The sequence below is a fragment of the Gopherus evgoodei genome, chromosome 4 (genome assembly GCF_007399415.2).
Source record: "Gopherus evgoodei ecotype Sinaloan lineage chromosome 4, rGopEvg1_v1.p, whole genome shotgun sequence".
In the NCBI taxonomy this organism is placed as follows: domain Eukaryota; kingdom Metazoa; phylum Chordata; order Testudines; family Testudinidae; genus Gopherus; species Gopherus evgoodei.
Window position 1 is genome coordinate 107995705 of NC_044325.1, and position 144179 is coordinate 108139883.

At 43.0% G+C, this 144179-nt stretch overlaps 3 protein-coding genes and 2 long non-coding RNA genes across 10 annotated transcripts; 4 read left to right on the top strand and 1 right to left on the bottom strand.

Annotated features, from left to right (window-relative positions):
• Nucleotides 1–422: 422 nt before the first annotated feature.
• NUCB2 (nucleobindin 2) lies at nt 423–58096 on the top strand. 3 transcript variants are annotated; one of them, XM_030560490.1, is made up of 14 exons: nt 425–640; nt 12146–12325; nt 16388–16561; nt 20001–20108; nt 21506–21632; nt 29567–29670; nt 32821–33006; nt 33762–33852; nt 39804–39862; nt 40921–41013; nt 42141–42230; nt 42777–42947; nt 43289–43370; nt 53870–58096. In XM_030560490.1, the coding sequence occupies exons 3-14, from the start codon at nt 16400–16402 to the stop codon at nt 53989–53991; spliced, it is 1395 nt and encodes a 464-aa protein (XP_030416350.1). In that variant the 5' UTR covers nt 425–640; nt 12146–12325; nt 16388–16399; the 3' UTR covers nt 53992–58096. The 3 variants fall into 3 exon arrangements, with proteins under 3 accessions (XP_030416351.1, XP_030416350.1, XP_030416349.1); XM_030560489.1 differs by lacking the exon at nt 12146–12325; XM_030560491.1 differs by lacking the exons at nt 12146–12325; nt 53870–58096 and having other exon boundaries at nt 423–640; nt 43289–43378.
• A 4194-nt stretch (nt 58097–62290) lies between these two features.
• On the top strand, nt 62291–69114 carry LOC115650470. Of its 2 annotated transcripts, XR_004000100.1 has the most exons (5): nt 62291–62410; nt 63385–63490; nt 66149–66235; nt 66871–66947; nt 67829–69114. It is a non-coding gene; the product is annotated as an uncharacterized LOC115650470 (long non-coding RNA). The 2 variants fall into 2 exon arrangements; XR_004000101.1 differs by lacking the exon at nt 63385–63490.
• Nucleotides 69115–74425: 5311 nt separating this feature from the next.
• Nucleotides 74426–80567, bottom strand: LOC115650471. Its single transcript, XR_004000102.1, has 2 exons — nt 76638–80567; nt 74426–74660 (listed from the first exon to the last, which is right to left on the bottom strand). It is a non-coding gene; the product is annotated as an uncharacterized LOC115650471 (long non-coding RNA).
• On the top strand, nt 75674–107454 carry LOC115650466. 3 transcript variants are annotated; one of them, XM_030560487.1, is made up of 12 exons: nt 76243–76328; nt 82989–83043; nt 84772–85125; nt 85898–86224; nt 86963–87073; nt 87977–88378; nt 90736–91047; nt 94146–94460; nt 96673–96984; nt 99223–99534; nt 100959–101018; nt 107365–107454. In XM_030560487.1, the coding sequence occupies exons 3-10, from the start codon at nt 84789–84791 to the stop codon at nt 99354–99356; spliced, it is 2250 nt and encodes a 749-aa protein (XP_030416347.1). In that variant the 5' UTR covers nt 76243–76328; nt 82989–83043; nt 84772–84788; the 3' UTR covers nt 99357–99534; nt 100959–101018; nt 107365–107454. The 3 variants fall into 3 exon arrangements, with proteins under 3 accessions (XP_030416346.1, XP_030416348.1, XP_030416347.1); XM_030560486.1 differs by lacking the exon at nt 82989–83043 and having other exon boundaries at nt 75674–76328; XM_030560488.1 differs by lacking the exons at nt 82989–83043; nt 99223–99534; nt 100959–101018; nt 107365–107454 and having other exon boundaries at nt 75674–76328; nt 96645–96801.
• Nucleotides 107455–120368: 12914 nt separating this feature from the next.
• Nucleotides 120369–130142, top strand: LOC115650469 (natural cytotoxicity triggering receptor 3 ligand 1-like). Its single transcript, XM_030560492.1, has 5 exons — nt 120369–120802; nt 124001–124354; nt 125252–125578; nt 126606–126716; nt 129563–130142. Exons 1-5 carry the CDS (start codon nt 120646–120648, stop codon nt 129577–129579), a joined length of 966 nt encoding a protein of 321 aa, XP_030416352.1. The 5' UTR covers nt 120369–120645; the 3' UTR covers nt 129580–130142.
• Nucleotides 130143–144179: the final 14037 nt, after the last annotated feature.

A 144179-nucleotide genomic window follows, 5' to 3' on the forward strand; every position in this document is an offset into this window, starting at 1 on the left:
GCCCCCCACCTCTCATGGCTCCATCCTGGGAAGTGGGCCCAACAGCAACCCCCTCACACCCCTGGCTCCCAGCCTCTAGGGCCAGCAACCCCCGTTCCCGCGGGCTGGGGGGGAGCACATGCAGACCGGGGCCAGGCTCCGCGGGCAGGGGGCTCAGCCTCGAGCGGACCGGCCAGATCCCCGCGCCCCGGCCGGGGGGTGGCCAGTCGCGGCCAGGAGCTCCCCCTCAGCCCGCCCCAACCCAGCCGAGAGGTGAACTAGCCCCACCCCCTCTGCCGGCGCCGCCACGTACCTTCTCGCCTCAACCCTCCTTGAAACCTGCTTTCCCTCCCGCGCAGCCTAACCCGCGGCCCTGCGGCCGCCCAATCAGAACCCTACGCGATGCCCAGAAGGAGTCAGGCCCCGCCAATCGGGGCTGCCCCGGAGGCGGGACCTATTGCTATAGGAACCGGAGCGGGGTCTGCCGGAGAGCTGCTGCTGCTGGGGGTGCGGGCGAAGCAGCGGAGGGAGGGGGAGGATTCTGATCGCGCTGTCAGGAGCGGCTGCGGAGCCCTGCCTGGCACGGTCCCTGCAAGAGAGGTCTCTGGAGGCTGCTCCCCCAGCGCTGGATCCTGCCCCTGGGGACCAGAGGGAGAGAAAGGTGAGATCCCCGAGCCGGGGCGCGGAAAGGGGGTTGCGTGCAGGGCTCTGCGAGGTCCTCTTGCCGCTAGGCACCCCGGTCCTGCGTGACCAGCCCCCATGCGAGGTTTCCCCACCCTGTGGTTAGCAGCACCTCTTGCCCAGCTAGATTACTGGGGAGCAGTAGCGTTTACAAGAAGACCGCAGAGTTGTGTGTCCAAATGATGTCTAAGGATGGGACTGTGATACTCTCCAGGGGGACTTGGAGGATCTGAATGGCAGGACAGGACAGGCTGAGGTGGGTGTAATAGGGTCTGGCTGGGGCAAAAGAAAATTTAGGTTTAAGCTCAGTAAAACTTACTGAGGTCTGCCCACATGGGGTGCAGGCTTCCCCGGGAAGGCAGTGGCAGCCCCAGCACCGGGGGAAAAGTGCTGCAGAACTGGGACGAAGCAATCCTGTATTGGCAGGTGCAGTGGGCTAATGTGTCTCGTGTTGATTTCATTTATGGGATCCTTTGAAAAACTCCTTTTTCTCTTCTCCTACAAGTTGAGGAAAAAGACCAAGAGTGTTTAAAAAAAAGTAAAACAGCTGCAGGCCTGGTGTGCTACCAAATAGCTGAAATAAAATATAGGTGCTTATCTTGGTGCCTGTCGTTACAATACACACTAACGAACCTGCATGGCCAAGCTCCTACTTTACACTATAGATAAGCATAGCTGGCTCTACCCTATGAGCAGAAAACATGTGTATTGAAAATGGATACATATGTTATATTGTGTCACTATGTAACACTACTTTATTCAAAATAGACTAGATCTATGAGAGAATTTTTAGTACATGTCAGAGAATGAGACTTTTTTGGGTAGCAAGGAAATTTTAGATAACTAGCAGCTATTCTTAGGGACTGATCCCTCAAGTTCTAATGCAAATAGTCCTTACTCATCTATGCAATCCACATTGAAGAACTAGGTTTGAAGAAATGACACTTGAGTAACCCATGGGTGTGTGTGTAAGCAGAGCTAGTTTTAACATAGTAGCAGGATGGTTGCTTACCCTGTAGCAGATGACAGTTGATTGACCGTTTATTGTGCAATCACAGTGGGGGCTGTGGTTTTCCAGTTCTTCCACAAAACCGAAAATCCCCAAAGCTGCTGCTCTTAGAAATACTACAATTTTATAGCCTACTGGTCCAAACTGCTACAGCTTACAATCGTACTACTGATGTTCTGGGCAGCTAAGGTAGAATACTGTAGTGTAAGGCTAACCAAGTATGCAAAGGAAATATTACAGAAGAAAATTTAATCATGTGTATGAAACTGTCACTTTCTTTACAAACTTTCAGAAGAACACAACTGTGTGGCTTTCAGAACAGTTTGGGTGTGTGACACATTTCAGTGTGGGTGGATGGTGGTTTACATTGGCACTACCTGGGATGTAAATATTATTTGTGGGAATGATAACATCCAGTATTTTCAAGCTGACAACATAGTAGCTGAGAAATTGTTCGAGTTTACTATTGAATGAGATGACATGAAGATGGTTTACTTAAATAAATAATCAAAATGGTCCTGCAGTGGCCTTGATGCTCCAACCATTCTGGCCCAGATCCCCAACCCAGACAAGCCCAGACTCTTACTCCGAAGGCTATATAGCAACTGAAGAACCATTTCTTAAAGTTTACTCAGGCCCAATTTCTGGAATAGTTTTAGCCATTACACAATACCCCACAAGGAGTGAGGATAAAATCCACATGCTCCACTCCACCCCATCCGGTAGGTTACCACACAGGGAACTTGTACGGAGCAAGGTACCACGCAGGCAGTACATCCATTATGCAACAGAACTGCTCTATTCTACAGTACAGAATCTCTGCATAAGGGCTAGATTTTCCCATTTGTATGTGAAACTTCTATGGAATCAAATAATAAAAGTTGTTCAGAATTGATTATTATGAAAATAAAGGTTATGAACACCCAAACCTATGTTTAAACAATGTGATATCACAAATCAATAAAAGCAAGGAAACAAAATTAAGGATTGCATTCTCCCCCTTTAGTCTGTACATAACTTTCACTAACATTGAGCGTTATGCATGCAATTTGTGTGTCTAATTTATTTACTTAATGGAGGGTTTGATTAAAAAGCAGTTTTAATATCCGAAACAATTAGTATGAATTTGTTAGTTGTGGCTTGATGTTATGTGGATTGTTAGGTCATCTTTACATTGGCACAAGAAATTGTGTACAAAACCAAAATCTAGGCTCATAGTCATTTTAAAATAAGATTTCTCTAAGGGAAGACTTCAGCAAGTTGACTGTAGTGTTTCTGAATATAAAGCATTAGCTAATATAAATTAAGAGTTATAATAAACCATTTAGGTTTTTAGACATTCTAGACCTCAGATGCATCTATGCAACTCCAGTGCAATCGTAGTTGTACAGGTAAAAGGGAAACATTTGGCTTACTATCACAAACTTATTTTACATATCACAGATATGAAAAATATTGACCCATATTTCTAGCGATATACTGACTAAACAAATGTTCTAATAGCAATGAACTACATTATCTTTTTTTAACTTAAAAGCCCTTATCAGGGTTGCTGTAAATTGAACTTCTGTACATCAAAGATGTTTGCCTAGTGATGTCTTGTAGGTCTATCTTTTTATTTATTTGCTAAGTAGCCAGAATAAATCACAGAAGCTTTTGTAATATACGTACTACACAATCTACATCCCTATAGGTACTATTGGGGAGCATTCTGGCTCTGGAACTGCTTGCCTATGGCCAAAAACACTGTAGAACATTTAGTGCCATATCCTGCTCCTATTGAAGTTGATGACAAAACTTACATTAACTTGAGTGGGACCAGGATTTGGCTCTTACAATGTATAATTTAAATGTCACTTGAAGAATTAAACTATTTTTATCTCGTTAGAACACTGTCAACTGTAATCAAGTCCAGATGTTTTTCTACATAATAAATAGCAGTTTAGTAAACAGATTTATGTATTTTATGACTATATGTATAGAGCTGTCAATGTATGTTGTGCTTTACAAAAAGAACAAGGCATGTTATTTCTGCTGAATGTCTAAGAAGAGTTAGCCACCATGGAGAACAAGTTGAAAGGATGAATCAGCTTTGGACAGCAGCCATTGGGATGGAAGAACAGATAAGAAGATGCTGTGAAAACCTGTGGAAGATGACAAAGCAAAAAACATAAAAACCAAGAAAAAATAAACATATAGGGGAAAATTATAGTGCTACTTTTGTATTTATTAATAGTTTTAATATAAAAAAAACCTTACACAGTGCTCTGTGAAGGTAGATAAGAGATAGTTGCTGCCCCAGAAAACTTATAATTTAAATGGAACAAGAGTACACTGTGGTATTGCCACCTCACTTATAACTTTTAGACCAGTGGTTAGAGCACTCCCCTGGGATGTGGGAGACACCAGCTTCAATTCCCTCATCTGCCTGATGGGAATAAAAGGATTGAATGAAGGCCGCCTACATCTCAGGACAGTGCCCTAACCACTGGGCTCTGGGATATTGTGGGTTCCTGTGATGCTGTTGCACTTTGGGTAAGTAAATAGTCACTGGAGTAGGGGAACTGGATCCTGGGTCTCCCTCCCCCCTGATAAGTGTCCTTAGTCCCCAGGCTAAAGTCATTCTCACTTTCTCTGGCCAATGACTATAAGTATTTATCCAAAATGGATCAGCTTCAACAGGAGAGATTAAGCTAAACCTGCATCAGAATGTCCTAGAGGTTAGGGCACTCTTCTGAGAGTTAGAAGACCCATGTTCAAATCCTTACTTCCCATTAGGCAGAAGGAGGAATTGAATCCTGGTCTCCGACATCCCAGGTGAGTGTGCTACCCCCTGGGATAAAAGTTAAAAAGGAGGAATCACTGTTGCCATCATCTTCTCTTCTGACCAGATTTTATAGGGGCCCTGATCCAGTAGGCACACCTAGAACACGCCTACCAGTTTGGGACCCAGAAGCAAGATAGGTGGGGAGAATGCCTATCTCACTGGGGCTTAGTTGTGAGATGTGTTGCACCTATGCCCAGTGGCAGAAAAATATATGCTTAGGGGACTTTTATGGTGAAAGCATAGGTGCCAAGGGATTTTAGACAGCTACAGGTCTAGTGAGCAGCTGAGCAGGGGTTCTGAGAATCTCAGAGGTTCTTAAATTTGGGTTGAAGTACCTTAAGTGAAGAGTTAGGTACCTAAGTCCTTTTTGTGGGTTTGGGCGTAAGTGACTTGCCCAGGGCTACAGAAGGGGTCTTTTTAATAATTGAGATTAATGTTTAGGAGTTCTTAGCTTACCGGTCCTGAATTTAAAAGACTTGTAGGTAGATCTGCTATTTATCATTTCATCAAGTAATGCTCATCTCTAAAGTACAGTAATAAAGTATGAAATCATAGCATGATTCTGGATATAACCAAGATGGCTGGCATCACTAATCGTGTGCTTTATTGCTTCCACATCAGATGAAACAGTTATGGGTCAGATTTTCTAGTGTAGAAACCCATGTGTGTCCCATATTAAGCCTAGATGCTTGTGCACATTTACTAGGCGTTCAAAGACAATCTGGCAAATGTGCACGTACAAACTGCCAGTTAGGATGCTTTGCTATTCTGTTGCATGCCTGGCTATTCAGCTGTCAAGTTTACACATGTTGCCATCATTGTGTACACAGATGTTGTTATACAAATATTAGTGAGCCTCAGTTTTTGAGAACTTGGCTTTGCGCGTTACTTCTCCAAGGAGATTGGCAGTATTGTTATAAAGAGATACTGTTTTCAGGATTGGAACTATTCTGATTTCCAATTGCTAATTTTTAATTAAATACTCAAAAGGAAATGTTTAGGCTTGCTAAGTGAAATATTTTGTATTGTTTAATTAAGATTAGTCCTGCAGAGGTGTTGTTTTTTCCCAAGTTAGAGTCACCGAAACATGCTTTGAAGCACCTGAGAATATGTTTTGTAGTGATTTCCCATAGGCCTCAGTTCTTGACATCCAAAACTCCAATTCTATTCCTATTGAAGTCAATAGGAGTTTGTCATTGACTTCAGTGGGAGCAGGAGTGGTGTAATATGGAGTCTGGTTTATTTTCTTTTACAAACTTTTTTTTCACATTAGTAGTTCTCTTTTGTTGAATAGATCATTCTTTTAGATTTCATTCTAGATTTAAAAAAAACAACTCTATGACTTAATGCTTAGAAACATGTTTAGTTTTCAGTGAAAGCTTAGAGTATTTGGTCTCTTTATGGACTTTTAATCTGTAATTTTTATATTAATACTTTTGTAAGTAGCTTTCTCTGTGTATTCCAAGAAGAAACTTTTATTCAGTTACTCCTCTAGGACTGGAATACTTTTAGTTCATTTGGAAAGTAACTATCAGATAGATCTTCTGTTTTTTTACATCAATATTATGATGGTTCTTTAGGTAGTAAAATTCTTTCACGTGCCACCTCTTTGGCATAGTTTTGTAAATGGCATTCATCTTGCCAGTGGATTCTTTTCTATTGCTTTAATACAGTACTATCATATTTGAGGGCAAATTTAGTGACTAACATGACAAATAGTGCAAATATATAGCATTTTAAATCAAGATAACAATTTTAATGTCTTTTGAGGAATACTGAATATCCTTGCTGACAAAACAAAGCAAGTATTCATTCATATATTTCCTTAACAATCAGTGACTAAAGACTGGAATATTATTGATTTTCTGCCTGCGCTGTTAGTGAATTTGACAGGCTTGTACATGTTCTTTTTAAACCATGAACAATTATATGATTTCTGCTTAAGTGAAAAATGAGGGTTAAAACTAACTGCTTTTTACTTTGTGTAACATACTGAGGGCATGGCTTCACTAGAAATGTTAAAGCGCTGCTGTGGCAGCTCTTTAACTTGGCTGTGTAGTTGTGGCACCAGCACTGGGAGAGCTCGCTCCCAGCGCTTTAAAAAACAAACAACCCCACCCCCACGAAGGGAGTAGCTACCAGCACTCGTGCACTGTCTACACTACCACTTTACAGTGCTGAAACTTGCAGCACTCTGGGTATGTCTACATCTACAATTTTGCAGCGCTGGTTGTTACGGCTGTATTAGTACAGCTGTATAGGGCCAGCGCTGCAGAGTGGCCACACTTACAGCAACCAGCGCTGCAAGTGGTGTTAGATGTGGCCACGCTGCAGTGCTGTTGCACACCGCGGGGAAGGAGACCTGCTTGGAGGGGGGGTCGGGAAACGCCAGAGCACACCGCGGGGCTGGATACCTGCTTGGAGGGGGGGGTCGGGGAACGCCAGAGCACACCGCGGGGAAGGAGACCAGCTTGGAGGGGGGTCGGGGAATGCCAGAGCACACCGCGGGGAAAGAGACCTGCTTGGAGGGCAGTGGAGTTTGCTTAATTACCAGAGAGGCTTCCTCAGGTATGCTGGGATACCTGCTTATTCCACGGAGGTCAACAAAAACGCTGGTGAGTGTCTACACCTGATGACCAGCGCTGGTGATCCAGCGCTGGATCTTCTACACCCGAGGCACGACCGGGTGTACGGCCAGTGCTGCAAACAGGGAGTTGCAGCGCTGGTAATGCCCTGCAGGTGTGTACACATCTTAAGTTGCAGCGCTGTAACCTTCTCACCAGCGCTGCAACTTTGTAGTGTAGACAAGGCCTCAGAGGTATGTTTTTTCACACCCCTGAACAAGAAAGTTGCAGCGCTGTAAAGTGGCAGTGTAGACAAGGCCTTAGTTTCCAACAGATACTTGCAAATCCGCTGGATGAAATGAGACTTGACCAGAAGTTGGTGATTATCGCTTATGTTCCCTTCTGGTAACAGGCCTAGATACAAAGATGATCTAAGTCTGAACAATGAACAGCAAAAATGAAAATAGGCTTGACAAAAATGAAAATAGACAAGCTCAGATTAGTGTACTAAACAAGAATGTGCTGTAGGATATCACTGAGTGTAATGCAGGTATAATTCCTTAAAAGGTAATTAAAGATTTATTTCTAAGCTTGTTCTCTACAACTTGGTGAGTGGAGGATATTCAAACTCATTTCCGATCGTAACACAATTTTCTTTTTCCATTGATCTCTCTCAGCTGGTGGAGATTTATATATTTGGGACCAAAGATCCACAACACCTAGGTTATGTTAGTGTAATTATATCCATTTTGTTCATTTTATTGCCTATGTATTTAAATATTTTTTAAAGATGTGCTGTATACTATCTACACCATAACATTTTCTCAAGACATTAGAATTTTCTCAAGATCCTTTCTAGTCCTATGATTCTATGAAGTGTAGCTCTCTCCTTTTGCCTAATATCTTTACTCAATGTCAAAGGTTTCCATCAGCCTGTTTTACCTCTTTTGTTATGTGTTACACAATAGAGTTGTTTCAGTGACTCACAATAGAGACTGTCCAACTCTAAAGACTGACTCATAATTTAGTCAGCTATTCCTACATGCGTAATTTGATAAATGTAATCTCATGCCAAGATGCCTCTGAATCTGGTGACTGTTTTGATCAGGTTAAGAATATTTGCTATTTTAGTAATCACATTTGACTAATATTTTAAATATTCAACAGTTTGTGTACATTATTCCCAAACTGGGAATTGAACCCAGGCCGCCTGGGTGAAAACCAGGAATCCTGACCACTAGATTTGTGTAAGCAGTTGGGTTCCTTCTACTCCTGGAAACCTGTGACCCCGGAACCTCTTGCTGCCAATAGCAGAGGGCTCCAGGTTTGCATAGAGTTTTACAGGGATCCCCAGTGTCCGATATATGCAAAAAGGTGGCATTTGAGGTCTCTTCTGAGAACTGGTAATCCATTGGTTGTCATAATCATTGTAAAATGTATGAATGGATAATATTTAAGGAGTTGTATCTGTACTGAAAATGTTCTTAAGGCAGGTAACCAGGAGCTGACATCTCTCAGATTCCTTTCAAGCATGAGGTAACAGACACTTATCTCTTTATCTGGTCATGTATGTATTGGGCACTGTATGTCACACTGGATGCCTATTTGCATACTGAGCAAAATGCTAATCAAGAGACACTGAAACTGTCAAGAGAGAAAATTTACAGGAGAAAACAAACAGAGGAAGGGAGATCCTGTTTATGAGTAAAGACAGTAGATTACTGAGGTATATCTGGGGGTACAGAGGTACACCCTGGATCCTTCACTGAGAAAGCAATCTAACAGTGTGTCTTATGAAAGGAGGGTCACAGCCAAGCCTGGTTATAAAAAGCTGGAAGGACTTTGGGTGAATATTGCTCTGTAAGGCAGGAAAGTATCCAGTTAAGGGAATCTGGGTCCTAGAACGCTTGTTATGATTTTTTTATTTTCTTTGTGAGCATTTGTTTCCAGTACTTCTAGTTGCTATCATTTGCACCTCTATACCTTGCTAAATAAAACTTTTACTCGTTTTCACTGTAACCATGTCTGTGTGCTCTGTATTAAGGAAAGAACTTATCTTAGATGTAACTGTAACCTGGGAGTACTGATTCTTTGGAAGCAGCAAATATGTGAATACTGTGAGAGTCCAGTGGAACAGGGGCTGGACCCTCACAGAGAGATGCTTGGAGGGCTCAAAGTTGTAGTGTGCCTATTGCTAACCTGTAGAAGAGAGAGAGAGCAGGGCCTGTATAGGCCTAGAGGTGGTGCTTGTGTTGCCTGTGGCTGGTGGAGTTGGGGAGCTGACCCCTGGAAGGCACAAACAAGGCTTACTATTGCTAAGTTCAGGTGGTAGCGAGGTGACTCGTAGCACCTGGGTGCCCCCAGGAAGCATTACAAAACCCACTGTTAAAACTCAAGTTCTGCAGTCAGTGGCAACAGATCTGTGAATTTCTTGTCCATCCATTTCAGCTTCTCCGTAATTTTAACTCTTCCCCACACCTACAGGTTTTTCTGTTTAGGCTAAACTATCATACTATCCATTGTTGTATGCAGTGTAGCTGCAGCTGTGTTGGTCCCAGGATATTAGAGACAAGGTGGGTGAGGTAATATCTTTTATTGGACCAACTTCTCTCTCACCAACAGAAGTTGGTCCAATAAAAGATATTACCTCACCCACCTTGTCTCTCTAAGATCATGCTATCGTTAGCCTGCACTGCAGCATTCCATCTACATAAAAAGGTAAAAAGGTCTGACCCAGCAATTTGCACCTTCTTTTGATAGCCTGGTTTTCAAAGCACTGCATCATGTCAGGTAGATGGGACAGATACAGGGAGGATCAGGTCACATTCCAATATCTTATCTGATAATACTTAATCAGAAGGTGGGAATTTTCAAGAACACCTAATTTGCTTAGGAAATCAAGTACCATTGAAAGTCAATGGGACTTGTGCTCCTAAGTTATTTAGTTTCTTTTGAACATCCCACCCAAACTAAATATCTAGTCTAAAAAGAACTATGAAATATTTAAGGTTCTTAGAAGCTGAAAATATTCCCCCAAATTGAGTATATTTTTATGAATGCTTTTTACATGCAATTTTCACCAACAATATCTGCATCCACAAAATGAACTGCAGGTATAAATTTAATTACTGATGTGACTAACTACCTGATTTGCACTCACAATCAGGTGCAAATACTCAGAACTGCAACTAAAATTCAGTTGTAGGTTGAAAACTTCATGTGGAAATCTTGTGGGCAGAATTTGTGCTTGCAAAAGAGGCTGCCCTTTTGAAAATATGGACCCAAATATTTACTCTTCCATTCTCTCTCCTACACCATAATATGTTAACAGCAAGCAATTCTAAGATACACCAATAGCCTACGTTATTGCTCTCCAAAGTATTAGCAAATATTGCCCCTAGAACAAGCAAATAGGACTCCAAGTTCCAGATGTCACTGTAAGTCGAGACAGTTCTTTGAAACCTCATTTGTTTGTTTTCATTTGACTGCAATGCAAATCAGGGTAGTAATAGTACCAAACTCATCCATAAAGTACATGTAATAAGCTTCATGTGTATATTCACCTACCATTTTACATCTTCAAAGCACTGTACAAGCATTCACAATACACCTTTGGGATAGCAGGGCCGGATTAATGCAGGGGCTTTAGGGGCTGCAGGGCTCAGGCAAACCGCCTACATGCTGTGACCCCACGCTGCTCTCGGAAGTGGCTGATTGCTGGCACATCTCTGCAGCCCCTGGCAGAGGTGGAGGGCAGCTCCATGTGCTACCTCTGCCCCAGCACCATCACCGCAGCTCCCATTGGCCAGGAACTGGCCAATATGAGCTATGGGGGCAGCACTTACAGGCAGACATGGAGACACGCTGTTCCTCTCCCCCCGGGGCGCGCAGAGATGTGCCAGCAGTCGGCTGCTTCCGGGAGCAGCGTGGGACCATGGCATGCAGGCAGGCAGCCTGCCTGAGCCCTGCTGCACCACCGGCCAGGAGCTGCCTGTGGTAAGCGCCTCCTGACCGCAGCCTGCGCCTCGCACCCACTCTTACACCTCAAACCCTTACCCCAGGTCAGAATCCCCTTCTGCACCAAACTACCTCCCAGAGCCTTCACCCTTTCCTTCACCCCAACACTCTGCTCCGGCCTGGAGCCCCCTCCTGAACCCAAACTCCCTACCAGAAAGAAACTAATATTATGGCTGTTCTCAGGTAAAATGTAGGCTATTCTGAATTAACTTAACCATAGTTTACATGTTTTAAGACTGAAATGTAGCCATAGAACAGCTTTATGTTAATTAAAAGGCAAGTTTATAGTGTTAATAGCCTCAATGCCATAATTGTGATAATTTTGTTTTAAATTGGGAAAAAGACTTGGGCCCCACAAAATCTTATAGCCCCAGGCCCACAGGAGAGTTAATCTGGTCCTGTGGGATAGATATTAAAATATTGCCATTCCACAAACTATGGTCCAGGTTCTGATCTCAGGTACAACAGTGAAAAGGTAGAGTAATTCCATTACTTACAGCAGTGTAAATTCAGGGTAGCTGAGAGTAGAATCTGGCCTTATGTTTCAGTTTCCCTGGAAAGTTAAAGCTAAAATTTACAATTGTAGCTTTTGATTTTTCATTGCCCAACTTGAGACGCTCAGGACTTAATTTTCAAAGCTGCCAAGCATCTACACCTCCTATTAATTTCAAGTTGAAGCTTAGCAGCTATGAAAATTAGGCTAAAACTGTCCTGCACGTGCGCACACACAATCAGAGATCACTGTTGAAAGTGTTGGCTTTAGTGACATGCGCAAGGCTAAATTGAGTCAGTGGCAGCGCAACTTTTAAAAAACAACTACACACTTATGTAGAGTGACTTATGGCAGTATTAAGTTAGTATCGTTAACATTTATGGAAACCTCTTTAAAGGCCCAAATTATCATAGAAAGCTTTATCATAGAAAACAAGAGTGCAGTTTCTTTACATGAACAATTAAAATGTTTGCTCTTCTAATCTCCTTAAGAAACACTTTTGAAAAGATGCATCAGAGTGTGCTTACTATGTCCTCAGGCTCTGGTCATTAACTTATGTTCGTGTCTATTCCTAGGATTTCCTGCTTCCTTTCATTTGTCCAGTTCACCAGGCTGCCCTCAAAGCAGCACATTTGGGGAAAAATTTCAGGGAAGTGGTTTCTACAGTTTGACTGTGGATTTGACCGTCTCCTCTGATTTCAGAGTGGATTTCTGAGATTCAGCTCTTCTCCAGGATTGTCTTTAAAAGTACTGAGGTGACAACTCTGTTTAACAAGTGTCTGTCCTAACTTTTTCCCCTGAGGGTGAGGGTGGAGGGAGGAAAGCTTTCTGATGGCTGTGCATCAAACAACTTTAGAATTAACCCTTTTTCTCACCACCCTCCAAACCTCCACATCTACACTATTAATACACCTCCTACAGCAAACTTTATTCAACACAATTCTCCTCTAACCTAAAATAAGCCTGCTAACCAATTTGTAGCATAGATTGGGCCATATAAGGTTGCAGCAGTTAGATTATATGGTCATGGTCCAGACTATGCTATAAATTGGAAGCAGGTTTGTAATTAGGTTCCCTGAGGTTGTGTTTATAATGAAACATTTAGGGGCTTGCCCACATTATGAATAAAATTGTGTTTCTGTAACCAGTTTGTGACTTTATCTGAACTAGTTGCCACAAATATGGTTGAGCTATTTCCACTAACAATAGCTTTTATTCACAACGCAATCATTTGTTAACTCAGGCCATGTCTACATCTAAAATTTTGCAGCGCTGATTGTTACAGCTGTATTAGTACAGCTGTATAGGGCCAGCGCTGCAGAGTGGCCACACTTACAGCAACCAGCGCTGCAAGTGGTGTTAGATGTGGCCACACTGCAGCGCTGTTGGGCGGCTTCAAGTGGGGTTCGGGGAACGCGAGAGCAAACCGGAAAAGGAGACCAGCTTCGCTGCGGTTTGCTCTCGCGTTCCCCGAACCACCCTGCAAACCGCAGGGAAGGAGACCTGCTTGCTCGGGGGTTCGGGGAACGAGAGAGCAAACCGGGAAAGGAGACCAGCTTCGCCGCGGTTTGCTCTCGCGTTCCCGGAACCACCCAGCAAACCTCAGGGAAGGAGACCTGCTTGCTCGGGGTTCGGGGAACGCGAGAGCAAGCCGGGGAAGGAGACCAGCTTGATTACCAGAGGCTTCCTCAGGTATGCTGGGATACCTGCTTATTCCACGGAGGTCAAGAAAAGCGCTGGTAAGTGTCTACACTTGATTACCAGCGCTGGATCACCAGCGCTGGATCCTCTACACCCGAGACAAAACGGGAGTACGGCCAGCGCTGCAAACAGGGAGTTGCAGCGCTGGTGGTGCCCTGCAGATGTGTACACCTCCTAAGTTGCAGCGCTGTAACTCCCTCACCAGCGCTGCAACTTTCTGATGTAGACAAGCCCTCAGCTTGTGCATTGAACTACTATGCTTCCTAACCATGTTTGTATATGAGGTACGTATTCCATCGTGCCTCAGCAGGGACTAGGTATAGAACTGGAGAACATGCAAAAAGATGGCATTAGCAGCACATGGGGCAATGAACTCTGGGAGGAAGAAGTATCAGGTAATGAGGCACAATAACAGGGTCTTGCTCACAGGACAACAGTATTACAAAGTGGTTACAGGGAGACTGCCGCTGGCCAGCTTAGGGGGTTGCTGGCACAAGTGACATATGATTAGCTGTCACTGTTACTAATCAAATATTAGTCATGTATGTAAACAGACTGCCACTAACAGGTTACAACTGCAGTTAAAAGCTGTACTATAGCTAGAGACATAGGGTTGCTTTCCTGCTACTTCTTTTCCTTTATCCAGTTGGCCTATTCTGCCCTGGTGGCCTAGTGCACATGAGTACTGGGAAGGGAGCTGATTGCAAGTGTATCAGTCTTGGTTGTACGTGTTTCCAATATGCTGCTTGCTAAGTGCCTCCTCATGAATTATTCCCTTAAAATTGTTAATGGACTTTGTGCAGCTGTGTACGACTTATTCGCACCTCAATCACAAAAATTACCCAATGTCAAAAGCCAAGGATGGTGTGTGTGTGCGTTTGTTTTTTTGAAAAGTCATGACTCAGAAGTATGGACGAATACTCATTTGCCTATTCTATCATCAAATTTAAGAGGGTGCAAACCATTTACTGTCTTGATAGTTGTTAATAAGATCCTCAGAATGAATCTGTATATTGTATTGTTAAAGTGGTAAAGTTAGACAAAGTGATTTTTAAAAAAAATCTGATAATTATTGCACATTTTGTATGATCAGGACACTTCAGACTTCTAAAAATATTTAGAACAGTGAACAGCCTCACACATCAACTGTACAGAGCCATTGCAGGCCACAGAGAAGTCACCAACACTGTGCTGAGGCTAGAAATTAATTTACTGATCCCAGCAAATCAGTTCAGATTATTTTATGGGAATGATCCAGCAAAAGTTAATCTGATGTACTTTGTCCACAGCTGCTGACACTGAAAACAACACATTCAGGCCATGGCTACACTTACAGCTGTACAGCGCTGGGAGTTACAGCTATCTTCATACAGCTGTGTAGGGAAAGCGCTGCAGTGTGGCCACACTGACAGCTACCAGCGCTGCAGTGTGGCCGCATTTGCAGCGCGGCCACATTTGCAGCGCTGTTGGGAGTGGTGCATTGTGGGAAGCTATCCCAGTGTTCTAGTGGCTGCAACGTGCTTTTCAAAAGAGGAGGGTGGGGTGGAGTGTGACAGGGAGCGTGGGGGAGACAGAGAGAGTGGATTTTTGGAGCTGACACTGTGTCAGCTCCCTGCCTTGCTAGTTCTAAGGACTGGAAGATACACAGCGCCTACCTTCAATCATTTAAAAAGTTTTGACCCCTTCCCCCACCCCTCTCTTATTCACTAAATGCACTCCTAAATAGCCTTCAGACCACATAAGCAGCTGCTCCAACACAGACTCCCCCCACCCCCTCCGCTGTGTGGCTTCTCTACTCAAGCAAACAGCTGTGAACATTCCAAAGCAATTCCCCTGCCTGCCTCTTCTCAAGCAAACAGGAGCTCTTCTGGTTTGTTGTGAACAGGCATTCTGGGATACCTCCTAATACCCTGGAGGACAGTTACAGCACTTTTGGTAGCCACACTTGCGGAGCAGCGCTGCATCACCAGCGCTGCAATCCTTATACCCGAGACAGAGCAGGAGTACAACCAGTGCTGCAGCCAGGGAGATGCAGCGCTGTATGTGCCCTGCAAGTGTGGACGGTGAGTAAGTTGCAGCGCTGGTGGTGGGTTTACAGCGCTGCAACTCTCCATTGTAGCCAAGCCCTCAGTGCATGATTGGTGGCAGCAACAGCAACTCCTGCCAGATACCAAGGACTAATGTCAGAGTTAGTCCACTAACTTCAGTAGAGTTACTGTACTCCAGCCAGGCATTTTTTGCCGATTTCTTTAAATAAGAAAAAAATAATCTCAATGAATCCTTGGGATCCTTTTAGTCTGTGAAATGCTGAACAAAAAATGTATGTAACATTCAATATTAGCTTTCTCACTTTATTTCCTCAACAAAAGACTTAAGATTGTCTGTATTAACATCTGTATGTATCTATTGTTCTGCATATGCCATCTGAAGAAGTGAGGTTTTTTACCCACAAAAGCTGATGCCCAAATAAATCTGTATTTAAAGGTCTCTTCAGAAGTGACTAGGGTGACCAGACAGCAAGTGTGAAAAATCGGACTGGGGGTGGGGACCTATATAAGAAAAAGACCCAAAAATCAAGACACTCCCTATACAATTTCTGAGGCTGATCCTGTTCCCATTATGATCATTGGAAAGCTTTCAGTGAGAGTAGTATCTGGACCTTGTTTTGTATAGTATCTTTCTCACTAACTGACAATTATACAGGACTTTGAACATCTAAATTAGTGTATAAATCCTAAACTTTATTGCTACCCAAACCATTTTACAGAATTACTGATAATACCACAGCAGATTTAAAAGAGTCTTCACTTAAACATACAGAAGCCAATATAATAATCCTTGTAATAATGCCTCATCTTTTCTCCCTCTGTGGGTAGGGTGCTTGCTACATTGCATATGCTAGCGTGTAATATCACTACCACTTTGACAACCTAGTGATGTCTAATTATTAATCAGTTAAGATTTTAAAATAATCCTTGAGTACTATTTTTTTTACCCTGTTTGGCTCTAATGTCCTTTGATGGCTTTATAATGTATAATCAGTAGGATTATTGCTGGTGCTAATATGAATGTGTTAATTCTGTCCAATAACCTAGTTTATTTCTGTTAAATCCTAGCTCTAGTTAGTGATGATGATGATGTTTCAGATGAGGTGGAGAACCATCCTACCACAACATTGTGTTTTGCTGGTGATATGTCTCCTAATCAATTTGGAAGCAGTGCCTATAGACATAGACAAGACAAAAGTTCAAGGAGAACCTCATGTAGAAGGAGCAAAAATAGAAACCCCAGTAAGTAAATGAAGGGTATTTTATTAAATACTTTATACTAAAAGGCAGTATTCTTTCTATCAATAACAAGCTTGTTGATTTTTTTCTCATTTTGAGATTTGTCCCTGACTAGTCCTCCTAGGTGCTGTAATAAATAATAATTAACTTTGTTGGTGCTGTACTCCAAGGGGAAGCTAGTAGTATTTCACCTTTCCATGTGGGGTGGTCATATTCAGGGTTCAATACCTGCTCCCATCTCTTGCTCCCTGATATGGTAGGACTGGGGAGGTAACAGAGGCAATGCACAAAGCTCCTGAGGGAAGAAAATGCCTATTGTACACCTTCTCCCAACTGACTGAGTATTATTAATAGGCTAAAAGGAAGTTCCATCCAGTCATCTTTGGTAGGAAGAATGCTGGTCCCAATTGGATCTCAGAGAGTGGAATAGGTTTAAATCAGGGAAATACGGAAGGATTTTCGCAAACCATTTTCCTAGTAACAAAATGCAGTAGGTAACCATGTCACAAAATGACAGCTGAGATAATATGTTTGTTTCATGGCAACTCCATTTTCCACTTTGTCAAAGTGCATGTTAAGAGCTTTTAGTTATTAAAGAATAATATTGCTGTTTTGCAAGTGAAGTCCTGCTACTAAACATGAAATCTTGGAGAGGGGTAGTTCTATATCCACTGTTCAATTCTAGCTGGCTAGGCTCCTCTAGATTGTTCTCTTTGCCCCAAACTCACAGGGGAAAACACAATGGATGTTACTATAGGTTGCTGCCATACAAACTTTTGCTGGCTTGATGTGAACAAGCTTCACCCTCTTGGGGCAGCTCCAGCTAGTGAGCACCCAGCAATTCTGTTCCAATGGCCCTGTGTGAATGGTCCTGTACTTCCTGTAAATTCTCCCAATATCTGCATGAGTCTTAGGCCTGGTCTACACTACGCGTTTATACCTATTTTAGCAGCGTAAAACCAATTTAACACTGCATCCGTCCACACAACGAGGCCCTTTATATCGATATAAAGGGCTCTTTAAACCAGTTTCTGTACACCTCCCCAATGAGAGGAGTAGTGCTGAAATCGGTATTACCATATCGGATTAGGGTTAGTGTGGCCGCAAATCGACGGTATTGGCCTCCAGGCGGTATCCCACACAGTGCACCACTGTATCCGCTCTGGAAAGCAATCTGAACTCAGATGCACTGGCCAGGTAGACAGGAAAAGCCCTGTGAACTTTTGAATTGCATTTCCTGTTTGCCCAGTGTGGAGCTCTGATCAGCACGGGTGGCGATGCAGTCCCAAATCCAAAAAGAGCTCCAGCATGGATTGTATGGGAGATACTGGATCTGATCGCTGTATGGGGAGACAAATCTGTTCTATCAGAGCTCCGTTACAGAATACGAAATGCCAAAGCATTTGAAAAAAATCTCCAGGCTATGATACAGAGTCCACACCACAGTGCTGTGTGACAAGCATAACGGAAAACCAAAGAATCAAATGGATGCTCATTGAGGAAGGGAGGGGGGTCTGAGGACTCCAGCTATCCCACAGTCCCCGCAGTCTCCAAAAAGCATTTGCATTCTTGGCTGAGCTCCCAATGCCTGTAGGATCAAACACATTGTCCGGGGTGGTTCAGGGTATATCTCGTCAATTTACTGCCCCTCCCCGCCCCCCGTGAAAGAAAAGGGAAAAAAATCGTTTCTTGACTTTTTTCAGTGTCACCATATGTCTACTGCATGCTGCTGGTAGACACGGTGCTGGGACAATGAACAGCAGCATCCTCTCCCTTCCCTTCCCTGGTGGCAGACGGTACAGTGCAGTAGGACTGGTAGCCGTCGTCATCATCAGCCCGTGAGTGCTCCTGGCTGTCCTCAGGTGAGGTCGGCCAGGGGTGCCTGGGTAAAAATAGGAATGACTCCTGGTTATTCCTAGCAGATGGTACAGAATGGCTGGTAACTGTCCTCATCATAGCAACTGGGGGCTGAACTCCATCAGCCCCCCCTTTCATGTCTAAAGAAAAGATTTTGTACTGCCTGGACTATCATAGCAGCTGGAGGCTGCCTCCCCCTCATTTTATCTCACTAAAAAGTCAGTGTTTCTTATTCCTGCATTCTTTATTACTTCATGACACAAATGGGGGGATCCTGCAATGGTAGCCCAGGAGGGTTGGGGGAGGAGGGAAGCAACGGGTGGGGTTGTTGCAGGGGCACCCCCTAGAATGGCATGCAGCTCATCATTTCTGTGGGATCTGACACGGAGCGGCTGTGCTCTCTGGTACACAGGTTCTCTAGTACACTTGCCCCATATTCTAGGCAGGACTGACTATTTTTAGATACAACATAAAGGAGGGAATGACTCAGGGGGTCATTTTTATCTTTGCGCCCCCGGCTGACCTCAGCGAAGGTCAGCCAGGAGCACCCATGACAGCAGCAGATGATACAGAACGACTGATAACCGTCTCTGCTACCTTGCAAAGGCAAATGAATGCTGCTGTGTAGCGCTGCAGTATCGCCTCTGTCAGCAGCATCCAGTACACATACGGTGACAGTGACAAAAGGCAAAACGGGCTCCATTGTTGCCATGCTATGGTGTCTGCCAGTGCAATCCAGGGAAAAAGGGTGCGAAATGATTGTCTGCCGTTGCTTTCACAGAGGAAGGAATGAGTGACGACATTTACCCAGAATCACCTGCGACACTGTTTTTGCACCATCATGCATTGGGATCTCAACCCAGAATTCCAATGGGCGGAGGCGACTGCGGGTACTATGGGATAGCTACCCACAATGCAACGCTCCAGAAATCGACACTAGCCTCAGTACATGGACGCACACCACCGAATTATTGTGCTTTGTGTGGTCACGTGCATTCGACTTTATACAATCTGTTTTACAAAACCAGTTTATGTAAAATTGGAATAATCCTGTAGTGTAGACGTACCCTTGGAGGTAGATATCGGGTTATGGGGGCCAAACTTGTGGCGGCTGCTTCTATTAGGATGGGAATGAAGTGGCACATTATGCTCCCTAAAAAAAGAATTCCTATTAAACTCAGCAAGTGGAAACTCAAGGAGATAATCTCCTGTAGGGGAAAATGTTCTGAATTGTCGTCTATTTGTCTATCAAGTAAATTACAGATTAAAAAAAAAAACAATTTCAATGTACATGATAGGCCCCAAATGTGCATGATGTGCGTTCTTAAATCTCTCTCTGCCTTTATTCCTTTGTCAACTTCTAGAACAAAAAGGGAACAGAGGAAACTAGTTTGTGTTTGATAATTGTGCAAACCAACCAAAGCAAAGAAATTCATATCTTATTGCTGATATACCGAGTTGGTGCATTCTGCTCAATACTACTGATGTTTGAGATTGTGTGTGCATAGATTAAATCTTTGCATTTATATTAAAATAAAACATTTGGAGGCATTTTTTTCCTAATCTCAAACTTCTTTTCCTAAAGGATACTGGGCTTTATTATGATGAATATCTCAAGCAAGTGATAGATGTCCTAGAAACAGATAAACATTTCAGAGAGAAACTTCAGACTGCTGATATAGAGGAAATAAAGGTATGTGCAAAGATCAATAGAATTTAATCAAGATGAGTTTAGACAGCTACAATGATATAGTTTCATATTCTTCTATTAGTCTTAATTTTTATTTAGTATTGCCTTTACTTTTTCATTAGCTTATGCAATTTAAATTAGATTCTTTAAAGAGTTCTTTATCTCTGCAGCTACAGGACAGATATCCTGTTTTTTGAAGAAACTGTACCATATCAGTCTCCCAAGAGGTTTTAATTTGCTACCTAACTACTAATAAAACAATTAGATTCAATCTTGCTTTTGGAAAACATTTATTAGTGTTCTCCTGCAAAATGGAAAGCAAGGCCTTAAGAATTCTTTAGAATTCTTCGGAATTCAGAAGGAACAGCACAAAGTTCATTAAGGTCAAAATGGCTCTTCGCATAGCTCTCACTTTGTTGCCTGCCAAGTGATTCAGAGCAATACTGAGCCAATGGCAGAGAGGCTTCTCTGCCCTCCCAGGTGGAAGCCATGTGCCACATGTGAATTTAATGACATGGAAACAAGTGGGGGAAGTAGAGAAACACAAAAAAGCCTGATCCTGAAGCCCCTGGGAATTGAGAACAACACACTGTGTTCAAGTTTTGTGATAAAGGTGGCAGTGTTTGGGAAGAATAAAGACTGAGCTGTGGTTCTCTTCTCTTCCCAGCACCCCTACTTCTGGTACCACTCCAACCACCATCTTCGTGTTCTGTTCTCTCCTGCTGTTGCCACCCTAGGTTATGTTCACTCCTCCTCCACCCTTCTCCAGTCCCCAGGTCCAGCTGGCTGCTCCAAATTCTCTCTTCTCCACAGTCTCACCTTAAGAGCACTAAGCTTTCATTCCTCTTGCATTACCTTTGATGTAAAGCTCTGCTGCTGCTAGGGTCTGACAGCTTAAGTATCCACTGCATTCCTGGCAAAGCCCCTGGGAGCTGGTCTCAGTTTTCAGGTGCTGCTGAACATTCTTACAGCACCCTTAGGTGGCTGCTGCTGTGCCGATTCCTCTTTCAGCAAGAGTTTGGCACCCACATCACTCTGTTGATCTGCAGTTCTCTGTGGACCACATGATAACAGCTGATTTACAGAATGGTCACTTCTCACTTCTGAAGAGATCTTTAAATACAGATACACAGCTGTGCTACAGGGTCTTGGTTTAATTATGGTATTTGGAGCATCAAATTTTGTTTTTTTTTAAAGGCAGCTTAAAGAGTCTTTCAGTGAGTGCCCTGCCCCAATTTCTATTTTTCATAAATTTACAAAGTTAATATTCTCTTCAAAAAATGTGTGAGATACTTATGATGTTTATAAAGTCTTCAGAATGGCAATTACAGCCCACGTGTGGTAGGCATCTGAAAACTACAACACGATTGTCATTATAGATCACTTATTTATTTTAACAGAGTGGAAAGCTAAGCAAAGAGCTAGACTTAGTAAGCCATCATGTGAGAACAAGGCTGGATGAACTGAAAAGACAAGAAGTGGCAAGGTTAAGAATGCTAATCAAAGCTAAAATGGATTCCTTTCAAGGTAAGAATACGAAGCAGAATTCACACAGAATTAACAGATTGGTCTTTATCAGATAGGTGCCTGGAATCCACCAATTTTGTTCTCCTCACTGGCTCCTATCAGCAATAGGAATGGTTGAACTGAGTTGGAATGGTAAGAGGGTCCCCGTTTTATACTCCTGAGATGGAAAGTCTTTCCCATTGGAGCTCTTCCACTGTGTATGAATAATTAAATATTCACTGGGACAGAGAGGAAAAGAGAAAGATACAGACTTTGTAGCCTGGTGGCTTAGACATTTCCTGGGATGCAGGAAACCCATGTTGCACTCTCTACTCCAGTGAACCATTTGGCTGCTGCTTATACCAGGTTGGGGTCACATCAACAGCCACCCGCCCTTGAGAGAGAAAGTACTAACCTGACCTGGCTTAGCTTAGGTGCTTAACTCCAGGAGCAGGTGTGTGGATGTAAATCCCAAAGCACAGATAGGGCACCATCCCTCCTGTCTAGAATTAGGTGTCTCACTACCTTTGAGAGCTGGCGCTTATGTCTTACCCTTCTCCTTGGCATTTCCTACTGGCTAGTTTAGGCAGCTCCCTGCTCAGCATGCTGGCTCATATGAATCACATTTTTAGGAACCTAACTCCCCCTATGCATTGTACAGGGAGCCTGGGTGCGTTACTTGGGGGTGAGAATTCCATTGGGTGCCAGGGTGCCTAAAAATTAGGCATTGGACTCCTACATCCCTTTGTGGATTTAGCGCAATCTAATTTTTTTTTTAAAAAGGTGTTTGGAACAGGTTTTTTTAACTGGTCGACTAGCTCAAAAGTGGTTGTCTTTCTTTCAACCTCCTCCTTACCAGAAATTAATTTTATAGTCTTATAAGAAACATGAGAAACTCAGCTCAAAGGATTTTTGTTGTTGTTGCAGTTCTAAGCATCAGAAACAGGGACTTGGAATGAAAGTGTCTTCTTGTCCATAATTATAGCATTGCTAATGCTACACTGCAATCTAGGCAGTAGGCCTTTATATTTAGAAACAAAGTATACAAATTTCCAGTGCCTACAGTTACTGCTAGCTTGCTTGGCAGGGGGTGCTGCCTTGTCTCTTTGCCCAGCGCTGCATGATTTAATTCTAATATGCAAAATATAAATTAAAAAAAAAAAAAAGACAACCAGGGAGACTTGATGCAGACCTTTTACTGGAGGTTTCTTTCTGAAAAGAATTGTATTCACAAGCATAATGTTTCTAATGGTGATGCTAAGAATCTCTTCCAAAATGTTCTGCTTAGGTGTTGTTGTGTTTTTTTTTAAGTGGACGGTGTATTTTCTGTGCAGATTTATCAGTGCAAGTAGGGCCTGATCCAATTCCTTATCAAGTCAGCGGAAAGACTCCTATTTATTTCAGTGGGAAATGAATCATAACTTACGCTTGTATTCTTGCAGTGTTCTGCCACCCTTCTGTGGCACTGAAACACTGCCAATGAGCTTAGTGTGGGGATGGAGGGTAGATTGAGGGAGTCGGGCCTCGGTAATGCCAGGAGAAAGCCAAAAGATCTGTATTTTTGGGGAAGGACTGTTTTTTACTGTTTTTAGTGAGTGCTATTCACCAGTCGTGGATTAGCCACTGGGCCATGAGGACACAGAAAATGGGCGCCTCCGCATCAGTGCCATAACGAGGGCAAGGCGAGTGAGGCACTTGCCTCAGGCACAGAAGGTGAGGGCAACAGAAAGGTCCTCTCCTTTGGCGGCAATTCCGCAGCAAGTCCCTTATCTCCAAAGAGGGACTTAGGGATCCGCCGCCAAATTGCCACTGGCCGCCGGCAAGGTAGAGGGGCGGCATGTCTGGCTCTTCGGCAGAAATTCGGCGGCGGGTCCCCTAATCCCTCTCAGAGGGAAGGACCTGCCGCCAAATTGCTGCCAAAGAATGGCAGCAATTCGGCGGCAGGTCCTTCCCTTCTAGAGGAACCTGCTGCCGAAGAGCCAAACATGCCGCCCCTGTCCCTTGCCTTGGGCGCAAAAATCCCTAGTTGCGGCTCTGCCCCACACCTCCAACTCGTTCTGCCCACCTGGCAACCCTGCCAGGGAGCCCGTGCCCAGACTCCACTCCTCACTGCGGTGCTGGCTGGGCAGAGCAGGGCATCTCCCCACACCAGCACCCCACTCCCTGGAAAGAGCACTGGGAGGGATGCGGGGGAGTGGGAGACTGCAGGTGGGAGGGGTTGGGAGGGACCCCCACTTGCTCTGGCCCAGGGGACCTACAAAACCCTAATCTGCCCCTGGCTATTCCAGTAGGGCCTTGATCCCTGATTGGGACCTCTGGGTGCTATGCCCTACAATTAGTAGATAATAAAATTGGCCTCTGTCTTCTGTGCTTTTCTTTTTTTAAAAAAAAAATAGAACAGTCCAGAGAGCACAGCCCACTACATAGCCTCTCCAGAGGAATAAACGGCTTGCTTCACCTATGAACACAAAGACTCATAGTTCATCTCAGACTCAAATGCAGGCAGATTTTCCCCTGAAGTTGTGATGAAGCTCACAATGATCTAATTAAGGACAACTAGTACGGATGGTACAGTGGATGGTAACTTTATGTAGCTGAAAATTTCGTTGTAATGCCTCATTGTGGTGGGTTGGTTCACAGAAACCCTCTTTGGTATTGCCACCTGATGTGCTGAGACTACGTCTGAGCCCGTTTTCCCTGGCAGCTTGGGACTTCAGTGCCTTGCCTGTTTGTTCCAGACACATTAGCCTGTTACAAATACAGACCCAGGTCTGAACCACATGCCCCAAAAGCTGCAGGCTTAACTGAAAACAGCTTAAGTAGTGTTCCTGTCTCCAGCACTCAGATGCCCAACTCCCAGTGGGGTCCAAATAAATCCATAAAGCTTATACAGGGTAAACTCATAAGTTGTTCGCCCTCCATAATACTGATAGAGAGAGATGCACAGCTGTTTGCACCCCAGGTATTAATACATACTCTGGGTTAATGAGCAAGTAAAAAGTGATTAATACAAAAAGTAGGATTTAAGTGGTTCCAAGTAATAACAGACAGAACGAAGTAAATCACCAAACAAAATAAAATAAAAAACATTCAAGTCTAAGTCTATTACAGTAATAAACTGAATACAGATGAAACCTCACCCTCAGAGATGTTCCAGTAAGCTTCTTTGACAGACTAGCCTTCTCCTGGTCTGGGCCCAATCCTTTCCCCGGTACAGTCCTTGTTCCAGCTCAGGTGGTAGCTAGGGGATTTCTTATGACTGCAGCCCCCTTTGTTCCGTTCCACACCCTTATCTCTCTTTTGTACAAGGCAGGAATCCTTTGTCCCTCTCTGGGTTTCCACCCCTCCTTCTAATTGTAAAAGCACCAGATTTAAGATGGATTCCAGTTCAGGTGACATGATCATCTGTCACTATAAGACTTCATTACCCATTTGCCAGCACACATGTATATAGGAAGACTTACAAATAAACAGAGCCATATACAACCAATTGTCCAGGTTAATTGGAACCATCAAGTTTCCAAGCCACCATTAATGGCCCACACTTTGCATAATTACAAAAGGACCTCAATTATATTTTGTGTTTCTAGTTTCAGATCCAAGAATGATACATTTATACAAATATGATGACCACACTCAGTAGATTATAAGCTTTGTAATGATACATTACAAGAGACCTTTTGCATTAAGCATATTCCAGTTACATATTCACACTCTAGCATATTTTCATAAAATCATAGAGTGCAATGTCACACCCATGAACCCACGTTATCTCAGAAGATCAGCATTATTGTATTTAGTAGCTTGTACTCACTCAAACTAAATCCTCAGACTGCAGATGTATGTATGCACAGTGGTCACATTTTTCAAATTTGGATGCCACTGACTTCAGTGGGAGCTGCAGGCATGTAGCATTTCTTGTATTTAGATCTCTAACTTTAGGTATCCAGGTTTGAAAAATTTGACCAGTGTGCCTAACTTTAACGACCTGATTTTCAGAAGTGCTGAGCACGCACAAATTCCACCAAAATCAATAAGAACTGCAGGTGCTCAGCCATGCAGCACCACGCCAGGCATCCAGATGCCTAAGCTCCCTCCTCCCACAGCCCCCTGCACAAATCATCATAGGCACCTAACACTTAGGGCAAGTCTATACTACCACGCTCCATTGGTGCGGCTGCCCTGCTGTAGCACGTCTGGTGAATATGGGCTATGCTCAGAGGAGAGCGCTCTTCCCGTTGGCATAATTAGTCCACCTCCATGAGAGTCAGAAGCTATGTTGGTGGGAGAGCGTCTCCCGCCAACATAGCCCTGATGTGGACAGCTCTTAAGTCAACCTAACTGATGTTGCTCAGGGAGGTGTCTTTCATACCCCTGAGCAACACAAGTTACAGCAATGTAAGCAGGAATGGAGACTGGCTCTAAGAGGAGTTGCAGCAGAGAATTCCAAGCAAAAGGAGGCATGGCCCTGGAACCCAGGCTAAGGTGCCTATCTCCAAGCGAGGGGTGGGGCTTAGCACACATCCTTTGGCTTGGCATTTCCTTGACTAGTTTAGGTGAGGTGCCCCCTAGTGACTGGCTTTTGTGAATTCTATTCTGAGGCGCTTATCTCTCTTTGTTCATTGTATAGAGAGCTTAGGTGTTGAACTCAGCCATTGTGAATCCCAGTGATTTTCTAGGTGCATAAATTCCTTTGTGAATCTAGTCCTTAACCCCCAGACTTAGGTGCCTAAATCTCATTTTTAGGCACCATTACGATCCACAAAACTCCCTGTTGGCTGCCGCCAAATGCTGTGGGTGCCTAAACACTCAACACTTAAGTTTTCTGAGGCACCTATAGTTCTGTCTCCGAGCATGCATACTGCTGCCTCATTCAAGGCACCCGGGTACCATTTCCCACCCAAGCCTCATTGCAATACATGAACTAGGGGAAGATAAGCATTCATCCGCTTATTTTACTGCAGGGCTAGATTGGCTAGGTGTGCTCAGAGGTCACCTATCAGATTGGGTTGCAGTTGTAGTTGTGGTGCTAACACTGTCTAGGTTAAAACTTTTAGTCCTGTGTCTCACCTAGGATGTGGGAGACAGGTTTGGTTCCCACTTCAGGCACAGTGATTGAAGCAGGGGTGCTGCACTCTGGATCTCCCACCTTCCAAATGGATTTTCTAATCACCAAGCTATAAAGTCATTTTCTCTCTCTCTAGCCCAGCAACTAAGTATTTATGCACAGTGGAACAGCTTCAACAGGAGATACTGAATGAGCCCACACCAGAATATCCTGAAGCTCAGTGGTTAGAGCCCTCAGAGGTGTGGAAGATCCCTATTCAAATCTTCTGTTCACCACTCCATGGGGGAGGGGAGGCGATTGAAGTTGGGTCTCTCACATCCCAGGTGAGGGCTTTAACCACTGGGCTAAAAATTATATGGTCATCACCTCTTCCTCCTCCTTTTCTGTCAGTTTTGTGTGGAGTGAGGCAGGTGCTTAAGCTGCCTGACTCCAGAAGAAGGGTTTGCAGTTATGGATTGCAGGCAGAGTTAGGTTCCTACCTGCAGCCTGGATTTAGGTGCCTATCTTCAAGAGTGGAGTGGCTTAGTACACCTCCTTCTCTAAGGTATTTCCAACTGGCTAGTTTACATGGGGAGCTGCCTAGCTTGCTGGCTTTTTTTGGATCACATTCTTAGATGCCTCTCTCCCCCCATTCACTGTATAGGGAGCCTAGGCTCTCTAACTCAGACTTTCTGGATCACAGTATTGTCTGTGACTTTATGAGCACCAAAATTTAAGCATGGCAATGCTGAGCCTCACAATGCCAAAATCCCTTTGTGGCTCTGGGCCTTTGTGCCTGCTAGGGAGTGGTAGAGCATATTGTCCTTTAGCTATTCCCCACTCCTCCTCTGCCATTGATTATAGCTGACTTTATGCCACCTGATGATTCCCTGAGATGCCCTGTCAGGGCAGCTTTCTGGCTGCTTTGCACTGCCAGAGAGAAAGTCAGAGAAAATCAGTGATTAATAAAAGTCTTATCAGCATGAGTTTGGGATGGGCATGTTACTCCCATGTCTAGCCCTAGAAGGTCTTGAGATATTGAGCCTTAAAACACTCATGCAGGATAGAATATTTTCTATGCTACCCATCAGATTAGTGTGGGGGAGAGTTCAACAGTTGTGTGTATGTGGAAATTAGGACATATTTCTCTGACAGCATGTCTGAAAAAGAACAAGTGTCTGTTTGTTTGAAGCTGCTCCGAGATTTGATTGTTAGCAGTGGTCCTGGAAGAGACGAATTAGCACACAGCTGGAGCAGTCAAAGGCCATTATCTTTTTTTGCTATTCATATTACATATGTAATATGAATATGCGCCACACAGACACAATGGAGTCCACATAACCATGTTTACTAACTGCATACAAAATGCAAGACCTAACTACATATATACAATACATATTTGGCAAGGTTCTGGTGGTTTCTGTAACGTGGAAGAAAGTCGGGGCCTCTTAGGGACTCACACTATTTAAATTCCTATACCCTACAGAATCTATGTGCTAAACTTTATGTATCATATGGCCTGCAGTTTATCACAATGCTATCACCATTACATACATGGCATCTCTGTGCCTCAGTTGCCCATCCATAAAATGTGAGTGACAGTACTTCTTTACCTCATAGGATAAATACAATACAGATTGTGAGGTGCTTATACTACAGTAATAAGGTACCATGTCCCCCAGCTGGATGTATTTTTACAGCATTTTATTTTCAAATGATCCAATAAGAATCTTTTGTGTGGTTTAGCATTAATGTGGAAAGATAAACTCTAATATTGCACTTTTAAAAATGCTTTATAAAACAGTGATTCATCAGAGAATGTATTTAGGCACAAGTGATCTCATGGTGGAGGAATGGTAGTTGAAATATGCACTGGTCACTGTTTGCTGGCATGTGATGATAAAAAAAACAGAGCACAGATGTGACAAGATTATCTTTAGCTTACTAAAGGGTAACAAGTTGAAGGAGACTGTCCTACAATCTCCTATACAGATCAAACATTTCTTTTTTTTTGTTCAGCCATCTTGACAAGCTGCCCAATTAAAAAAATTGATAGACTTCTAGAATCACAGGACATGACCATCATGCCTAACTTTAACAGAACAGATGCTGTTCAACGTAATATTGGTCTAGAGCGTTATATGGGTGTATCGACCAAAATCACAGTAGCATATGGAAAACTCTGGTAGCATAGAAGTGTTTGATGCTATTGCTATATTTGCATGTTTTATATTGTTGGAAGCAGCCCCTACAGAAGGGAGGGGGAAATGTTTGCAGCACCTTATTTGGACACAGGGCCTGACTCCCTACTGCCTTGCACCTTGTAGTCTGTACAAAAGGAATCTAAACTTCTGCCATTCTGATTTGGTATTGTTCCACATCCACTTTGGCCAGGTAAAGGTGATTTTCAAGGTATAAGGTGGAGTCGTCAGCCCTAAGACCCTAGTTCAGCTGGATGATGCTGGTCAGCAATTTGGCACTTCAACTGACTCCCTCACAACTACAAAATCAGCTGTTTTATTTATATGCTCATTTGCAGGAGCTAGTAGTGCAGTGTCTATTCTGGATTGTGAAGCTTGAAATACTTGTGATATCTGCTTTAACTTCTGCATGTTAAAATTACAGTGTAAAAATGCAGTACTCCATCTTGGTAGGAGGAGTGCCTGTGCAAATTGCTAGAGGCTCAGTGAAGCTCACCAATCTTCCTTAAGCAATGCTAGTCTAGAAATGTTGCTATTCTTTCAAATTGCAAATACCTATCCAGTCCCTAAGGAGCCTCAAATTATTTGTATATCACAGGCTTGTGTTTGAAAACTTTTAACTTCCAGAACTCTCTCCTTCAAACTTGTTTGATATGTTTTGTGTTCAAATAATGTTTTAAAAACATATTTTTATCTTGTTCTTTCAGACACTGGCATAGACCATCAAGCTCTCCTTAAACAGTTTGAACACCTCAACCACCAGAATCCTGACACGTTTGAATCTAAAGATTTAGATATGTTGATCAAAGCAGTGAGTGTTAGATATAAAGTATTGTAGATGTTCACTTGCTATGATTGATCATGTATTTCTCTGCAAGAAAGCAAATCCTTTTACTTTATCTATACCAATCTTCTGTAAATACCACACAGATCTTAATCTTAGAGGAACTTAGTTGGCTCCATTATGTATTGGAAAACTTCTATTCCATTGACATGTGTTCGCCACAGAACCTGTTAATTCTTCAAGTAACATCTTGTAGCATTCTCATTCTTATGCCGGTGTGAGCAGCTTTGGAAACAGAACATGACTTGTCAAGGGCATGTAAATTCAGTTCAGTTTTGATAGAAGGGTATTATGCCTGTAGAGTATTTACAAAGTATATTTTTATACCTAAATTACTTTCACCTCGTCACATAATGACTTTAATATAAAGCAGGGATTGGTAACCTTTGGCATATGGACCGCCAGCGTAAGCCTCCTGGCAGGCCAGGCCAGTTTGTTTACCTGCCGTGTCTGCAGGTTCGGCTGATCGCAGCTCCCACTGGCCGCAGTTCGCTGCTCCAGGCCAATGGGGGCTGCGGGGAGTGGTGCAGGCCGAGGAATGTGCTGGCCGCTGCTTTCCGCCACCCCCATTGGCCTGGAACAGTAAACCACAACCGGTGGGAGCTGCGATCAGCCGAACCTGTGGACATGGCAGGTAAACAAACCGGCCTGGCCCACCAGGGCATTGCTGATCCCTGATATAAGGTAACAATTGCTCCTTTCAAAATGGCCATATAGATTTCTTGTGTATGGCAAGCTGCAATACCACAACACAATTGAATTTCAGATATCAATACTAAAAGTTGCTTAATAGGCATTTAGTGGTTCTGGTAGAGATTAAGTAAATATCAATCACAGGTGTGGTTGTTGCTCAGCTGACATATCAGTGAGATGCAGTTTGGCTGAGAATGCAGCATGGCTTTTTTCAATAGTGAAAAATTATGCTTCTCATGGAAAGATAGATTTTAACCTCAGGTGTGCAGCACATAGCACTGTACATCTGATATTAGAAGCTGGTTGACTGTTTTTGCACAGAGAATTTGGCGAGTTAAAATGCTCCTTCTAATTTACCCTTAAACTTTCCAAAAATCTTACCAGTTAGGAGCATCATTTCAGAAAAATTCTAGTTGGTAGGGAGAGAGGGAAGTTCTTAACTAGCAGTTCTTTCTGTTCATAAACCATTCCACCTTTGTCTGCTTTCATTTACCAGCTGGAACTACACAATTTAAGGGATACCTTAGGGGGCCATTTCCGCTATAATTGTTTTTAAAAATGTGGGGAATTTTGGAGATGAACTCTAAATAATTGGAGAGGCAGTATCAGATGAATCTGAACATCCTTTAGGGGACAGCATGAGAAAGCTGAACTTCCTTTAATACTATTAAATACATTAACATCAAAAACTGAAAACTAATCAGCTGCAAACTGCTTCCAAGCATAAGCAAGTCTGCATTAACTAACCCCCCATAAGGGTATGTCTGGACTGGGCATGTGGTCCTGTTTCAACTCTAATTGGCAATCAGTTCATTCAGATTAATTTATATGATTGTAAATGTAAGTCTGGACAGTCCACAAACACAGAATTGTAGGACTAGACGGGACCTTGAGAGGTCATCTAGTGCAATCCCCTGCACTCCTGGTAGGACTAAGCATTACCTAGATCATCCCTGACATGTGACTCCATGTTTGTTCACTACGGTAAACCATAGACATTTGTATCCTGGAACAAACACCGGGAGTGATAACAGTAGCATTTACTATTTTAAAATGGATTAAGCTGATTCATAATAAAGCACTCTTATTCGAGAGTAAATGTCCACACGTGAAGTTAATCAGGAAATAGCTATTTGAGAATAATTTTCCACATAGATGAGCCTTAACATAGACTTTCAAATATTATCCATTTTCACTCACAGGATTTAAAGTAATCTGTCGTTACAGGTTAAGGGATCGATTGTAGAGTTGCTATGAACCCTGAGCAAGGGACACCGGAGAGTCTTATAGACTTTAAGGCCAGAAGGGACCATCATGATCATCTAGTCTCCCTTCCTGCACATCACAGGCCATAGAACCCCACCGAGCCACTCCTGCAATAGGCCCATAACCTCTGGCTGAGTTACTGAAGTCCTAAAATCTTGATGTAAAGACTCCAAGTTACAGAGAATCCACGATTTACTCTAATTCATACCATCAAGTGACCTGTGCCCCATACTACAGAAGAGGGTCCAAAGCCCCCAAGGTCTCTGCCAGTCTGACCTGTGGGAAAATTCTTTCCCAACCCCAAATATGGCAATCAGTTAGACCCTGAACATGTGGGCAAGACCCATTAGCCAGACACCTGGGAAAGAATTGTCTGTAGTAACTCAGAGCCGTCCCCATCTAATGCCCCGTCTCCGGCCGTAGGAGTTATTTGCTAATGGATCTCATCATACCATATCCTCCATAAATTTATCAAGCTCAATCTACAAACCAGTTAGTTTTTTCGCCCCTCTCTACTCCTGTTGAAAGGCTGTTCCAGCACTACAATCCTCTGATGTTAGAGACCTTTGTCTAATTTCAAGCCTATACTTGCTGAGGGCCAGTTTATATCCATTTGTTCTTGTGCCAACATTAACCCTTAGCTTAAAATAACTCCTCTCCCTCCCAGGTGTTAAATCCTCTGATGTTTGGTACATGCTACTTCTTAGCTCCTGGAGAAAGTGCACTGTGCTAGCCTTGTACCTGGCTCATCTTATTTCCCTCACCATGCCAGTTCAGCTGCACTGGCTGAAACGTGTGGGGAGAAAGAAGTCGAAACTGTCTGTTCTCCAGTTCCTGCCCATCTGTGTGGGATGGAGAGTAATGGCCCTATGTACAACGTGGGTAGCCTACAGAGGAGAGTAAGGGTGCATTACTTCCTCCTCTTAAACCAATGCATGGGTGTGGAATGCAACTCAGTTCATTCCTAGAATATTAAATTATGTGAAAGTGATTGCTTTTGCTGAACAAGTAGAGTGGGGAGAGGCGGCTATTACACTACACTCTGTTGAAAGATGATCCCCAATTAGTTTACCTCGCGTTTGGCAAAGCAATGGCAATATGGCCAGTCATTCACACTTCTAAGCAATACAGTCTTTTCAGCATAAACATTTCCTGTAGGCTACAAGTGACCTGGAAAACTATGACAAGACACGCCACGATGAATTTAAGAAATACGAGATGATGAAGGAACATGAAAGGAGAGAATATTTAAAAACACTGAATGAAGAGAAGAGACGGGAAGAGGAATCCAAATATGAGGAGATGAAGAAAAAGCATGGAGACCATCCCAAAATCAATCATCCTGTAAGGATACAGTGTTTACACATTTCTTATCCTGCTAGAGAAAGCTTTGCATACTAAAGGGCAACGGCTTATAACAAAACGGGCCCAGATAACACCTTGTTCATTCACATATGATCAGCATTAAAATGGGGAATAAAGACTAATACTCTGTGGATGGGATTTTCAAAAGGCTCAAACTCTGCTCCCTTTGAAATCAGTGAGAGTTTTACCACTGAGTTCGATGGAAAGAGAGAAACCAGTGCTGGGTGCGTTAGAAAACCCTACCCTAGATGCCTGTTATCTTTGTGTGTTTGGTATACAGTAATGTGATATACTGGCAAAATGCTTGCTCATAAAGACACCAGAGATTATTCAGGATTATTCTGCACCATCCATGTTTAGATTGCAAATCCCAACATTATAGCTACCTTCCCTCTAGGCAAGAAGAGTAGACTGAAATCCACTTTAAACATAGTTCCTAAATGAGGGGCTGTGCAAAGCCATTCCAGGGGTTCCTTTTCCCCAGAGTCAGAGAATGCTGCTTCATGGTACCCTCAACCCCTCTGCCTTGTGACAACATAGAGCCTGACTCAGAACCCATTGAAGTCAATGAAAGAAGACTGTCATTGATTTCTGTGGGCTTTAGATCAGGCCTATAAAGCAGGGCCATTCCAAAGGTTTTTGAAAAGCCTTTTTGAGAAACTTTAACTCCAGTTTAGGGCAATAAAATTACATGTCATTACTTTGAGTGATTTCTATTTTTAACCAATCTACAGGGAAGTAAAGACCAACTGAAAGAGGTGTGGGAGGAGTCGGATGGGCTGGATCCTAATGACTTCAATCCAAAGACATTTTTCAAGTTACACGGTAAGAGATTAGATTTAGTTTAAAAAAAGGTGTAAGTCAATTGATTCTTGCATTATCTATTTGTTTAGAAGATGTTATCGTTTGTTGGGAAAAATCTGGTCACACAAGCTATTTGGATGAGTCCAGAAGAACAAAAAGGAGTAAACCAGCAGTTTTGTCGAGTTCAAACTGTTCATGCAAGAGCACTTACCACATTGGGTGAATGTACTATTGTACTGCTACACTCTCAAGTAGAGCAATGTAAAAATTCAACAGTGTAAGGGAGTCGACTCACCCCTGCAGTGCCTCCTGCTGGTCATCAGCTCTTCCAGCATCCTGGAGCACCCCCTGCAGGCTGGTGTCCTGCTGCCGCTGGCCCCCCATGTCCCTCCCAGGACCCCAGTGCCCCTTTCTCTGGGTTGCTGCCCACCTAGTAGTACCCCCACACTCTGGGTCTCCCCACCCAGGGGAACCCCCACCCACCTCAGTGTATGGCTACTGCCAGTCACTATCTAGCCTCACTCCCTGGGGCAGACTGCAGTATACACCATTCATCACAAGCAAGGTTGGGTTGGGCCTGCTGCCTCTCTCTATAGTTGGCTCTCTACAGCCCCAGTTCTGGTCTTAGGCTCTCAGCTAGGCCTTCAGCCTGGGGGATTTCCAGGCTGGAGCACCCCAGCTCCTCTAGCCTTCCCCCCAGCCCTGCTCCACTTCCAGTACGCTTCTCAGCTCCCTAGCAGCCAGGCCCTTCTCTCTACAAGCAGAGAGTGACTCCTGAGCTTCTGGCTGCCCGGGTCTTATAAGGCCTGGTTAGTCTGTTTGGGGTGTGGCCCCAGCTGCAGCCACTTCCCACAATCAGCCAGGGCTTTGCTCCCTTCCCCAGTCCCAGCCCTCTCCTGGGCTGTTTCAAGCCCCAAAGGGCAGGAGCAGGTAACCACCCCGCTACAAACAGGTTATGACCCTTTGACCGCACTCCTGTCCCTGTTCTTTTATTTTCCCCCGGATTCAGTGGGTTTCTGTGGTCCTGTGGATCCTCCCCTTAGGCTAGGGGGGGATCTTTTAGCAGTGGGCGGGCTTCCGCCCACCCGCCCACCTCCCGGATACCCAATAGATGCAAACAGGTTATGACTCTTTGACTGCACTACTGTCCCTGTTCTTTTATTAGTTGTCCCCCGAAATCAGTTGGGTTTTTGAGGTCCTGTGGATCCTCCCCTTAGGCTGGAGGCGGGATCCTTTAGCAGAGGGCGGGCTTCTGCCCGCCCACTTCCCGGAAACCCAATAGGTACAAACAGGTTATATTTTCAGAAAGAGCTCATGTATCTCCAAGAGGAGTTCAATAATTGTATGTGGTAGTAGGTTTAAAAGACACAGCTGGTTCTTCAGTTGCCAGGTAATTTTTTTTTTAGGGGGAAAGTCTTTAGTTGTCATTTTGCCCACAAACTACGCCATCAGGATGAGCCACAGAAGAACTGTATGAATGAACATGCAGTTCCACCATCTCAGTCTAGCTCAGTAAACAGAGTGTCAGTCGTTCTACTGCAGGATTGGGCCTAAGGGCCACATCTGGGTATGGAAATTGTATGGCGGGCTATGAATACTCACAGAATTGGGGGTTAGAGTGTGTAGGAGGAAGCAGGGGGCAAGGGCTCTGGCTGGGATTGTTGGCTCTGGGGTGGGGCTGAGGATGAGGGGTTGGAGGTACAGGAGGGTGCTCTTGGCTGGGACCGAGGGGTTCAGAGGGCAAGAGGGGGATCAGGGCTGGGGCAGGAGGTTGGAGTGCGGAAGGGGGTCAGAGGTGCAGGCTCCGGGCACCGTTTACCTCAAGGAGCTCCTGGAAGCAGCGGCATGTCCCCTTTCCGGCTCCTATGTGGTGGCACAGCCAGGCAGCTCTGCACTCTGCCCCATCTGCCGCAGGCGCCGCCCCTGCAGCTCCCATTGGCTGTGATTCCCGGCCAATAGGAGGTACGGGGGTGGCACTTGGGGTGGGGGCAGCATGCGGAGCCCCTTGGCTGCCTCTGCACATAGGAGCCGGAGGGGGGACATGCCGCTGCTTCTGGGAGTCATGCAGAGCCATGGCATGCATGGAGTGGGGCAAGCCCCCGACCCTGCTCCCTGGCCAGAGCAGCGCAGGCCCCAGACCCCACTCCCTGGCAGGAGCTCGAGGGCTGGATTAAAACGTCTGAAGGGCTGGATGCAGCTCCTAGGCCGTAGTTTGCCCACCCCTGTTCTACCTCCGGAAAAGCACAGAGAATTGGGCTCCTTCAGGGATGGTCACGGTCCTCTAAAAAATAAATAAAGGTGCCTTTACTATTTCTGGTTTCTGCAGCTAGAACTTGAAACGGTAGCAGACAGGTGTAAACTTTGCCCATTGATCTTAATAGGGTGTTCACATCCCTAAATCTCATCACTTAACTACTTCACTGCTGAGCTGTATGCAAAGGCACTTGGGCCTCATCTGCACAGTGGGATAATGTGCTCCATGGCAGCTGATTTCTAAAACGTATTAATGTGTTGTGCATTAATTGGTCTGTATAGGCCCTGCTGGTGTATGCTGAAGGTTCTCTGGTGTGCTTTAATATAGCAGTGTTTCAGATCTTTCAATAAATGTACATCTTAGTACGCTTTAGAAATAACACTCTTGTACAGCACATTACCCCACTGTGTAGGCAGGCCCTTACTTGATGCAGCTGGATGTGCCTGGCATTGTGCTGATGGTTTAATGAAGGGCTGAACAAAAACAAATGGAGGAAACTAGGTTTGGTTTTGGTTTTGACTCACCCAGTTCACAAAGGGAAAAAAAATGCACAAGCTGAAACTAATGCCAGCTCCAGCTAAAGCAAAGAATTTCTGAACTGTCTGTCTGAGCTTTTTAAATCCTGGTTTATGAATATATTAAAGTCCTATGCAATTTAGCCACTCTACTTCACATTCAAAAAAGTATTAGATTTTATTTCTTTTCTCCTAGGAATCTAAGTAGAGCCTATAGCTTCTTCTTTTGGGTCAGTTTCTCCAAAACAGAAATAGCCAGTTCTTCTCATTGAAAATTAACATATAAGTTCTCTGATGCAGCTAACTTAAATAGTATATAAACACATTTGAATTAGACCAGACATTCTCTCAACCATTAAAGTATCCAGGGCAGGCTCCAGGCACTAGCCCAGCAAGCAGGTACTTGGGGTGGCCAAGGAGAAGGGGCGGCACGTTGGGCTTTTTGGCGGCAAGGAGGGGAGGAGGGAGGGACCTGCCGCCAAATTGCTGCCAAAGAAGAAAGCGGCTCAATGGAACTGCCGTCGATCACGATCATACCTTCCCCTGCCACCTTGGGCGGCAAAAACCCTGGAGCTAGCCCTGAAAGTATCACATAATATTCAGATTAAGAACGGATCATCACATAGCATGAGTTACCGATCCACAGTTACCAAATATTTAATAAAATTTCCTTACTTTGCCAAACTCATGCTAAACTGGGTCCCTTCCTGAAGGATGGAGTATTTATATAGCAGTCAGCAGAATTCTGTAATTTGCTTGGAGAAACTGCCATACATTTAGCCAAACTTTTCCACAGGTTCCTGGTGGTCCGGGATATATTTACAAATCTTGCCCAAGTACAGCTACCTTTTCTCATGTTGAGCAATACCTTACTGAGAGAGTGGCCTGGGTATTCTTATTTTAACCAATAAACACCAATAAAAAACACACCCTGCCCCCAAAATGAAATCAGTGTTTATCCAATAGACACAGGAAAAACACCAGAAATGGTTACTTGTAGTTAAGGGTTTGTTTACATAGAGCAGTAATGCAGACTACAGGAATCTGTGTAGATCCTGACAGTGCACACCAAAGGTTTCCTAATGCACTTCAGCATAGTGCTGTTTGAAACAGTACTATGTTAAAGCACACTAGGGAACATTACAAAGAGATTACAGTATATAGAAGAAGAAAGCTCTTAAAAAAAACCAATTTTTGGACTTCTACGTAAAACTCAAAAATTGCTACAAATAACACTGGTCTACAATTTTTGAGAAGTCGTCTGCTTCAGAGATAAAATGTGATATTTATTATGTATTTTGATGTGCTGAATTCAGATATGACAATTAAAACAACTGATTGGCTACTGTTTCTAAGATATTTAACTTTTTACATTTTATGTCTATGTATATTGTGTAGATAATAGAGTTTTAATCATAAATTGTAAACCTAGGTCTTTTCATGTGTTTATGGTTGCTTTACACGATAATATTTCACCTGTCCTGTTTATGTAACATTTTAAAAATCAGCAAAAGGGTTATATAAATAAAATTTATTATGAAACAAAAGGCAAAAAACTATTATGTGCATAGTTTAGTCCTATTCAGTGTCTATTCGGCGCTTCTTGGCTTGTCTCTTGTATTCATTAAATGGAACATCTCTTGTCACTGTCCAGCAATAGTCTGCAAGCATTGATGGGCTCCATTTGCCCTGATAGCCTGCCAGGAGATTCCACTGCTGTAGTCTGGAGCCCAACAGCTCTGCCTGAATGACAAGGTCATTCAGTTCACCTTGTGTTATGAGGTGTGGTTCAGAGGAGGAGGATGGGAGAAAATGTGGGTCTTGTGACATTGATGGTTCAGGACCAGAAGTTTCATCCTCTTCCTCTTCCTCGTCTGACTCAAGTGAGAATGATTCTGGTGCATCAGGAACTGGCAGTCCTTCTCCGTGGGGTACTGGGCGTATAGCTGATGGAATGTTTGGATAACGCACAGTCCACTTTTTCTTCTTTGACACACCTTTCCCAACTGGAGGCACCATGCAGAAGTAACAATTGCTGGTATGATCTGTTGGCTCTCTCCAAATCATTGGCACTGCAAAAGGCATAGATTTCCTTTCCCTGTTCAACCACTGACGAAGATTTGTTGCGCAAGTGTTGCAGCATATGTGTGGGGCCCACCTCTTATCCTGATCTCCAATTTTGCAGCCAAAATAAAGGTGATAGGCTTTCTTAACCATAGTGGCTATACTGCGCTTTTGTGATGCAAAGGTCACTTCACCACAAACATAGCAGAAGTTATCTGCACTGTTCACACAAGTACGAGGCATCTCTGCTCACTTTGGCTAAACAGAAATGTGTCCCTTTGCAAAATCAAACACTGACAAATAAGAGAGCACGACACTGTATGATTTCTAGAGCTTATATAGGGCAATTTGTTCAGCAGAGCGATGTAAGCTTCGTTATGATTGCATCATCCATGACTTCCAGGAATAACATGATGCAGTTCATATCATGTATGACGCAATACCAGCTTCAGATTGCATCATTCATTGTTTTGCCTAAAAAGCAAGTACCGTCCAAACCCAGTCATAGATTTATTCATAGATCCAGTCAAAGATGTATTTTAGTCATTTCTGGTTTAAATTGAGATCCCTTCCCTTTATAACTCACTTATCCTCCGCCATTCCCAAGTCAAGAGTCCTATATACTGACCCAATAGCATATCTTGAAAACTAGAGCCAATCAACAATTTTAAGCATCATTTTCATTCTCAGTGACCCAGAATTAGTAAAGTTGGACTACATTTATTTCAGAAGCATTTTGGCTGTAGAGCAGTGTAATCCCCCCAAAATGAAAATAATAAATTCCCCCAAAAGATAGAGGGCCTAGAGCCCCATTATGACCTGTTTGGTTAGCAGTTTCTTTTAGCTTTAGATGCCTTTTAGCTTTTCTTATTTGAGAGTTAGTGTAATCCTTGCAGCCTTATCTGATCATAAGTAAATATCCAAGTTGCCAGAAATCCAGTGCAGACCAACCATGGCCTGATTTATGGTTAAGTGGCATAATCTCCATGTCATACTCTGTACTCAGCATCTTATTAGGTACAGAGGTTAATCCACTCTAGACTTTGCTGGCATCTGCTTATCTGACCCATTGTGAATTACTGTATTCATTATCTTCTGTATTTACTGAATTTATGTTTTCAATTCTTATACTTTTCTAGATGTCAATAATGATGGCTTCTTGGATGAGCAAGAATTAGAGGCCCTGTTTACTAAAGAGGTAAAAAAAACAAACAAAAAAAAAGGAACATTTCAGAGCATTCAATATATTGACGCGTGCCCTGTCTTTCTAAAGGGACATTTACTTATTTTATTTTGATTTAGACTACGAACAAGAACATTTATCCCCAGGTCTGAGTGACCTTGACACTCTAAAATTATTCAGCACACCAGTGAGGGAGAGAAACAATGGTTTAGCGATTAAGGCAGAGGGCTGGGATTCAGGAGTCATGGGTTCAATATCTTGCTCTGCCACAGACTCTCATGAGCCAGTGAGCTGAGATGGGCCTCACAACATGCCCTCAGGGTTAACAAACTCAGGCTATTATGGACCAAAGCAGAGAGTGAATTCTAAAGTGTACAGCCCTTACAGAGAGCACCTTGCCAGTAGCCTCCTCTTCTATACCAGTGGGGCTCCCAGTGGGAAGAGAGGCAGTCTTTTAGATGGGTGTTTGCCAGCTACTTATGGTTTTGTAAGTTAAAACCATAATCTGAAAAATCCACTCCAAAAACTATAGGTAGCCAGTGCAGATCAAGGAGTACAGAACAACAATACACACAAAAAGAGGCACCACTTAACAAATGGAAACTAGGTTCAGCACCAGATTTACACCCAGGTCCTGCAATTGACCTATTATGGTCCCACCTCGTGCCCACATGGGGTTCGATTGAAGTCAGTTGGGCTCCTCACCTGCACTAAGGCAATCATAGAATCAGGGTCTAGATTTCCATGTGAATTTAAAATATAATCCTGTGTAGAGGACATTACAGTAGTCAACTTGAATTAACAACTGGCTTCATACCATTGAAAAGCTCACTTTCTGCTTAAAATTATGCTAAAATAAATTATTTCTTTGCCTTGAACAATCATTTCCCTTCAGATTTACTGTTCAGTCAAAAGTGCCTCAACTAAATGTAATGCAAAAGCATATCAGTATCAGGGCTGGTTCAAATTGGTGAAGCTTTGTTTTTAAGCAACATTTTACATCGTCTCAAATGTGCTCTATTCTGAGTAAGCAGTCCTTTCTTTCAGCTAATGTTTACTACATTTATTTTCAGCTGGAGAAAGTATATGATCCCAAAAATGAAGAGGATGATATGGTGGAAATGGAAGAAGAAAGGCTAAGAATGAGAGAGCATGTTATGAATGAGGTGTGGTCTGAAGGTTAACAGAGTTGGCCAAATCCTGCTCTGTTGTACCTGTGCAATCCTACTGAAGTCAGCGAGGTTGCCCAGGTACAGCAGAGGGAAATTTTGCCCATTTTACTCCATACTGCTTCACAGGCATACAATTAATTCAAAGCATACTATGCTGCAATCTCTTGTCCTCACTCAGAAAAGATGCTGGATAGATAAAATTGCTTGGTAAAGTCCATGTTCCTGTTTCCTGAGTTCCAGAATAATCATGTTGTGGAACCAGCCTGGAGATCTCTACAGATGTCCCAGGAGCCACAGATATTACCTGTGAATCCTGGAGCATGGAGTAGAACAGGGCTGGCCTCTGTGTTGTTCCCTTAGCCTGCCTTATACGTCTGTCAGATCAGCTCCAAGCTGAACAATTTTGTCAGTGTTTTCTTGCCTGTATCCAGCCCTCCCCCCACTTCACAAGGAGTCTGACAGAAACGTATGCCAACATTCATTCTTGCAGATATTTCCCAGGGGTGTTGGGAAGGGATGATGCTCTATAGAGCTGGTGTCCTCCAGCAACAGCACTTCTACACCCAGCTGTTCTCCCTAAAGCATGAGGAGTGCATTGAGGTTGTGCTTCTATTAGTCAGAGGGAGGCCCTGAAGGAGGGATACTGGGACAGTTTAACTGGTTACCTGCTGCTTTAATTCCCTCCTACTAAAGTGGAAGGATAGGATAGATCACAGTTATTAGCAGCAAGTTTTCAGTCAGCTTTTAGTGTGAGCTTCTTTTGGAGTTGAAAGGCCAAGAGAACTAAATCCTAGATATCAAGATTATAGATGTATTAGAAATCCTGGCTTGCAGTTGGGACAGCTCAGAAACACAAGACTGTGATCAACCTAATCCTGCATTAATGTCTTAGTGAGACATTCCAGTGAGAGAGACAGTAATAGAGCAAGCATTTGGAAAGGAAAGCAGAATCAAAACCAATTGAAAAAAGTTGCATTTTTGCATTTGAAATTGAAAGTAGGTCTGGTTTAAGATGAAAAAACAATCACACGATTAAGTTGCTTTATAAATGTAGGTTCACCCCGCTCAAAGTCTCTTGTATTGGTCAAAGATGTGTTACATTTTGTTTTTGTTTTTACTAGATTGACGTCAACAAGGATCGGTTAGTAACTTTACATGAGTTCCTGAAAGCTACAGAGAAAAAAGAATTTTTGGAGCCAGATAGCTGGGAGGTAATAATAGCATGTTCCAGGTGGAACATACTGTACTGTTACTATCAGTCTAATCAGGAAACTAAGCGTCATGTTTGTCTCTGACTTTTCAATTTTCCTCCTTGGTATGTGCCTATGTGCCATGGTTAGAGGCATTAGCTAAATAAAACATCTAGGTATTTAAGAACATAAATTGAATAGGTCTTGTGTCCTCATGTGGATTATCTGAAAGCCTGTTGCTTGCACAGGCCTTTGAAACAGAAAACAAACATTTTGGCTATGGATTTCCTTGACTGGAGGACAGATTTCAATTAGAAGCAGAAGTGATTTTTTTCACCTCATCCCACATTTTGAGCAAGATTCAAACCATTTCCTCATAAGTAGAAATGAGGAATTCCTTCACAGTACAATATATTTTTGGAAGTATCAAACCAACATTTTCTGTACTGGTGAATTTTAAAATCCAGCTCGTAGCCATAGCATTGTGAAGATTACTAATTTCCTTTTGCAAATTGTATTTTTATTATTCCTGTGTGAAGGTTCTTAGTTCTCTCTGTTTTCTTGCAGACATTGGATCAACAGCAGGTCTTCACCGAAGAGGAGCTGAAGGAATTTGAAACGCATATTTTGCAGCAGGAAAATGAACTCCTGAAGAAGGCAGAAGATCTTCAACAACAGAAGGAAGAGCTACAGAAACAGCATGACCAGCTTCAGGCTCAGAAACAGGAACTTCAGCAGGTGCTGTCATTGTAATAGGAGGATTCCTCCCATTTGCTGAGCCTTTTGCTGAATTTCCAAATGGCAAAGCGGTGTTACTTCTGGAGTCATTATCCCTTTAGGTAGTGTATGAGCCATGAGGGCTGCAGATGAATTTTAAACTCATTTTTCCTGCAACAGGGTACAACCTATAACTCCAGATTATACCAGTGAAGCTGAACTCTGTATGTTTCCACTGGTGAAGATCATATGTAATGAGTGTACATACTGTCAAAAACGTTGAATTGTGCAAGGTGAAAGGAAGCTGATGCTGCTGAGTTCTCAGACCCCTCTTGTTTTCCCCCCTGGGTCGTACCCATCAGGTTGTACAACAGATGGAACAGAGGAGGCTACAGCAAGGAAGTCCTCTATCAGGACCAGCTGGGGAACTGCAATTCCAGCCACGTATGTAGATTATATTACATTATATTATGGACAAACTTTGAAATCTAAGATCCCATTTCAAAAGTGGTTTAAAAGCTCCTGTCTGTCTGGTAAAATTGTAAGTATAACTTGTCTGCAGTGATCCATTTTAGGGAAAATTGCTGAGCTTTCTTTAACCTAAGGGGAAAGTATTGAAGTTTTCTAAAGTAACCTGGAGGTCTAAGTACATTATTAAAATATCACTAAACCCAATGAGATTAAATAATAACCTCCCTGGAAAAGCCAGAGTTCATTTTTGCAGAGTTTCTGAGGCATGACATGGTCATAGAGACAGGATTTGCCTCATTTCAGAGTGAGCAATGTTGTGGCCTTTCAGTCCCCCGAGATGTCCTGAGATCTAGGAGATCCAGAGTCTCAGAGTATCCAAAGAAAGCTGGGGCATTCACAGGGAGCCAGCCTCTGTTTGTTATTTTTGGGTCTCCCTGTGCCACAAAGAACCTTGGTGCTAATGCCTCACCCTATGCCCTGAATGAGTTTGCTAATACCGAGTGGGAATCTGCAGGAACTAATGCTGTTCTTACCCCCCTGTATCCTCTAGAAGGGAGCAAACCCTGATCCCTGACCTTGTAGTTATTCTTTCCCATGGGTATTTCCTCATGGATTTGCTGTGTGGATGTTTGTTTACAATAGTTACAAGGTACCTTTCACTTTCAGCCAACTGCTGAAGATGTCTTCATTGAGTGGCTGTCCCCATATCATGTACCACCAAATAGCTTGCAAAAATATGTATGCAGAGGAGAGGTTTCAGTGCTTGATTTTTTATTTACCCAGTGAAGTGAACAAGTTTTGATCATCTTTTCCTGTTAGAAGAGCCTTTATCCATATGATCTTCCAGCCGAACACCTTCCCTTTTGAAATCCAGATGGCTGTACGTCAGCGGTTCTCAAACTGTGGGTCAGGACACCAAAGTGGGTCACAACCCTATTTTAATGGGGCTGCCAGGGCTGGCATTAGACTTGTTGGGGCCCTGGATAGGGAGGCCAAAGCCTGAGTCCCCCTGTCTGGGGCCAGAGGCGAAAGTCTTCAGCCCAGGGCAGTGGGGCTTAGGATTCAGTCCCCCAGCCTGGGGTCATGTAGTAATTTTTATTGTCTGAAGGGGTCATGGTGCAATGAAGTTTGAGAACCTCTGCCATAGGTTACTGGGATCCCCCATGCAAAGGAACATGTCTGGGACACCCTCTGCTTCCTTCTTCCACACACCTCTAGGTTCCCAACCCATCTCTGCATATCCACAACTCTTCCCTGGCTGCCTTCTGAAAGTTTATGACCTTCCCATTGTGTGGCCTCTTGGGAACAATGATACTCATCAAAAGCATTGAATTTGTGAAGTGCTTTGAGATCAGTGATGACAAGCACTATGTAAGAGAATGATTGTGCTTCTGCCCAGCCTCAAACTGACCAGGAAGCTAGAGGATGGATCTGATGCACAATTTTCCAAAAAGGAAACAGTGCTTAGGAAATTTAATCTCTACTGCAGCCCATTGTTGTGCGAATCAGATGAGACTGCTCAGGGCAGGATGTACATGAGATGCAAAACCCTCCAAAATGTGACCAAGTGGGTGTACAGGTCAACTACTCAATCTCCACACCACATGTGTCAGGAAGAGTGTTCTCCCAGCTGGAGAAACAAGACAAGGGAGTTAAATTACTTGTCTGAAGCCACACAGTAAACCAAATGGATGAGCAAATGCATTAAAACTGGGAATAGAACTCAGGCATCCTGGCTCCCTGGCCTGTGCTCAGTTCACTAGACCTGCTTGTTTCTCTGCCTTTATTAATTTAGTAAAGACAAGTGTAAAATATTTCACTTAGGACGGGGAAAAAAATCAAATGCACAACTACAAAATGGAGAATAACTGTTTAGATAGTAGTACTGCTGAAAAGGAGGGGAGGGTTATTGGGGATCACAAATTAAATATGAGCCAACAATGGGATGCAGTTTTGAAAATGGCTCTTACTGTGGGGTGTATGAACGGGAGTGTCATTAGACACAGGAGGTAATTGTCTTGGTCTACTCAGCACTGGTGAGGTCTCAGATGGTGTACTGTGTCCAGTTCTGGGTACTACACTTTAAGATGCAGACAAATGGGAGAGAGTCCAGAGGAGAAAAAATATATATAAAAAGTTTAGAAAACCTGACCTATGAGGAAATATTTAAAAAACATTGGGCATGTGTAGTCTTGAGAAAGAGACTGAGGGTGGAACCTGATAACAGTCTTCAAATGTGTTACGGGCTGTTATGAAGAGGAGGGTAATCAATTGTTCTCCATGTCCATTGAAGGTAGGACAAGAAGTGATTAGCTTAATCTGCAGCAAGGGAGATTTAGGTTACATATGAGGAAAAACTTTCCACATACCTCACACACTTTTATTCCTGAGTGGGACTGAAGTTAACCTGGCTTTGTTAACGTTTGTGTTTGAGCACCACTGTGTCAGTATGGCACATGCAGCATGTGGCACGTATCTCATCTACACAGCCTTGGCCTGGGTCCTGACAACTCTTTGAATAGCAACTGTTCTCTGATTAACTGCTGCTGCAGGGTTAACAGACGCTCAAAACTTCTTCACTCCCAAGTTAGTGATTACAGTTCACTCTTAAATACCCTGCAGTTCAATTGTTAAGCCAATCAATTCTGTAACTAAAACTCAGGCATAACTTTAGGCTCATCCTGATCCCTGAACTTCTGAAAGGAATAACAGATTGTTGGGTTTAGTGAACAGGTTGCTATGTGGTGTTGGTGGCCTGTGATATACAGGAGATAAGATAAGATGATCTAGTGGTCTTCCCCATCTATGGCTCTGAAGATGACAAAACCCTGTATATAGGAAAGTAATTCTGAAAAACATTCCATGCTGTACTGAATTCTTAACTGTCAGTTTGCTGTTCATGCCAGCACAGTTAACCATGTTTGTCGTCAGAGCCTGGTTCCCAGTGTTGTCACACTCTTTTCCACTTTCATGTCATTCACTCTAAATGAGAAGTCTGACTTCTTTTCATATCATATAAACAGGAAAAGAAAAGGGGTAGAACAGGTGCTCTGCGTAATTTATGCAAATACCTATAATAAATGAGTTTTGTGGCAACTTTTCATTGTCCAGTTTTCCAGTGAAAGTCTCCCTGGTCTGGGTTATGCAATCTGATTATCCATTGACAGGGTAAATAAAGATCAAACAAAGTGAAAACATTCTGTCCAGTAGCTGCAATAGAATCATAGAACTGGAAGGGACCTTGAGAGGTTATCTGGTCCAGTGCCCTGCCCTCATGGCAGGACTAAGTATTATCTAGACCATTCCTGACAGGTGTTTGTCTAACCCAGGGGTTCACAAACTGGGGGTCAGGACCCCTCAAGGGGCCATGAGGTTATTACATGGGGGGTTGCGAGCTCTCAGCCTCCACCCCAAACCTCACTTTGCCTCCAGCATTTATAATGGTGTTAAATATATGAAAGTGTTTTTAATGTATGGTGGGTGGGGGTGTCGCACTCAGAGGCTTGCTGTGTGAAAGGAGTCACCAGTATAAAAGTCTGAGAACCCCTGATCTAACCTGCTCTAAAAAACCTCCAATGATGGAGATTCCACAACCTCCCTAGGCAATTTATTCTAGTGCTTAACTACCCTGAGCATTAGGAATTTTTTCCTAATGTCCAACCTAAACCTCTCTCGCTGCAATTTAAGCCCATTGTTTCTTGTCTTATCCTCAGAGGTTAGGAAGAACAAATTTTCTCCCTCCTCCTTGTAACAACCTTTTATGTTCTTGAAAACTGTTATATCCCCTCTCAGTCTTGTATCAGAGGGGTAGCCGTGTTAGTCTGGATCTGTAAAAGCAGCAAAGAATCCTGTGGCACCGTATAGACTAACAGACGTTTTGGAGCATGAGCTTTCGTGGGTGAATACCCACTTCCTCAGATGCATGTAATGGAAATTTCCAGGAGCAGGTATATATATGCTAGCAAGCAAGCTAGAGATAATGAGGTCAGTTCAATCAGAGAGGATGAGGCCCTGTTCTAGCAGTTGAGGTGTGAAAACCAAGAGAGGAGAAACTGGTCCTCTCAGTCTTCTCTTCTCCAGACTAAACAAACCCATTTTTTTCAATCTTCCCTCATAGGTCATGTTTTCTAGACCTTTAATAATTTTTGTTGCTCTTCTCTGGCCTTTCTACAATTTGTCCACATATTTCCTGAAATGTGGCACCCAGAACCGGACACAATCCTCCAGTTGAGGCCTAATCAGTGTGGAGTAGAGTGGAAGTATTACTTCTCGTGTCTTGCTTACAACACTCCTGCTAATACATCCCAGAATGATGTTTGCTTTTTTTGCAACAGCGTTACACTGTTGATTTATATTTAGGTTATGGTCCACTATGACCCCCAGATCCCTTTCCACAGTACTCCTTCCTAAGCAGTCATTTCCCATTATGTGTGTGTGCAACTGATTGTTCCTTCCTAAATGGAGTACTTTGCATTTGTCCTTACTGAATTTCATCCTATTTACTTCAGACCATTTTTCCAGATCATTTTGAATTTTAATCCTATTCTCTAAAGCACTTGCAAGACCTCCCATTTTAGTATCATCTGCAAACTTTATAAGTGTACTCTCTATGCCATTATCTAAATCATTGATGAAGATATTGAACAGAACCGGACCCAAAACTGATCCCTGTGGAACCCACTTGTTATGTCCTTCCAGCATGACTGAACCACTGATAACTAGTATCTGGAAACGGTTTTCCAACCAGTGTTGCGCCCACCTTATAGTAGCTCCATCCAGGTTGCATTTCCGTAGTTTGTTTATGAGAAGGTCATGTGAGACGGTATCAAAAGCCTTACTAAAGTCAAGATATACCATGTCTACCACTTCTCTCATCCACAAGGCTTGTTACCCTGTCAAAGAAGGTTGTCAGGTTGGTTTGACACACTTTGTTCTTGACAAATCCATGCTGATTGTTACTTATCAGCTTATTATCTTCTAGATGTTTGCAAATTGTTTGCTTCATTATTTGCTTCATTATCTTTCCGGGTACAGAAGTTAAACTGACATAGGTGACATTTTGTCTTCAATCACTGTGTTTCCACACACAATATTCTCTGTATAGTTCTGTTCACTGTCACTTATCCTGATTATCCATAAAATTAGGAACATTTGCTCCATAAACAGGGAATTCTCATTCACCCTTGTGAGAAGAGCAGGGACAAAAGTAGAGTTGAGGTGGAGAAAAGGTGGTGTTTCTGAACGTCTGGAAAAATCCAGAATAACTCCACTAATTTCATTGGAGTTTGTTTAACTGATCAAAATATGGGCTGAACAGGTTACACAATCTCACAAACTTGTAGAAAGCATAGAACCCCACTCCCGCACTTTTGTGAAAGTGAAGGGTCTAGTTAAAGATGCCGCTGGCAATTAGAAAAGTGATACCCCTAGGTCTTGCTGATGCTGGTACCATTACTAGGATAAGTACAAACCATTTATAACAAGTTTCTCATATGTTTTTGGCATAAAACACATTTCCAATCAATTACAATTATTTTAAACGCTTACTGGAGTTTGTGTGTCCCCAATGTTTGTTCATCAAGTTAATGTGGTGAAAACTAAAGTAGCCAGTGCATTTTATCTGCCAAAGCCTTGTGTCTCAACAAGAGGAAACGAGAAAAAAAAAGAGAAGAACTGATTACTGTCCTAAAGTTTCCAACCAACTAAGATAAGTGACGTTATTCAAGGGAAGGTGAAGAGATAGTGAGTTCACAGATTGTGGACACACTAGGGAGTAAAGGTCAGTCAGGAATTCACATTTTCAAAAAAATGACTACACATCTGTTTATGGATCGAAGGTTCACTTTACCCTTGTTAATGTGACACATTTCAAAAAGGGCAAATTAATGTAATCTCCAAAGAATCAAGATGATAAACAACGTAATGGACAGAATGTTTGAGGGGGAAACAAATGTGTGTGGAAATAGATAGTAATTCAACAGGAAATTCTACGTCATAACATGTTTATATTGTAATTTAGATACTCTCATCCTTGCGATTGTATGTGTGTGTGTGTGTGTGTGTATGCTGTTGCTCCAGTACATGAATAATGGATTCAATTTGCATAAACTAGGTCATGGAGACTTTTGCTATCAAATCAGACATTTGAAAGGGGTAGTAAGGGTATCGGGATCCTGACAATGGTAGCCAGAGCAGGGTCAGACCAGAGTCAGAGTAGCAGAAGAGTTCACAGTCAAGTTCCAGGCCAGGGTCGATATTAAGGATCAGAGTCAGAGTTAGGTTTCAGGGTCCAGGTCAGGAGGCGAAGTCTAAATCAAGCCAAGGTCACAGAACAGGGTGCAGGAATGGCTGTGGCAACTACAGGAGATCTACATTGTTGCCTGTACATTTCTTGGAATGGCTCTTGGGTTTATATAGGTGGGGAACCATGAGGTAGCACTTCCCATGGGTCTGTGTCCACAGTAGGTCATGGGTAGTAAAGGACAAGCTAATCATAGCTGCTGCTGGGTGGCTTGCTAGGCCTTGGTTCAAGACCCATTAGACCTTACAAAGAGGCCATAAAATCACCTTAGACGGTTTTCCTTTTTTGGTGTGAGGATAAGGAATCATTCTCTTAGGCCAGGACTACACTGAAAAATTAGAGTGACCTAACTATAGTGCTCAGGGATGTGAAAAAAGTTGCACTCTGAATGATGTAGTTAGGTTGAACTAGCCCCCTGTGTAGCAACAGCTAGGTTGACAAAAGAATTCTTCCGTCAACTGAGCTGCAACCTGTCAGAGAGGTGGATTAATGACTTGAATGGAAAAACCTCTTCTGTCAATGTCAGAAGTGTGTACATTATTGCACTGCAGCAGCAGCGTAGCTTTTCCGCTACAGCGGTGGAAGTATAGATGTACCCTTAGGCTATGTCTACACAGGGATAAAAAAAACCCATGTCTGGCATGGGACAGCTGACTCAGGTGTGTTGAAAAAAAGATTGCTGTGTAGATGTTCAGGCTTGGGCCCAAGCTCTGGGACCCCGCAAGCCCAAGCCTGAACATCTACACAGCAATTTTTGGCTGCACAGCACGAGCCCTGTAAGCCCAAGTCAGTTGACCCGGGCTAGCTGCAGCCGTGCCAGCTGTGGCCTTGCCACATGTCTTGTATCCCTGTATAGATGCATCCTTAGTATTCTTCCTTATGAAAATGGAGTACTACAGCAGGGAGACACTTCAAAGACACACACACACACAGGTCCCTGTTATTGGTGTATTTTGTCTCTCTTTACAAATGCACTGATTTATTTACAAGCAGAATGAACACGACTTGTCCATTATTTTTCTTTTAAAATCACTTGCTGTATCAATTTAATTAAAAAAAAAAACTTAGGGGAATAGTCAGCTTTATACCCACAAAGGAAAAACATGTATTGTAGGAGAATTTTGATACTGAAATCACTGACAATACCCCATCTTCATAGCTCTGTTTAAAACCCTCTTTTTTGCTCTACCGTGAGACAGAAACTGAAATGTGGTCCCTTTAATCCTGCATTTGCAGGGAAATGAACTGAATGACCTAACAAATCTTTTTCATCTGTAACTGCAGATTCTTATGATTCTTTCCCGTTCTGCAATCTTGCATGCTTGCTTTCTCTCCTCACAGTTAATAGGCTAAAGGAACATTATTTAGATTGTCACTGCTTTTAATTACAGCCTCTTTCTTTTAATCTAGTCCATCCCTGTTACACTCCATTGTCATGACGTGTAAGCATTGCTCTACTCAGTTTTGCGCAGCCATTTTCTCATCTCTGCCTATAAAGCCTTTTATACATGTATCTCAGATGATATTATAAATACAAGAATATATTGAATTGGAAATAAGGATGTAAGAGCTGTTTACTATTTTAATTTCAAAACCATAAAAATGTAGGGATGGAAGGGCCATGTAGTCCATCCCCGTGCACAGAGGCAGGACCATGTATACCTAGACTATCGCTGAGAGGTGTTTGTCTAACCTGTTCTTAAAAACCTCCAAGGACAGGGATTCCACAGCCTCCCTTGGAAACCTACTCCAGTGTTTAACAATCCTTAGAGTTAGAAAGATTTTCCTAATATGGAACCTAAATCTCCCTAGCAGATTAAGCCAATTACTTCTTGACCTACCTTCAGTGGGCATGAAGAACAATTGATCACTATCCTCTTGATAACAGTCCTAGCATATGTGAAGACTGGTATCAGGTTACCTCTCAGTCCTGTGTTCTCCAGACTAAATTTGCCTATTTTTTTTTTTAATCTTTCTTCACAGGTCAGATTTTCAAAACATTTTATCATTGTATTGTTTTGCTCATCTCTGGACTCCCAGTTGCCCACATCTTTCTTAAAGTGTGCCACCCAGAACTGGACACAGTACTGTATCTGAGGCCTCATCACTGCTTAGTAGATCAGGACAATTACCTCTCATGTATGATATGACATTCCTGTTAATACATCTCAGAATGATATCCCTTTCTTTCACAACTACATCACACTGTTGGCTCATATGTAATTTCTGATCCACAACAACTGCCAGATCCTTTTCAGCAGTATTACCACATAGCCAGTTATTCCCCATTTTGTAGTGGTGCATTTGATTTTGCCTTTCTAAGTGAAATATTTTATACTTGGTTTATTGAATTTCATCTTGTTGATGTCAGACAATCCTCCAATTTGTCAAGGTTCTTTTGAAGTCTAACCCTACCCTCCAAAGAACTTGCAACCCTTCCCAGCTTGGTGTCATCCACATGTTTTATAAGCGTACTCCCCACTCCATTACTAGATACACCCTTCCAGTTTGACACTCCCCACTCCATTACTAGATACATCCTCCCAGTTTGACATCCCCACTAGATACATCCTCCCAGTTTGACGGTGGACCATTGATAACTACTCTTTGAGTATGGGCTTTCAATCAGTTTTCCACATATTTTTTCTAGAGCACATTTCCCTGGTTTGCTTATGAGAACAGCATGAGAGGCTGTGCCAAAAGCCTTACTAAAATCAAGACGTATCACATCTACAGCTTTCCTACCATCCACTGGGCCAGTAACCCTGTCAAAGAAAAAAATTAAGTTGGTTCGGCATGATTTGTTCTTGACAAATCCATGTTGGATATTCCATATAACCGTATTATCCTCTAGGTGCTTACAAATAGATTGTTAAATAATTTGTTCCAGTATCATTCCAGGAATTGAAGTTAGGCTGACTGGCCTGTAATTTCCCAGGTCCTCTTTTGTTCCCCTTCATAAAGATAGATATTATGTTTGACCTTCATCAGTCCTCTGGGATCCCACCAGTCCTCCGTGAGTTCTCCAAGATAATCACCATCAGTTCTGAGATTGCTTCATCTAGGTCCTTCATCGGGCCCTGCTAACTTAAATATTTATACTAGGGGTCGGCAACCTTTCAGAAGTGCTGTGCTGACTCCTCATTTATTCACTCTAATTTAAGGTTCCACGTGCCAGTAATACCTCTTAATGTTTTTGGAAGGTCTCTTTCTATAAGTCTATAATATAGAACTAAACTATTGTTGTATGTAAAGTAAATTAGGTTTTTATAATGTTTAAGCAGCTTCATTTAAATTAAATTAAAATGCAGAGCCCCCCGGACCGGAGGCCAGGACCCGGGCAGTGTGAGTGCCACTGAAAATCAGCTCACGTGCCACCTTTGGCACCTGTGCCATAGGTTGCCTACCCCTGATTTATACGAAGAGTCTTTAACCTGTCCTTTTCCTATTGTGGACTGCGTTCTATTTCATGCAAATTCTATGAAATGTCAAGGCACGTGACAGAAAACATTTCTATGGAAACATTAACATTTCAGCGTTGGATGCCTACATCAAAAATGACAACATTTTAAACAAAAATCTGATTTCTATCAAGTGAAGAAAGAGTTGGGTGCATTTGTGCCCTCCGCCTTGTCCAATTATCCACCATGCCTGGTTTTGCAAGATACCTAACAATATGCACTTTGTATCCATGATCAGAACTGGTAACTACCTTTGTTGGTAACTAGCACTGGGCTTCCCTTGATCTGCTAAGCGCAGGTACAGAAGATTTAACCTAGATTAAATTAAGGTAAAATATAACTTTGGAGATTCTGGACCCTGTGTTTAATAAATTCAGATTCTGCTAATATAATCTCTCAGCTCTATAGTACGCTTTTACATTGTTTAAATAAAAAAAGCCTCTCTCTTTATGGGGCAGGGGAAAAGAAGAAAGACCAAAAAAAAAAAATCCATTGAGAATGGAGCAACTGCTAGGCGGGCCTATAATCTGACGTTTAATACTGTTATGGAACCTAATGGTCATATTAGCAAAATCTAGACCATTTTATTCACAATAAGCACATTGCAGCTACACATACATTGGAATCTTGTCATTTTCTTTCAGGGACTTCTCTAGTTTGGGATCAGTTTGCTTAAAAGATTGACACTGTTTCTTATTTTTGTTTTACAGCTGTGGAACACCAAGTCGGAAATGCACAAAACCATCTTGCAGGTGATCAGCCTTTACCACCAGGGCACATACCAGTTCAAGAAGCAGCCGCCGGAAGTGATCATGTTCAAATTCACCCTTAACCACTTGTGCCTCAACTTTATACAGTCTTTATTATTTGGGGGGGTGGGGTTGGGGTCTTAAACAGAAAGAGTGAAATATGAACTGCCCACTTTCTTCACTTGCTTGTAAAGTCATTGGGAATGTTACAGCTTTACAATTCAAACCCAACTGATGTTTAAATTAGATTAATTTAATCTTCAGTGTATCAGTGAGAAAGATAACAGGCAGATCAATTGCAGGATAAAAGGGAGTGGGGGGTTGGAGGGAAGGAATGGAAGAAATAACAAAAGCAGCATCTCTCCATTTTCTGTAAGCAAATCTCCAACAACTCAGTCCCTGGAGCACAGAAGTCCTTATTACTAATAGGTAGGGATTAATCAGAAATTCGCTTTCTGGAGAAGCGGAGAACTGGGCTAGAGATCCAGCCAATCCTGTTCCATATAGAAACACTTTTCAGAAGCACTAAACTGCAGAATTTGGGGAAACTAGGCCCAAGAATGGAGGTCTTCAGTTTCCAGTAGTGCCAACCCTTTTCTCCTTTGAGACCAAATTAAAAAAAAAACCCTGTTCTGATTTAATTTCAAGAAATCTGCACTTTTAAAAATGTAACCACAGCAAAGAATTTTAGAACAGTGAATACTTTTCATGTTTACAGATAACTACGTACTTCACTGTAAGCCTTCAAAACAGAATACTGTGCTTATGGGGTGTTGATTTGAACCATCCTCATTGTTAAGATGAATCCAGTGTAGCAGCTGGGTGCTCATCTTGCAGACTGGCTATTAAAACTATATTCTTGTCCCTCTTTCTTTCATTATCTTCTACCTGCTCTCAACATTTTGCATGCTATTAAAATGAGGGGTTTTTTTGGTCGATGAAAAAATATTGTGAGAAATAGAAAAGGACTCGGTCTTTTTCTATGCATATTATCCTACCTCCTGTGGTAAAACCTTCCTTTCAAAATCCACAGCATGTTTCAAACAACTTTTTTCAGACATGACATTCTGACTGCTAAAGTCTCTCTGGTTTCACATTGTTAGTTCTCATTAGTTTTACAACAATCGGTATAATTTTATGAAATTCCCTGAAATGGGCACGTGTCATGACTGTATATTTTTGGTATTGGAATCAAACTGGTTTCTTCAAGCTAACCCAAGCTTTTACAAGAAATTATTTGATTTACCTGTGAATTTTGCTAAAATATAGAAAAAGATGCATTGCGTATTTCAGACCTAAAGGAAGCATCTTAAAGCCCAAACCCAATTCCTTTAACAAGAATGTTTTCCCTTTGTAGAAAGCTGGCTCTGATTTTTTATATAAACACATCCCTCCCTCCAATCGGGATCAGATTTCCTTCCCATTCTATACAATGTCACTGCATGGAATGGGTCAACTTTTAAATAAATAAAAGTGAGCCTCTGTTCTGGAGAGATGCATGCCAGCATGTATCATAATAACTAGAGAAAGATGGGTATTTGCAAAGCAGTTCAAGCAGTATTTTTTTCACAGAAGAACTTTCAGACATTTGTTTTGTAGCATCTTAGAATTTAGAGATTTAGATGTCCTTCACCCTCCTGCTCATGCAGACTTCTTCCTGCAGGATGGGACATATTCCCTTTCTCCAATCTAGATTTAAATGACTTATGTTCTTCCTTGGGAAACAATTCCACAAGGTCTAATGGAGCTCGCTTATCAGGATAATTTTTCTGATGATCAGTTCTGATTTCTTTCTTCATTTCATCTTGTTAATTGTATTTAGGCCACAGTTCCTTTCCTCCTTGGTATTGACCCTGTTCAGGCAGTGGTAGGTTTCTTTCCACCTCACCTCTTTCATAGTTTGCTCAAGATGTATAACATTTTAAACCTTTCCTCAAATCAATCTATCCAGGTCTTTGGTATTTCCTTGTTACTTTTACGTCAATTTGATTTATTTGTCCAGAGATCAAATTACTTTTCTGCAGTTCCAACTGTTTGCTAGGAATCCCCCCATAAAGGAGGTTCGGGGCAGTTGTAGCCAGGTCCGGTAGAGTCATACTAGCATGAACACAAGAAGGTGGCACTGGGACGCCAGATGTAGCACAGGGCCTTCCCCAGTGGATGGCCCTGGTGTTGGGTTTGTAAGCTGATTCTTGGGAGATAGGAGTTCAGCCACACTGTACAAGAGGAGTCCATGAGGGGAAACTTGGGGAGATTTGCTCTCTCCTCCACATGGGTTTTACCGCAAGAGGGGTGATCCGGCCATACATTTGCATAACACCCAGAAAGAAGGAACAGTAATCCTTGTCTGAGGTCCCCAGGCACTGCTGCAATACAAATAATAATAGCTTCTCTTGGTGTTAAGTCTCTGCCATCACAGTTGTTTTCAATCCCCAATAATTCAGTACAGTTATATATAATGCAGTACAGATCATCTTTTAAATGCAAAATAAAACTGGATTTGCAACAAATCACACCTGCACCCTATGAGAGACATGCTCCAAGCTTAGTAACTGTTTTACTCAAACATTAGATTCCTCCCCTTCCCCTCCTTTAAGGGTAGAATGATCCAACTCTACATCACTGATCAAATCCCATTCTAAATGCAACATTATTTAGTTATGTTCTGATTGATTATAATAATCAGTGTCTTATTTTTGTGCTTTATGGGAAGATGGGCATTATATAGGTTTATCGTCATTTATTTTTTATTCCAAACCTTCAAACATCAAAGTATTCATAAAGTACTGTGGTATCTAGGTGCTGAACACAGGCTTTTCCATACCTTTGTGTCTGCCACAGCTATTGTGACTGCTCTGACACAACGATGCAGGGAAAGCCAGTTTTCATTTGTCACTTCGTTGTGTGTCACCATTTTTCTGCATGCAAAAATCTCTCAACTTTTATACTGCAGCTGCATCACTCTATGCCAACCAGCAGAGTGAGCTCCCAGTGAAGAAGCGCACACTGTCACATCAACTCCTGTGGGTCTACTGTCATTCTGTCGGTTTTCTTTTCATACATTGTTATCAATTTAACCTCTTTAAATAGATTTTTTTTAAGTGAGATATAGCACATTTTTACAAGAAACAGGCAGACTTTCGATTCTTGGCTCAAATCCAGCTCTAGTCAAAGATGACCTACTGACAGTTGTCTGGCCTAAAACATTCATGACATTAACCAACTTGCTAGTGGACAGTTGTCTACGTTGCACAAAAGCCCACCTTAAACTGTTCCCTTCTTTACTGTATGCAAAGAGGTCAAGGAGTGAATGGACGTGGAGACCGAATTTACTCTCAAAAGTTTAGTCTTCAGGTCAGGGTTTGGCATATTAGCAGGGCATGTAGGAAAGCTTGTCCTGTTGCTACCCATGCAGCATCTGTTCCAGAAGCAATTACCAGTGCTCTCAATCTGGCACCCTTCTCCAATACTAAATTCACTTAAGTATTTTTTTGTAAAAACAGGATGAAAAATGATGCATCGCTGAGTTCTCCTTCTGTCAGGAACCCTCTGCCTTAAAAAGATGTTGTGCAGGGTGCCAGAAATAATGCTTATAAATGCAATGTTTGTAGCTTTAGTTACTTGTAGCATGTTACTTTCATTTCTTCTGTTTCCTGGATGAAACATTTTATTGGGGATGCTTTCTCATGCATGGAAAGATTAACAAGTATTGCCCACTTCAAGCGTGCATCTCAACTGCAGATTTTTGTCACCATGGTACTGATTTCTCAGAAGCCTCTCAAGGTCATAAGTATGAATAAAAATGATGTTTATAGCTAAATGAGGGAACAGAAAGTGATAAATGGGTCTCCTACTAGATTTTCAAAGCTGTACCAGGGACTGAAGTGTCATGGATACCACTACTTTCAGGCTTACTTGGTTTTACTTTGTCTTAAAGGCCATTCAAAGAAAATTTAATGCAACTTGGTTTTAACACAAATTCCAATACTCTAAAAGATGTAAACATTGAATTTCGCATTTTTATTTTATATTATTGTTGGGGATGGGGGCAAGGAAAGGGATAGGTTGGTCGATGTTGTAAAAATTCATATTCTCCAGTGCAATATTTGTAGAAAAAAATGTTGTCCCCCTCATCCTTTGTATAGATTAGATTTGAACTGGATTAAATTGAAACAACTCAAAGCAAGATATTTGGTGTTTCCTTTTTACCAAATTGTTCCTATGATATTGGAGTGGATGACAAAGGGGTGATCACTGAGTTAAGTGAAATAATTTGCATGTTATTTGCCTCTTGAAGGAGGCAAGTTAGTCAACAGAAAGCACCTTCACATGATGGTGAGAGTCTGATGTAAAGCCACAACTGCCAGAAAAGTTATAGTAAAGGCTGCAAATCTATTGTTAACATACTCTGGTGTTAGCAGTAGTTCAGCATATACACACTGTGTCTGATCAGCCACTGCATGACAACCTTACTATTCCTAAACAGAGATGAGAGTGCCAGTTTTTGTGGGTCAGTTCCTGATCTACAGAGTGGGGATTAGCCCCCTGACAGCCCCAGAGAGCCAGGGCTGGTCGGGTACATTTCCCAGGTGCTGCCCAAGGGGCACTGACCTGTGGGTGGCTGCACAGTGCCTGCAGCCTGGTCACTGTACTAGATAGTCACAGCAGCCACCTGCTGGCTCCGAGCCCCACCCGGGGAGCTGCCTTATTGGGGTGCGTGTCCGAGGGAGGAAAATGAAGGGGAACCGCTCAGCCCTGTCACTGCCTTGACCCGGGCCAGTGAATCCCCCAGCCTACCTCAGAGCATGGGGTGGGGAGTGGGCTCTGCCAGGTATAGCTGCCGGTTGCTCCTGTGTCTGTGTGGCAGGCTCCAGCCCAGTAAAGGCAGGATCATGGGTCCCATAAGGCGGAGCGGGGAGGTGAGGGAGAAGAAAGATCAGGCCAACTTTGGCTGCCCCTGGGCAAAGGGCATATAGGGGCAGGGAGGGGGGAAGAACTGGATGGGGCGCTCTCTCCTGGCTTGTAGCAGCAACTTTGGCATTGCTAGGTGCTTGGGGGATCACCTGTCATGCTCCCACAAGAGTCTTCTTTGTGGGCTAACCAAGAGAGCCCCGGGCATGAGGCAGGGCCTAAAAGCTTACTCTCTTCCCCTTGTGCAGGAGTCTGAGATACTGGGTGTGACTAGTTGGATCACACAAACCCCCCTGGGAGCTGCCATCTGATGTGCCAAGACTACCTCTGCTTCTGTTTGCCCTGCCAGCTCAGGACTCCAGCACCCTGTCTTGCTGAGCCAGACACTCCCATCTGCTCCAGCAAAAACCCAGGGTCTGAATTACCTGCCCCAAAGCTGCAGGTTTACCTGAAAACAGCTCCCAGAAGTGTGCTTGTCTTTAGCACTCAGATGCCCAACTCCCAATGGGGTCTAAACCCAAATAAATCCGTTTTACCCTGTATAAAGCTTATGCAGGGTAAACTCATAAATTGTTCGCTTTCTATAGCACTGATAGATATGCATGGTTGTTTGCTCCCCCAGGTATTAATACATACTTTGAGTTAATAAGTAAAAAGTGACTTTATTAAATACAGAAAGTAGAATTTAAGTGGTTCCAAGTAGTAACAGACAGAACAAAGTAAGTCACCAAGTAAAGTAAAATAAAATAAAATGCGCAAATCTATGTCTAATCAAACTGAGTACAGATAATCTCACCCTCAGATATGCTTCAGTAAGTTTTTTCATCAGACTTGACACTTTCCAGACCTGGGCACAATTCTTTTCCCTGGTACAGCTCTTGTTCCAGCTCAGGTGGTAGCTAAGGGATTCTTCATGATGGCTCTTCTCTCCTTGTTCTCTTTCACCCCTTTATATATCTTTTGCATAAGGCAGGAATCCTTTTGTCCTTCTCTGAGTTCCCACCCACTCCTTCTCAATGGAAAGACACCAGGTTAAAGATGGATTCCAGTTCAAGTGACATGATCACATGACATTGCAAGACCTCATTACCCACTTGCCAGCACATGTATACAGGAAGACTTACAGGTAAAACACAGCCATTTGCAGGCAATGGTCCTAGTTAATGGGAGTCCTCAAGATTCCAAACCACCATTAATGGCCCACACTTAACATAATTACAATAGGCCCTCAGAGTTATATTTCTAGTTTCCGATACAAGAGTGGTACATTTATACAGATAGGATGATTACACTCAGTAAATATAAGCTGTATAACGATACCTTACAAGAGACCTTTTGCATGAAGCATATCTCAGTTACATTATATTCACTTATTATTACATTTTATAAAAACATATAGACTGCACAAAGTCACACTGGGTAACTGATTTTTTTCTGGTTATTGCATTTGCAAACAGCAAGAGGCTGGGGAAAACGTTTTAGCTCTTACCAACAGCAAAGCTTTCTGCGGGCTCTTTACATAGCTCGGTTGCCACCCGCTCTGGGCTTTCTACTTGGAGTTGGAGTAAGCAGGCATGGAAGGGTACAGGATGGGTTTTGAAGCTGGCAGAAGCAATGTCTTTGGCGCAGTTTTGTAATTAGTCAATGGAGAGGACTCATTAGACAAAACAACATCAAAGACCCAGTTCTAGGGAAGTTTCCCTAGCTAAATTGAGAAGCACTGCAGAAGGGCAGCCAGAACAGGCAAAAGGAGGAATGGGAGCCCAAAGTACAGGTCATCCTGATTGGATCTTTTCTAGGATGAGGTACAGGTGAACAAAGTACCTGACAAATAGAAATACTGTCTAAACACAGTGACAGCTACCCCCACCGGTGCCTGCACAAATTAGTCTTACACATACAATTTAGTCTTCACTTAAAACAGTAAGACAGAAACTAAACTATACTTAGTGCCAAGACTATGGGGGGAAAATTGCGATGCCACCTAAGGAAATAATGCCACATGTAGGAGAGGTCCTGCTGGGTAAGACAACTTGCATTACATTTGAGAGACAAGGTGGGTGAAGAAATAACTTTTATTAGACCAACTTCTGTTGGTGAGAGAGAGAGGCTGGGAAAGGTACTCCCAGCCAAGATGAAAGGTGGAACAGATTGTTTAGCATAAGTAGTTAGCACATATTATAAGGGACCATTCAAGGTAGTGTGGCCCCTTAACACCTCTGCAGTCATAGGACAAAGAAGGAGTTAGTGGGTTACAGATTGTTGTAATAAGCCATAAATCCAATGTCTCTGTTCAGTCCATGACTTTTAGGATCTAGCAGAGTAATGAATGTAAGCTTCCACGGTTGTCTTTTGAAAGTGCTGTGTAAGTTTCCTTTGGGGATAGGTCAGTCTTCTCAAATGAACTCGCACAGGAAAATGATGAGTGTTTGTCTTTTATCACCTGTGGGTGAACACTTTTTACAAAATCATCACTCTGTATTATTGTATGTGAGCGCAGTATCTCTGAGAGTGGGGAGGCCATCACATTATTTTGCCAGGTGACAGATTACCACCCAGTACAGTGTCAGGTGCGCCAGATGAGAGGCTTTTAAGAACTCAGGCTGCAATTAAAACCCAGGTCCCTCAACTTGATATAGCAACAAATCTGTACCACAGTAAGCCAGGTGACATTTACACCTGAACCTGAGGACCATGCATTAGAGTTCACTGTTGAAGTTATCCATTGCAACAGAACTATTCGTGCCTATCCCCTCATTTTAAAAAGTTAATATTTAATGGTCTGCTCTTTGTGCAAGACACTCTTGGGTCTCTCTGTTTATGGACTTCACATTATATGGGAGTGGCAAATGCCTAGAGCAGAAATTGATGCTGTTTGCACCAGCATTAATTCTCATGGGGATATTTGTGGGATGATGTATTCCTATGAAGAGAGGATATTTAAAAGTATTAAAGTTAAACTTGTTTTAAAATTGGCAGCACGAGATAACTTGCACTCAAGTGTTAACAGAATTGGCCGAGGACCTCTTGGAGCCATCTGTATGTGTTGATTTTTAATCAAATTTGGACTAGTGGGCAAGTTCCAGAAGACTAGGGGCGGGAAAAAGCTAATGTTATGCCAGTGTTTAAAATGGGCACATGGGATGACCTAGGTAACTATAGGGCAGTTAGCCTGACATTGATCTAAGGCAAACATCAGTCAGGAAAGGCTGAATGGGGCACAATCAATAAAGAATTTAAGGATGGTACCATAATTAATGCCAGTTAACATACCTGTGTGGAAAATTGGTCTTGTCAAGCAAACAATGTTATTTTTTTGATATTACAAATTTGGTTGTGTGACGAAATGGGGGATTGTCTTGTTTCTTCCTTGTTTTCCAATGGTTTGCATGCAGAGGGAGTGGGACTTAGTGTCCCTGGGTGTTACTGGTTTAATGAGGTGAGGGGAGAGGGAGTTTGTTGTTACAGAGGACTGGAGAGGGAACTTGGGACCCCAGACGATGGCCTGGAGGATGGACACTCCAGCGACTGGTGACCTGACGACTCGGAGACCCAGGAGTGCAGCTGGTTCTGGCCAGTGGGAGGACAATGGTATGTAAAGAGAGGACCGCGGTGACCTAACCAGCTCGTTCCAGCCAGACCAGTCAGAGGACAGAAGAGAGGAGAGGAGGCCCAGGCAACCCAGTTTATGACCTTGTTTACCTGGAGAGAAGACAATGAACAGAGGCGGGGCTTGGGGGAGGTGATATCAGATGCCCAGCTGGGAAGCAGGTGGGTCTCTGGGCTGGTGAGAGAGAGCAGGCAGAGCCCACCTGGGTGCAAGGGAGACTAGGATGTGCTATGTTGAGGGAGGCCAGGCCTGAGGCCTTGAGAATTTCCTGCGCTGTGTTCAATGCTCAGTAAACCCTCCTGTATTACGTTGGCTGAGAGGCACTCTGGTCTAGAGAACAGGGTTGCATCATCCCCTTCGGGGGGTGGAAGCCCCAGGGGTCCAGAGCAAGTGGACTCCCTGAGGGGGCCCATGGCAAGGAACAGGTGTGCTAAGGCTCCGAGAGGTGCGGCTCCAGGAGATGGAGGGGCCTAACCCCGAGAGAGAGTGGACCCCCAAGAAGGGCTGTCTCACTGAAAGGGGCACCCCCCACAGACCTCACGGGGCCAAGAGGGGGCATGATCTGTGAGTCCGTGACAGGTTGAGTAAAGATTATGGTTGATACAATATACTCTGACTTCTGTAAGGCATTTGACTTAGTCTCACATGACATTCTGATAGAAGAAGTGGGAACTATACAAAAAATCAATGTAGCCCATATTTAATGGATTAAAAACTGGTTAACTGATAGATCACTAAGAGTAACTGTAAATAGAGAATCATCATCCTATCGGGGTGTTTCTAGTGGGGTCCTGCAAGGATCTGTTGTTGGCCCAATCCTGGTCAGTATCTTTATCAATGACATAAAAATATAAAATCATTGCAGGTAAAATTGGCAAATGACACAATGAAGAGAACAGGTCAGCTTCAGAACCGCTGAATAAACTATGCTCATTTGAACAACATTCCTTTTCAGCCAACCAAATGCAAGGTCACGCGTCTAGGATGAATGGTCATACTTACAAGATGGGAGACCCTATCCTGGAACGCAGTGACACAGAAGAGGATTTACACTGAAAAGTGTAATTATAGAAAACCAAATGAACATGAGCTGCCAGTGTGATGCTGCAGCTAAGACAGTGAATGTGATCCATGCACAGATAAGCAAGAGAATATCAAGTAGGAGTAGGGAGGTGGTATTACCTCTGTATACAGCACTGGGGAATCTGTTACTGGCATACTGCATCCATTTCTGGTGTCTCCAGCTTAAAAAAAAAGATATTGACAAATTCTTGTAGCTCAGAAAAGAGCTACATGAATTATCTGAGTTAAGGAAAAATACGCCTTATACTGACAGTCTTAAACTCTCAATCTATTTAATTTATGCAAGAGAAAGTAAACAAAGGACCTGAATGGACGACAAGTATCTACCAGTGCAAAATAGGGGTAAAATGCTGTTATTCTTGTTTGGCAGAGACTTCTGGAAATAGATGGATTTTAATCTAGGACAAAAAGGCGTAATATAATCCCATGGTTGGAAGTTGAAGCTCAACAGATTCAGACTGGAAATTCTTGTAATGTCTTTAATCTACCTAAAGACACAATGGGCTCAGTTTGCCATTGCCCTGCACCTTGTATATTTAATTTCACTGGTGCAGAGGGTGCTAGACACTAACAAACAAGAATAATAGCATTTTACAGTTACTTCGAACTGGTATAAATGACTAAACACAAAATTCCCAGCAACAGTCAATAGAGTCCAGTCTCTTTCCTTTATTAGCCTCAGACCCTTTGTTTCCTACTTCCTAAGCATCACTCGTAGTAGCTATCAACTTTATCATCTATTTGATATAATTCTTACATTGTCCTCTGATTATATCTATCATTGGCAAATACCATACCATTTCTAATAGCTTTCTTAATTCTTAATTTGTTTTTTTTTATAGGTAAAACACATTTTTGTCCAAACCTCTTGTGGGTTTTTCAAATGTTTTTAATTCAAAATATTCTGAGTACGGAAAACCCCTCCTCCACCAATGAACCCTTCATGATTATGTCATCATCCTGGAACCAACAGAGCTAGATATCTTTGGGACAGAAATCCACGGCTTTGCAGGTTTTCGAAATGTTACTGGTATTGTTCTTAATTCAAAAAAATGCTGAATATGGAAAACCCCTCTCTCTAACCTCAAAGGTGCGGATTTCTATCCCAAAAATATTTAGTTGTGTTAGTTCTAGGATGATGGCGTAATCAGGAAGGGTTCATTGGTGGAGGAGACAGAGCTGGATACGAATGGATTTTTCTACTTGGCTGATATTCTGCTAACACCCACTGCTCTGGATTATGGCAGACACATTGGTTTCATGGTGAAACACAGGATTCTGACAAAGCCCATAACACAAACAAACAAACAAAAAATGTATCTAAAACTCCCAGGTATATATAACAATTCTGCTGTCACTTTTAATTTTAGGGTAAAGTACAAAGGTGTAAGTTTGCTACAGTGAGTAGGAAGTCATCTTTGGTATGGCCTGGCAGACAGGGGAGGCTCTAGCTTTTTTGCTGCCTCAAGCATGGCAGTCAGGCAGCCTTCAGCAGCGCGCCTGCAGGAGGTCCACTGGTCCCGCAACTTCGGCGTACCCGCCACCGAATTGCCACCGAATCCGCGGGACCGGCAGACCTCCCGCAGGCGCGCCGCCAAAGGCTGCCTGATTGCCGCCCTCGGGGCTGGTGCCTGAAACCGCTGCTGGCAGAGTTGCTACTATTGATGTCCCTATTTTATATTTTCTGGCCTGGGCAAATTGAGATTATACATGGATTTATGAGAACCCAATAAATGAAGACTGCCAAGGAGATATCCTGACTCAGTGATCAAATTGTGCCTTGACTATGCCCCCTTCCTGGGGAGCACTAGCTCCCTTTGGGGTAGCACAAATCCCACCTCCTCCACTGGTGGACTTTCTGCCCTGGCCTCCTCTATCCTCATCTGTAAAAGGGGTATAATCATGTTTCCCCTCTTTTGTAAAGAGCTTTAATATCTGTAAATGTAAAGCACTATACAAGTCCAGAAATATATATAAATATAAAATCATATTTATTATTATTAGCCACAGCCCAACACTAGATTTTTTCTGGAGGTCTTGTTTTCTGCCTCTGACAGACAGCGGGTTTTGTTTTCGTCAAGACAGATTTGGGTTTGGGCTAATAATGGAGGTGTTTGAGGAGCAAGGGCTTTAATCATAGTCCTCGCATTCTCTTAGCCACAGACTCCTCTCTTTGCCTTACCCCTGTGAATATACACAGGAGTAATTTGGTGGCAGTGCAGAATCAGTCCCCTGCACTCCCTGTTCAGTTCAGCATGTTTAATCTGTGCAATACTTTGCACTTGCTCTGTGCAAAATAAAGCCTAGCGGCTCAAGACACATAAAAAGTGTGTGTACGCTATTTCTTATTAGTTACTTTGCTTAATAATCATACTGATTAGTTTCCAGAAATGTTTACTTCACTGTCAGAAACACTTTCTCACCCATTTAGCTAAGCTTCCTGATGTTTCTGCTTAATGTTAATCAGGCTGTCTGTTTTGAAGTTTCCATATTGGAGTTTGCACCTAAAGATATAAAATCTGTGTGGTATAAAACCTGGGCCAAGTTACTTGAAGAAAACCGTGTCATAAAAACTCACATTGGTGAAAATGGTTTATGTTTTTCTACAACTAAAATAAAATTTACTCCAAATGCAGCTGACAGAGGGAGAAGGATCAGATGTGAGGTTACTAATCCAACAACTCACTCCCGTATAGAGAGAGCCTTTGAATTGAAACTCAGAGGTGAGCAGAATGGCTTAATTCCTAAAATCAGATTCTACTTCCCTTTCTCGTGTTGAGTAGTACCTTGCCCTGTGACTATTCCCATTGATTTCAACAGCGCTGCATGTGGAGTAAGGTACTAGTTAATATGAGGGAAGGTATCAGAATCTGGCACTAAGTATATTTGAATCTATATATCTGTATGAAGGTAGATTTTACTGCCTTGGGAAGTTCAGTTCCAAACCCTAGTCCACCTTTTGCTCTCAGTGCTATGCCCTGAATTATCCATGTTCACTTTCTTATAGTACAGATCCCAAAGCTTGGCCGAGAAAAAGACTTGTCACTTTCTATTTTTAATCACTAAAATTGAGAGGTGACATCCCAAAATATTCCTGCTAAAAACTGGCTTGTTTAAAAGGTTTCAGAAGATAAATGAAACAGCAAGTTATTTATATGCTGCAGTCAGATGTCCTCTGTGAGTGAATATGAAATCACAGAGCTGTACTGACTAACAGGGAAGGAGAACATATTGATAAGGATGCCATGGAGTTGGACAAATTTTACATTGTGTGCTTTCCCATTGATATGTTAATTACCCCATTACAAATGTATGCTTGATATTATAGGTAACATGGTATTTGCTTTCCCCTTTAAAGATTTAAAGATTTCTCAACTAGCTGTGAATGAATACCTACTCTGACGGTAAATCAGAACCACACAAAGCCATCAACAAGTGAGTATTATACCTAAAACTGAGATGAAACTGCAAAGCCCCATCTCATAACAATGGCCCTATTCACCCCCTTTTCCTCTTCAGACACAGGGATGGAAAGCCTACTGGGAGAAGTGAGAGAAGGCAATCATTCCCTCCTCCATGCCCTTGAAGGTCTATCTGTGGGATCAGGGATTCATTTGCTTGGAAGGGGCATGGCTGGAGAGGTTGTGCCTTGTTACGCTATCAAATCTATGTATTGAGAACTGACACAAAAATTAACACTGATCAGTAATACTTTGCATCAGCCCTCTTCACACTTTGGAAACCCCTTGAAGGTAGCAGTGGGGGATTTTGGGGTCCATGGCAGGCAAGGCAGCTGGAGAGGCCCATGGGGACCAGAGAAGGAACGTGACCACACCAGGCTTCTTCATGGATGGACCCAGACTCCGGCACATCCATGAGATATGGGATTTGGGGACCTACACCTCTGTTTATTTATGTAAGCTTAACAGGCAATAGTCACATGTGAACAGAAAAATTATGACTTATGTAAAAATGACAACTTGAGCAGCAAAACATATCCTAACATAAAGCAAATATGAAGGTCCCTGCTTCTGAGGCCTTATCATTATGTAGGCTTATTTGTAATCCTGTTTCATGACAACTGTATCCTTTTTAGGCCCCAATCAAATGGTTCTCAACCTATAGCCCAATCAGCACACAGCTGCAGCCCATGTAACATCCTCAGGGCCATACAGATAGTATTGGATGCAGCTCACAATGGTAAATAGGTTGAGAATCACTGCCCTAGCCCTTCTAGTCAAGAGACAGCTAAGACAGAGTGCAGTACTAGGAACTCAAAGGCTGGTGAGGATGTGACATTTCACTGTTTTATATAGGAATACAGATCTACATCTACATTTCCTGGTTTAAGGGGAAATATCTCACCGACGAAGGAATAGAAAATGCTGAGTCTGAGGTGGTTTTATTTTCTCTGTGACGTTTAAAGCTAAAGAACAAAATAAAGAATGCAAGGTCAGATGTGAGGCTGATACTGAAGATGGACCACTAGAAGAAACATACATTTTAAAACTTGGATAATCTCCATACAGTGAAGAAGGTGGACATCAAACAGCAACTCTATCCCTGACTTTCTAGGGTTCAATGAACAGTTACTCTGTTCCTTTTAAACTTCTAACCAGAATGACAGTTATAATGAGACAGCATACACGTGCCATGGATGGGAGAACTGGTTCAGATATAATTAAAAATGATCTGAACCTCTGCCCAAAATCCAGACCCAGAAAGAGAGGAAGTTGGGAAAGAAATTTGATACACTGGTGGAGGGTGGCAGCAGAAATCTCAAGTTCATATCTCAGCTGGGATCCAGGAATGTACCATTTGTTGGACCTCCATGGTCCTCATCCTGACAGATGTCTCAAATAAAGCTGGTTGGAATTCCTCTCTCTCCCTCCCTGCCCCCCTTTGCTGGAAAATGTTGACCAAAAAAACTTCTATCTTGTTTTTGTCAAAAAGCTAAAATATTTGGCCAAAATCCAGAATTGAAATACTTTGGGATTTGGCCAAATATTTCAGTTCTGAAATGCTGCTAGAGTGCTTTATGGGAGCTGCAGTTTGGGTGCTTCATGCCCCCATTCTCCTCTATAGGCAAGGCTCACTGGTTGGACTACACAGGGGAAGGGAGGCAGTGCACCATCGTACTCTCATGGCAGCAGCGTATAATGCGAATTGAAGTATGGCTGGAGAATCTGACCCAGAATGAAAAATGGGAACACAGAGCACCTGAGCTACAACTCCCAAGTGCCATCAAGATGGCATTTCAGAATATAAGTATTTTGGTTTTTTGCTATTATATTTCAGTTTTCAGATGTTCTTTTGACAATATATTTATAAATAAATAAAACCTAAGTTTCTGCACAGAAAGCAGACACTTTTTGTGAAAAATGTTTTGCAAACGCAGTTGTCCATTTAAAAAAGAGTTTCAACACAAACTCTTTGACTAGCCCTAGTCCTGACTGACCAAGAAGAGCACACCAGCTAATACCACTATCTGCATTAGGTTCAGCTGCATCCAGATTGATGGCTGGAGTTACTATTATCCTTCCCAGTCACCCTGTTGTGTCATTTTTCCTTATTTTGTCTCTTTCCTTTCTCTTTTTTTGCCTTAGAATCATAGAAGATCAGGGTTGGAAGGATCTTAGTAGGGCCTTGGCTACACTCTCACTTTACAGCGCTGCAACTGGGGTGTGAAAAAACACCCCCCCGAGCGCTGCAAGATACAGCGCTGTAAAGCATCAGTGTAATCAGGGCAGCAACGCTGGGAGCGCGGCTCCCAGTGCTGCACGCTACACCCGTAAGGGATGTGGTTTACATGCAGCGCTGGGAGAACTCTCTCCCAGCGCTGCCGCTCTGACTACACTCACACTTCAAAACGCTGCCGCGGCAGCGCTTTGAAATTCCAAATGTAGCCATACCCTAGGTTATCTAGTCCAACCCTCTGCTCAAAGCAGGGCCAACACCAACTAAATCATCCCAGACAGGGCTTTGTCAAGCCTGACCTTAAAAACCTCTCAGGAAGGCGATTCCACCACTTCCTTAGGTAACCCATTCCAGTGCTTCACCACTCTCCTAGTGAAAAAGTTTCTCCTAATATCCAACCTAAACCTCCCCCAAAAGTTTAGCTTAGGTACATAAGGCATTTGATTTTGCAACACTGCTGCAATAAGAAAAGGCAAAGTAAAATCAACACCTTAACACATGCAGAAAAGTTTGCCAGGTCACAATAAGATTGTGTTGTGCCTGTAACTTCCTAGCAGCTAATTTGCAAGTGGGAAAGACAGAAATTGCAGCTTTTGTTTGTGTCTTCTTCCTTCCTCAGATGTGACTTGTTTTGTCTGAAAAGGAACAGCCCTCAGCAGTTCAGGGATATTTATAATGGATTCTTTCCCCCCCCCACCCTTTTTTTTTTTTTTTTTTTAGAAATTTAATATAAACTAAATAGATTAGCAAGAGATTTCTTTTTTATTGTTGTTGTGTTTGTACAGTGCCTACCACAATGGGGTCCTGGTCCATGTCTGAGGGTCCTAGCAACACAAATAATATAAAAGACACTGTACAGCAAACATAAAGAAATAAGGGAGGTTGTTAAAATGGAAGTGTTACTTTTTAAGTTTCAAATGCTTTAACATGTGCAATTAATAAGCTATTAAAATGTATTTATTAGCTGGATGTTGCAATGGGAGTTTGTCTGCAGTAGCAGATGCAAACCCAGAACCACAATTAATTGTTTAATGCTGAATAAGTGAAGAAGGGTTTTGAAACAATGCTGTCTCTCCTGGGCCCAAAACACCTTTCTTGTCCATACAACACATCATCCAACACTCTCACTAAAAAACATATACAAATGTCATTCGTAGACCAAGAAATAGCCCAGCTGCAATAAAACAGAGGGTTGGAAAATAACATTGCAAATAAGCTGAATTTCACAAAAGGAATTTAATTAGCAATTTTTAAAGCAGTTTGTATTTTTTAAAAAGAGCATTTTCTTTTGTTACCACACTATAATATTTCTAGGTTCAATTTTTCCTCATGCTGCATATTTGTTATTTTTACTGAAAGTGTTTCTGAGCAAGGACTTTGTGCACCACTAAATGTTTTACAGTGAGAAGATAAATATTGAAGTCAATGTGTTAATGCTTTGGAAACTTGGAAATACATTTACTTTCTCTTCAGCATTCACTTAGATTGCAGTCTGGATAATAACAGTGAGGGTCTTTAAATGTCTAAAATATGTAAATACGTAACAGTATTGTTACAGAGCTCTTACCTCCTCCTCTGGTGATGGAGCTCTTGCCTCAGTTTCCATTTTCTGTAGCAGTGGTTTAGCCCTCAAACCAAAACTAAGCTTCACCCTTCTGAGGTAGCAAAGTTCCAATAACAAACAGCCAGCCTGGTCACAAAAATCCAGCAAAACAAGTCACCTCCCTGTACTTGAACCCTGACCCCCAATAGGAAGCAAATGCTAACCCTAGGCTTTCCACAAGCCCTGCCTCAGTACACAAGTCACCTTCTTCATCTCAAAGGCACTTGCTAAATAAAGTCCCTCCAGTCCTCAAACAAAAATAAAACCCACCAGCCCTATTCTCCTCTCTTTTGGCACATACTTTCTCTAACACACCTTTAGTCGCTGCCCAAGCTCCTTCTAGAGAAACCCACGAGACGAGCCTGCTGTTTCTAAGTCTTTTACTGCTCTGAGGGAAGGCTCCTTTCTTGGAACTCCAGGCACTTCTTCCCAGAATGCCTTGCTACAGCCGACAATTCCCATGGTCCTCTCTAGAAAGCCTTGGTTCTGGGCTGATTTGGGATTAGCACTCCGCTGGGCCTGGAGCAAACAATGTTATAAGCATAAGTAGCATTTCTTATGTTTTAGAATGGGTTATTTCAGACATTTTAACAAGTGTACAAATCACTGTCATAGGCTTTTTATTTAAGGATATATTAATCACATTTTTGTATGTGATGGGATATTACCATGTGGGTGATTGCCTCTGTAAAGGGCATTGGGGCCAGTCCTGCCTGTGCCATAATCAGTTGCCTCCCAACCTGAGAAGATGGGGTGGGGACTAATGAGGCCAGGTGAGAGCTTGATGAACACCGGGATGTCAAATGGTATGTTTACCCTGCACGTTATAGGTACCTGGACACTGTGAAAAAAGACTCATGACAGCAAGTCTGAGAGCTGGGGCCAACTGATTTGGGCTCATAGGGCTTGTGCTATGGGGCTAAAAATAGCAGTGAAGATGTTTGGGCTCTAGCTGGAGACTGGGCTCTGGCAGAGGGGGCAGCATTTGTTCCATGGGGGCTCCGTGCAAAGTTCAATTCCGGGGCCCCTACCTCTTGTTGAGCAAAATGGTGTCCTCCATGCAGTGTGACCTCACGCATACAATGCATGGGAGATCACACTGTGCAGCTGTGCTCAACAAAATGGCATCCTCTGCACAGGCAGGACAGGTTTGGGCTCCACTATAGCTGTATTTGTCACCATGGACAAGTAACTGAGTCACCATGTCAGGCAGTCCCCTGAAGTTACATGGGATGCAGGTGTCTAATACAGTCACTGGAGAGGGTCTTGGAGCCCAATTGCAGCCTGAGTCTGACAATCAACATGGCTAATTTTAGCCCTGTAGCACAAGCCCCAGAGCTTATCAGTTGACCTGGGCTCAGAGACTCGCTGCTGAGGGTTTATTTTTACAATGTAAACATATCCTAAGCCTGGGCTCTGACTCAGGTTTAAGCCCAAGATCCCCTTTCTGTCCACACACAAATCGGTCTGGTTTGGGTCAGCAAGCACTCTGGATCCCAGTCCTGCTAAGGGGTAGGTCAGAGGCCGAGTCCCATTGTGACTTGGGTCTAAGCCCTGTCATTTTGCAATATGGACACAGTTCAAGCTACGGAACCAAACCAGTCTGCATAGTGCAGTATGGACACATTAGCATGGCAATGAGACTTGAGTCCAGAAATTGTCAATCCAGGTTTACAATGCAGAGTGAATCCTCAAGTTTGGGCTTCAAAACACCAGGGCCACAAGCCTGGATCCCATTGACATGGATTTACAATGTAGTGTAGACATAGCCTATAAGGGCTGAGAGAACTATATGTATGTCTATCCTCAGGGGCAGCTCTATGTATTTTGCTGCCCCAAGCACCGCAGGCAGGTAGCTTTCAGCGGGACAACTGCGGGAGGTCCGCTGGTATCGCGGATTCGGTGGCATGCCTGCGGGAGGTCCACCGGTCCCATGCCTTCGGCGTCCCCGCTGCAGAATTGCCACCGAAGCCACGGGACCGGCGGACCTCCCGCAGGCATGCTGCCAAAGGCAGCCTGACTGCTGCCCTCACGGCGACTAGCAGGCTGCCTCCGGCGGCTTGTTGCCCCAGGTACGCGCTTGGCATGCTGGTGCCTGGAGCTGCCCCTGCTATGTTGCACCCTGCGGCAGTGAGTCTGAGAGCCTAAGTCTACAGACTCAAGCTTGCACCACAGTGCTAAAAATAGCTATGTAGACATTCCCGCTCAGACTCTGAAACTCACCCCTCTCTCCCTGAGTTTCAAAGCTGGAGGGAGAATATCTACACAGCTATTTTTAGTGCCATAACAGGAGCCTGAGTCTGTAGACTCAGGATGTGAGAGAGATTCACTGCTGTAGGGTTTTTTTGTTTGTTTGTTTGTTTTGCAGTGTAGATAGATGTACCCTCAGAGAGAGGAACTACAAGAAGCAGTCAGGCTCTTATGGAAAGTCCTGAAGTAGGATCTGCAGGAAGTAGGGAACTCCAGCAACTGGTACACTGTCAGAGGGACTGACTCCAAGGAAGACAGCCTGGAACTCAGTGCTCTAACAAAGCAGAGAAAAACTTAAAGATAGCCCAGAAGGAGCTGAGAAATTGGGCTGAGGACATCCCTGGGAGGGTGGGTGGTGGTGGAAGAACCTTTTGTTTGTTTGGACATTTAGTTGACTTCTTACCCCAGAAGAGGTTAAATTTAAGTTTCTTGTCCAGAAGGCTAAGCTAGTTTGCCTATGCCAACCCATGAGGTGAAGGCAGAGGGGTCCCACCTTTGGAGGAAACTGAGGTAAGGAGCATATGGAGTGCCATATTTGACCAAAAAGGAGTGCAGTGGGGTAGCTATGAGCCTCATTACACCACCCAAGACATGTTGTTTCTGAGGATTTTCTTAAGATGAAAGAAAATTCTATCTTAACTTGTGTTTACAAATCCAGCCATGTCTATCAGACTTATTAACAGTGAAAAAGAAACAAAATTCAAATGGAATGGTTTTTTTGTGGCTGAGTGGACTATCAGTATTTTGCAAAGGTTTTTAAATAGTACCTCTTTCTTTCAATTTTTGAGGGTGAGACCAAAGCAGCAATTGTGGCACCTCTAAAATGAAGTTATGGTAAAATAAATATCATAATCAATTAATAATTCAGTTATTGAGCAAATGAATAAACTGAAATCATAAACTCAGTAAATGTTTTGTATGTTGGATCTACCACATCAAGTTTTGGAGCTTTCCTCATGATACGGGATTTTTTATAGGTGCAGAAGAGCCTCTTTTTAAAAGGTTTTTCTCCCTTGGCAAGGTGATTCATGGTTATTTGTGGAAGGAGGATAGGAAAGGAGGGGAATTCTCTTCTTTTTCAGTTTTCCATGACTAAGGTTTTCTTTTCAGTTTCAAGTTGCTTCAATGCTTTCCCCATTAATGTTAATGGTCCCCCCTTCTCTTTTCTGGATTGCACAATGCTAAGTACTTGTGGCTAGTCTTGTCTGGTTGGGGAGGTGGCCCCTGTCTGTCTGATTGTTTCACCTCCCTACAGTGAAGTGTAGCTGAATGTTGCAGCACAAATTATGAGCATGGGTTTATATACACAAATATATAAACTCATAACCAAAGTTTGTATACATATCTCACAATAACCAACAGGTTCAGCATGTTACAAATTTTCATAAGAGACTTTGCTTGACAAGTTTTAACAGCAATATTGTATACAACTAGTTAATTCAATTGCACATTCTTTGGGAATCAGACCCTCAGATCTCCCTTTGGAGTGTCTAGACCCTAAGTGTCACAAATGGATTTTTCCAATTGCAAAATCCAGATTTGCTATAAAGTCCATGGCAGCTCCCATTCCACCAGCATTGCCAGGGTGTGCATACATCCTATAAGAAAACAAAAGGCTTTTTCAGCTTTAACAGAAATGGTACTCACAATACTGTTGCCAGCCACTCTAGGGATTCTCCTTGGCTCTGCAGTTATGTCACAGTCACAGTGTACAGCTCATCTGAGGTCTCTTCTGGATGCTACAGGAGCATTCCAGTTCTGGCCAGCCCATCAATGCTCTCTTACACACTCCAAAAGGAGCTTTTTCCTCTCTCTCAGTTTGAAAGGAACTCTCTCCTCTCTTCTCCCCCCTTCAAACAGGTAGGCAGGGTCTGGTTGTAGAAACTCCAGCACAGAGCCCTATGTCCCCATTCTGCCGCTTCATGTACCTTGGATGCCTTCCTGCAGATGCAGTTTCTGTACACACTTTCTTACCGGTGTCTTTTATTATAGCAGCAACATAATGCAGTCACCACACTCACTTAGCTGAAACATAGTCAATAACACACCCTTCATGGGCTACTGGAATTGTGACTACAACTCTGAGCTTTAGGACTATTATAATTTATCTGAGGAAACAGGCAGAAACTGCGGGGAAAAAATTGGAACACATCTTATTTCTACAGGAGAGGTGGGGAAAGAGATTTCCAGGGGGAAGTGGCCTCTCATGCCTCCTCTTAGCTACAGGGCTGCTGTTTCTGTCTTCCTCCAGCAGTGTAGGGGTGCACTAAGGGACAAGTATTATATACAGTACATTTTTAAATAATTGCAATGCATCTTGGCTTTAGTAAACATTGGTTTCGCACAATAATCTATTTACAAACCATTGCCATGTAAATATCAGGGACAAATGATAATCACCACAACAGTGAGCTTTGTTTAGAGAAACCTTATACTGGAATATAATAATCAGAATTCTCCCCCAACTGGGTTTGCAACTACCATTCTCCTCACACTACCCAGGACATGTTGTTCTGGTAATCTCACCAAATGGAGTTGAAATTTCTGATTTACAGTATTTCTCAAACCAGTGAGTCTATGGAATGTTAATATTCAAGAATAATGGACAGATGTGCTGGGTTTTTTTTGCAGGTGAGTGTATTTAGAGTATTGAATAAATGGTAACTAAATACCTATTTGTCATATGTCTAATTTGCTGGGTATGTAACTGGTGCATTATTTTTCCATAACAACCTCCCACATTTTTAAGCCATTTCTCTAGTTTTGGACTATTTTTCGTCTCCCAGAGAGAGGCTATCAGTAGCCTAGCAGCTACAAGTTTCCTTCATTTCTCTCTGGGTGACCCTTTCTGTCAGGTTTCACACTTTTCTAGGGGTGGGGGGTGGAAGCTGGTTGGTCATGGCTTTTAAAAAGAAATATTTCCCAGCCTTTAGTGTTTGGGTGAGGGACACACAAACGCAAAGTCAGACGATGCCTGGTGTTTCCTTGTACAAAGTACAAGCCATGCTGCCTGTCAGCTCCTACCCCGTCCCCAGGCTACAGGCACCGCGCCTTCTTGGGGCTAAGGATACCAGAGAGAGAAAGTAAAAGCGAAACAACGTCCCCTTGCCAGCCAGACTGACACAGAGCTCAGATCCGGGGCAGACCGAGCAGAGCGACCACCGCCCCCTGGCTGGATCGGCCGCGGGCCATGGCGTGGGTAGGGGCCTCCGCTGGGCAGCGGTGCCTGCCGCTCCTGGCTCTCGGCGGCCTGCTCCAGCTGGCAGGTGAACAAGGCTCAGCGGGGGGCGGCCGGGAGGGAGATCCGCGGGCCACGGCAATAAGAGTTGCTCGCGGCCCCGGTACAGAATCGGGCCAAGCTGCGGGTGCCCCTGGGCAAGGGGGTATGGGGGGGGGCAGAGTCACTGGCGTCCTGAGCCTGGAGAGGTAGCAGGAGCCGCGGGACTGTGCGGGGCGCTGGTCCCACCCGCGCACACCCTGGAGCGGGGTGGGATGGGGAGGGTTTGAGGGGCTCCGCACTCTCGTTGCAGGGGTCAGTTTGCCTGGCACAGCTGGTGTCTGGTTTAATTCTGTACCTGTTCCGATTCCCTGGCTGGGCCCGGCCTCCCCAGAGCTCCCCCGCCTCTGTTTGCCAATCCGATCTAGCCTCTTCCTGGGGCTCAAGGGTTACCCTGCGCCTGGCTGTTTGTTTAAACCGGACGTTTAATTTAACTCACAAAGGGCCATTCGTTTAAAATGTCACAACTGCAGGCTGAGCCCGGTGGGGAGGTGGCGCTAGTGAGTCAGTGACAATCCCCACTCTGACTGGTACCAGGGTGCTTCTTTACACTGTTTATTAATTATTGTTATGCTCTCATGACAAGAGTTTGAGCGGTAGGTCTAACCTAATTAGCTCTCAAGCCACTACCAGCCTATATTCCCCTTGTATTTTCAAGGAGGTAGCTGCTGCTGTGCGTCCTGTTCTATACCCTAGAGTTGTGTAGGTTGCTGTGTGCTATTAGTCAGTTGTGGTTAACCACACAGTTGGCTACATGGTGAGCAAAGTGATTTCCCTCTAGGGTGACCAAATGTCTGGTTTCATAGGGACAGTCCTGATTTTTGGGTCTTTTTCTTTTATAGACTCCTATTAACCTCTGCCCCCCTGCCAATTTTTCCACAATTGCTGTCTGGTCACCTTATTTGCCTCTATCGGTAATTTGTACAATCAGCTGTTCTTAAATTAGTTAAAAACACCTGGGGACTTATTTATATGAACGGCACTATGTAAATACAAGATCAGTCTTTAAATGCAAAATTGACCTTATTCAAAGAGTACAGCTCATATAAATGAGTCCCAGGGTTCTTTAACTAATTTTAGCACAGCTCATTATATATAAATAAAAAAAATAAGTTGGTTGGACTGGAGTCTGGGACAAGCTATTGCCACTTAAGCTGTATACCTCTAGGCTGGTACTCTTTTTAAATAGGCAAGAGCACATGAAGGATTGCAATATCAACACACTCATGCTGGTCTGTTGCTGGGTTGACTGTTCAAGATGGAAACACTCAGTTCAGATAAACAAACAAAAAAAACAACAACCAAAGAAAGAATCTGTCTACTTCCCTTCTAGTAGATTCAGGTTTTTTGACTAAGACTTACCCTCCATGCCAGTGCATAGCACCATATTGGCTCACATCACTATAGAAAGAAAGAATCATTAGGGAGGCTTGGTCTATGCTACAGCTTACTTCAGTATAACATCTGTTGCGCCGGGGCGTGAATAATTCACACCCCATAGTGACGAAAGTTACACCGGCCTAAGTGCCAGTGTGGACAGTGCTATGTCAGCAGGAGAGCTTCTTTCACTGACATAGCTACTTCTTCTCACAGAGATGGAGTGATTATGCCAATGGAAATGCTCTCTTCCATTGTCATAGAGCATCTTCACCAGCCACACTACAGCGGTGCAACGGCATTGGTGCAGCTGTTCCACTGTAGTGCCGTGCTTCTAGTGTCAACTAGCCCTGAATGATAAATTGCTGCATCTCTTCAGGAAATACTAGTTTTAGGGGCATTTTCCTGTTATCTCAGAATCAGTCAGAGGTGAAAGTAAGCCGGTCCGATCTGGTATGGCGTACCGGTAAGAGCTGGTACACAGCCATCTGTACTGGCAGGGGGCAGCTTCCCCGGGGCACAGCAATTTAAAAGGGCATGGGGCACCCAGGAGCAGCCATAGCCCCTAGCCCTTTAAATCGCTGCCCTGGGGCTCCCAGCCGCTGCTACTGCTACCATGGGGCTCCAGCGGTGATTTAAAGGGCCTGGGGCTCCCAGCAACTGCTACCCTTTAAATCAGTGCCGGAGCTTTGGGCCAGCGCTGGTTGTGGTTGGGAGCCCCAGGCCCTTTAAATCACCGCTGGGCTGTGCTGAAGGGCTGGCTGGGGTAGTCTGGCCCCATCCCCATCATTTCTGATTGAGCTGCCCCCACACCTTGTTCAGGACCCTGGCCACCCTGTGTACCAGTAAGTCTCTTAAGTTACTTTCACCTTTGGAATCAGTTATCCTCCCCCCTAACTCAAAGCTGAAGTTGGTTTCTTGTTCAAGGCTCTCAATTCTTTATTCAAAGGCTAATTAAAAAAAATCAACGTAAGTTTACATTTTTAGAAATTTCACCAAAATAAAGGATATATAGAATGAAACAAAGAAAAGTTTTGTAGCAATATAGACCCAAGCAAGACCCCAAACCTACATAGTATAATTGCTTCTTAATGAATAAGTAACTGAAATTTCAGGAAGTATAAATGACAAAATACTTGGGTTGCTAGACCATGCTGAAGCCTGTGCCAGAAACCCAAGTACAAGCTCTTCAGGGACTCTGGGTATGTACTGTTGTTGCTAGCCCATGCGGAAAGCCATGCCAACATGTCTACACTTCACTGTTATTCGTATTAGCTATATTAAAGTTACCACAGGTATGCTTACATGTGCTACAATCACATTTTTCATTTGCAGTGCAGACATACTCTGCATAACCACTAAAAATAGGCTTGTAAAAGGATGCCAGCTATTCCTGTTGGACCAGATCCTTGGGGCATGGATGGGGTAATCCCTCACTGCCATATAACTGGGATTTATCCCACAACAGTTGCCTTAGTGCAGGAACATCTCACCCCTTCTTCACAGGTGCAAGTAGGGGAATTGTTTGGGAAGGGAAGAGGAGCTCACATAAATCGACTTTTTGCCTCTCTAATGAGCTCCCAAATATCCTGGCCCCTCTCCATTACTTAGGCTGCAGTATTGCACAGCTACCTGCTGTGGTATGGAGGATGGGACCAAGATCCCTATATTGTAAAATATTTTTCTTTTTCTTTTGTTTTGTAATATCCTTCTACTTCTCCACCTCTTCACCTCTTCTGGTTGCCAGCTCCCTTTCAGTGCAGTCAGCTGAAAGACCTGCATTGGGGAGAACATTCCTTTTAAAGTTCCTTTGGAGGCAGTGGGAAGAAACCAACACATTATCACACACATCATGGCGCTATAAATATGCATTGCCTTGCTGATATCCTACTTCCACCACTACCAGCAGGGTGCAGGAATCATTCTGCCTCTGGGTAGGGGTGCGGATGAATTAATTGGCCACCCATTAGGGAGGAGTTTCCCCCTCCACATCTGCTGAAGTTGCCTCCATAACTGTATGGTGCAGTTGGGCTGCATAGGTATGGCATGCATCACTCACGAAAGCTCATGCTCCAATACGTCTGGTAGTCTATAAGGTCTTTGCTGCTTTTATAGGTATGGTGGGTTCCCCACTGCTTCAGGATTCTGCTTTAATTAAATTCTCGAAACTATTACCAGACCTCCAATGATCAGTGCAGGTCCTGTCAATGCAATGAGTACAGTAAGAAAGTGACACAACCTCCACTCTATTCTCTGGTAACCTTCCTCAGGCTCAGCACATGCCATCTCTTGTCATCTCTTCACTCTCTGTAGTGTCATACAAGGATTCCCGAAGGTCCTGGTATGTGAGCAGTTAAACTGCCTGAGCTCAAGAAGTTGAAAATCAACAACAGTGAACCAAATGTGAATGCACAAGACTTAGGTGGAGGTCACCAATTTGAGAGGCTGATGTCGCAGTTCTCTGTATTATTTGGTGATGCTGCATTACATCATCCTGTGTGTAAAGAATGCAGCAAATAGAGACAAGAACAGAAATGTACTTGAATGGAAACAGGGTCCCCAAGCAGGCCCATAGGCAGCCAAGCAAAAAATGTGTATATGGAGACATCCTTTCTATTACTGTTGTCATTTAGATTTGCCCAAGATTGAGATTATTATGGAGATCCTGGAGTTCTTCCCTGGCTATTTTGAAACAGGCTGTGGAATTCTGAGATGTTTCCAAAGATAGATTCTTGCATGAAATCTATCTGTATTTATCATTCATCTGTCTCCTCAAAGGGAAGGGAGAATTTTTTATTTCAGAAGGTGGAGAAAGCTCCAAGGGAGAGGCTGTTCTATATTTGATTTTGACAAATAGGGAGGAACTGGTTGAGAATTTGAAATTGGAAGGCAGCTTGGCTGAAAGTGATCATGAAATGATGAGTTCATGATTCCAAGGAATGGTAGGAGGGAAAACAGCAGAAAAAAGATAATGGATTTCCAGAAGACAGACTTTGGCAAACTCTGGGAGTTGGTAGGTAGGATCCCATGGGAAACAAGTCTAAGGGAAAAATAGTTTGAAAAATTGCCAACTGTCTCAAATCGACGTTATTTAGGGTGCATGAGTAAACTATCCCACTGCATAGGAAAGATAGGAAATATGGCAAGAGACCACCCTGGCTTAACCAGGACAACTTAATTAGCCTCAAAAAAATAAAAAAGGATTCCTAAAAAAAGTGAAAACTAGGTCAAATTACATAGGATGAATAAAAAATAAAACAAAACACACAACACAAGCATGTAGGGATAAAATTAGAAAGACCAGGGCACCAAATTAGATTAAACTAGGTGGAGACATAAAGGGTAACAAGAAAACATTCTACAAATACGTTAGAAGCAAGAGGAAGATCAGGCATAGGGTAACCTATTATTAATGAGTGGGAAAGACAACAACAAAAAATGTGGAAATGCTAAATGCTTTTTTTGTTTCTGTTTTCACCAGAAAGGTTAGTAGCAATTGGTCATCTAACATAGTGAATGCCAGTGAAAATGAGGTATGATCTGAGGCTAAAATAGGGAAAGAACAAGTTAAAAAATACTTAGACAAGTTACATGTTTTCAGGTCAGCAAGGCCTGATGAAATACATACTAGAATACTCAAGGAGCTGCCTGAGGAGATATCAGAGACATTAGTGATTATCTTTGAACACTTATGGAAGATGGGAGAAATTCCAGAGAGCTAAAAGAGGGCAAATATAATGACAATCTATAAAAATAGGAATAAGGACACCCTGGGGAATTACAGATCAGTCATCTTAACTTCAGTACCCAGCAAGATAATGGAAATACCTAGAAGATAACTAAATAACAGTTAATATGGATTTGGCAAGAACAAATCATATCAAACCAATCTAATAGTTTTTTTTGACAGGGTAACAAGCCTTGCGGATGGTGGAAAGTGGTCGATGTGATATATCTTGACTTTAGTAAGGCTTTTGATAACTGTCTCACAAGACCTTCTGATAAACAAACTAGGGAAATATAGCCTAGATGGAGCTATTATAAGGTGGGTGCATAAGTGGCAGGAAGACCATTCCTAGAGAATAGTTGTCAAGGTTCTCCATCATGCTGGAAGGACATACTGAGTGGGGTCCTGAAGGGATCAGTTCTTGGTCCAGCTCTGTTCAATATCTTCATCAATGATTTAGATAATGACATAAAGAGTACACTTGTTAAGTTTGTGGACAATATCAAGCTCAGAGGGGTTGCAAGTGCTTTGGAGGACAGGATTAAAATTCAAAATGATCTGGACAAAGTTGAAAAATGGTCTGAAGTAAATAGGATGAAATTCAATAAGGACAAATGCAAAGTACTCCTAGGGTGACCAGATGTCCCAATTTTATAGGGACAGTCCTGATTTTTGAGTCTTTTTCTTATATAGGCTCCTGTTACCCCTCACCCCCATCCTGATTTTTCACATTTGCTGTCTGGTCACCCTAAGTACTCCATTTAGGAAGGAACTATCAGTTGCACACACACAAAACGGGAAATGTCTACCTAGGAAGGAGTACTGCCAAAGGGATCTGGGAGTCATAATGGATCACAAGTTAACTGTGAGTCAACAGTGTAACACTGTTGCAAAAAAGAAAAGCAAACATCATTCTGGGATGTGTTAGCAGGAGTGTTGTAAGCAAGATACAAGAAGTAATTCTTCTGCTCTACTCTGTGCTGATTAGGCCTCAACTGGAGTATTGAGTCCAGTTTTGGGAGCCAAATTTCAGGAAAAATGTGGACATATTGGAGAAAGTCCAGAGGAGAGCAACAAAAATGATTATAGGCCTAAAAAATATGACCTATGAAGAAAGATTGAAAAAGATTATCAGAGGGCTAGCCGTGTTAGTCTGGATCTGTAAAAGCAGCAAAGAGTTCTGTAGCACCTTATAGATTATCATACATATTGGAGCATGAGCTTTCATGGGTGAATACCCACTTTGTTGGATGCACCACTTGCATCTGACGAAGCGGGTATTCACCCACAAAAGCTCATGCTCCAATACATCTGTTAGTCTATAAGGTGACACAGAACTCTTTGCTTTTGGAAAAACTTGAGTTTTTGTAGTCTGGAGAAGATAAGACTGAGGGGGGTGTCATAAACAGATAGTAAAGGGTTAACAAGTCCAGTAAACCTGGCTAACACCTGGCCAGAGGACCAATCAGGAGACAAGATACTTTCAAATCTCAGTGGAGGGAAGTCTTTGTTTTGTGCTTCTTTCTTTGTTCTCTGTTCTCTCAGGGATCTCAGAGGGACCAGACAGGTATACAGACTCTCCAATCTTCTGTTCAATTTAGTAAGTACCAGTTAGAAAGGCGGTTTAGTCTTTTTTTTTGTTTGTTTTCTTTATTTGCAAATGTGTATTTTGCTGGAAGGATTGTATCTCTGTTGCAATTTGTATTTGTGCTGGGAGGAGGATTCTCCCTGGTGTCTATAAGCTGAAAGACCCTGTAACATTTTCCATCTTAATTTTACAGAGACAATTTTTACTTTTTCTTTCTTTTATTAAAAGCTTTTCTTTTAAAAAAACTGATTGATTTTTCCCCCTTGTTAAGACTCAAGGGAATTGAGTCTAAACTCACCAGGGAGTGGTTGGGCGAAAGGAGGGGGGGGAAGGCGAATTTCCCTTTGTTTTAGATTCATGGAGCTTGAATCTGTCTATCTCTCCAGGATAGCCCAGGGAGGGAAAGCCTGGGAGAGGACACGGTGGGGGAAGGGTTTATTTTCCCTTGTGTTAAGATTCAAGGAATTTGGATCTTGTTTCACCAGTGAGTTGGTGAAGCCTCTCCAGATGACCCAGGGAGGGAAAGTCTAAGAGGGAGAAAGGGGGGAGGGGGGGATAGTCAATTCCTCCTTGTTTTAAGATCCAGGGGGTCTGGGTCTTGGGGTCCCCTGGGAAGGTTTTGGAGGGACCAGAGTGTACCAGGCACTGCAATTCCTGGTTGGTGGCAGCACTACAAGATCTAAGCTGGTAATTAAGCTTAGAGGAATTCATGCTGGTACCCCATCTTTTGGACGCTAAGGTTCAGAGTGGGGGTGCATACCATGACAGGGGGCATGATAAGTTTTCAAGTATATAAAAGGTGGTTACAAGGATGAGGATGAAAAATTGTTCTCCTTAACCTCAAGGATAGGATAAGAAGCAATGGGCTTAAATTGAGGTAAGGGAAGTTTAGGTTGGACATTGTGGAAAGCTTCCTGTCATGGTAGTTAAGCACAGTAACAAATTGCTGAAGGAGGTTGAGGAATGTCCATTTTTGGAGGTCAAGAACAGATCAGACCAGTGGTTCTTAACCTATTTACCATTGTGGGCCACATATGCAGCTCTCTATGTGTTATATGGGCCGCATCCACACAATATATAAACTACCTGTATGACTCTGAGGATGTCACATGGGCCACAGCTGTGTGCTGATTGGGCCGCAAGTGGCTTGTGGGCTGCGGGTTCAGAACTACTGGATTAGACAAATTTAGTTATTACTTATTCCTTCCTTAAGTGCAGGGGACTGAACTACTGTGGTCCCTTCCTAGTCTTACACTTCTATAATTCTATGACAAGGAATTAGTGGTATTGTGTCCCTCTTCCCCTCACCCCAGTGGTGATGGGGACCAAGCAGCACAGTTTTTCCTTTAGAGGAGATGGACAAATGGCTTCTGACTGCAGCACTGAGACTAGTGCTGAGGGCATTAGCTTGGGACTCAACTAGGTTAAGTTCTTTGCTCCACAGCTGACTGCCTGCTTGGCCATGGGCAAGTCATTCAGTCTCTCTATGCACTTTAGTTCTTAAGGACCTGGGCCGCCCAACTAGCCTGTGTTATCTCTATTATTTCGTTCAAATAAAAGCAATTATCAATTTAGGAAAGAAAGCTTTCATTTGATTACCATAGACAGAAGTTATAAAGGGTTATGGGTGCGGAAAAAGGCTACTGAAATATTGAATGATCCTTCAGCCAAATAACTGCTTTAAAAGGAACCTTGCCTTTAGGATGTATTGCTCAAAGTATATACTTTCTCTTTTCGAAGAAACTCTTCAAGTGCTGATGGGAAGCATGCCACAAATAGTGTTACTGAATGATAACATCTCCATACCATGCACGATCTCTGGGTACAGTACAGAAGAACTGGATATCAAGAATGTGGGAGTTACCTGGTATCTTAAGACTCCGAGAGCAGACCAAAAAGAGGAAGTATTCACATTTCTCACAGGAGACCATATTCCCCATAGAAATGGAGCCAGTATGTCTGACAGTGACCTGAGAAGAGGAAATGCTGCACTCTCTCTACCACAGATACAGTTTAAGGAAGCAGGAACATATATCTGCCAAGTTACTGTCACCCCTTTTGGTGCTCAGGGAACAGCTGTTTTAGAGGTAGTTGGTAAGTGATTTTATTGTAGCATTTCTTTCATATTGTATCATGGGGACTTGAAGGCAGATGATCTGAACATGAGAGTCCATCTTAGTGTTGCTAATTTGCTCACCCCACAGATCTTCTGTGGAGGAGTGGGACTAGCCCAAGAAATTGGGTAAGTTGTGCTGCCAGTAATGATAGCAGGAGTTTGGCGAGCACACCTGCCCTGGGAATGTATATGTGGATTGGCAGTCTTCATCTTTGGGGTTTGTCCTGATATTTTCTATACATCTCCATCTTAGTTGCCTTGGAGAGGGCACAGTCCCTATTCTCTATTCACTGTCACTTTTCTTGCTACAAGCAGAGAAGACTGCAGCTCATTTTTCCCTGCAACATCTCCACAGTAGTATTAGTCAAAATATTCCCCTTCCATGATTTTTTTTGCAGGTGAGGGAAAATATGGATCTAAGTAAGCCTGTTTGTCATAATCGTTAAGGTTCTAGCCAGAGAAGATTTTCATTATCCAAACCTTAGACTGAGACACTATTCTCTTTCTATATTTTTTAGAAAGAGCAGAGAATAACAAAACCGCCGAGGTCCTAATGAACGTTAGTGTTGTTTATCATCCAAGTAATATTCCCTAGTGCAGTCATATTTCTGGGGAAAGATGACACGATTAGGGAAAAAAAAGATTTAATATTGCACATATAAGACATTTAGGTAATATATGTGTCACAACAAAACTAACACCATAGCTATGATTATAATCTAACATAATCTAACTTTTTTCTCCATACAGCTCAACCAACTGTCAGCCTGTCTCCAAAGGAAGTTACAATAGAAAGTGACAAGGAGAAGACTCTGTCATGTGAAGTCAATAAGTTCTATCCAAATTTGGTTGACATTAAGTGGATGATGATTTCAAAGAATAACCAGGACAGTAGCGTAGCAGCAGAGGATATTTGCACAGGAGCCTATGTAGAAAATGAAGATGGCACATTTAATGTCACTAGTAAATTAAGGCTGCAGCCGTCTTTGCAAGATAATGGAAATGTCTATAGATGTATTGTGAGTCACAAAACATTTCCTGCCAAGTTACTTCTCAGTAGCACCTTGACTGTCACAGGTATCCATCCCCTTTAGGATCTTATCTGTTTTCTTTTGATATGTCATGTGTTCCGGAATGCTGTGTCTAGACCTCCTTTGAAGGAATTTAAACCATGTCAACCTTTTGCAATCCCTGGGGTGCAGTGATATCAGGTCTCACTTTGGACAGACAGCAGTGCAGGGAGAACTGGCCATGCAATGACACTCAAAGAAACAACTATGGGAGTGGGAGCAGAGCAGCCAAGGAGAGCCAGCCTACAAAAAGAAGAGGTTGAAATATGTTGGTGCCACTGACACCTTTGGATATCAGAGCTGTTCCAGGTGCACCATCTTAGTGGCATGTATTTTTGGTGGTAGGTCGGGCTAACAACATTTTGTTGCCTCTCTGAGCTCACTGAGTTGATCAAGACTTGTCTTTAACAAAAGGCTGGTTTTGACTCTACAATACATTGCAACACATTTTTGTGGTCTTCATCCTTGAAGGTTTGCAAATATGTAATGTTTTAAAGTGGGCGTTTCAGTACTCTTAGTGGTCTCTTATTATGGCCTTTGGAAGCTCTGATCTGATACAACAAAACCATACCTGGCAGTTATTCTCTGGTCTCTTTAGTAGTTCAATGGGTAATAATTTTAGGCCTATATTAACTTTTCTGTGACATTTGAAATATTCAACAAGGAAATGAAGGACTAGATTGTTTCACTAAATTCTTTGATTTGAGCAAGTTTAGGATTATCAGATTTTTTTTTCCATTCACAGCCCCCAGGTCCGATTCAAGCATTTTAATTGGAGCAGTCACTGGAACAATAATAGCCTGTATTATTGTGCTTGGTTTGGGAGTTTTCGTGTACGATAAGTGTTTTAAGAAAAGTAAGTAGTTTTAAAAGTGCACTGTGCTAATGATATATTAATGGCAACTAACAGACTTAGAATTCAAATATTCACAAGAGCTAACGCTAGTGGACAAACTAACAAGAATCAGTACATCACCATGCTCTGTAGCTACCCAGCAGTTAAGTGAAGGTTAGTCAAATGTCCCAAAAGCAGTACACACCATTGCTTTTGTTCCCCTGCTTATCCAGCCCCCCATTTTCACTGAATCCTTCAGATGCCTCTGAAGCCCTTTGGGAAAAAATTAGGGATCATTTTGTATTTTACTAGAACATTTTAAACAAATTGGAACATGATAGGTATTAAATAGGAGAAGTGACAGGCTGGTAAGAAATGCTCTGCTTTTATATACTGTCACGAAAGGATTTGTTCTTAAAGTTGCCTTTTATTGGTTTAGTAGGTGAGAGTGTCATTCTGAATTCTTCCATACGAACACAGCATCAGTAGTAACTGGAACTAACTTAATGTGATAACTTTTAACAATATGATGTATTTTTTTAGTACTAACTGTACAGAAAAAATACAGATACATAAAAAGGGAGACGAAACCCTTGCTCAGATCACCCCTTTATTGAGAAAGATTCATGTGAAAAACTGAAAATTTGAGGACTGTATGTATCTGACCATATAGTCACTTATCTACCAAGGACTGTGGAGAAGAAACAACGATTGGGGCATTTGAATCAAGGGAATTCAACCATATGGTATATTAAAAAACACAGCATTGGCAAAGATGGTTCATGTTGATAAGCACAATGCTTTAGCATATAAAAATACAGTGTAACTTTTATGCAGCAGAGGTAGAAAAATTGCACTTCACTTTTTAATTTGTCATTCTTCATAACATGGTGCATCGTGCAACTAACATATATTTTATTGCAGTTCCACCAACAATAATTACATTCGTAGGGGATGTGGAAATGAAGCATTCAGAAGACACTTCTTTGTATTGTCAATTTTCTGGCTTTCGTCCAAAAGCTATAACTGTAGATTTTTTTCTGAAAAAGTATCAACAAGAACAGAAGGAGAGAATTTACTATTGGAACAGTGAAAAGGATGTCATCGAACGAGATAAGGAAAGTGCTGCTCTCCTGTCTATGTCAAAGAATTTTCAGTTTCAGATATATTTGAAGTCACTAGATAATGGCACTTTTGAAGTTCCATGCCTCATTCGTATATCTCCAAATGTTCATGAGCTAAACAAGGCAGAACTTTCTCTTGAAATTATGCACGAGGCCCTTCAGCAACGTCCTGCTATGGCAATAACAGAACTGAAGGTCATAGGTAAGCAAAGTGTTTTGCAGTATGCAAAGTTTAGTTTCTTCAAGTTTGGTCACTGTCTGAATTAAGAACATAAGAACTGCACCATACTGAGTCAGACCAATGAAATCCAACTCAGTATCCTGTCTCCAACAATGGCCAGTACCAGAGCTTCAGGGGGAGCATACAGAACAGGGCAATACTGGAGTGATCCACTTGTCTTCCCCTCCCATGCAGTCAGATGTTTAGGGACATCCAAGACATGGGGTTATGTCCCTGACCATCTTGGCTAGTAGTCATTAATGGACCTACTCTCCATGAACTTAACTAGTTCTTTTTTGAACACAGTTATACTTTTTGGCCATCACAGCATCCATACCAGTGAGTTCCTCAGGTAAACCATGTGTTGACTTAAACAGTACTTCCTCTAGCATGTATTAAACTTGCTGACTGTTAATTTCATTGGGTGACCCCTAGTTTTTGTATTGTGGGAAAGGGTAAATAACACTTTCCTGTTCATTTTTTTCCACGCCCTTCAAAATTGTATAGGCCTCTATCAGATACCACCTTAATTGTCTCTTTTTGAAGCTGAACAGCCCTAATCTTTTTAGTATCTCTTTGTGTGGAAGCTGTTCCATCCCTCTGATAATCTTTGTTGCCATTCTCTGAACTTTTTCCAATTCCACTGTATCCTTTTTGAGATGGGGCAACCAGAACTGGACACAGTATTCAAGGTGCACACACAATATGGATCAATATAGTGGCATTATGATATTTTCTAGCCCTTTCCTGGTAGTGCCTAACATTCTGTTAGCTTTTTTGCTGACTGCTGTATATTGAGCTGAAGTTTTCAGAGAGCTATCCATGATGACTCCAAGATCTCTTTATTCGGTGGTAAGAGTTAGTTTAGACCCTATCATTTTTTACAACATGCATTTCTTTGTACTTTTCAATATTGAATATCATCTGCCATTTTTTTGTCCAGTGACCTAGTTTTTTGGGATCCCCCTATAATTCTTCTCAATCAGCTTTGGACTTAGCTATCTTGAATAATTTTGCCCTAGATTCCCTTTGTTTGAAGATCTTTGGCAATACTTACCCTTACTTGGCATTGCTGTTGGTAACACATTATGTCCTGTCTATGTGGTAATGTTAGTATCTCAGTACTGAATTCTTAGGTGTCTTCTCATATTTTTCCAGGAACTAATAAAGTCACAAAAAAACACTAGGGTGTTTCCTTAGTTTTCATTCAGAATGCTTGAAAACATGGATGCTTATGAATAACAGACCCTTTTAAGTGTTCGGAAAGTATCATGTAGATTTTGCATTGAAGAACTTAAAGGTTACACTTGAGATATACATAGAGTCAAGAAGCAATTTACAGATGCCTTGCTAGCACGTTGGCCTCTGCATCATGACCCAAAGAAAGCATGGTCTGTGGCATGTTAACATTAAACAGGCTTCCTTAATTGGAATAGGATCCAGATCTACCAACCCTCATTTAAAACCAGGGACTAACTGTATATTGAACTTGACCACAAAGCGCAGAACTTTTCTACTGTGTCATTGACAACATGGGTGAGTTTAGCTGCTTAAGACAGATTCGTTGTCTTGACATCACATTTTCTGTGTTGGAATGGCAACTGTTACATGTAGATTGAGAATTATTTCTTGCCCGGGACACTGAAAGTGTGTTCTTGATTTCAAGCTCTTTATAGGTTAATCAATCTTTTGTATCTGCTCCTGAAATTTATATTTTGGGTCTAGAACTGAGATGACAACTAGTTTTGCTTTCTCAAACTGACTGACTGCTTAGTAGAACAGCTGTATTAGTGTCTAGCTCTACATATAATGCATTAATGAAGCAACTTTCTGCCTAAAGTTAGAGGTAGTAGTATGTATGTCTGCTTTCTGTTCAGTATATAATATTGATAGATGTCCAAAGGGATTCTTCTTGTGAGCAGTGGGGTAGATTTCTCCTGAATAAATATCAGAAAATCTCACTTGCAAACACATGTAGATGTCTGCAGAGAGAGAAGCTTGAATTTAACCTTTTATTTTGTGATTTTAGTCTTTTAAGTTCACCTTTAGGTGTACCTGAGCTCAGTATTTTATTTGGCCTACTGTGTAATATTTTATTTGCGTGAACTATGACACTCATGTATGTTGAGTGCTAAGTCTTAAGACTGAAAATGAGATGGATGTGGTAGAAGAATCTAGACATAAGGTCTCCTGCAAGATGCTCAGCACCCCTAAATCCCTTTGATTTCTATGGGAGCAGATGGTGCTCAGTACCTTACAGAACTGGTCATGTGCTGATTATCACGTTTTAAAAAGCTGATTCTTGTTAAATGCACAAATCTGATTGTTTTCCTTTCTAGCTGTGCCAGTGTTGGATCCAATCCTGTGTTCAACAGATGTGCCAAGACCAGATGAGCCTATAACTTTGACTTGCAGAATTCATTCTTTTTTCCCTGAAACAATTGAATTGACTTGGTATAAAGATGATATTCAAGTGCCAGAGAAACCCTTCATTAGTGATGTCACAAGTGGACCAGATGGACTTTTCTTCTGCACCAGTAGCTTAATATTATATCTTGGAGTTGAGGACATTGGAAGGAGATTCATATGCAAAGCTAAACTTAAAGGCTCACACCAATATAAAGAATCTTCTTGGAAGCTGGAAAATTTGAGTAAGTTAATTCTCAAAATACTATTTTATTAGTAGACTGAAAACTGTAATGACCATCACCATAACACACACTGCTTTTAAAGGAAAAATTATTGATCTCTGGGTCACTTTCTGCAGTACTCAGGTGACCCCTTTTAAAAGGTGAAATACAACTCTCCACAGAGGGCCAGCTGAAGGCTTAGGCACCATCAAAGCCACATTTTGTGGATTTAACTGCTGCATAGGCCTAGAGTTGCTAGATCTTTGCATGGGGTGAATTTTATCAAAAGGCAACATCTCAAGTAAGAAAAGGGCTGTATTTTTACACATTAACAGACATGTTAAAATCCTATGATAGGAAAGACTGTTGCAATTGTAATAAGTAGGAGCTTCGGTGTTACCTCAGTGAGCTAACACATATTGAAATATGGATTTATAAACATGTAAAAACCCAAAAAAACCACATTTTTTCTTAGTGAAGACAAGGCCTCCCTGTTCTGTCTTTAGGCCAGATCTTACTCCTTATGCAGGCAAAATACCCTTTGAAATCACTGCAGGTTTTGCCTGACTAGAAAATGAGTGGGTAAGTACAGGATCACATTTTATACTTTTACTATCTATAAAAGAAAACCAAGAACAAATTCCCCTCCTAGAGTTTTCTTTAAAAATCCTGTGCTTGGTTCAAGTTACCAATGTTTCTTTTCTGATCCCAGACTGATGTCTGCACATGCAAAGTTTCAGTTCTCAAGGGTTGGGGACATTTGTAAACTACTGTACAGAAATGTGGCATATTTTACTTTCTGAAGTGTTCCTCTGGGAAATCACTCTCTCTCTCTCTCTCTCTCTCTCTCTCTCTCTCTCTCCATATATAAGACTTTCAAGTGATTAAAAAATTAATCGTGTGATTAATCATGCTGTTAAATAATAATAGAATACCATTAATTTAACTATTTTGGATGTTTTCTACATTTTCAAATATATTGATTTCAATTACAACACAGAATACAAAGTGTACAGTGCTCACTTTATATTTATTTTTGATTACAGGTATTTGCACTGTAACAAAAAATAGTATTTTTCAGTTCACCTAATACAAGAACTGTAGTGCAGTCTCTTTATCATGAAAGTTGAACTTACAAATATATAATTATGTAAAAAAACTGCATTAAAAATAAAACAATGTAAAACTTTAGGCCTGCAAGTCCACTCAGTCCTACTTCTTGTTCAGGCAATCACTCAGACAACCAAGTTTGTTTACATTTGCAGGAGATAGTGCAGCCCGCTTCTTGTTTACAGTGTCACGTGAAAGCGAGAACAGGCATTCTCATGGCACTGTTGTAGGCGGCGTTGCAAGATATTTATGTGCAAGATGTGCTGAAGATTCATATGTCTCTTCATGTTTCAACCACCATTCCAGGAGACATGTGTCCATGCTTATGATGGGTTCTGCTCAATAACAATCCAAAGCAGTGGGGACCAACACATGTTCATTTTCATTATCTGAGTCAGATGCCACTAGCAGAAGGTTGATTTTCTTTTTTGGTCGTTCAGGTTCTGTAGTTTCCACATCAGAGTGTTGTTCTTTTAAGACTTCTGAAGGCATGCTCCATACCTTGTCCCTCTCAGATTTTGGAAGGCACTTCAGATTCTTAAACCTTTGGTTGAGTGCTGTAGATATCTTTAGAAATCTCACATTGGTACCTTCTGTGCATTTTGTCATATCTGCAGTGAAAGTGTCCTTAAAATGAACAACATGTGCTGGGTCATCATCTGAGGCTGCTATAACATGAAATATGTAACAGAATGCAGGTAAAACAGAGCAGGAGATATACAATTCTCCCCCAAGGAGTTCAGTCACAAAATTTAATAAATGCATTTTTTTATTAACAAGCGTCATTGGAATGGAAGCATGTCCTTTGGAATGGTGGCCAAACCATGAAGGGGCATACGAATGTTTAGCATATCAGACATGTAAATACCTTGCAGTACTGGCTACAAAAGTGCCATGCAAATGCCTTGTTCTCATTTTCAGGTGACATTGTAAATAAGAAGAGGGCAGCATTATCTCCTGTAAATGTAAACAAACTTATTTGTCTTAGCGGACCGAGTGGACTTGTAGGCTCTGAAGTTTCACAGTGTTTTGTTTTTGAGTGCAGCTATATAAAAAAAAATCTACATTTGTAAGTTGCACTTTCATGACAAATGTTGCACTACAGTACTTGTATGAGGTGAATTGAGAAATACTATTTCTTTTATCATTTTTACAGTGCAAATATTTATAATAAATAATATACACTTTAGTTTCAATTATAACACAGAATACAATATGAATATGTAGAAAAACATCCAAAATGTTTAATAAATTTAAATTGGTATTCTATTGTTTAGCAGTATGATTAAAACTGTGATTAATCACGATTAATTTTTTAATCATGATTAATTTTTTGAGTTAGTTGCATGAGTTAACTGCAATTTATCTACAGCCCTAATATATATATGACATAATAATGAAATAATTATGTCATATATAATGAATATATGACAAAATAATGAAACAGACATTCATAGATGTAACACTTCTCTTTCTGACAGATAGGATGTGCTATTTTTTACAGAATTGTATCATTTAGAGTCTCTACCTCTTCCCCTCTGTTTTATTTCCATTTTCATTCTATTTTCCTCTATTATTTTTCTCCTTCCTCTCCTGTTGCTCACACACAGCCGTTAAGATCTTTGCTGTCAATGGGAGCACTACTGTGAATTTCTAATTAATAGAAACACAGCAGAAGGTCTATACTTTTGTTTCTGTTTTCTCTCAACTGCCTGATCATCAGAGGTGACTCCAGGCACCAGCATGCCAAGCGCATGCTTGGGGCAGCAAGCTGTGGGGGGCGCTCTGCTGGTCGCTGTGAGGGCGGCAGGCAGCATGCTTGCGGAGGGTCTGGTGGTCCTGCGGCTTCGGCGGATCTCCTGCAGGCATGACGCCGAATCTGCAGGACCGGGACCTCCCGCAGGGAAGCCGCGGAAGGCAGCCTGCCTGCCGTGCTTGGGGCGGCAAAATACCTAGAGCCGCCCCTGCTAATCATTCTACCTTTGCCTTATTTGTCTTTGTATTTGCAGTATTTACTCCAAAATTCTCAAATATTGTATGTGAGCCCAGTACCCCTGAGAGTGGGGAGGCTGTCACATTATCTTGCCAGGTGACAGATTACTACCCAGCACAGTGTCAGGTGCGCTGGATGAGAGGCTTTGAAGAACTCACTAAGGCTGCAATTAAAACCCTGGACCCTCAGCTTGATACAGCAACAAATCTGTACCACAGAGAAAGCCAGGTGACATTTACACCTGAACCTGAGGACCATGCAGTAGAGTTCACTATTGAAGTCATCCATTGCAACAGAACTACAAAGAAGTCCTATCCCCTCATGTTAAAAGGTGACTATTTAATTGTCTGTTCTTTGTGCAAGGTACTCCTGCTTTTCCCTTTAGTCTTCTTTACATTATATGGGAAGGGCACAGGCCTAGAGCAGATGTTGAGCTGGACCAGCATTAACTCCCCTAGAGATATTTGCTTAGTGACTCAAGAGGAACTACTGTGTGGTGCAGATCTTCTCCCCTGGCTATTCCAGCCATAGCACAGCTCTCCCCTGCCACAGACAATGCCCCCAGAGAGTTGAGGTGTGGTGTGTGGAAAAGGAATGAGTATGCAGTGAAAATGCTGCTCCTGCCCTCTTCACCACCCAGTCTGGCTCTGCAAGATTCTGCTCCCTTCCCCTTGTATGTAGAGGGGAGAACATAGAGTATTTTAATCAAATAAAACACTTACTTGTCCCAGTGTCAATAGCCAACGGATTTCTGACAAGCAACCCTACAATAAGAAGCCAGTGTGTGCAAGGTAGGGAAAAATACTCGGTAAAGAAAGATGTAGGTTGAGAATTTCAAAACCACTGAGAGGATTTGGATACCTCATTGCCATTAACTTTAATGGGAACTAGGTGTCCAAATCCCTAGGCAAATTTAACAATCTCAAGCTTAAGAGACTCTTGGAAGCTTGAAAAATTTATGAGCAACAACAAGAAAACAAGCACTCTTAGGTGTTATGGAACATTTCCCTCTCCGTGTCTTTTTGAAGACTAGAAGTATGAAGTAACTTCCTGGGAGCTCTACCAAAAAACAAAGAAAGAACTATTTTTTTAGAAAATCTCCGTAGCTGAACAGTTACTGACAGGTATATAAACTAGTGCTATGTTTCCCAAACTTGGGACACCACTTGTGCAGGGAAAGCCCCTGGTGGGCCAGCGAGGTTTGTTTACCTACCGCATCCGCAGGTTTGGCCAATCGCGGCTCTCACTGGCTGCAGTTCACTGCTCCAGGCCAATGGGAGCTGCTGGAAGTGGCGTGGGCCGAGGGACATACAGATTGCCACTTCCTGCAGCTCCCATTGGCCTGGAGCAGCGAACTGCGGCCACTGGGAGCTGCAATCGGCCAAACCTGTGGACGCGGCAGGTAAACAAACCTCCCCACCCCGCCAGGGGCTTTCCCTGCACAGGCGGTGTCCAATAGTTTGGAAACACTGAATTAGGGGGTCTGACTTTATAGCTTTTGTCGGCCACGCTCATTGCACGCACCAGGCCCCCCTGCATCCCTCCATTCTCCACCACAAGCTCCCTGTATGCCACCCTCCTTTCCCCCTCTTGCAGGGACTCCCTGCACCCTCACACCCTCTCTTATGACAGGAGTCTGTGTCCCCTCACAGACCCCCCAGGCCCCATACCATTGTCTCTGTTCTTCCTCCATGCAGGGTTTCTGTTTTCTCCCTCCATTAGCCCTCCCCCATGGTAAGATCTCTGTGTTCCCCCATTTTTCCCTTTGGCCCTTTGCCAAGGTCCCCCATTTCCCCATTTTAGAGGCTTTGGGTGCACTTCATTCTCCATGCTCCCTACTCCCCTCTTCCAGCCCATGCCAGGGCTCTGGGTACCACTCTATTCCCCTCTCACTATTTTTATGTTTGGTTTTTGGTTCTCCCCTTCTCTTGGGAGATAAGTCATTCAGGGTGTCACCATATTAAATTTATTGGGAAGATGGGCAGAGCTTAGATGGCGGTTAGAGAGTTAGGCGGGGAATGTGTTAATGAGTGCCATCAACTGGTTGTAGGATCTATAGACAATTAGATAAGTGGTTGAAGCTGTTGTCTATGCTAACCAGATGCTAGCACCCATCTTCATGCATCCCACTTTCTAATTTTCCATTTTTCACCAAAATCTATAGCATTCTCCCCACTGATGTCTATAACATTTCCTGAAATTTTGGAATCAAGCAGATGCATCATTTAAGAGTTCATGCATTACATCCAGATAAAAACAGAGAAATGTCATCAAATTGAGTGTAGGACTTCACTTCCCTTGGCCAATTATACACATGTATTTATGGGGGGTGCAAAGTTATTCTTGTTATATGTTTAAACTACTAAAAGCACAGTCACTTCCTTAACCCTGAGCCTTTGGTTACTTCCTGTGTATCAGACCCAGTAGCTACTGACTTCACATTCTACTCTGTCTATATTTAACATTAACACAAACAATAGTAGTACCTTCTTAAATATTTGTTTTGTTTCTGCAGATAAAATATATTTCAACACTTTTTGCAGGTTTCCCAAGAATTACAAATATTGTTCTTAGTCCAAATAATGCAGAGTATGGAAAACCCCTTTCTCTGACCTGCAAAATCATGGATTTCTATCCCAACGCTATTCAAGTCCGGTGGTTCCAGGAGAATGATGAAATCAAGAAGGGTTCATCAGTACAAGAGCCAAAGCAGGATACAAGAGGCTTTTTCTGCACATCTTCTGCTCTTCAGTTAATACCTTCTGCTCAAGATTATGGCAGAAAGATTGGTGTAATGGTGATGCACAAGACTCTGACAAAGCCCATTACAAAAAATGTGTATCTAAAACTCCCAGGTATGTTTAACAAGTCTGGGGGTCTATGATAGAGCAATAAGTTTTCTAGAGCATGAGGAAAAATGTATTTTTGTTTTACCGATAGAGGGCCAGATCCACCAACCATGGTGCAGGAGGGTGTAAATTATACCCTCTAGCAACAGTGAGATTCACCTGGCTATTGCTCTCCCTATTTGTGTTTTGCCTGGGGCAGTTTAGGCTCCAGTCAGGACTGCACAGAAGTCCCATAGATGGAATCTGCTGAAAAGATCTAGGGCCAGAGTTTCAAAGGTAGATATGTACCTAAAGGTGCAGATAGGAACCTAGTAAGATTGACAAAAAGCACCTATATGATATCAGTGCCTAATTCCAATGACTTCTCAGTGGGAGTTGGGCACTTAACCTGCCAGACCCATTCATAAATCCAGCTAAGCACTTATCTACATCTTTGAGCAGCTGAAGACCTTTGTTAGTCTGCCCCCTTGATCATACCCCACTGCTGGCTACTTTTGGTGTAGCAGCAGTCCATAGAACTCCCGCTCCAGACCACCACACCCTGAGGGACTTTTTGCCTCTGGGACCTTGTGCATTGCTTCATGTTGGCAGAAATTAGGATTAACCCAGGCTGAAGCTGAACCCAAGGTTTGTCTGTCTTTTGCTAGCCATTTAAAACGCCAAGTTTCAGAAAGATTTGGGTTTCCTCCCCCTAGAAAATGTGTTACAAATAAAGAGACAGCCCTTTCTTTCAAGTCTAACATGTATCTTGTCTGTAAATGGGCCTAGTCACTTTGCAGTTAGACACCTGCAGCTGGTCTGTGTCAGCTAACTCAGGCTCTTGGGACTTGGGCTGTAAAGCTGCGATGTAGATGTTTGGATTTGGGCTGAAGCCTGGACTCTGGGACCCTGTGAGAAAGGAGGGTCCCGGAGTCTGGGATCCCGCCCAAGTCTGAAGATCTACACTGCACTTTTACCATCCCACAGCCTGAGCCCCATGAGCCTGAGTCAGCTGACATGGGTCAGCTGCGTGTTTCTAACTGTAAGGTAGACATATGCTTAGAGAGTCTTTACCTCCCCTTTCTGAGGGGAATGGGACATGGATTGTGGATGGGTAGGACCCTACCAAATTCACGCTCTGTTTTGGTCAATTTCACTGTCATAGGATTTAAAAAATAGTAAATTTCATGATTTCAGCTATTTAAATCTGAAAGTTCATGGTGTTTCAATTGTAGGGATCCTGACCCAAAAAGATATGTGCGTGTGTGGTGGTGGTGGTGGTGGGGGGTGGGGTTTGCAAGATTATCGTAGGAGGGGTTGCAGCACTGCTACTCTTACTTCTGTCTGCTGCTGATGGCGGCACTGCCTTCAGAGCTGGGCAGCTGAAGAGTAGTGGTTGCTGGCTGCGATCCCAGCTCTGAAGGCAGAGCCGGTGGGTGCCAGCGGCAGCACAGAAGTAAGGATGGCAGTGTCTGGTTTTGCCACCACTTATTTCTGTGCTGCAAACCTGCAGAACAGGGCCCTCCGCTAGCAGGCACCGCCTCTCCAGCCACCCAGCTCTGAAGGCAGCAGCAGGGCAGAGGGTAAGGGTGGCATGCCATGGTATTGGCACCCTTACTTCTGTGCTGCTGTGGCAAGGCGCGCCTTCACATCTGGGCATCTGGCCAACAGCCGCCACTCTTCCAGCTACCCAGCTCTGAAGGCAGCACAGAAGTAGGGTGGCAATACTCGACCCCTTAGTACCCCCAAGTTGAGGAACACTGATCTCCCCATTGAAATCTGTATAGTGTAGGGTAAAAAGCGCACAAAGACCAGATTTTCACCGGGGTGGAGGACCAGATTTCACAGTCCGTGACGTGTTTTTTCATGGCCGTGAATTTGGTAGGGCCCTACCGATGGGGTGTTCCTGACACATTTATTCAATCACAATCCTCAATCATTCTAATGAAGTGCTTAGCAGCACATGCCACTCTTTGGCCTACTCCTGCTACTGGAGAGAAGTGATTTGGTGGCAGAACCATTGATGCAGGATCAGATTCCCTGGCTCTCTGTTCTGCTAGCACTTTTAACCTGTGCTTATACAGCAGAGTACTGTGCACGTGGCCTTGTGCAGGATCAAGCCAGGTGCTCTGTCCCATAAAAAAAAAAAAGTGAATATTTTCTCGTTTGCTGGTTAATTTTCTTTTCTTGCTAATCCCATTGATAGTGTCCAGGAGTGTTTTATCTGCACTGTGTTTCTAATGGAGAACTATCCCTCCTTTTTAGCAAAGTCTCCTGCTGTTTCTGAGATTAGAGCAACACCTGCATCCCCAAGGTCAACGAGACTGTCTGTCTCTGAAGTTTCCATATCAGATTTTGTGCCGAAAAATATAAAGTTGCATGGTATAAAGACTGGTTAGCAGTTACCTAAGGACACCATAACAATAGATACTCAAATGGAAAAAATGGTTTATGTTTCTCTACATTGAAAAACAATTACTGCTAATGCATGGTGATAATGGAAAAATGTTCAGATGTGAGGTAATTCCTCCAGAAACAAACTCCTGCACAGAGAAAAGGTTTATATTGAAACTGATGGTAAGTTGGATTTTTTTAATTAAGGGCCTGTGATGGGAGGCACTCATCTCTTGAGTGCCTGTTAGCAGCTGAGTGTGGTACTGCAGTCCTTTTCTCACCTCGTGCCCTCCTACAAGCTGTTGGCTGACCTTGGTGGGTTTCCATGACTTGAGCCTCTGAAGAGTCACTGAGTCCAAATGAATCACTTCCAGGGCGTAGTAAGGAGTTCATAACAGAACGGTACTGTGCCCTACTAGTATGTTCAGCCCTAGCTCTGAGCCCTTTGTCTTGGCTCTCCCATAAGTTCTGTCCCCTTCTTGGGGTTAAGCTACGTGTGGCAGTAGGGGAACCCCAGGCCCTGGACATATAACAGCAGCTACATGTTGCTTGATTTTAGTTTGTTGCTGTTTCTTCATGGGACTCTTCCTACTGGCCCCTTTTAGCCCTCAGGGCTAAGGATTTTAGGTTCTCTCTCTTCCTGCAAACCCAGTTTAAGCAAATTTAGGAAAGAAACAAACTCTGGTTCTCCCCTCAAGAGCACAGCACTCTTATCCCTTGATCCCAGCTAGAACTAACCTTTTAAGGATCTGCAGGTCCTTTTATCTGAGCCTGCTAGCTCTGATTGGCTGCTTCCGTGAAGTCTCTCTAGGCAGACCTTGGAGGACCCACCTTTGCTGCTCCTTTCTATTTTCACTTTGCTGCGGGTATAGCAGAGCAGTGTGGCCTCCTGTGGGGAGCGCACAAAGGCCAGGTGCACCCCCTACACAGGGCCAGTTTTAGGTTGGGTGGTACCTTACTCCACAGATACTCACATTGATTTAAGCGGAACTGGCTAATGAAGGAAGGGCCAGATTTTAAAATATTTAGGCAGGTAAAGTTGCCTATCCATCTTTAAGCACTAAATCTCTCTGAAAATCTGCCGCCAAGTTACCACTCAGCGTGAATAAAGTCAGGATCTGACCCTAAATAAGCTTGAGTCTCTATATAAGTATCAATGTAGAATTCACTGCCATAGGATACTCGATTCTGAACCTTAGCTTTCCCTCCCAGCGTCATCCACTGAACTAACTATATCCACTTACATAGCTTTATAGAGAAAATGGCCTGTTATATCATCATTAAAATGGACATAGAACCTCTCAAGATACTCATGCTCAAAACTTGGCTTGTTTTAATGATAAGAGAAAATAAGTGAAATGAGTAAGTGAAGTAAGTTTAAAGGCTTCTGTTGAGTTCAGAGGAGTTTGGATGAGGTCCTCCGACAGTGAATGTGAAAACAGATGTACTAAATAACAGGGGATGAGAACATATTTATAAGGATGCCATGGAACTGTACAGAATTTTATAATGTATATAATTGTGTGTTTTCCTACTGATATGTTAACTACGCCGATGATAAATGTATGTTTATTATAGATAATATGGTATTTCTTCCTACTTTACAGATTTTTCTACCAGCACTGGAGATATATCCACTCTGACTGGATATCAAAACCACACATTGAGTGAGTTTTATATCAAACTGAGAAAAATTGCAAATCCTCCTAATAGCAATGGTCCAACTCATCACCTTGTCCCCCTCAGGCACAGGGATTGGAAAGCCTAGTGGGAGATGTGAGAAGGCCGCAATACTGTCTGTATGGCATCCTCCTCCCATTTCTCATATGGGTGTGGGATCAAGGATGTGTGTGTTGGGGCAGGATGGTGGTAGTTCAACCCTGTATAGAAAGAATCAACTCAAAACCCCTCCTAACTTTTTCACAGAGCCCTTTCAGCTGTGGAACCCCCTTGTGGATGGCCGAGGGGATTCTGGGGTTCATGGCAGGTAGGGTAGTTGGAGAAGACCAGAGAAGGAACGTGAACACACAATGCTTCCATACAGATGGTCCTGGTCTCCAGCATATTCACAAGAACCCTGGGATTTGGGGACTGAAACTCTTTTTTGTCCCACATAGACAGGTAGCACACCCACCCCTCCCCACCCCCAACTGGAGGAATAATCTGTTGGAAACTCCACAAGTGGAACCTGCTTAGGGATGATTTGAACCTATGCCACTTTGTCTTCAGTTAATTAGTTGGGAAGGGGTTCTGTCACTGCAGGAGCACCTCCTTATGTCCAGGTGTGGTGTAATGGCTCTCTCCCAATATGGTGCCCCCAGCCAATGGTCACTCTCAGTCTGGTCTCTCTTCCTGTAACTTGGCCCTCTGGCCACATCATGATTACTTCCGGAGTAATACAAAGCTCAACATAGAACAGTTCAGTTTCCTCACAAGAAGATCTTTGGCCTCAACTCCAAGCCCTGGGTCCTCACACCCTTTCCTTAAGGCTTTCCAATGTCCTTTGCCCATCTCCTGGTTCACGCCACCTTACCAATGGCTGACAGGGGCACCTAGGCCCTCCCACTACGCTGGGTTCCAGCCCAGGAACACTATAACCAGCAGTAAAGTCTGCTCAGTTCCACAGGCCCTGACTCCTTTTCCTGCTAGTGGGTGCATGAAGCCCTCTGTCTCTGGCCCTGCCCTGACTCCATCCCTGCACTGCCCCCTCCCATTCTTGCCCCACCCCCATTCCAATTCCTTCCCCAAATCCCCGCCCCAGCTCTGCCTCTTCCCCGCCTCCTCCCCTGAGTGTGCCACATTCCCGCTCCTCCCCCTCCTGGCAAGGCGGGAAGCGCTGATACGTAGGCAGAGGAGCAGGGACGCAGCACGCTCAAGGGAGGAGGTGGAGGAGGTGTGGGGCGTGGCGTGGGGGAGCTTGGCTGCCAGTGGGTGCAGAGCACCCACTAATTTTTCCCCATAGGTGCTCCAGCCCTGGAGTCGGCACCTATGCTCAGTCCCACTCCTTGCTGCTGTTTCCTTGGGCTCCTTTCTATCCAGCCTTTCTCAGGTCATCTCCCCCACAACCTCTCTAAGTTGACCCTGCTCTCTTGTACACCACAAGAGCCTGCTCCAACCCAGTAGCTACTATCTCCCCACCTGCTTGCCAGTCTTTTCTGCTCCTCAATAACTAGGATCTCAGGGCTGCTGCTTCCTCCCTCAGCTTCCTCCTTACCATCGCTCTGTTCCCATAGGGTGGCTGCAGGCTCTCTCAACCTGGCAGTCCCCTTTCTTCCTTGTTTTTTGGTGCAGCAACCTCATCATACAAGACTATGATCGCCTCTTTCTTCATTTGTTTTTAGTCAAGTTCCCCCCTCCTCCCTCACCATCCAGTCACTCAGTTTAGTTTCCTTAAGGAAACGTAGCCAGGGTGTTTTGGGGTTTTTTTTGTACTATTCCATTTCCCTAACATTCTCACTAGTCCCTTTAGAAAAGTCTTTAATTCTAAGCAGACTCAATGTTTCATAAAGAAACTTTTTTTCCATAGAACATGATCAACAGTTTCTGTGGTTTTGTATGGATTACACAGCCCGTCTATGTCTTGTTAATAAGTTTAACTTATCATTTAAGGCACAATGACCTGCTAACGCTCTAAAAAAGACTATAGACGCTCCCTGACTTATGCAAGCGTTCCGTTACGGAACACCTTGCGTAACTCGAATTTTGCATAAGTCAGAAACATATACCCGACAATTACGCAAAAAAAAAACCCAAACAAAAAACAAAACAAAACCTTTTTATTTCTAGCTTACGGAACTCTTTCCGTAAGTGAAGATTTGCGTGAATTGGGTTTGCATAACCTGGGGAACATCTGTACTTCACTTTTTCTGTCATGACTGTGGAGTATAGTATTATCTTTGATTTTTGAGCATATTTCATAGAACCTTTGTCTTTCTGTTTTCTTGGTCCATAGTTCTTGCCATTCCTTTGCAAGCTCCTCCCTGGCCATGCTTTTAAATTCTTGTCTACTTAAGGGTATCTCAGTATCCCTCTCCTAATTTTCTAGAGCATGTTTTGCTGTTTTGCCAGCCATCTCATTTCCAGGCCTTCTGATATGCACTGGGATCCATGCTGTTGTTACTTGCTTGCATTATTTCCGTAGTTAGGAACATTATTTCACGGATTATGTCATTTCTGCTTTCCAAAGTCCCTGTTCTGATTGTCATTGTGCCTGACAAGGAATCAGATAAAATTACAGCTGCAGCTCATTGCACATCTTTTATCCAGGTTAGTACCAACCTTATCCCCATTACTTCAGCCATCAGAATGGTCACCTAATTTGATAGCCTTTTTGATTGCTGGATTCAAAGACTAGGAACAGACAAGCCTGTTCCCACTCTACCAGTGCTGTCATCTTTTGATCCATCTGTGTAGACTTGGCAAAGCTGGCCCCATTTTTCATAAATCAATTCAGAAATTTCATTGATCATAATGTTTTTTTCCCCCTTCCCTTGTTTTTTTCATATAGCTCCAAATCTACAAATGGTGGAATAACTGTTCAGCTGTAATTTGATTTCCGATGGCTAACATTTTTTAGTTCTCTCAATTTTTCTTTTTTACATATCTTCTTTACCCATTTTTGACCCTGATAGTATGAGGAAGTCTCCGGCAATCTATATCATTTTGTATACTAAACTCTCAGCAATCCTCATAAATCTGTTGTTTACTTCTCTTTTCATTATTCCCTTTTGCCCAAAAGATTTGATCTAATAGTTTCATCATTAGATTTATAAATGCTTCTCCAGTGGCTATTTGCAGCACACACACTGGTGTTATCGTTGTGCCACATGCCAGTCTCAGAACCTAGAAACCTGGAATTGCTCCAGGCTCAAGTGTTGTTTCTGTGGCTGAACCAAAAGCTTGGGCTCCATAGTCTAAACTGGTCTTATCGATGCTTTATAGACCATCATCAGTATCATCTTATTTGCACCCGGTTTGTTTCCAGCTACACTTTTAAGTAAGTTCATCTTGCTTTTTATTATCTATGTGACCTGTCCGAGTTAATATATATCAAAACATTTCTCCTACGCACATAAACTTATGAACTGTCTGAATTTTTTCATGATAAAGAAGTCCAATTTTCCTAGATTTTCTCCCTGGTTAAAAGCATTCCTTTTGTTTGTGCAAGTGAGCATTTAAATCCTCAATCATTTCCCCACTTGGAAATTCTCTGGAGTGCTACGTTTGTCTTTTCCATGCAACTTAAAGTATTTTTGGTTAGTCCATATAGCACAGTCATCTGTGAAAAGGAAAATACCCATTCCTGTCTGCACAATTTCTGGAAGGTCATTTATTATAATGGAAAACAAGGCAGGGCTGATAATACACCCTCATGGAGTTCTATTTGTAAGCTTGTAGGTTTTTGATAACGCTCTTCCCAGTTTGACTTGTATAGTTCTGTAAAAGCAGCAGAGAGTCCTGTGGCACCTTATAGACTAACAGATGTATTGGAGCATGAGCTTTCCGACGAAGTGGGTATTCACCCACGAAAGCTCATGTGTGATCCAACCTACAGATCCAGACTAACACGGCTACCCGTGTCTAGTTCTGTCACTTAAGAGGTCCCTTATCCTCCAAAACATTCTCCCTTTTATTCTAGTTTTGACCAGTTTATATGGGAGGCCTTCCCTCTCTAGCATGTCATATGCTTGTTCAGTGTCCAGGAAGACAGTTATCGTAAAGGTCTTAGCCCTTATGGTTTTTTGGTGCCTCTGTTTCTCGTCTCACTATATGTTCTACTGTCCATCTTCCTTTTTTGAAACCACTTTGTACCTCAGTTACATCATTTTTCTTCAAGTATCCCACTAGTCTTACACGTTTCATTTTGTCCATGATTTTCCCCACACATGGCGTGAGGGCAGTAGGCCAACAATAGGCATCAGATCTGGTATGTATCTTACCTGATTTTCTAACTGATATCACCGATGGTGGTTTCCACTCTATTGGCAGCAGTCCTTTTTCCTCAGACATCATTATATAACCACAAGAGACTCTTTCAACTCCTTCTGGCAAGGGTTGAAGCATTTACTTATATTATCTTTACCTGCAGTTGTGTTTTTCCTTTTTCTAATGATTGCAATAAGCTCCTGTGCACTAAAATTTTTGTTTAACACATCACCAGTATATTCTCTCTAGCCATTTAATAGTTCACAGTTATCCTCAATAAACCTCCTTTTTCACGAAACTCATTGTTTTAATTCATATCACTACTGTTCTTTTGGAATTTTTTTGCTAAAATGCCTGCTTTTCAAACATTGGAAACCTCACTTTCATTGTTTTCAGTAAGACCAGGTATACATGTACTTTTATTTTTAAGTCCATTGATTCTTTGAATTTGCTTATATATTTTTGAAGGCTTTGATTCTTTGTTCAGTTTCCTCACAGAATTTTCTCTAGCTTTCTTTTTTTGTGTTTTTGATAATTCTTTGTGCCACCACCTTACATCATTTACAATTCATAAAGTTGTTATTGTTCATTCTAATTTGCAATCCTTGTTCCACCAGGGATCCAGATTTCTAAGTCTGGGGCAATTTGATGTTTTATAGATGGCCAGATCAGCTGCTGCTGTAATTACTTTTATTAAGTTATTGAATTCTCCTAGGTTATCACATGTACCATTTATGCATAAATTTGCATCACATTTATTCTTGAAAAGCCCTACTCAGCTTATGGAAAATTCCAGCTAGGAACTCCTCTTGTGTTTTTGACATTTTCTCATCCTTGGTACTCAGTAAGTGTAGGGAAGTGAGCTTGTCCCATTCCATCTTTATGAATTTTCCAGCTGCATCTACTAGCTGGTAGATTGAACACAAATTTACTTATTAGCCATGTTTCTTGCACCCATATTACATTAGGCTTTTTTGATATTTCAAAGGTGACTTAAATTCCTGTCTATGCATTATTAAAATATGCACATTCAAACTAATGATCATTAAGACCATGTTATTTAAGCTGAGTTATTGCCTTCATTTAAAATTGCATGAATGTAATCTATTGAGATCTTTAGATATTTTTGTTTTTGCTATGATTTTAATCCTTTCATTTTCCCACCCCCCCATCTTCAAGATGCAGTTAATTGCTTCCATAATGAGCACTATAAACTTCTCTTCACTACATCAATACATCAACCCCGACCCCCATCACCCTCTTCCTGTCCCCTCTCTGCTCCACCCACCCCTTCTCCCAAGTCCCCACCCTGCCTCTTCTCACCCTCGTCCCTTCCCTGCCTCATTCCACCTCCTCCCCTGAGCACGCCCCATCCCCCACTCCTATCCTTCCTCCCAGAGCCTCCTGCACACTGCAAAACAGCTGATTGCAGTGGGTGATAGGCGCTGGGAGGAGGGGAAAGTTGAGCGGTAGGTCCACCGGCAGGCGAGAGGTGCTGCTGGGGGGTTGGCTACCAATGGCTGCTAAACATCCACTAATTTTTTTTTTGTGGATGATCCAGCCCTGGAGCACCCATGAAGTTGGCGTCTATGTCCCCCCTTCCCCTTGACATTTTCAGCTTTCACCCTCCTGTCAGTTAGAGGTCAGCTGCAGCCCTACACCCAACCTGCTCCTACAGCCCAAGCCTCACTGGCTTCAGCCAGATGCTAACATGCAGTCCCATCCCTCCCGACCTAACCTAACCCAGCCCAGCCCCTTCCCACCTGCAGCCAGCCAGTCCCCTTTCTGTTACAGACTGCTTCTTTTTATATTAACTGGCCTGCTTCTGCCCAGCTGAACTTCATGATCAATTAAGTCTGGCTGTTCCTCTGGGTGCAGTCAGCTGATGCCTCTCAGGCCCACATTAACCCACTCAGGGTTCCTGTGGGGTCCACACTCCATCCCATCAATGAAATCATAAAAGATATCAGTGACATGTAAATGGAAAATATATAACTAACAGCAGAATGCAGCTGATTAATGAAATGGCCCTGGTGCTGAGGCCTTTATTTATGATCCTCTTTTTCTGACAATTGTATCTCTCTTTAGGCCCTAGACCCATCAATCAAGAGATTAACACCCTGAAGATAGAGTGCATTACTAGCAACCCAAAGGCTGGTGAGGATGTGACACTTCACTGTTTTGTACGTGGATGGACTACAGAGAGTACCTATGTTTCTTGGTTTAAGGGAAAATACCCCATTGAAGATGGAATAGAGAACACAAACTGTGAGGATAAGTCTGGTTTTATTACTTCCGTAACTTTTAAACCTGAAGAACAGGACAAAGAAAGCAAGATCAGATGTGAGGTTTCTACCGAAGAGGACTCCTTTGAGGGTTCATATATTTTAAAACTTGCATAATCTCCCTTCAGTGAAGAATATAGCCATCAAACAGCAACTCTATTTCAGTGCTTCAAGGGTTCAGTGAACAGTTACCTCATTTTAAAAAAAAGCATCTTTCAGGAATTAAAACTTTATCAACGTATACAAATACACTACTCAGGAGAACAGGGTTTGAGGAAAATATGGACTGTTTGGGACCCACGTTCTTCTGCAGGACTGAAGTATTCTAGACCCCCTTTTTCCCCATCTCAAGTATTTTTAACTTTGATTTCTTGGCCAGAGACTGTAATTATCCTATGATAAAAGAACAAAGGAAAATAGTTTTAACACCAACAGAATGAATCCTTAATTAAAATGCATATTCTCCAAGACTTGGAAAAATTATGAATTTTTTTTAACTTTATTAGTATTGTGGACGGTTTTTATTGTAGCAATAGGGAAAAATAGTCTGGGAGTGATTTGAAGGAAATCTCTTGGCTATAACTGAAGGGCAACTACTTCTATGTTCATTCCAGCATAAAGATACTTTCATTGTATGATGTAAATTACCCAGAAAGAGAGGTGTAAACTTCCACAAAATTCTTGAAAATATTCCTTATATTGTCTTAAAATAGAGAAGGTGTTGATACTATATTTGAAGAAATTAAGGAACTCTGGTAATGTGTTTGTGACTTGATTTTTAGTGGTGCTGAGCACACACTGCTTTTCATTGATTTCTGTCCTGAATTTAACGGGTGAGCAAGATTGGAAATCAGTCTTTTTAAAGATTTTGTATATTGTATTTTATATGTTCAAAATCATGAATAACTTCAGTGGGCACTGTGAGAGTTTAGCCCTTTGAAAATCAGCCCTATTATTGTTCTTAGATTTATGAAACCTTTCAGAAGGACCACCTGACGTACAGTTTTCGCTGCTAGTATTCTAAAGGAAAACTAAGTCAGATGGATGTTACACCACTTTTTGTTCCTGTGTTAGGTAATAAAGCAAGTCCTTACTCACCTCTCCCAGCACCCGAGTTCGTGCGGAGTGGTATGGGCACACAATTCTGTCAGAGACCAGACACCAATGCGTTGATTAAGGGGCTCACACTAACCCAAAAGCTTTAGAATAAGTGTGGCCCCTTTATTAGGGGTGAGCATCAATATTTATACACAGAAGTAAACAAAGTGATTAATAAAAGATAATGGTCATGCATAATCAATCAAGATTTTACAGGAAAAGCAAGTTTAACAAGTAAATGCATAGAGATAAAGGCTAATGGCTACTTGATAAAGGGGGTGTCATGAGTAGTTTGCAGGTCAGTGCTTTGTTCGATAAAGGGTTCAGAAAGGATTATGCAGAGACGGCCAGTCTGGGTGTGTTTTGGCTCCAAAGTTCACCAAAAGTTTAGACCCAACATTCCTCCATTTGTAGCTTTGAGATAACTATTAATCAAAAAGCTACACCCTATTTCAAGATCTCAAGGGCCGCTTGGCAATTTCAGCCTGGGCCAATTCGAAGAGAGTAAGGCTTTTAGCTGAAGTGGGAAAAGAATAAACTGATTTACATGAGTTTATGAGGGAGGGGACACACTGAATACAGCAACACAGTAGTATAAGGACTACTATGGCCCCAACAACACCCACCAAGAGGTTTTTAACCCACCCAAGTCCGGGCAGCCAATTCCATAAGGCTCCCCACCAATCGTAAGGTGGCTGGCCAGAGGAGTAGTTTTTAGCCATTTCCCTTAGGTGTTTGGTACGTTGAAAAGTGTCAGAGTAGGTGTCATTTACAAAAACACAGCATTCTTCATTTATGAGGGTGCAAGTTCCTCCCTGGGCTGCTAACATCATATCTAAAGCCATTCTGTTTTGCAAAGCTAACTGGCGCAGCTGGGACATTTCCCCGGCCTGATTTTTAAATAGGGTTGCAGTTTCATTGGTCAAAGATTCTAATAGTCCCTGTAGACAGATGATAGCACCCTTCAAGCTAGTGTGACAGCCACCGCTGCCAGGACAAACCATCACGGAGATTAATATCTCTGTCAGTTTCACGGATGTTACGAACGTGGGGAAAATGAGGGGGAGTGAGGGAGATGCGAGAAGGCGGTGCTAGCCATGCAAATAACATGACCCTGCCCAATCAGGGGAGAGAAAATAATAAGCCTTGGGCCCGCACACCCAGTATGTTCCATATAATGCATTTTGGGTATTCCATTTCTCAAAGTAGGAGGTAACCCACCACCCGTTGTACCACTGTTCCCCTGGTAACGCAGAGGGGTCGTTGTGTGAACTGCAGAGGCACAATTTGGTAGTGTTGTCCTCAAGGGCAGTGTAGTACTGCTTGAGCAGTTGTAGAAGGCAATTGTGTATTCTTTAACAATTAGTTGGACACCCTCGAGATCTGAGCAGGGCTTTTTAAAAACTGACTTTGAAAACCTGCCCCTCCATGAAAAAGTTGAAAAGGTTGGATCGGGGTGAGGGATCCACATATGGATAAGTGGGATGCGCAAGGCTTGAAGCCAAGATTTTTACTAAAGGCGGTGCCATTAAAATATATGTTGCATTTACTTGTTCCCACAAAAGCTGACCCTTTTTCTTTAACAAAACACAGTGATCCTGTTTGATTGGTTACCCTGAGATATTTGTTAATTGGCACTTCTGTTTTGTCCCATGTAAGATTGGGTTGGACTGGATCTTTTATTCTAGTCGGTGGCATCCAAGTCATATTAGCAGTGGTTAGGGGAATGGGTGTGAAGGGGAGTCCCTGTGCTGCATTTACTGGAAATTGAGTACATACCCAGCAATCACTTCTATTTCCTAAAATACGAGTTTTAACCTCGTGGGAATATCTGATAAAAGCATTATCTTCATAAGCAGAAAATAAACTAAAAAAGCATAAAAAACATACAGTTGTCAGAATAAAGGGTCCTCTTATTTTTTTCGAGTCAATTTAAGTCTAATGTCTGAGAGAGGTAAGCTGGTCCACTGGTCGAAGGCAGTGTCCTCAGTGGTGACAAGAGCTGCTGGTCCGTCACTGTGGTCCACTACGGCTGGCTTGACGTGGGAGTGGTGGATCCAAGATTTGCGTCCTTCCAGGAACACTGCAGTCTGGGTTGTCAAAAGAACCTGGTGAGGTCCAGTAAACCTTGGCTGGAGGGTGTCGTCACGAACGAACTTTTTGGCCCAGACGAAGTCCCCTGGTTGGAACGGGTGGATTTGTTCCTCCAGCGGCACGGTCTGGGAAAACTGTGAGGCTTTCCAAAGGGTACGGAGGCGAGCCTGTAGGGAGAGAAACTGACACGCGGTCATATGATCCCCTCCCAATAGTGAAACATCAGCACGTGGTAGCGCCCCGCCTTTGAAAGGGGGGTGTCCACAGAGCAGTTCAAAGGGGATAATCCCAATGCACGGGTTGGGCGAGTACGAAGGTGAACAGGACCAAGGGAAGTACCTGAGGCCACTTTAATCCTGTTTCCTGACAGTATTTAGCCAATGTAAACTTAAGTTCCCTATTCATACGCTCAACTTTCCCGCTAGACTGGGGGTGGTAGGGTGTATGGAAGGAGTGTGAAATGCCCAGTCCTTGTTCTAAACGGCCAAGGACATGACCAGTAAAGTGAGGTCCGCGATCTGAGTCGAGCACAAGAGGGATGCAAAACGGGGTACAATATCTCTAAGGAGAATCTTCGCCACTGTGGCAGCAGTACAATTAGCAGTAGGAAAAGCTTCGACCCAGGAAGTCAGAGGGCAACCAAAACAAGGAGGTGCTTTTTTCCAAAAGCCTTTGGCATATCTGCAAAGTCAATTTGGAGATGTTGAAATGGAGCAGCAGGCGGAGGTCTTCCACCCTTAATTTTGTTAAGAGGCGGAGCAGGTCCATTACGCTGACATGTGCTGCATGCTTTCACTATTGATAGGCAATAGGGTGAATGCCTGGAGCATACCAAAAGCGAGCGATAGTGTCCACGAGGGGCGTGCGTGCCGTAGTGACCCCCTTTATCATGGTGCCAGCGAACTGCCACGGGGTATGTGGAGCGAGGGAGGCAGGCTCGGCCATCTGGCATAAGCCAGGTCCCTTTGACCAGAGTGGCCCCGAGGCTCTCCCACGATTGTAGTCAGCAGCGGGTACTGGTACGGGGTGCGGTGGAGTAAAGGAGGAGGTTGCAATAGCCAATGTGGGCATGGCTAAAGGTAAGGTGGCAGCCTTCTTGGCGGAGGACGTCAGCCAGGGCATTCCCACGGGTAACGGGGCTACTATCTTTAGTATGGGCCCGGCAGTGAACTACAGCCAGGACAGAGGGTTTTTGGAGGGCGTCCAAAAGCTTGTGGATGAGGGGGAGGTGCTGAATGGGTTTACCGGCAGCTGTCTGGAAACCTCGAAACTTCCAGAGGTGGATATGACAATGCACAACTCCAAAAGCATATTTGCTATCAGTAAAAATGGTAACGGTCTTACCAGCGGCCAACTGGCAAGCTCGGGCCAGGGCATAGAGTTCAGCAGCTTGGGCTCCCCAGTTGCCTGGCAGTGAGGCGGCCCTCTTGAATGTCCCATTCAGAGGTGACAGCATAACCAGTGAAACGCTTGCCATCAACATAGAAGGAGCTTCCGTCCGAGAAGAGGATGCAATCGGGATTGTCCAGTGGCACGTCAACAGGTTGTCCCTTATCTGTAAGATGCTGGAAACTACTTCCACACAGTCGTGCTGATCCTGGAGGACTGGCAGGTCAGGAAGCAAGGTAGCTGGATTAAGGGGTCCACACCTTTCAAAATTAGGTTAGTGTCTTCTAAGAGTTCGGCCTCTAGCTGTTGCTGACGATGGGCCGAAAAGACTTGGGTTGTGCCCCTACGCAGAAGGGCTGACAAGGCATGAGAGGTCCAAACCGTGGTAAAATGACCCAGGGTTAGGCTCTTTGCCTTTGTGATCAGCAGGGCAGCTGCTGCCAGAGTCCGGGTGCAGGATGGGGTTCCCTGAGCGACAGGGTCGATTTGCTGAGAGTAAAAAGCAAGCGGGAAATGGTGGGGCCCGCTCAGCTGGGTAAGGACACCACTAGCAATTCCGCCCCTCTCATGGACAAAAAGGTGAAAGGGTTTGCTGTAATTGGGGGGGCGGAGAGACATGGAGGAGGCCACACTGTCCTTGAGTAACTGAAAGGCTTTAATAGTGTCCGGGGACCACTGCAAAGGGTCAGGAGCAAGGTTAGCAGTGAGTCGGTGGAGCGGTTTGCTTAACTCCCCGCAGGATGGCAACCAGGGGCGACAGAAGCCAATTAATCCTAAGAAACCTCGAAGTTGTTCTTGGTGTTCGGTAGAGGGCAGTTTTGAATAGTCTTTATGCGGGCTGGGTCCATCTGTCTTCCCTCTGGGGTTAACAGGAAGCCCAGATATCGGACCTTCTGTGAGACCCACTGAATCTTTTTAGGGTCTACTTTGTGGCCTCTGGTGTGTAGGTATAATAAAAGTGCCTTACCATCGATGCGGAGGGCAGCTTCTTCGCGATTACCTAATAGGATGTCATCTACGTATAGGACCAATGTGGATCCCTGCGGACTAGTGAAACCTTCCAAGTCATGGCGGAGGCACTGGCTGAAAATCGTGGGGCTGTCTCTGTAGCCTTGAGGAAGTCGTTGCCAGACATAACTTTGTCCCTCCCAGGTGAAACCAAAGAGATACTGAGAGTCTGGGTGCACAGGAATGCTGAAAAAAGCTGATTTTAAGTCAATAACAGTGAACCACTCAGCATCCCAGGGGATTTGGCTGATGATAGTAGCTGGGTCAGGAACTACTGCATGAAGAGGGACCACATACTGATTAACAACTCGTAGATCCTGTACAAAGCGCCAACGAACAGGGTCTCCGTTCTTTTTAGGAGGCTTTTTGACAGGCAGTATAGGGGTGTTACAGGGAGTGCGCTGAGGGCGGACTAGCTTTTGTGCAATGAATCCCTCGATAATGGGGCGGATGCCCTCCCGGGCTTCCAGCGACAGGGGGTATTGAGGGACTGACGGGGGGGGTTAAGGAAGGCTTCACCTGAATCCTTACGGGTTCTGCCGAAAGGAGCAGGCCAACATCAGTGTCAGAAATTCCCCAGAGGGTTGAAGGCAAGTCAGTGAGGTCAGGGGAGAGAGAGGGGGGTGTTTCCCAATTACCCTGAGTAGGGGCCGAATCTCCTAACACTGTCATCAATAATCCTACCCCTTCAGGAGTGCAGGTTAAAGTAGCCTCAAGCTTACAGAGTAAATCCCAGCCCATCAAAGGGATCGGACAAGCTGGGGAAAAAAGAAAACGGTGAGGAAAACATTTATCAGCATAAACAACATTCAAAGGCAAAGTGAGTTCCAGAGACTGTGGGTTGCCCTCCACCCCAGTCGCAGTTTTAACCTCAGAGGATAGCCAGGGAGAGGGGGCATGATTTAAAAGAGAGAAAGTAGCCCCAGTATCAATGAGGAAAGAGACAGGCAGTCCCTGGACTGAAAGGGTTAAACGAGGCTCTTGCTGGGAGGGGAGAAAGTGAGAAAGGAGCCGGCTAAAGACATTAAGGAAATAAGACCATCACATTGTTTGCCTTCGCCCCCGGGGTACCGTCATTGAGGAGGCTGAGTTTGCTGCGGCTGCTGCTGTTTCCCGTAGTTGATCCAGGCCTGGGGAATGGGCTGAGCTGGTGGTGCAGGGGTGTATTCCTCACTTGTGTAAGCATCTGCGGATGCAACCAGACCCTCTGGGCGTCCCCAGGGGCATTCACGTTTAAAGTGACCAGGCTGTCCGCACTGAAAACAATTTCCTGATGGCTGGGGTCGCCAGGACCCTCTTCCCCGAGCACCCTGGAATCCCCTGCCACGGCCACGGCCTTTGCCTCAAACACCGCCGTGAAAAGCTAAAGCCATCAGCTTATATTCTTCCTTTTTCTCTTTCTTTTACTACTTTCCCTTTCTTTCTCCCAGGCAAAATCAGCTACGTCCAACACTGAAGTGACTGACTCACCTCCCCAACCAGGGCGAAACTTTAAGAAGTAATCCCTTAAAGGGGGCACCGACTGATTCACAAAAAATGAAATAAGAGTAGGGTGGTCTGCTTCTCTCTCAGGATCCATCTGAGTGAACATTCGGGCCCCCTCCAATAGCCTCGACCAGAACTTTCTGGGCGGCTCATCAGATTCCTGCCAAATCTGCATGAACTTAGCCTGATTAGGCGAGCGGCGAGCCATTTCCTTGAGTCTCTCTAACAATCGCTCTCTATCTGCTCGCAGCTGAGTCAGCCTTGGCTGAGTCCAGTCTAGGGGATTCCAGCCAGCGGCCAGATCCCGCCTATCCATCCAAGTAAGATTAACTGCATTGCTATCTCCCCATGTCCTTTCTGCCATCCACAATCTACTACGTTCCTCTCCGGTCAAAACTCTACTTAACAACTGATCCACATCCGTATAAGTAGGATTATAACTTAAAAACAATCTTTCTAGAAGTTCTATGATCTTTCGGGGATTTTCCCCAAAAGACCCTGACAACTGTCCCCACTCTTTCAAGTCCCATTCTAGCCATCCTTTATATTCCACAATACTAGCATGTTGCAACCGTCCATCATTGCCCATATAAGGTTGATCGTGCACCTGTAAAGGCATCTCTCTAACTATACTTTCCTCAGGGGGGGGGCATGCACCCTGCCGTACCTGCTTGGACATAAGCCTAGTAACTACTCCTCCCGAGGTTTGCCCCTCCATTTCCTCCTCATCCTTCTGCAGAAATTCCAATCTGGTATCCTGCAGATTCCCCTCTGCTACAAGGAGAGAGTCCCCCTGCGGAGGAATAGGGGCAGGTGCAGAGGGGACCAGCTGACGAGTCAAAACACGCCGTGGTCTACACCCTTCATCGAAATAACCTGGAGGGGGTTCACTCTCGGGAGAGTACCTGACTGCCATAATTTTTAAAGATTTCCACAGCTCTGCTGCTGTGTCCCAACAAAACCAGTAACATAAATGTCCCGGATGGTCTTTTTCGATCTGGCTCTTTACTCCTCTTAAGGCAGCCTGTTCGAAAGAGCCATACGAAGGCCACCTCATCTCCGGGTCGGCCAATACCGCGGTATACCCAGTCCAATTCCTTACACATAGTGTGTACAATTTCTTCCTAGACATTCCTGTCTGTACTGGGAGTTTCCCTTCGTTCCATAACTTATTTACAATCCCCAACGGACTCTCAAGAGGCACGCTAGTCCCTTGACCCATGGTGTCTGACAGGAGCCCTCCAACTGGCGTTTACCCTGCTGTCCAATACACGACCCCTCAATATTGAATTGGCTGGGAGAAATCTCCTGTGGCGCCTTGCCAATTCATATATGAGTGGTCTGACCACTGGACAGAGGTACCGCACCAGAAGGTATCCCGGATGAGCCCCCAAATTGTTAGGTAATAAAGCAAGTCCTTACTCACCTCTCCAGCACCCGAGTTCGTGCGGAGTGGGTATGGGCACACAATTCTGTCAGAGACCAGACACCAATGCATTGATTAACGGGCTCACACTAACCCAAAAGCTTTAGAATAAGTGTGGCCCCTTTATTAGGGGTGAGCATCAATATTTATACACAGAAGTAAACAAAGTGATTAATAAAAGATAATGGTCATGCATAATCAATCAAGATTTTACAGGAAAAGCAAGTTTAACAAGTAAATGCATAGAGATAAAGGCTAATGGCTACTTGATAAAGGGGGTGTCATGAGTAGTTTGCAGGTCAGTGCTTTGTTCGATAAAGGGTTCAGAAAGGATTATGCAGAGACGGCCAGTCTGGGTGTGTTTTGGCTCCAAAGTTCACCAAAAGTTTAGACCCAACACCTGCATCTGCTTTTACCACACATAATTTATGGTGCTAAATTGTAATACGAAACACAGTGATAATGCTTTAAAGTCTGCAACATAACACACTGTATGAAATGGTGGAAAAAAGTCCTCGCAGGGTGATTTCTTACAAATGCTCATGATGCCACCAGAATATTTTGGATTGCAAAGGGGCTGGCGAAAAGTTTTAGCCCCAGGTTCCAGGGCTACAGAGTGAAGTTGAATAGTTTTAGCTTGCATATACTGTAAAGAGTCCACTACCTTTCAAGCACCGTGTATGCTAAGCAGAACTACACTAAAATAGGAAATAATTTAAATAACAATGTATTTTTCCACCCCAATGATCCCATAAAATGGAACAGACCAAAAATCACGAGAGAACGTTAAGAGCACTCAAGCTTGTCTAAATATAGAAGTTTAGCATAACATGCATCTTTGAAGTAAAATATAACCTTTATGCCAGTGTGAATTACTCAGGATGGGTTCCAGAGAACCCTCAGAGGAGGAAAAACTTCTGTGTGACACACAGCAGTTCTTGTGAATTCCAGGACAGTTCTAACAGAGGAATGTTTACAGTCATAGGTAATTCAAGATAAGATTTTGCCTCTTCCTTATGATTTCTAGGTACCTATGGTGAATTCTGCAGGATTCAGACAATTATTTTATGCTAAATTATTCACCATTAATGCAATTATTGATGTTAATCCTACAAAGTGTATAAATGTTACCAATCAGGGTTTTGATTTTTGACATTCCCTAGGAAAATCAACTGTCATTTTTGCTGGGCAAGTCACAAACCACTGACCTCTTCCTGAGCCCTTATCCATCTACATCTCACCTGAGAAATTTGCTAATCTTGCCCCTACTCTTTTCATCACCAGACATCCATTATCTCCTCTCTATCCCTTTGCCTTTGGCTCTATTTTCCCACTCACTGGTTTCCAACTCCAATTAAGAGGAAGAACATAGGGAAAGAGGGGGAGTTGCAGCTGGTAACTGTTAAGGACAAAATTGCTCTGTTGGGATGGAGCTGGCACTTGCTCCCAGATTGAAAGGGCCAGCTTGTGACACAGGAACCCTTGATTGCCACCTGGCAGAAGGCATAGATAGTGCATGGCGCCTTATAGGGATCTCCTGGGTCAGTTATATGCATAATAATTCATAAAGGGTGGCATGTGAGATATCTGTTAAGAGTGATAAACCCTCAGCTCATCATAACCATTTCAAAATGTATGTAAAGATAATATTGTAAGAAGTATGTTCTTATACTGGAAATTATGTTCTTAAGGTCTGTGAGTTAAAGCAGGTCACTATGAGGTGATAAACATGTTTCTTTCAGACAGGCTGGAGACACTTATCTATCTGTCTGGTTGTATGCGAAGTGAATATTGTAGACTTCACAATGGATGCCTATTTGCAACCAGATAATCAAAGATTAAGAAATAACAAGAGATCATAAAATCTACAGGAAGGAGCATACAGCCAGATGGTGTCTGGTTTAGGAATAAAGATCAAAGGGCTCTTTTGATATATCTGGGGTTGCAAAGGCACACTCTAGTATCTTTCACCTAGGATGGAAGCTGACAGTGGGCTTGCTTCATGAATGAAAGATCCCAACCAGGCATCTGCAATACACTGGAAGGATTTTGGGGTGAGCTTTTGCTCTTATGACATAATAATGGTCTATTAGTTAAGTTCAGGATCTATTATGTGTGTTATGCTTTTATTTGATCTGTAACCGTTTGTTAATATTGCTACTTGCTATCGGTTTGAATTTCCAGTCTTGGTTCAATAAAATTATACTTGCTTTCCCTATAAACCAATGAAGTGCTTTGAGTTAAGCGGAGCTGTGTTTGGAAAGCTCTGATGTACAGCTCCTTTGGGAGAGGATCTGGGAATTCTGTGAGAGTCCAGTAGCTCAGGAGCTGGGCACGCTAGGGAAACACCATGGAGGACGTGAGGTCGGAGTGTGCCTATCGCTAACCTGTAAAGAGAGAGCGAGGCCTGCAGAAGGCTGGAAGGCAGGGCTTGTATTGCCAGAGGCTGGTGGTGCTAGGGAACTGACTCACAGGAGGCACATACAAGGCTTCCTTGCCTGAAGGCAGGTGGTAGGGAAGTGCCTCACAACCCTCGGTACTTCTGGGAAGCATCCACATAGCTATTAGGAGAGCATGCTCAGAAAGGTGTCCATGAAAAGGTGGCATTGAAAGCAGGGAGGGAAAAGGGACTACATTTCTCAGCACGTCACCACTTGAACATTGACAGATGCTTCATACATGTGACAAAAGAAACTTCATGTATCATCTGGACCTGCTTCTTGGCCCATTAATCTAATCACAGTGCTAAACTCTGAGGGTGCAATTCTGGCTCTATTGAAATCAATAGCAAAAATCCCACTGATGTCAAAGGGGCTTAGATTTCACCCTGAGGCCCTGGATTCAAAGACTCCCATTGACTTTGGTTGGCTTAGAATCAGGGCCTGAAATCTCAAGAGGGAAAAAATGTATTCTGCAGCTCCCTCTTCCACAGTTCAGACACAGAGTTAGTGGTGGCAGTTCAGTTTTGTAAGTTGGCCACTCCCCCTTGACTTGTGCACTTGTGCAGCCCGCTAGGACTCCTGCCATCAGGGCAACAGTCAATGGCAGTTTGCTTTGCTTGTGACCATGTCTTTGCTAACTTTAATTTTTAAAACATACTGGCTCAGCAGATGATGATTTGTCAGTAACTCAGACTAATGTCTGAACGTTTCAGATCTTATCTGTAGAGGAGTTTTAATGTATTAAAAAGCATACATTTTCCTATTGCACTTGCAATGGTTGGATCTACACAATACGCCATGTAGATTAAATGAATTCCTAAATGTAGTCATTAAGACATGAAGCACTATAACATAAATAGATACTTCATGAAACTTTGGTTTTATTGTCACAAATATTGTTGCCTGATCTTGCATTATTCAATTCCACTGTAATATTATAATTATTGTTAGAGCCTTTCTTTAAATTATGATAACATTCGTGTTTTAAAAAATGTTACATATCAGAAAATTATTGTATTCTTTGCAACCCCCTAAATAAAACAGCCTGCTATATGCTAGACTTGTTTTCTCAAGAAAAAGCGTCATTCAGTCAGGATAAATCAATACCAAATGATCATGCAAATCAACACAACAATCTGATTTCAAATTTAAGTGGACAGAACATAATTAGCATGCCCAATGTTGCTTAAATGTTACACATGCCTTTTAAAAAATGCAATTGACTTTCATTTGTCTGGTAACAAACAACACTGCACATACTTTTTGCTACAACATGAGTAATAAAACATGGTGCTTTTTGGTGAGAATGGAATGGAATCCTTGATGCTCCTGTCTTCCTCCAGCTGCCTGGCATGGCAAGTAACTGAATGCACCTTGGCTGGAGTAAGAGTTCTGAGATTTCCAACGGATGTAAACATTGATTTAACAATCTTTTAAGGCAGGGATTATTGATGCGAAGGGAGTGAGAGAGTTGGTCACTTGTAAAAATTAAGAGTGTCCAGTGCAGTGTTTGTGGGACAATGTTGCCTCAGTCATACTTTGTACAGATTCATTCCTAAGTGGGTAAAATTGGAACTCAGAACCAGATGGCTGGTGTTATTTGTATGTTTTGTTTTTACCAAATTCTGCCTGTGAATATGGAGTGTGAGAAAGTGGCGTTCACTTAAGTGAAATAACTTGCATATTGCTCTCTGAGGAAGGAGGCCAGTTAATCAACTCAAAAAAAAGGCCGTTCAGATGAGGCGGTAGGAGTCTGTGATGTAAACTCCCAACAGCTAGAAATCCAGAATTAAGGCTGCAAATCTATTCGTAACGCCCCCTGGTGCAAGTAATAGTCCAGCACATACCTGCTATGTCAGCCCAGGCACTGAGCCACAGTCCCTAAACACGGAGACGAGGGTGCCAGTCTTTGTGGGTCAGTTCCCGATCTGCGGAGTGGGGATTAGCCCCCCGATAGCCCTGGAGAGCCCGGGCCAGTTGGGTACATTTCCCAGGCGCTGCCCGAGGGGCACTGATCTGTGGGTGGGTGGCTGCACAGTGCCTGCAGCTCGATCACTGCCCTAGATAGTCACAGCAGCCACCTGCTGGCTCCGAGCCCCGCCCGGGGCGCTGCCTTATTGGGGCACGTGTCCGAGGGAGGAAAATGAAGGGGAACCGTTCAGCCCAGTCACTGCCACGACCCGGGCCAGCGAAGCCCCCAGCCCTACCTCAGAGCATGGGGTGGGGAGCGGGCTGTGCCGGGCGGGCCTGCCGGCTGCTCGGGCTGCTCCTGTGTCTCAGCGGCGCGCTCCAGCCTGCAGGTAAAGGAGGGATCCTGGGTCCCATACGGCGGGGGAGGATCGGGTCCAACTTTGGCTGCCGCTCGGCAAAGGGGATATCGGGGCAGGGTCACTGGGGTCCTCCTGAGCCTGCGGATTCTCCCAGCCCAGTGTCCTGGTCCTCCCCCACCCCCGAATACTCGTCCGGAGGTGGGGTGGGTGGGGATGTGTCTGGGGGGGCAGGGGTGACACTTCTGGCGTCCCAAGGCTGAAGCTGATTCCTTAGTCCCAGGTCTTTATTCCAAAGGCCATCAAAAGTCATTGCTGCGGGCTTATAGTTTTAGAAATTTCACTCGACTAAAATGTTCTTGTATGGTGTAACAATAGATATTCGAGCAAGACCCTCAGTCCTACATGGGGTAATGGGCTCTCACTTGCAATAAGTAATGAGGGTGTATAACTGCCAAATAACTTGTCACATGCCTGCAACTATTAATCTGTTCTGAGGTAGATGGCACATGCCACTCCCTGACCTGAAGCTTTACCTCTGTGCAACATGCTGTCATATCACCCCCACTCAATTTTCCATTTTGCAAATGCTCCTGGAGTAAGGAATCAGCTTTGAGTAGCTGTGAGAAAATCCCTGGCATGCCAAGGGACTCATCCTTATTACTATTGGGCTGTTCTGAAGTAGCTGGCACATGCCATTCCCTGACACAGCTTTATTTCTGGCCCCCTTCCTTCCTTTCTTATTCAAGGAGCATTAGCAAACTGCAAGAAGGTGGGGCTATGGGGTGGCTGCATTTAGCCCAGAAATATCACTTAGGGTCAGAAAATGGCACATACCAGCTCCTTCAGAACAGTTTCACAGTCTCCTCTCATTGACAGCAAAAAGTGCACACAGCCTTTAACAGCAGAAAGGCTAATTTGACACATTTTCTGTATAAAGCTCCACTCCAAACTGTAATATGCGAGCAAACCTAAACATAGTGCCAATAGCATGGCATAAATATTCTACCCCAGGGAATGATTTCATATCTAAGAGACATCCGATTGGGCAAAACCTTAAGAGTTAGAGCTGAGAAGCTCTCAGCTGAACTATTTTTAAGCCACAGATGGGTTGTAGCCTCTCAGGCTAGACAGCCACTAAATATAGACATGTAAAAGGGAAGTACTATGCCAGGTATTCCTGGTAGACCAAATCCTCAGGGCTGGTTATTCAGTAACAGTGGATAGAGGTAATCCCGCCTCACTGCCACATAAACTGGCCATGAATTGGGCAGATTGATCCTCAGTACAGTTGGCTCAGTGTGGAAGCGCCTCACCTCCTCTTCACAGAAGCAAGTTGGAGAATTGTTTGAGAGAAGAAAAGGAGGTCACCTAAATCCTTACTTCTCAGATCAGCTCACAATAACCCAGTGCCTCTCCCTGACTTGGCCAGCAGGATCCCATTGCCACTGCTATGGAAAGAGGGATGGAGGATTCCTGTGTTCTAAAAGATTTTTCTTTTTCTTTCGTTTTTCAATGTCCTTTTAATTGTCCACCTGACCTTGTCACCTCCCCTGGTTGCCAATTTCAGTGCTATCAGCTGAAAGTGCTGTGTAAGGGGAACACAGCCCTTCTAAAGTTACTCTGGAGGCAGTGGGAAGAAAGAAGAAACCAACCCACCACCACCACCACCCACATCATGGCACTGTGAATATGCAGCGCCTCCCCACCACTTCAGGAATCATGAATTCTGTCCCTGGGGGTGGGTGGGGATGAATTCTTTGGTGACCAATTAGGGAGGAGTTTCCCTCTCAATATCTGCTGAAGTTGCCTCCATAACTGTAGAGCCCAATTTCGCTGCATAGATATGGTGGGTAGGTTCCTCACTGCTTCAGGACTCTGCAGTAACAATTAAATTCTTGAGACCACCATCAGACCTCCTATGGTCCATACAGGTCTTGTCAATGCAATGAGTACAGTAAGGAAGTGATACAACCTCCACTCTATCCCCTCGTAATCTTCCTCAGCCTCAGCACATGCCATCTCATGTCATCTCTCCACTTGATGGAGTGTTATACAAGGATTCCTGAAGCTCCTGGTATGTGAGCAGTATGAGTCTGAGTTCAGAAAGTTGAAAATCAATAACTTCAATCCATGCGTGAATGCACAAGACTTAGAGGGAGCCCACAAATTTGAGAGGCTGAGGTCACAGTTCTCATCATTATTGGGTTAAGATGCATGATTACCCCCATCCTGTGTGTACGGAACACAGCAAATGGAAAATAGAGACAAGAGCAGAAATGTACCTGAATGGAGACAGTGTCCCCAAGCAGACACATAGGCAGCCAAGCGAAAAAATGTGTATAAGGTGCCATTTCTATTACTGTTATCACTTAGATTTGCCAAAGATTTAGATCATTATGGGGATCCTGGAGTTGTTTCCTGGATGTTTTGAAACACCCAGTGAAATTCTGAGTCATTTCCAAAAATAGACTTTTTGTAATAATCTATCGGTATTAATTATTCATTTGTCTTTCCCCTCAAGGGGAAGGCAAAAGAAATTGGTGATGTTGTGCCCCTCTCTCTTGCAGTGATGGGAAGCCAGCAGGGCAGTTTTTCCTTCAAAGGAGATGGACAAGTGACTCCAGACTTAGGGCACTAGTCTGGAACTCACCTGTGTTAATTTCTCTGTGCCCCCTTCCTGCTTGTCTCATTCAGTCTCTCTGTGCGTCATATCCCCATGTGTGAAATGGGGATAATAGCACTTTCCTACCTCACAAGGATGCTGTGAGGATAAAATGCATAAAGGAGTCTGAGGTGCTCAGCTATTATGGCAATGGGGTGCATATATATATACCTGGGATGGACAGATAGATAGAATAGATATTTTTTTCCCCATCACATGCTGCTGTAGTTCTACCACAAAGCTCCAGTGTATTACATGTAATAGGCAGTGTATGCACTGCTGAAGTTCCTCCTGCATTTTTGTTCCAAGAGCGAGAGCTACCCAACTAGCCTGTGTTATCTCTATTATTTCATTCAAATAAAAGCAAAGATTGTTATTCATAAAGCCATCATCAATTTAGGAAAGAAAGCTTTCATTCGACTACCATAGAGAGAGGTTATAAAGGGTTATGGGTGCGGAAACAGGCTACTACCAAACTGCATGATCATTTAGCCAATAATAACTCTTTCAAAGGAACATTGCCTTTAGGATATATTGCTCCAAATATACATTTTCTATTTTTGAAGAAACCCTTCAAGTGTTGATGGGAAGCACCCCACTGATTGTGTCACTGAATGAAAACATCTCCATACCATGCAAGATTTCTGGGTTCAATACAGCAGAACTGGATATCAAGAATGTGGGAGTTACCTGGTATCTTAAGACCCCGAGGACAGACCAAGAAGAAAAAGTATTCACATTTCATGCTGGAGCACATATTTCCCATAGAAATGGGGCCAGTATGTCTGACAGTGACCTGAGAAGAGGAAATGCTGCACTCTCACTACCACAGATACAGTTTAAGGAAGCAGGAATATATAGGTGCTATGTTATTGTTGCCCCTTCTGATGCTCATGGAACAGCTATATTAGAGGTAGTTGGTAAGTGACTTTATTGTACCATTTATTTTATACTGCATCACCTGGAGACCCAAAGGCAGAAGATTAGAGTCCATCTTAGCGGTACCAGTTTCCTCACCCCCCGGAGCCTTTGTGGGGATGGAGTGGCAGTGGGGATGGGAATTGCATTATATCAGTGGAATAGCCACAGCACCTGGGTAAGCTGTGCTAACAGTTATGGCGGTGGTGTGGTGAGCCCAGCCTTCTGCAGGAGATTTTACATGGGGATTAGCAGTTTTCATCAAGCTAATGTGTTTAAGGTATTTTTCCTCTCTCTCCATCATAGTTGCCTTTAAAAGGGCACAGTCCCTATTCCTTATTCACTGTCACATTCCTTGCCACAAACAGGAGACTGCAGTTCATTTCCCCCTGCAACCTCTCCATATTTGTATCAGTCTAAATATTCCCCTTCCATAATTTTTTGCAGGTCAGGGGAAAATATGGACCTAAATAGCCTGTTTGTCATAATTTCTAAGGTTTTGGCCAGGTAAGGGTTTTCATTATCTAATCCTCAGGCTTGCAGTGGCATTTTCAATATCCAAACATGCTGTAAATCTGAGAAACTCTATTAATTTTGTAGATACTTATTTACAAAGAGCAGAAAATAACAAAACTACTAAAGTTCTAATGAGCATAAATGCTATTTATCTATTAACAAATATTCACTCCTGTGATCTTGTTTCTGGGAAAAAATGACTAGATTAGCAAAAAACAAACTCAAAAACAAATAAAAAACCTCCACTCCTGCAATGAACATTAAACACTGCACCTATCAGATATTTAGGAAATGTGTGTATTCAGTGTACATTAACACTGCTAAAAAGCCAGAATATCACTGATGATGATGACGACAGCAATATAACCTTTATCTCCATACAGCTCAACCGGAAGTCAGCCTGTCTCCAAAGGAAGTTACAATAGAAAGCGACAAGGAGAAGACCCTGTCGTGTGATGTCAATAAGTTCTATCCAAATTTGGTTGACATTAAGTGGACGAAGATATCAAAGAATAACCAGGACAGTAGTGTAGCAGCAGAGGATATCCACACAGGAGCCTCTGTAGAAAATGAAGATGGCACATTTAATGTTACTAGCATACTAAGGCTGCAACCGTCTTTGCAAGATAATGGAAATGTCTATAGATGTATTGTGAGTCACAAAACATTTCCTGCCAAGTTACTTCTCAATAGCACCTTAACTGTCACAGGTATCCATTTCCTTTAGGGTCTTATCTCTTTTCTTTTGATATATCATGTGTTACGGAATGATGTGGCTAGATCTTTTCTGAAGGAATTTGAATCTTGTCAGCCTTATGCTGTCCCAGCAGTGCAGTGACACCAGGTGTCATTTGAGATAGACAGCAGGGCAGGAGAGCTGGCCATGCAGCGACATTCAAAACAGTCGATTTGCTGACATGCCAGCCAGCAAGGGAGTGGGAGACGTGGCAGAGGAGCCAAGGAGAGCCAATTCAGTGAAAAGAAGGGGTTGAAATCTGGTGGCAACTTTTCAAACGTCTGACGTTTTGATATCAGGCGTTTCTGGATGCACCATTTTAGTGCCATATTTGTGTTGGCAGGATTAGGTGACACATGCCACATTTTAGGGCCTCTCTGAGCTAATTGAGTTGATCCACAGGTGTTTTACAAAAGGCTGTTTTGACCCTACATTTTATTATCCTCATTCTATAGAATGTTGTTAATATTTAAGTTTTTAAGTGGGCATTTTGATACCCTTAATGCTGTCTATTTATGGGGAAGGCATTTTGAAGCTGTGATTTGATACAACATATTGTGCCTGGCAGTTATTCTGTGATTTCTTTAGTAGTGTATTGCAGGACCGGCGCCAGTGTTATTGGCGCCCTAGGCTCCAGTGGAGCTGCCGCAGGGGAGGTCCACTGGAGCTGCGTGACCAGCGGACCATCCACAGGAACGCCTGCGGCAGGTCAACCAGAGCCGCCTGCCGCCCCCCCGGCAAAATGCTGCCCCCCAATAATCCTGGCTCCCTAGGTGATTGCCTAGGTCGCCCTAAATGGAAAGCACCAGCCCTGGTGTAGTGGCTAGTAGAAGTTTTGCTCCTACTTTGACTTTCTTATTACATCAATTTCCAATATTCAGCCAGAAAAATAACCAGTTAATCACTTACTGTGAAAGTGTAGGTGCAGTCCACTAAAATGTATTTTTTTTTAACATGAACAAGCATAGAATCAGAATTTTCTTTATTTTTTTCATTCACAGCCCCCAAGTCAGCTTTGAACAGTATAATTGGAGCAGTCATTGGAACAATAATAGCCTGTATTATTGTGCTTGGTTTGGGTACTTTCGTGTACTGTAGGTGTTTGAAGAAAAGTAAGTAGTTTTACAAGTGCACTGTGCTAAGGATATCTTAATGGCAACTAGTAGCTCTTGTGAATGCTTGAATTGTAAGCCTTAATACCAGTAACAGACTAATAATTACAAAACCTCAGAATGTTCATTATCCACTCATTCACCCATTAAGTGAATGTTAGTCATGTCCCAAGAGCAGTGCACAGCACACTTTTGCTCCCTTGCTTATGAAGAAATCAATGTTTGCTAAATGTGTCAGGTGCCTCTGAAGCCCTTTGGGAAAAATTGGGGTCATACTGTATGTGACTAGAACATTTTAAACAACCTGGAACATGATAGCTATCAGTCAGGAGAAATGACAGGCTTAGTAAGAAATGCTTTGCTTTCATATACTGTCACATAAAGATTTGCTCCTAAAGTTGCCTTTTATTGGTTTAGTAGCAGGAATTTCTTCCACACAAACAGAGCATCAATAATAACTGGAACTAACTTTAAGTGGTAATTCTTAACAGTATGGTGATCCATTTTTGTTAGTGTAACTGTGCAGAAAAAAAACACTGACTCTCACACACACAAAGGGAGAAGTAACTGCCTTCATGAGAGAAATTCATGTAACAGGCTGAAAAGTCAGAGGCTCTAAGTAACTGACCATATAGTCACTTATCTGCCAAGAACTGTGGATAAGAAAAAAACAATTGGGGCATTTGAATCAAGGGAATTCAACTGGATGGTTTATCAGTACAAAAAATTAAAATATAAAATCTGACAGCATTGACAAACATAAGTAAGTACATCAGAAGCAGGAAGCCTGGTAAACAACCAGTGGGGTCACTGGACGACCGAGGTGCTAAAGGAGCACTCAAGGATGATAAGGCTACTGTGGAGAAACTAAATTAATTCTTTGCATTGGTCTTCATGGCTGAGGATGTGATGAAGATTCCCAAACCTGAGCCATTCTTTTTAGGTGACAGATCTGAGGAATTGTCCCAGACTGAGGTATCAGTAGAGGAAGTTTTGGAACAAATTGATAAATTAAACAGCAATAAGTCACCAGGACCAGATGGTATTCACCTAAGAGTTCTGAAGGAACTTAAATGTGAAATTGCAGAACTACTAACTGTAGTCTGTAACCGATCATTTAAATCAGCTTCTGTACCAGATGACTGGAGGATAGCTAATGTGATGCCAATTTTTAAAAAGGTCTTCAGAGGTGATCCCGGCAATTACAGGCCTGTAAGCCTGATTTCAGTACCGAGCAAACTGGTTGAATCTATAATAAAGAACAATATTGTCAGACATATAGATGAACATAATTTGTTGAGGAAAAGTCAGCATGGTTTTAGTAAAGGGAAATCATGCCTCACCAATCTCCTAGAATTCTTTGAGGGCGTCAACAAGCATGTGGAGCAAGGTGATCTAGTGGATATAGTGTACTTAGATTTTCAGAAAGCCTTTGACAAGGTCCCTCACCAAAGGCTCTTACGCAAAGTAAGCTACTATGGGATAAGAGGGAAGGTGCTCTCATGGATTGATAACTGGTTAAAAGTTAGGGAACAAAGGGTAGGTATAGATGGTCGGTTTTCAGAATGGAGAGAGGTAAATAGTGGTGTCTCCCAGGGGTCTGTTCTGGGTCCAGTCCTATTCAACATATTCATAAATGATCCGGGAAAAGGGGTAAACCGTGAGGTGGCAAAATTTGCAGATGATACAAAATTACGAAAGATAGTTAAGACACAGGCAGACTGCAAAGAGCTACAAAAGGCTCTCTCAAAACTGGGTGACTGGGCAACAAAATGGCAGAGGAAATTTAATGTTGATAAATGCAAAGTAATGCACATTGGAAAGCATAATACCAACTATACATAAAATGATGGGGTCTAAATTAGCTAATACCACTCAAGAAAGAGATCTTGGAGTCATTGTGGATAGTTCTCTGAAAACATCCACTCAATGTGCAGCGGCAGTCAAAAAAGCGAACAGAATGGTGGGAATAATTAAGAAAAGGATAGATAATAGGACAGAAAATATCACGTTGCCTCTCTAAATCCATGGTATGCCCACATCTTGAATACTGTGTGCAGATATGGTTGGCCCATCTCAAAAGAGATATATTGGAATTGGAAAAGGTTCAAAAAACGGCAACAAAAATGATTAGGGGTATGGAATGGCTTCCATATGAGGAGAGATTAATAAGACTGGGACTTTTCAGCTTGGAAAAGAGAGGGCTAAGAGGAGATATGATTGAGGTAAAAAATCTATAAAATCTAAAAAATCTATAAAATCATGACTGATGTAGAGAACGTAGATAAGAAAGTTTGTTTACTACTTCTCATAACACAAGAACTAGGGGTCACCAAATGAAATTAATAAGCAGCAGGTTTAAAACAAATAAAAGGAAGTATTTCTTCACACAATGCACAGTCAACCTGTGGAACTTCTTGCCAGAGGATGTTGTGAAGGCCAAGACTACAACAGGGTTAAAAAAAGAACTAGGTAAGTTCATGGAGGATAGGTCCATCAATGGCTATTAGCCAGAATGGGCAGGAATGGTGTCCCTAGCTTCTGTTTGCCAGAAGCTGGGAATGAGCGACAGGGGATGGCTCACTGGATGATTACCTGTTCTGTTCATTCCCTCTGGGACATCTGGCACTGGCCACTGTCGGCAGACAGGATACTGGGCTAGATGGACCTTTGGTCTGACCCAGTAGGGCCATTCTTATGTATTTAATTTTGATAGGTGTTTAGTGTATTGAAATACAGTGTAATGTTATGCAGCAGAGATCGAAAAATTGCAGTTAATTTTTTTCACTTGTCTTTTTTCATAATGTGGTGCATCAAGCAACTAATTTACATATTTTTCCTTGCAGCTCCACCTGTGACGTGACGCTCCATATTCGTTATAGAAATATGTCTATGATATAAATATGGCATAACTAAGATATTTTATGCAAGACGGCTCATATAAGATATAATTGGAAAGGTTATGATTTACTGAATGTGATTATCCAATTTGTATGCATGTATCATTTCTGTATCTGGAGTTAGGAATATTGACTATGTAACAATTACAACCATGGTTATACTTGGAGATGCCCACCAATCAGCCTTGATGGACCATTAGGAAAAGACAATGATTCTTTAAAGATATGGATCTCCCATCTTCTGGGAGTTCCTTCCTGTGGACATTGCAAATAAACCTGGTTTCATAGTTGCTTTGACACGGCTAGGTAACTGGACAATGTCACCTGGTACAAAGTACCACCTTGGACACTGCTGGTACTTTTCCACTGGAGAGAAAGGCTTCCCACCTTATGTAAATTCTATTTAAGGCTGGAGAGTAAGACAAAGAGGACGTTTCTCCATTGCCTTCCTGTCCAAGAAGAAAGACTGCTGAAAGTACCTGAAGAGACAAAGGAACTGGGCTGAGGGCAAGGCAAGGGCTGAGTCCAGGCTGAGACAGGGGGTCCAGTCTTTAAAGAGAAATAACTGGACCTCTAAGCTACAGAAACTCTGCAACTTGCCTAAAATAACAGTTAGGGTGAGAAATTACATTTTGTAACCTGTGTCTTGAGTGTATTAAGCTTAGTTTGCCGTGTTTGGTTTTATTTGCTCAGTAATCTGCCTTGTTCTGTTTGCTATCCCTTATAATCACTTGAAATTTACCTTTTGTTGTTAATAAACTTATTTCTTGTTTATAACATAACCCAGATTGTGCAATTCATATCTGGGGAGTGGGCGTGCGGGGGGAAGAAGCTGTGCATATCTCTCTCCACATTGAGGGAGAGGGCGATTTTTATGAGCTTATGCTTTACAGATTTCTCTATACAGCACAAGACAATATTATTTTGGGTTTTCATCCCAAAAGGGATGTGCATGTGAGTGCTGGGTATAATCCCTGAGCTGAGTCTTCCCAACAGATCTGATTGCCATCTGTGTCTGCAGCTTGACGTGGCCATACCTCTGTATGTGTGCCAGAGAAGGCTTGAGAGCCTGACACAGCAAGATCAGGGTGAGGAAACCTGGGCTGGTGGAAAGGGCAAGCTCAGTAGGACTTCAGCACATCAAATGGCATCCCGGAAAAGAGGGGTCAAACCTGTCACATCACCAACAATCCCATTCATAGGGAATACGGAAATGAAGCATTTGGGAGATGCTTTTTTGCATTGCCAGATTTCAGGCTTTTGCCTAAAACCTTTACCTGTAGCCTTTTTTCTAAAAAAGTATCAACAAGGACAAAAGGAGAAAATTTACTCTTGGAACAGTGAAAAGGGTGCCCTCGAATGAGATGGGGAAAGTGCTGCTGTCCTGACTATGCCAAAGAATTTTCAGTTTCAGATACATTTGAAGTCACTAGGTAATGGCACTTTCGAAGTTCCATGCACTATTTATGTATCTCCAGATGTGCATGAGCTTGACGAGGCAGAGCGCTCTCTTGAGGTGACACATAAGGCCCTTCAGCAATGTCCTGCTGTTCAGTCAAGAACACTGAAGGCCATAGGTAAGCTAAGTGCTTTACAGTATGTGATGGGGTTGGTTTAGCTTCTGCAAGTGCAGTAGGTTTCCTGTTGACAGGGTCATAGCTGGCATTACAATAAGACATTTCTCAAAATGAATATTGAGTCTAGTGCCACACTGCAAATCTGCATGATGGGAAATTCAGGCAGTAATTTGTTTTTGTTTTTTTTTTGCTTCAGGGTATTGAGGCTGGGTGTTTTTTTCTGAGGTAAGAGCCATTTGCTCTGCCTCAGGCTTCCTTTCCTGGATGATCTCTGGGCTTTAGTTATTCTTATCTGAACACACAGAGTTGCTGGTGGAAAGATAATAGGTCCTGCCTATGTGGCTATGTTGTTATATCAGTACTGAATTCCCCGGCATCTAGTCATTCTCCTTGTTCACTGCCTTCCCAGTATAAAGATGTTAAAGTCACAAAGTGCTTCCCTAGTTTGCATTTGAAATTCCTAGAAACATAGATGCTTGAGAATGACAGGTCCTTTTAAGTATTCATAAGCAACACATGCTTCTTGCAATGGAGAACTCAAAGGGTACACTTGATATGGACATAGAGTCTAAAGGAATTACAGATGGTAGGAAGTATGCCTGGCTAGTATACTGGCCTGCCACCCTAAAGAGGGTATAGTCTGTGAATTGGTGGCATGCTTAACCTCTGAAAAAACCAAGATCACTGGCATATATGTTGTCATTAGCAAATGATGGCCGGTGACACCCCTTTTGCTACTTCTCAGAGATGCAGGGATATGAATTTTGCAACACATCCCCCTATCCTGATCTGGGTTTTGATCTTACATGATTGAAGTCAGTGGAAGCTTGACTATTGATTTCAATGGGCACAGGTTCAGGTGGTGGTCAGAGCACACACGTGGCAGCTCCCTTTTGTTATGTAAGTTAAGGCACAATTCCACCCTTGCTCTATGGTAGCAGTGCCTCTAATTTGGTAGCAGGTGAACCCTACTTTTTCATACATTTTTGTACAACTTAATGCTTATGAGCAAGAAGAATTAGCAGCAATGGTTTGAAGCAGACTAGTGTAGATAGGTTCCCACTCCAGCTTTGCCTGTGTACCTCACTACTGATTGGTAGCATCCCTACAGACCCAACTCCTTGTTTTACCTTGAGGGGAGATACACAGTTTTATTTGAACATCGTAAATGTACACACACACACACACACATATATTTTGCATCAGATATAGTTCAGCATAAGGATAACAGAATTTAAAGATGAATATACTACACAATAGTTGGTAGAACAGTGTCAATAATATAGTATTCAATAACATTCAGATCTAGTATTTTACTACCTGATGCTATTCAGGAGCAAAGTCCTACATAGATTTGCTCTTCTATTTAATAATACAGAACTTGACATTTAAATTTATTTTAAATATTGACTACTGTGATTAATGTGGCCCCTTTAACTAGAATAAGATCTACATCTACTGATTCTCATTCAGAACCAGAGACTACTGTATATTGGGCCCAGATTTCACAGAACTTTTCAACTGTGTCAAAGACAACATGTGCAAGTTTGAGTTGCTTAAGGTAGATATGATGTCATGGGCATCACATTTCAATGTTGGAATAGCAGGAGTTACATGTAGATTCAGAATTACCTGTCCTCCAATCACTGACATTCTTGATGCTAAGCTCTGAATCAGTTAAATGATCTTTTGTATCTGTTTCTAAAATTTAGGGGTTAGGTCTAGAATTGAGAAGATAGTCAAGTTTTCTCAAACGGATTGACTGCTTAGCAGAACAAATGTATAAGGGTGCAGCTTCAGTGTATCAATGAAGCAATCTTCTGCCCAAAGTTAGAGGTACCAGTATGTAAGGTTTGCTTTCTGTTCAGAGCCATAGGAAAGAAGTAGAGCTTCATAGTATAAAAAACTGCATCTCTTTATAAGTATTGCATATGGATGTTTCAAATGCATACTGCAGAGTGCACACTCAGGGTCTATTTTCCATGCTAGCTTTCAGATCTGTAAGTTGTGATTTGTGATTCAAAGCATAATCTTGGGAGTATTTTGTTCTAAATAAAAATATATAATATTGATAGACATCCAAAGGAATTCTTATTGATGGGAGAGGGTTTGATTTTTCTTGAACAGACATCAGAAATATCTCATTTACAAATACACATAGAATACACCAGTGGGAAGCTAGAATTTGACCTTTGTTACATTTACTTTGTGATTTTGATTTTTTTAAGTTCACTTTTTGATGTACCTGAGGACAGTATTTCATTTGGCACAATGTAAAATGTTTTACTTTTAGTGAAATTATGAAACTTGGGAAAATGCATCAGCCCTTATAAAACCTCAACAGTTGCCATTAAGAGATGCCCCAGCATAAGAGCTGAGAGCATGCGGTTTCTGGCAGGAGATACTCAGCACTTTATAGGACTGAGACATATATTGTTCATCAAATTTAAAAAAGTGCGCAAATCTGATTGTTTTCCTCTCTAGCTGTGCCAGTATTGGATCCAGTGCTGTGTTCTACACATGTGCCAAGACCAGATGAGCATCTAACTTTGACTTGCACCATTCATTCTTTCTTCCCAGAAACAACTGATGCGGTTTGGTATAAAGATGAACGAGTGCCAGAGAAACCCTTCATTAGTGATGCGACTAAGGGACTAGAGGGGCTTTTCTTTTGCACCAGTACATTAACATTTTGTCCTAAAGTTGAGGAACTTGGAAATAAATTCATATGCAAATCTCAAGTTTAAAGGCTCACATCAGCATAGAGAATCTGCTTGGGTGCTGAAAAATTTGTGTGTGTTAAAATCTCAAAATGCTATTTATTTTCTTTTAGTAGAACGAAAACTTTGTAAGTGTTCCCACTCAAACCCTTTATGCATAATAATTCCCTAACCCCCAACTGCCCACTTCATTTCATGTGACCACTTCCAATGTGTGTTACTGCTTCTTCTTAATCTGTCTCAACTTGTATTTACCTCACAGGAAGGGAAGAACAGTATAATATCATCCTGCCTCCTGAAACAAAGTAATTGAACTTTGGAAGATATAAAAAAGGACAGAAGCCATCTTTGGCATCCATCACTAGCCAGACACAGGGGCATAGAACTCTCATGAGTTGAGGCAGATAGGTCCTTCAACAAAGGGGTGAGAGTTGAAGTCTTTGGAACCAAATATAAGTGAGAAATGTGCAGGAGAGGGAAGCTTGGCCTGGGAAACAACGGAATCAACTGATTGTATACAATATTACCTTATTATATAAGTATATAGAGTAAGGTCATTTCTGAAAGCTAATGACAAACAGGATGATTCATATAATTGTGAAATGTATGTATTATTATATAAGGAATTATGGATACTCATTGATATTAGGCCATACGGTCTGCCCAGACAGCAGGGAATGTCACAGCTATCTACCTATCTTCTATGTAAATTAAGCATAGTGGAATCAGGAACAATGGAAATCTAATTTATATAGAAATCATAGAGGACAATGTATTTTTAGAACTTTTTCTTACTGACTTTTGTGTCCTTTGCTAGGCATAACTCATTTTGTGCCTTAGCCTTTCAGATTTTGTACTTATATGCTTGTGCTATTCTTTTGTACTTATTTCTAGCAATTTGTCCATGTTCTACTTGTGTAGGATTCCTTTTTGATTTTCAGGTCATTAAAGACCTGATGGAGCCATATTGGCCTCTTACTATTCTTCGTATCTTTCCTTCACATTGGGATAGTTTGCTGTTCTGCCTTTAATATTGTCTCTTTGAGAAACCGCAGCTCTTCTGATCATCCATTTTGCTCAGATTTTCTTCCCACAGGACGACTTCTCTGAGTTTGTTAAAATCTGCTTTTTAAAGTCCATTGTCCTTAATTTGCTGCTGTCACTCCTCCTTTTCCTTAGAATCATGAAATCTATTGTGTCATGACTAATCTCACTAAATAAAGATGTTGTCCCCAATAATTTATTAGACATTTTATGTTTTGCTGTATTACCTTTCCCAACAGATGTCTGGGTAGTTAGACTTCCCCATTACTACCAGGTCTTGTGTTTTGGATATTTCTGTTTTTTGTTCTAAAAATGCCTCATCCACCTCCTCTTTCTGATTTGGTACTTTATAATAGACCTCCACCATGATGTCACCCCTAGTTGAGTCTGGAAAAAGCCAGACTTGAAGAAGAACTCTATGTAGCTTAAAAGCATGTCTCTTTCTCTTAAAGAAGTTGGTCCCATAAAGATATTACCTCACCCGCCTTGTCTCTCTAATATCTTGGAACCAACATGGGTACAACAATACTGCAAGCAACATAGTGGAAAGTCTCTACTTTTACTTCTGTGCTCTTTCACTTCCTAATCATTTTACTTTTGTCCTATTTGTTGCTTTATTTGCAGTATTTACTCCAAAAGCCTCAAAAATGGTATGTGAGCCCAGTATCCCTGAGAGTGGGGAGGCTGTCACATTATCTTGCCAGGTGACAGATTACCACCCAGCACAGTGTCAGGTGTGCTTGATGACAGTCTTTGAAGAACACATTGAGGCTGCTGTTAAAACCCAGGACACTCAGCTTGATACAGCAACAAATCTGTACCACAGAGAAAGCCAAGTGACATTTACAATTGAACATGAGGACCATGCATTAAAGTTCACTACTGAAGTCATCCATTGCAACAGAACTATAAGAAATGCTTGTCCCCTCAATTTAAAAGGTGACTGGTTTTGTGCAAGCAGAGCCAGCTCTAGGTTTTTTGCTACCTCAAGCAAAAAAAACAAAACACACAACAAAACCCCCCAAATATTTATGGTGCTATATTATAAGCTGAAACACAGTGATGATTCCTGCATGAATCTACTCTACAGTTTGCAAAATAAAGACACCACCACAACCACATGAGATGGAGAAAAAAACCCTTACCATGGCAACTATCATTCTTATAAATGCTCATGAGGTCTTCAGAATATTTTGGAGTGTAAAGTAGCTGGTTAACATTTCTAGCCCCAGGCTACAGGACTTTGAAGTGAAATTGAACAGTTTTACCTTTTATATGCTGTTAAAGAGACACTCTAAGAGTTAAAGAGATTAATTTAAACAAAGATATCTTTCAGGCACTGTAGACATAAGCACAATGCACTAACTAGGACAGTTGTAACAGTGGAATGCTCACATGTAGACAAGGCCTCAGTTTCCCTGTCCCAGCCCTCTTATAAGAGTCAGCTGGGCCCTCATTACGCCAGCCTTGGCCTGATTGGGGCATGGCCCCCAGCTGAGGCTGCTTTCCCTTCCTTGCCACAGCCCTTTCCTCAGACCTTCCCTATCAAAATAACTATCACTTCAGAGAAACAATTTTCTGGACAATTCACAATCCACTAACCTCTCCCTATTCCCTTATCCATCTACAATCCATCTGGGAAATATGCTAACCTTGCTGCTACTCCCCAGGCTGATTCTCTCAATTTCTTTACCAGACACCCACTATCTCCCCTTTACTGCCAATCCCTACTCTTTTGCCTTTGGATCTATCTTCCCACTCAGCATGTCTTCCAAGCTACTAGTTTCCAACCCAACAGCAGAGCTACTGACATCTCCACCCCCTGAAAAAAAAACCTTCCAGGGCTAATTCTCCAAATCAGAAAAGGGATGTTGAGAGTACTAGCCACCCACATCCTACCCCAGTGTTGTGTGTGCATTCCAATAGCTTTTGGGGTTAAAAATGTAATTAGCTTAAATGAACAGGACCTCAAACAAAAGCCATTGTTCAATTTGTTTACATATCTGTGAGATTATTTACCAGCTTCTCAGGGCAAAGAGAAAATGAAAACTAAAAGAACAACATTCAAGAAGAGTTAAATACTCACTAGCTGGAAAGGTGAGACAGAGTTTCAGCCTGTAGTTGCTGAAGACCAAATTGTTCTTTTAGGGGCACAGCTAGCTCGCTGTCCCAGATTTAAAAGGCCAGCTATCAAGAGAGCATGCTCAGAAAGGCTCCAAGACAAGGGAAGGGTCACATTACCCACTAGGCAGTCATAAAGCTGGGAGATTTCAGGGGAAAGGGGCTAAGTGCCTTGCCCCCTCCAAGGCAAGTCCATTTCCATGTAAATAAAAAAATATTTCTGCTCAGAAGTACATTAAGTAGCCCCCTGTGTCCTCCACTACATCATGGATCAGAGAATGCTGCTGCTGTAGCCCTGGGAGCTAATGGTACCATGGAAACCAGGCCAGCCATGTTGCTATGGCTGGTAGACTGAGGGATGAGAATTTTGTGCAGCTGGTGCAGTCTGTGGGATTTGGCCAAGGGTTTCCCAAATGCTCAGTCTATGTGTGTGTCTCTGCAGCAGGCCCTGTCCCTGCCAAACCATTTTAGGAAAATGTATCTGTGTTTACTAGAAAATTTATTTTGAGTGCTCAGGTCCATGGATCCATTACAATGGGTACTTCAGCCTGCTTGAGAGCAGAGCCACCACCTGTTAGGCATTGGAACTGTCCCTTCTAGTGGATTAGCTCCCCAGACAGGAAGCTTGGGGTAGGCTGCTGCAGAATCCCATATTCTGTTACGGCCAGTTGGAATGGAGAGGATCTCTTTTAAGCAACTTGGTCCCAGAGTGATTCCTGAACACCACAGGGGGAAATATCCCACCCCCTGTAGTTCGCTTCAGGTTTTTTCTGCCTCCTCAGTGATTGGCAGCTAAGCCAGACCTTCCTGCTGCAGAACTTTGCTGGGGAAAATTCCAGACTTTAGTTCAAATTTCTGACTAAAAGTTCAGCTCAGAAATGTGTCCATGTATTTCCCAGTCGTGTCCCAGGGCTGCATTTTGATTTCTGGGGAGACTGTCTCCTTCAGCTCTGTTTCTCCTTTTTCTGGTGTTTTTGCAATAATTGCTGCCCCTTCAGGCTTCAGTGAGAGAGCTAGGCTGACAAAAACAGGTGAAAGAAATGGTCTGTGTCCCTTGCTTCCTACATCCAGTGTCCCATTGGGAGCCTATCTGGCTATGTGGGAAGAGTGCAGTTTTTCTCAGAGCCAAGTCTGGCTGGGGGATCCCTTGGCCTTCCTCTCCTACACCAGAAAAGCACGAGGCAGGAGTGGAGAGGTCAGCTTTGATGGGATGCAGGCTATAGCGCAGGCCAGTGCAGGGTCACCTAGACCTCCTTCTCCTTGGCAGGAAAGGAGGCAGGTAGGAAACATGGCGCCCTCAGAGAGTTACTGTTTATGGGAAAGTGCAGATATTTTAATCTGCTGACTGAACTCAGTATTAATAGGTGCGTCAGAAGACAAACAGGAAAGGGAGTAAAGAGAGCCTGCAAGTGCTCTGCCTTGGGGAATTCCTCCAAGTCTGTCATTGCAGACTCACATGTGGGACAGTTCTTTAAAGCTTTATTGTGTTTCTGCCTCTGAGTGGTTTGAAAATGTCTCAGTAAGCCAGAGCTGCATACAGCAACTCATAAACCCCCAGCATGGCTAAGAGCTGGTGATATCTAGACGCTTTCAAGAATGTCTTCTGCTCTTTTAATAGCACAGCTCGGGCGAGGGTATATAGGTTTGTATCATGTAGCTTTCTCCTGTTGCTAACATCAAAAATAGTATACGCAGTCATTTGTTACACACAGCGAACAAAACATCCACCAGACATTTTGAACACACTTCACATAATCTTGTAGGATCTAAAGCCTGAAATATTTTCCTAGTCTTTTTTCAGGCAAAGCTCTCATTGATCTCAGTGGGAGCTTCGCTTGAGTAATGACTGCAGGACTGGCCTCTCAGTTTTCTCTGTCTTTGGGTTAACTCCTTCTCACCACAGACTTCAATGAGACTATATATTTGCATGAAGTTAGATAGGTTAGGCCCTTTGGGTCTGATCGAAAGCCCACTGAAGTCTATGAGAGTTTTCTATCGACTTCCATCGGCTTTGTATTAGACCTGTTGTGCTTCTGTATACTGTGGACATGGCCTTTTACACTTTTCAAATTGGGGCAGTTATATCTGACTGAATGGAAGCCAGTGTGTGAGGTCAAAATGCAGAGAGTGCCTCTCATCAGTGCTGATCTTGCAAATTTTAGAGGAAACACAAGTGTGGCACTGCAAGGGAGGAGGGGGTGACGAAGAGAAATGCCAGTTATTTAAAAATCTCTTCTTCTCATGAGTCCTGTCACTCCAGCCTCGAGCCCCTCGCTTTCATTGCTTCTATCTTCCACCCCGTTAAAAACATAAAATCATATTTTCTTCCTGTTGTTCCCAGCCCCATAGGATTAACTGCTGAGGGAAGATGTTACACAAAGGGGGCACAATAGAGGGAATCATTGACTCTCACCTTTAATTTCAGGGCCTTGCAGCAGGTTGGTTTCCATTGCTAGTGAAATTGGAGTTCATGTAGTCAGGCATCTTCTAATGTGAGTTATTCATTCACATTATTTACATTAAATGTTGCTGTTTTTCAGCAGAGGGAGTCACAAGCTGCAAGCAGGCAATCTGCTTTGCAGGGAATGCCCAAGCTTATGCCCCCCTCTCCCCCATTACCATAGTATCTGAAAGTTTCACACTCTTTAACGTATTTATGTTTATGACACTCCTGTGTGGTTAAGGAGCATTAAAATACCAGTGTCACAGATGAGGAACTGAGACACTGCATGACTAAGGCCTGGTCTACACTACGCATTTAAACCGATTTTAGCAGCATTAAACGGATTTAACGGCGCACCCATCCACACTACGAGGCCCTTTATATTGATATAAAGCTCTTTAAATCAGTTTCTGTACTCCTCCCCAATGAGAGGAGTAGCGCTAAAATCGGTATTACCATATTGGATTAGGGTTAGTGTGGGTGCAAATTGACGGTATTGGCCTCCAGGCAGTATCCCACAGTGCACCACTGTGACCGCTCTGGACAGCAATCTGAACTCGGATGCAGTGGCCAGGTAAACAGGAAAAGCCCCATGAACTTTTGAATTACATTTCCTGTTTGCCTAGCGTGCAGCTCTGATCAGCATGGGTGGCGATGCAGTCCCAAATCCAAAAAGAGCTCCAGCGTGGACCGTACAGGAGATACTGGATCTGATTGCTGTATGGGGAGAGAAATCTGTTCTATCAGAGCTCTGTTACAGAAGATGAAATGCCAAAGCGTTTGAAAAAAATCTCCAGGCTACACAGTGCTGTGTGACAAGCGTAATGGAAAGCCAAAGAATCAAATGGACGCTCATGGAGGGAGGGAGGGGGTACTGAGGACTCCAGGTATCCCACAGTCCACAGCAGTCGCCAAAAACTATTTGCATTCTTGGCTGAGCTCTCAGTGTCTGTAGGTTCAAACACATTGTCTGGCGTGGTTCAGGGTATAGCTTGTCAATTTACTCCCTCCCCCCACCACGTGAAAGAAAAGGGAAAGAAATAGTTTCTTGACTTTTCTCAATGTCACCCTATGTCTACTGAATGCTGGTGGTAGACGCGATGCTGCAGCAGTGAAGAGCAGTATCTGCTCTTCTCCCCTCCCCAGTGGCAGATGGTACAATATGACTGCTATCTGTCATCACCATCAGCCCGTGAGTGCTCCTGGCTGGCCTCAGGTGAGGCTGGCTGGGGGCGCCTGGGTAAAAATAGGAATGATTCCTGGTCATTCCCAGTAGATGGTACAGAATGGCTGGTAACAGTCCTCATCATAGCAACTGGGGGCTGAGCTCCATCAGACCCCTCCCTTTCATGTGTAAAGAAAAGATTCTGTTCTGCCTGGACTATCATAGCAGCGGGATGCTGGGCTGCTCTCCCCCGCACCGCTTAATGTCCTGCCTGGACTGTCATAGCACTGGGAGGCTGCCTCCCCCTCATTTTATCTCACTAACAAGTCACTGTTTCTTATTCCTGCATTCTTTATAACTTCATGACACAAATGGGGGGTACACTGCCACGGTAGCCCAGGAAGGTTGGGGAGGAGGAAGCAACGGGTGGGGTTGTTGCAGGGGCACCCCCGTGAATGGCATGCAGCTTGTCAGTTCTGCGGGATCTGACACGGAGCAGCTGTGCTCTGTGATACACTGGTTCTCTAGTACACTTGCCCCATATTCTAGGCAGGACGGACTCTATTTTTAGTACCATAAAGGAGGAATTGACTCAGGGAGTCATTCCCAGTTTTGCCTTTGCACCTCCAGCCGACCTCAGCCAGGGGCACCTACGATAGCAGCAGATACTACAGAACAACAGATAACCGTCATCTTATTGCCAATTTACAATGGCACAGCAGACGGTACAGAACGACTGGTAACCATCTCTACTATCATGCAAAAGCAAACGAATGCTGCTGTGTAGCGCTGCAGTAACGCCTCTGTTAGCGGCAACCAGTACACACATGGTGACAGTAAAAAAAAAGCTGAATGGGCTCCATGGTTGCCGTGCTATGGCGTCTGCCAGGGCAATCCAGGGAAAAAGGGCGCGAAATGATTGTCTGCCGTTGTTTTCCCGGAGGAAGGAAAGAGTGACGACATTTACCCAGAACCACCCGCGACAATGATTTTTGCCCCATCAGGCACTGGGATCTCAACCCAGAATTCCAAGGGGCGGGAGAGACTGCGAGAGCTATGGGATAGCTATGGAATAGCTACCCACAGTGCAACGCTCCGGAAATCGACGCTAGCCTCGGACTATGGACGCACACCGCCAAATTAATGTGCTTAGTGTGGCTGCGTGCACTTGACTTTATACAATCTGTTTTACAAAACCGGTTTATGTAAAATCAGACTAATCCCGTAGTGTAGACGTACCCTAAGTGACTTGTCCAAGATCACACAGGAAATCTGTGGAGGAGCAGGGAATATGGCAGAAGTCCCAAGCTATTGCCCTAACCACTAGACAGGCTTTCCTCTCTTCTTTAGTTTAGTCATCACAGCCCAGCTGCCCAGGAACACCTCCCTTCAGCCTGTCCCTCTTGGTCTCTAACTGCCTTTTTACACTCCTCCCTGACTACCCTCAGACTCCCTGCCTCTCTCTGCAACCACCCCCCAACTGGCATGGAACCTGCTTGTCTTGGCAACCTATAGCCCACCAGTGCAAGGGTCAGAAGAATAGCAGATTTACTCCTTAGTAGAGTCATCCCACTGCCTCTGGGACCTACAAATACAGAGGCTTCATCCACATTTGTCCCACCTCTAAAGCCAACCTTACTAATAATTGTTTTCATTCTAGAGGGAACTCATAAAAAAGCCACTACTATATCCTCTTGAAAACCCACCTGTGTTGTGATCCCCACAAACTACCTGACTCTGGCTAGGCAGCTGATACGCTATGACTGATGCTTAGTCACTAATCACATGACTGCCTCAACATTCCCTTGTGCTCCCCGTCTGTCTGTGATAGCCAGCTGTTGTCTCCCACCTCAGCCTTTGCTTGTAAACCTATTTGAGCAGGGTCATTTTTTCATTATGTGTCTGTACAGCACTTAGCACCCTACGGCCCTGCTCCTGTCTGGGGCATGGAGATTCAGTACATATATTAATACAACTAACAGGGTGTCTTTCATCAAAAGCTCACAGACTGCTAAGCCTCACAACACCTGTGTGAGGTGTGCAAGGGCTCAGACAGGATGGTGATAACTGGGGTTTAAACACCCACACAATGGTTATCACCATTTTACAGATATGTTAATGGAGGCAAATTCTACACACTGGTGATCTCTGTGTTAGGAGCATTCCCATAAAAACACATAGGCAGACCCCTATAGCAAGGTGACAAAGGGCTCTGGGTGGACACAGAATCCACCTGTGCAAAACAGCTTGCAGGATTAAGGCATCAGTGACTACAGCAAAGGCACCAAATGAGTAAGTAACTGAGATGGGCCTAGAGCGCAGGATTACTGACCCCCACCCTGACCTATTCCCCAATATCTAAACCACACTCCCTCCCACAATGCACTGCAACATGAACAAAACAAGATGCTTTGTTAGACTTTATTAGTATCCAATTGCTATTAATAGGCCACTAATTCTTTGTTTTATTAATAAGAATCAGTGACAGGTGAGAGTCTTCATATTTCACATAACTGTTTTCTGTATTGCTGAAATCTATGTAATTCTTATGGTTGTATTTTTGGAAACAAATTCTTCAATGCTTTTTTCACAAAATCAGATCTGTGCCAGCAGCCCTACAATACTTAACCAGCATATGTTTGTGTGTGTGAAAGAGAAAGAGGGGGATAGGGAAAGGCTTAAATAAACAATTACAATGTCAATGCACATTCTGTTGATTAATAATTAGTATTGCATTATTAACTAGGAATAAATAGCTAATCATTGGACTCAACTACTGTGGTTCCCATCCAACAAGATTCCCAGCAGGGCTTCTCTGTCACATGCAGCTTGTGCAGAATGCAGCAATGTGTTTACTCACTGGATTGAGCAACTGTGATCACATTACGTCTGACCTGCATTCTCTATTCTGACTTCTATAAAGGGTAGATTACAAACCAGCAAGGCCAATTCAAAATCAAAGCCCACTACAGTATGTAGGACCTCACTTCACTTGGTACCTGCTCCTGTCTCCTGACCAGCTTACCCACCTTTTCGGTATTCAGCATCTCAGTTTAGGTCAGTAGCTGATCAGGCCTTTGTTGTGGTGACTGCTGAGGCATGGCATTTACTCCTTCTTGATATCTTTCCCAGTTCCTCTCTCCTCAGCCCATTCCTATCATATTCTTTTAAAGAAATATTTAAAAAATATATTTGCTATGATGGCTATTGGACCTTCCCTTGTCCCCAGCCGCCACATGCATTTGCCCGAGTTTGCTTCTGGTTTTGAATGTTTTTTGTTGCAGATAGTTGTAATATTGACATTTGTATTGTGTTTTATACTATATTATTATGACTGGTCCATCAGTGCTTTGTGGCAGGGCCATTTATAACTAATATTGGGCGCTATAATGCTATCATTTAAAAAACATAATGCCTATTGATTTCAATGGGGATCTCTGCATAAAACTGATGGCACAACAGGGCCAATTATTCTTATTAACTGACTAAAAAT

Excerpts from the sequence above, each read along its gene's own strand:
- LOC115650466 (XM_030560486.1), top strand. The coding sequence starts at position 76,253 with ATGGCGTGGGTAGGGGCCTCCGCTGGGCAGCGGTGCCTGCCGCTCCTG. Across the intron at positions 94,461-96,672 it reads CTATCCCCTCATGTTAAAAG|GTTTCCCAAGAATTACAAAT; the intron begins GTGACTATTTAA and ends CACTTTTTGCAG. Across the intron at positions 96,985-99,222 it reads TGTGTATCTAAAACTCCCAG|CAAAGTCTCCTGCTGTTTCT; the intron begins GTATGTTTAACA and ends CCTCCTTTTTAG.
- NUCB2 (XM_030560490.1), top strand. The coding sequence starts at position 16,400 with ATGATGATGATGTTTCAGATGAGGTGGAGAACCATCCTACCACAACAT. Across the intron at positions 20,109-21,505 it reads CTGATATAGAGGAAATAAAG|AGTGGAAAGCTAAGCAAAGA; the intron begins GTATGTGCAAAG and ends TTATTTTAACAG. Across the intron at positions 43,371-53,869 it reads GGAACTGCAATTCCAGCCAC|CTGTGGAACACCAAGTCGGA; the intron begins GTATGTAGATTA and ends TTTGTTTTACAG.
- LOC115650469 (XM_030560492.1), top strand. The coding sequence starts at position 120,646 with ATGAAGGGGAACCGTTCAGCCCAGTCACTGCCACGACCCGGGCCAGCG. Across the intron at positions 120,803-124,000 it reads CGGCGCGCTCCAGCCTGCAG|AAACCCTTCAAGTGTTGATG; the intron begins GTAAAGGAGGGA and ends CTATTTTTGAAG. Across the intron at positions 124,355-125,251 it reads AGCTATATTAGAGGTAGTTG|CTCAACCGGAAGTCAGCCTG; the intron begins GTAAGTGACTTT and ends ATCTCCATACAG.